The 142,907-nt window shown below is 33.2% G+C and overlaps 16 protein-coding genes and 1 pseudogene across 19 annotated transcripts; 7 read left to right on the forward strand and 10 right to left on the reverse strand.

Moving 5' to 3' along the window:
* The first annotated feature begins 3,324 nt into the window (after window positions 1-3,324).
* On the forward strand, window positions 3,325-6,602 carry LOC122580144 (IQ domain-containing protein IQM2-like). The gene is made up of 9 exons (XM_043752419.1): window positions 3,325-3,415; window positions 3,866-4,297; window positions 4,397-4,511; window positions 4,610-4,675; window positions 4,755-4,843; window positions 4,930-5,020; window positions 5,113-5,352; window positions 5,455-5,556; window positions 5,643-6,602. The coding sequence occupies exons 2-9, from the start codon at window positions 3,900-3,902 to the stop codon at window positions 6,369-6,371; spliced, it is 1,830 nt and encodes a 609-aa protein (XP_043608354.1). The 5' UTR covers window positions 3,325-3,415; window positions 3,866-3,899; the 3' UTR covers window positions 6,372-6,602.
* Window positions 6,603-11,817: 5,215 nt separating this feature from the next.
* On the forward strand, window positions 11,818-14,915 carry LOC122604275 (G-type lectin S-receptor-like serine/threonine-protein kinase SD3-1). Its single transcript, XM_043777164.1, has one exon. The coding sequence runs from the start codon at window positions 11,969-11,971 to the stop codon at window positions 14,423-14,425; it is 2,457 nt and encodes an 818-aa protein (XP_043633099.1). The 5' UTR covers window positions 11,818-11,968; the 3' UTR covers window positions 14,426-14,915.
* Window positions 14,916-14,951: 36 nt separating this feature from the next.
* Window positions 14,952-16,975, reverse strand: LOC122604281 (annexin D5-like). Its single transcript, XM_043777169.1, has 6 exons — window positions 16,780-16,975; window positions 16,305-16,450; window positions 15,891-16,109; window positions 15,598-15,813; window positions 15,418-15,507; window positions 14,952-15,334 (listed from the first exon to the last, which is right to left on the reverse strand). The coding sequence occupies exons 1-6, from the start codon at window positions 16,853-16,855 to the stop codon at window positions 15,131-15,133; spliced, it is 951 nt and encodes a 316-aa protein (XP_043633104.1). The 5' UTR covers window positions 16,856-16,975; the 3' UTR covers window positions 14,952-15,130.
* Window positions 16,976-18,345: 1,370 nt separating this feature from the next.
* On the reverse strand, window positions 18,346-18,930 carry LOC122596132 (iridoid oxidase-like). The gene has a single exon (XM_043768658.1). It carries the CDS (start codon window positions 18,928-18,930, stop codon window positions 18,346-18,348), a length of 585 nt encoding a protein of 194 aa, XP_043624593.1.
* A 170-nt stretch (window positions 18,931-19,100) lies between these two features.
* LOC122596140 (carnosic acid synthase-like) lies at window positions 19,101-20,063 on the reverse strand. The gene has a single exon (XM_043768671.1). It carries the CDS (start codon window positions 20,061-20,063, stop codon window positions 19,101-19,103), a length of 963 nt encoding a protein of 320 aa, XP_043624606.1.
* Window positions 20,064-46,053: 25,990 nt separating this feature from the next.
* LOC122599449 lies at window positions 46,054-48,059 on the forward strand. The gene has a single exon (XM_043771967.1). The coding sequence runs from the start codon at window positions 46,251-46,253 to the stop codon at window positions 47,922-47,924; it is 1,674 nt and encodes a 557-aa protein (XP_043627902.1). The 5' UTR covers window positions 46,054-46,250; the 3' UTR covers window positions 47,925-48,059.
* Window positions 48,060-48,091: 32 nt separating this feature from the next.
* Window positions 48,092-48,970, reverse strand: LOC122599468 (transcription repressor MYB5-like). Its single transcript, XM_043771987.1, has 2 exons — window positions 48,727-48,970; window positions 48,092-48,641 (listed from the first exon to the last, which is right to left on the reverse strand). The coding sequence occupies exons 1-2, from the start codon at window positions 48,957-48,959 to the stop codon at window positions 48,194-48,196; spliced, it is 681 nt and encodes a 226-aa protein (XP_043627922.1). The 5' UTR covers window positions 48,960-48,970; the 3' UTR covers window positions 48,092-48,193.
* Window positions 48,971-49,137: 167 nt separating this feature from the next.
* LOC122599457 (peptidyl-tRNA hydrolase, mitochondrial) lies at window positions 49,138-51,189 on the reverse strand. The gene is made up of 8 exons (XM_043771976.1): window positions 50,977-51,189; window positions 50,805-50,889; window positions 50,635-50,702; window positions 50,494-50,544; window positions 50,025-50,098; window positions 49,895-49,953; window positions 49,736-49,812; window positions 49,138-49,531 (listed from the first exon to the last, which is right to left on the reverse strand). The coding sequence occupies exons 1-8, from the start codon at window positions 51,091-51,093 to the stop codon at window positions 49,379-49,381; spliced, it is 684 nt and encodes a 227-aa protein (XP_043627911.1). The 5' UTR covers window positions 51,094-51,189; the 3' UTR covers window positions 49,138-49,378.
* Window positions 51,190-62,566: 11,377 nt separating this feature from the next.
* Window positions 62,567-64,478, reverse strand: LOC122605651 (probable serine/threonine-protein kinase PBL3). Its single transcript, XM_043778609.1, has 6 exons — window positions 64,394-64,478; window positions 63,985-64,289; window positions 63,753-63,888; window positions 63,515-63,651; window positions 63,285-63,408; window positions 62,567-63,017 (listed from the first exon to the last, which is right to left on the reverse strand). Exons 1-6 carry the CDS (start codon window positions 64,452-64,454, stop codon window positions 62,689-62,691), a joined length of 1,092 nt encoding a protein of 363 aa, XP_043634544.1. The 5' UTR covers window positions 64,455-64,478; the 3' UTR covers window positions 62,567-62,688.
* A 593-nt stretch (window positions 64,479-65,071) lies between these two features.
* LOC122605640 (tRNA pseudouridine synthase A) lies at window positions 65,072-70,776 on the forward strand. Of its 2 annotated transcripts, none has more exons than XR_006324665.1 (11): window positions 65,072-65,356; window positions 65,427-65,483; window positions 66,712-66,789; window positions 67,424-67,477; window positions 67,648-67,730; window positions 68,107-68,206; window positions 68,295-68,357; window positions 69,557-69,778; window positions 70,188-70,248; window positions 70,346-70,493; window positions 70,569-70,776. XR_006324665.1 is itself a non-coding variant. In XM_043778596.1 (11 exons), exons 1-10 carry the CDS (start codon window positions 65,126-65,128, stop codon window positions 70,441-70,443), a joined length of 1,047 nt encoding a protein of 348 aa, XP_043634531.1. In that variant the 5' UTR covers window positions 65,073-65,125; the 3' UTR covers window positions 70,444-70,489; window positions 70,569-70,776. The 2 variants fall into 2 exon arrangements, 1 of the variants encoding a protein (XP_043634531.1); XM_043778596.1 differs by having other exon boundaries at window positions 65,073-65,356; window positions 70,346-70,489.
* A 7,286-nt stretch (window positions 70,777-78,062) lies between these two features.
* Window positions 78,063-82,561, reverse strand: LOC122610445. Its single transcript, XM_043783437.1, has 13 exons — window positions 82,470-82,561; window positions 81,822-82,241; window positions 81,664-81,721; window positions 81,408-81,547; window positions 80,992-81,285; window positions 80,612-80,890; window positions 80,475-80,522; window positions 79,682-79,840; window positions 79,349-79,591; window positions 79,181-79,235; window positions 78,907-79,046; window positions 78,478-78,786; window positions 78,063-78,392 (listed from the first exon to the last, which is right to left on the reverse strand). Exons 2-13 carry the CDS (start codon window positions 82,212-82,214, stop codon window positions 78,153-78,155), a joined length of 2,358 nt encoding a protein of 785 aa, XP_043639372.1. The 5' UTR covers window positions 82,215-82,241; window positions 82,470-82,561; the 3' UTR covers window positions 78,063-78,152.
* A 17,450-nt stretch (window positions 82,562-100,011) lies between these two features.
* Window positions 100,012-101,240, reverse strand: LOC122596159 (annotated as a pseudogene).
* Window positions 101,241-101,560: 320 nt separating this feature from the next.
* On the reverse strand, window positions 101,561-104,047 carry LOC122596168 (putative ubiquitin-conjugating enzyme E2 38). The gene is made up of 6 exons (XM_043768701.1): window positions 103,647-104,047; window positions 103,494-103,537; window positions 103,238-103,377; window positions 102,815-103,108; window positions 102,435-102,713; window positions 101,561-101,707 (listed from the first exon to the last, which is right to left on the reverse strand). The coding sequence occupies exons 1-6, from the start codon at window positions 104,045-104,047 to the stop codon at window positions 101,561-101,563; spliced, it is 1,305 nt and encodes a 434-aa protein (XP_043624636.1).
* A 4,848-nt stretch (window positions 104,048-108,895) lies between these two features.
* Window positions 108,896-116,698, forward strand: LOC122600629 (importin-5). The gene is made up of 20 exons (XM_043773378.1): window positions 108,896-110,229; window positions 110,731-110,934; window positions 111,583-111,687; window positions 112,287-112,352; window positions 112,436-112,600; window positions 112,808-112,882; window positions 112,970-113,124; window positions 113,215-113,350; window positions 113,423-113,492; window positions 113,575-113,702; window positions 113,800-113,856; window positions 113,946-114,131; window positions 114,261-114,353; window positions 114,449-114,534; window positions 114,836-114,902; window positions 114,983-115,049; window positions 115,133-115,269; window positions 115,365-115,456; window positions 115,684-115,750; window positions 116,147-116,698. The coding sequence occupies exons 1-20, from the start codon at window positions 109,012-109,014 to the stop codon at window positions 116,309-116,311; spliced, it is 3,339 nt and encodes a 1,112-aa protein (XP_043629313.1). The 5' UTR covers window positions 108,896-109,011; the 3' UTR covers window positions 116,312-116,698.
* An 8,011-nt stretch (window positions 116,699-124,709) lies between these two features.
* On the forward strand, window positions 124,710-125,635 carry LOC122585812 (ethylene-responsive transcription factor ERN1-like). The gene has a single exon (XM_043757935.1). The coding sequence runs from the start codon at window positions 124,750-124,752 to the stop codon at window positions 125,605-125,607; it is 858 nt and encodes a 285-aa protein (XP_043613870.1). The 5' UTR covers window positions 124,710-124,749; the 3' UTR covers window positions 125,608-125,635.
* A 2,538-nt stretch (window positions 125,636-128,173) lies between these two features.
* Window positions 128,174-132,196, forward strand: LOC122581920. 3 transcript variants are annotated; one of them, XM_043754240.1, is made up of 8 exons: window positions 128,174-128,269; window positions 128,919-129,020; window positions 129,123-129,228; window positions 129,301-129,483; window positions 130,210-130,656; window positions 131,124-131,213; window positions 131,293-131,369; window positions 131,854-132,196. In XM_043754240.1, exons 2-7 carry the CDS (start codon window positions 128,973-128,975, stop codon window positions 131,355-131,357), a joined length of 939 nt encoding a protein of 312 aa, XP_043610175.1. In that variant the 5' UTR covers window positions 128,174-128,269; window positions 128,919-128,972; the 3' UTR covers window positions 131,358-131,369; window positions 131,854-132,196. The 3 variants fall into 3 exon arrangements, with proteins under 3 accessions (XP_043610175.1, XP_043610184.1, XP_043610192.1); XM_043754249.1 differs by having other exon boundaries at window positions 128,176-128,269; window positions 128,923-129,020; XM_043754257.1 differs by lacking the exon at window positions 128,174-128,269 and having other exon boundaries at window positions 128,714-129,020.
* Window positions 132,197-132,519: 323 nt separating this feature from the next.
* On the reverse strand, window positions 132,520-135,343 carry LOC122601656 (tubulin alpha-5 chain). The gene is made up of 5 exons (XM_043774688.1): window positions 135,131-135,343; window positions 134,190-134,404; window positions 133,881-134,080; window positions 133,133-133,641; window positions 132,520-133,050 (listed from the first exon to the last, which is right to left on the reverse strand). The coding sequence occupies exons 1-5, from the start codon at window positions 135,241-135,243 to the stop codon at window positions 132,732-132,734; spliced, it is 1,356 nt and encodes a 451-aa protein (XP_043630623.1). The 5' UTR covers window positions 135,244-135,343; the 3' UTR covers window positions 132,520-132,731.
* Between the last annotated feature and the right edge of the window lie 7,564 nt (window positions 135,344-142,907).

Here is a 142,907-nt window from a genome sequence, read left to right on the forward strand (position 1 = left end):
ACAAGAATATAAAGTTGATTGAGATTGCTTTATAAGTTCGAAATAGGCATGCATAACAATGATAATCCAATCAAATGAACATACACCCGATCTAAATCCATTGTTAATGGATATGGACATAGTCCAAGCTATAAGTCCGTTCTACCCATATATAATATAATTATATTGTTTTCTTGAAATACATTTGTCTTCTTATTGGTTCTAAGGATCAACAAAATTTGAGATACTAGTTTTAAATTTCTTAATGTTTATAGCGATGAAACTTATAAAGGTGTATTTGAAAATATAAAAGAGAAATAAAAACTACAAAAATGCTAAAACTCTTATATAATACTAAAAATAGCGATTTTTTTCTAAAATACTTAAAATTCACAACAATTTAATCATTAACGAAACTTTACACAAATACGAGACTAGTATTAAAAAGTCTGCGTTACAGATCACTAAAAATCATAGATCCACCACTGTTAATAGATGATGTACGTTAAGTGGATGAATATTGGATGTGAGATGGATATGAGAATGTTTAATAAAACAAACATGGATGAGGATTTCCTACCCACGAAATTCACTTGATGAGCCGAAAGTAATCAACATTATCACTTTTACAAGATGATGAGCATTTTCACTTTTACAATTGCCCATTTGTCTCCTTCGATGTCTAGGCAAAAAAAAGATAAAAATGAAGACGGTCTCTTTCGCATTTGACATGAGGGCCCTAGCTAGTGATGAATATGCCTGGAACTCGAAAGTCTTCGAAGTTGTTGGTACAAGTACTTAGTCGTGTTGGTCATGAGTGTTAAAGAATGTGTTTCTATAACGAAAACGATAGGTGAAAAAGATAAAATACAAACTCGAAGAAAGAGCGTAAAATGCAAGTTCATAGAAGACTTGGATTTTTCTTCCTGCATTGCACAGCAAGTATTACTAGTTTACTACCAATGTTTAAAATAGACATTATCATATTTATTTTAATTGGAACTACAAGAATTGTGTACAAGATTATGAAAATTTCCAAGTAAATGTCAATGATGAATTTTATAAAGCTTTCATTTTCTGTGAATCATATATTATTGTATTTATAATGGGTCACACTTAAGAAATAAAGTAGATTTGTTCTAATAAATCTAATATGGCATCCATTATTTGGTTTGAATTAGGAGTCAGATTGGGTTGGTTTGATTCGGTTTTGACCTAAAACCGAAATCCAAACTGAAGTTTTCGGTTTTTGAAAACCAGAAACCATTGGATTCGGTTTTGGTTTGGTTCGGTTTCTCGGTTCGTTTAGATCGGTTTTCGGTTTAAATTTTGTTTTTTTTTAATAACAAATAATTTCTTTTATGATGAATGTTTTTATTACTAATATTAATGAGAAGCTTTTGTCATGTTCCAATATAAAGACTTTGGTTATATTACATTCGCATAATCTTCGAACGTTTCTTATAGCCAAGTGGTAATGGAAATGACAAACACATGGAACACTGAAGTTGCAAAAGGTGAGTAAAAGGCCAAACTTGTAGGATCAGTTTCTATGGTTTTATTTAGAATCGTAAGTTTTTAATATGATATTTTTTTTTTTTATTTTGAAGTTTGAGTGTGGTTTTCTTTTTTGTAACTGATCAAAGTATGAAAAAAATATATAGTAGTATAGTAGATTTAGAGATAAATTATAATTTAAATTATATTTATTTTTCGGTTCGGTTCGGTTTTTAGATCGATTTTCATTACATAAAAACCGAAACCCGAACCGATCCGTTTGGTTTTTCGAAAACCAAAACCAAACCAATGGTTTTAGTTCAGTTTTCGGTTTTATCGGTTGGGTTTTGTCGGTTTTTTTCGATTTTCGGTTTTTCAGTTCGGTTTTTGCTCACCCCTAGTTTGAATATAGTGTGTACGGATACAAGTAACGAAGGACGGACCCAAGAGCTACACGGAGTGATTCACCTAAATAAAAGTAAGTAAGTAACTGCCCAGTGCCGCCTTCCGCGGGTTTTGAGCCCCAATACCACGACGATGTTTGGGGGAGGTTAAGATGTAGGCAGACCTTACCTCTACCTAAGTAGAGAGACTGCTTTCAGTTTTCACCTAAATGGTAGAAAAGGCCCTCCAACCTTTGCATCAGATGAGGATTCCAGTGATTCACCTAAAATGCCGGTTTTTAAAAAAAAAAAATTTTTTTTATATATAAAACTATAGTATACACATAATAATATTTAATCGTGTCACAAGATACCCTAATGGTAGCATATATGCATTTTCTTGTTTGATTTATTATTTGGGCTAAGTGCGCCAGAATGCAGTCAACTAATTCTGAAAAGTTATTGTGTGCACGTACTCTATGTCGGCTTTATTGTATTAAGGAAACTTGTTCAAGAGTCCTATAATAAATAAAAGTTACCAGATAAAAAGTTAGTTGGTCACCACTTTCATGTTGACTGTTTACGTGTCATGCACACAATAACTTTTTGGGATTAGTTTATGCACACAGTAAAAAATATATATGAAAATAAAAAGTCTTATGTGAAGTAACTGATCCCACATCCGTTTTATGTTCACAATAAATATAATTTCAAGTTTTCTGAATACAATAAAGCCGACCTAAAGTTCGTGTATACAATAACTTTTGGTCATTAGTTGATTATATTCCGGCGCACTTGACCCTTGTTATTTCTTAACATTTGTTTCAACCATAATATAAGGTGATTTAATTACTTTTCCTGTTAACCATAATGTCATCAAGTATATCTTTCTGAAACATCAGATTATATTAACTTACACATACGTCTCCGCCTCTATCCCTTATCACGCCTCGCTCCAACCCAACCCACCCCACCCCATATTTCACTAAAAATACATTACAACATGTTATCTAATATAGAGCAGCTATTAATCTTAAACGTGTTTTCAAAACTTTAATGTGGTTTTTAAAGATGAAAAACTTTTTTTATTTTTAAAAAAATTATATATAAAAAAATAAAAAATAAAAATATTTTTCACAGCTAAACATGTCTTGTATCTATTTATAAAAAATTTTACTGTAAAATTCATGTGATGCACCTATACCCCACGCATATGACTCGTGAAACGCTGAAACCAATTAGTAGTAACGAGTAACCGATCTATAGGGACCGATAATGGAAAAGAAATTTTTCGAACCCGTAAAAAAGGCTAGAAACTAAATGGGACCGACCAAACAACCCAAAAAAGTGATAAAAGTGTGTATCTATCTATTTCTCTCACTAAAACTCACCCACAAACACCCCGAAACTGCGTCATAGTTTCTGTATAAATATGGTCATCTTCCTCCCCCTCAAATTAGACATTTTTTTTTTATTTTTATATTTCACACCATTCTTGATACCAACAACTAAACAATACAAAGTTCATTCCACAAACCCCTCATTATCTCATCAAGGTAACCATTCTTTTAGGCTTTCTTCTTCTTCTTCTTCTTCAATACATTATGATATACTGTTTTTTTTTTCATCTGTTGTTTTATGCCCACCAATTGTTTGATGAAATGTGTCAATGGGGATAATTTTGTTTGTTAGTCAGTTGGCAATCTTTACTGTTCAAGATTTGATTTTTTTAAAATTCTGTTTATCTGACTAGCCTTATTTACTAATTTACTGTTAGGTTAGTTAGTTTGGTTTGGATGCCTTTGTAAATTTTCTTCTTTTATAAGATTTTGCTACTTAAGTGATATCACAGCTCATTACAATGCATCTTAGTTTGGTGTTTGTTTTTATTAGTTGTCACCTCCAGGCCAGATATATATTTCAATAAAAGTGTGTTCTTAATTTTCATAAACATACAGGATCTTGAATTGATTAACTAACTAGAAACTAATGGAATGTATTAACAGGAAAATAAAGTACTAGAGGCCATTTTGGGCTTGCATGGGGTTATCATTTTCGTGCCCATTTGCAGCGTATACCGATATCGAGGCAGCCCTTAAGTCCATAATTTTACAAGATGGTGAAGTTAAAAGTTTTGGGTTATCTTCTAGTTTTAAGATCCAAGATTCTGAAACACCTGCAATGCAGTTAAGGGGTGCTCAAGTAATGAAAATTGAAGAATCTGTTAGCTTTAAACTTTCTTCAGATGAAAGAAAGAGATCAAATCATGTCGAAAAGGCTGAAATGCTCTCTGAATCCTTAGCATCTGATAATGTGTTTGATGATATCGAACCAGAAAGCCCTAAGCACGAGGCAGCCACGAAGCTGCAGAAAGTTTATAAAAGTTTTCGAACAAGACGAAAGCTAGCAGATTGTGCAGTTTTAATTGAACAAAGCTGGTATGTGTTTTTTTGGTTCCAGTTCACATACTTAAGTCATGTAGTGTTTCTGATATATATATTTTTTGTATGATGATACTGAACTTTTGATTTTTGTAGGTGGAAGCTTTTAGATTTCGCGGAACTTAAAAGGAGTTCTATATCATTTTTCGATCTTGAGAAACAAGAGACAGCCATTTCACGTTGGTCTAGAGCGAGAACAAGGGCTGCCAAGGTACATTTGGAAACATTATTAGTAAAAAAACGAGCATTTACCATGCTGTATTCTAATTACAGAAGTTATTAACCTTCAATATCTTGTTGGTTTTCTAGGTTGGGAAAGGTTTATCAAAGAATTGCAAAGCCCAGAAGCTAGCCTTGCAACACTGGCTTGAGGCAGTAAGTTAGCTATCCATGAGACTTCGCATCGATTTTATTTCTTCCATATTTGTTGATTTTAACTCAATTTGTATAACAGATTGATCCAAGACATCGTTATGGGCATAATCTACAGTTCTATTATGGAAACTGGTTGCATTCTCAAAGCAAAGAACCCTTTTTCTACTGGTAATTACTTGTCATAAGCTTGAATTTTTATGAAGATTGTTACATACATAAATTTCTTATCTAATCTATCATATTTTACAACTCAGGTTGGATATAGGAGAAGGGAAAGAAGTAAATCTTGTTGAAAAATGTCCCCGTTCAAAACTTCAACAGCAATGCATCAAATATCTCGGCCCCGTATGTCACCTCTCCATCTACTATTTATAATTTGTGTTTCTATTTTAAAATTACCAACAAATGCTTACTGAAATATTGATGATATTGTGCAGTTGGAGAGGAAAGAGTATGAGGTTGTGATTGAGGGTGGAAAACTTTTATATAAACAAACTGGCGATTATGTAGACACCACAGAAGCACCAAAAGGTACAAAGTGGATCTTTGTTCTTAGCACCTCTAGAACTCTATATGTTGGCATTAAAAAGAAAGGCTTATTTCAACATTCAAGTTTTTTGGCTGGAGGAGCCACTTTGGCAGCCGGGAGATTAGTTTCCGAGAATGGTGTCTTGAAGGTAATTTTTGTTTTTAAATGCTTTAGAATGGTATGACAGGTATGTGATTTTAATAATTATGCTTATCGTTTTCTGATTTAATGATTTGTGATTTCTTGATAGGCAATTTGGCCTCACAGTGGTCATTATCGACCCACCCTAGAAAATTTTCAAGATTTTGTTTCGTTCCTGCAAGAGAATGATGTGGATACTACTTATGTCAAGGTAAAAATAATGCTCAATAATAATAATATGATATGTATTTTCATAGAAGATAATACTGATAAATTTCTTATTATTTTCTTTGTCAGATGGATTCAGATGAGGATGATAAAGAATCTTTGGGCAAGCAAGGTAGTAGCCTTCATATAAGAACTCACTCTTCTGAAGAAGATGTGAGCGAAAAGGAGCGCCTGGATACAGCAGAGGTGGTTGTAGAGGATTATCCTTTGATAAGGGACATTGTCATGAAGCAAATTACTTGTTTGCCCCTGGAGTCACCAAAGAAATCGAGACTATCTCGATCATCTAGTAGGAAGCTAACTACCCTCATAATACCATGCAAAGATGACATTTTCATGGTCCATAGTCAGGCAGATGAAACGGGTTTCGAAAATTTTGCATCAGAGGCCATATTGGATGGTTATGAGGCAGCCGAGGACTCGTTTGATTCCCATCAAACTCACGCTCAATCAGAGCATGACATGTCAGATGATGAAGAAGACGAGCCAAACTTAGAGGACACGGTTCCTAAAAAATCAATCCTCCAAAGGATTGATTCACATAAAGGTACAAAGTCGTTTCAACTAGGGAGGCAGCTCTCCTGCAAATGGAGCACAGGAGTGGGGCCCCGTATCGGGTGTTTGAGGGACTACCCAACCGAGCTGCAATCACATGCATTGGAGCAGGCGAATTTGTCTCCGAGAAGTGCACCTTGCAACCTTAAGTGCACTGATAAGAGTTTTTTCTCAAGAAATTACGGACCTTACAGAACAATATCTTCCCCAAGCCAAATAGGTGACTTTGCAGAAATTTTTTGATTCAATTCCATTCTTTTTAGGGTGAATATGAAAATTTTGACATAGGAAATTTATTCATTCTTTTTAAAGCTCAAATGTCCAAAGATGTATACAGGCTTAGTTTTTCGTTTCCTCCTGCCATATAAATACAGATGTAATAGAAAGTTGTAGATGTTACATATGTATTCATTGATAACACCCTTTTTAAAGTTGAATCATGAATGACAGAAAGTTCAAATATTTCTCATTTTATTGACCTTGTACTTTATGCGATCACATTTTTATACTTGTCGTTCTAGTAGTACATCATCAATATACGCGTGATTACATTACAATATATATTACACTACGTTTGCAGCAAGATATATAATTATTGTTATTCATGAAGGGACTTTGACTTGTGATAAGTCAATGTTAAAAAAATTATCAATGGGCTTTGTTTTTACTTGGATTTTATGGGGAAATGGAGGTTTCATTTGCTTGTTGAAACCGTGTATGAAAAGTAAACAAAGTATGAATCACTCTTACTTGCAGTAGACTTGGACTCTATAAATAATTAAAATGCATAATACCTTTATAATAAATAATTTTAAGATAAATAGAAGAAAGGAAAGGTGCAAGTGATGTGTAGCATGATTCAAGTCAATGTGGTTTGCTATAAAATACAGATCCAATAAAAGGAACCAAATATTCTTGGGCCTAGGTTTTGGTACAGCAATATTAAAAAGGTGTTTAATCATAGATTACTGCAAATGGCAGTTGTACTTTGTCTGTGGTACCATCTTCAATTCAAAGGCCTCAGATTTCCTTTGAGCAATGGAACATGGTAACTACATGTGATCCAGATGCCCAACCCCCAGCTCCATCTTGCATTTTAATTAATAATAAGGATTTGCATTAATTGTAAGTCCTATGATCGAATGAATGGATCTTAATACATGGTTTCACATTTGGGATTCAATCAAGAAAATCTTGATTCCTAGTTGCATATATATATATTAAAATTCATCTTATTATAAAACGTTTTGTTTGAGTTTATCCATATTGTTACAAGTCAAAACTTAATTTGTTAATTGTTACAATAATAACATAGTAGACTTACGTTTCTTATCTTTAATTTGGTTCATGAGTTACAAGCAATACATATCGGTAAACATACACCTAAACGTTTACTTGTTTGAAAGTGCCCCGATCTTTATAAATGTATATGGCTTGCTAGCTTAATTACAGGTAATTTAAAGTGTCATTTTTCCAGCCACTCAATTTCGAATAGTGAAGTATATCAAATCCATTGTTAGAATCAATTTGATGCTATATATCAAGTTGTTGGGTCAATGTACAAGCATATACACACCCCAATAAAAGTTCACAATTAGTTTATTTTTTGAAAAGGATTTGAAAAATTGTACATCCCTGAAGTGAAGCTTATTTTGTAATCTGTCTATAATTAATAAGTCTATTGATATATAAATTAAGTCACATTTAAGAAATGCAAGGTGTTAATAGTATTACATGTACAATTGTACATGGCAACAATTTGAACAACAACGATATATATAATCAAATTGTTTTATGGTTATGGTTTGTCTTGAGTTGTAGATCATGGTTCAAAGAACAGACAAGATGACAAAAGAAAGCATTAAGGTGTACTATCTATCTATCTACATACGTATATGATTATAATATATAGGATATGATATTTGAGATTGTTGGTTTATGTCGTTTGAGTTGATGCATGTATACAGCAATGGTAGATCAATTATGGAGTAATTGATTGTTTTGATGAGTAGAAAGAATCTTATCCACTTCCACTTTAAACTGAGCAAATGTATGCTTTTGGGTAGTTGATAATTGGTTAGAGAATCTTGATATCAACCTCATACAAGCCAAACATTTTTTTTTATCAAGTTTTTTATCAGGCAATCGACACCTTTTAGGTTAATATTGTCAAAGTCTTGGTTCAAAACGTACTGCTCGTTAACGATTTGTCAACATACGTGAATAAATAGCTAGATGTCATATAATCTTATACATTTAGCTACAATATGGGATTTAACAAAAAGATTGCTAGCTAGTCACAATTCAATTATAAAAGTGTGATCATACTTTTTTGACTTCCAATTTTGTGAAGAACATATTTCAGCAAGAATGATATACAGTCCTGTTATGCATAATGTAGCTATACAAGTTGGTTTAAAAACATGATATATGAAGATTAACAAGTCAAACATGTGTTACTCAAGGTTCCTATTGATGCTATAAGAGCAATAATGCATTTTACTACCAATATTTTTAATGTGAAATTAAATTTGACGTGATTGACTCCAAGTCCAAGGCTATAACAATCTATCTATTTAACAAACTACACTACATGTTTTTGGTTTGTTAAAAACGATTATGGGCCGGGGCTGTGGCTTGGTGGGTTCATGAGTTTTAAGTGAATGAAATGATCTCATAAGCCCATCTCTTTATTGAATCTAATACATCAACAAATCAACAATAATAAGGTGTGAAAGAAGTAAGAAGTGATATACTTTGATGGTGAATAGACTGCTTTTAAAATCGTTTGACAAAAATATGTGTTATAAAAATAGTGTATGTCCCGAGAAAAAAAAAACATAAATGCATTTAATTTATAAATATAAGTACAAGTATATAAAATATGATATGATATACAAAATATGTAAAGATAACCTAAGTGGGGGCAAGCACGTATTTGATTATGTATGGATACAAGTAAAAGAAACATATAAGAAAATAACTTTAATAGGTTCTTATGGGGAGGCTCGGGTGATTGTAAAAAAATCTATTGGGTTTTTTGGGACAGAGTGGCCTCGCCAATCGACTCGGGTGGGCTGGGTCTTTGTAAACTTGCGGACTCAAATATCGCCCTCCTGGCTAAATGGGTATGGAGGTATCACAATGAACAAGACACCCTTTGGAAAAGGGTTATTGATTCACTTCATAACACTAGAAGGTGCTGGGAACCTATTCCTAGAAGTAGATCCTTGAATGGAGTTTGGAAGTCTATTGTCAAAAGCGTGTGTAAAGTGAAGATACAAGGCATCGAGTTAAACAGTTTATTCAAGGGCGTGTATGGGTCGGGTGAATGCATCAGATTCTGGATAGACAAATGGGCTTCTGAACAGACACTTAAGGAGAGATTCCCCGCTTTGTTTAGGCTCGAAAAGGAGAAAAGGTGTTTGATTAAAGATAGGTTCACTAGTGACTCAAAAACTTTTGGGTCCAATTGCAACTGGACACGGGCTCCTTCATCATTTGAAGAACTCCAAGAATGGGAAGATTTACTGAACTTGATGGCAGGTGTCGTTTTAAAACGTGAACCAGACAAGTGGTTGTGGGTTGGCGACAAGGACAATTCATTCTTGGTCAAAAGTGTAAAGGAATTTCTAAGAAATCGGTATGATTACAGTGATAGATTTGTTTTCAAATGGTCAAAGTGGGTGACAAAAAATGTAATATATTCATGTGGCGGGTCTCCTTGGATAGACTACCAACCTTGGTGGCTCTAAATGCAAGAAACTGCTCTTTTGGTAACATGAATTGTTGTCTCTGCGTAGGGGAAGAGGAATCCATTGAACATGTTTTATGCTCATGCAAAATTGCTATGGATATTTGGCACAAGATTAGTCAATGGTGTAAGGTGAGACCACTATTCTTCTTTTTGATAAAAGACATTTTTGAGGTTTACAAACACGTGGGGCTAAGAAAAAGCAGCAACAAGATCTTCAAAGGAGTGATTTTTGTAGCGTGTTTGTGCATATGGAAGGCAAGGAATGAAAAAAGATTCAATGGAGGTGGCAACGTGATGGCGGAAAAGGTTTTCCATGATATCAAGACGACTAGTTTCTTATGGTTTAAAAATAGAACAACACTTTGTAATTGTAGTTGGGTAGATTGGAACTCGTTTGATGTCTATGTGTAAGTATTACTTGTAACATATAGGCCAATCCCTGTTTTTGGGATTGGCGATTGATGAATAAAGTCTACTTCTCAAAAAAAAACTTTAATAGGTTTGATAGATGTATAAATTAATGGACTTGAATACTTGATATTCAATTTATAAATTTATAATTATTAATCAAACAATGTCACGAAGATTAAAGTCATTTTACTCTTATTTCGAAACACATAAGCGATTAATTTTAGAGCTTTTTCTTTCAAATAAAAACTAAAGTTAGTTGCATCTAAACAAAACTTTTAACACAATAGGAGTTTTTTTTTTCTAAATTAAAAGCTAAAGTTTCTCAAAAGCTCTTACCAAATATAACCCATAATAGTAATTGACAATTTACACATTGGGTATGTTTGGTAAAAGTAGCTGTAGTTTGTAACATAGCTTTTAGTTGGAGTTGTAAGTTATAGCTTTTATATTTTAAAAGTGTTTAATATGGTAGCTATAACTTAAACTTTAAGAGGCATTTGTGTAACTTTTAAAGAGTAAAAGCTTCATCGAAAAGCTAAAGCTCCTGAAACGCTACTTCAACTAGTGTTTCATTTTGGAGCTTTTTCTTTCAAATAAAAGCTAAAGCTAGTTGCATCAAAACAAAGATTTTAATATTTTAAGAGCTTTTAGTTTAAAATGAAAAACTAAAGCTCCAGAAAAGCTTTTAAAAAACTTGTGCCAAACATAGATTCAATTCTTATTATCGAAACACATTATTTGACCACTTATACATACAAGATTGTTATACCCAACAAGATATGGTCAGACTAAATTACAACTCTAACTTCCCTCGTACAATTTTTTTCTTTTTTGGAAGCTAAAATTATCTATGTCATACGCATGTTCTTCTTCATACTATTATTCTACATACAAACCTTTGTAATCGGTCGTCTTCTCAGCATCTTTGAAGCCGCAAATCATGTGCTAAAAGTGATAAAGAGATCATCACTCGAAGGATGTTGTCTTCAATCAAAGTCACAGGAAAGTAGAAAGCTAAAAAAAGCAAAAAGAAATTGAAGAAGCTTATCATGATGGGATTCCACTTGTCTTATTATGTTAGGCAAGTTTTTATAAATATTTGTATATTGTCTAAATGTATAAACACATGTGTTTATTTGTAAAAACTTACACCCTTTTATAGAAAAAAAAGGTTGATGAGAGTAAAAAAAACCAAATATGAGAGTAAAAGAATCAAATTACTATGGTACATGTTATTTACATATATATATAAAAAAGGTTGATGAGTTATTTAAGGACTTAAGTAAACAAGATTCCATGATTAATGGGAATGAAATTATTATTAGTATTAGTTATTAACGTTATCTTAGCACACTAACCTCGAGTTCCCCAAAAAGGATTCAAACTTTTGTTTTCTTCCCACATATATCTCTTCAAGATTCATAATCAATCAACATCAAAACAAATTTTCTCTACAAAAAGAATTACTGATATATATTTTTTTTGGTCAAATAAATTAGACCCACTACAAACACACACTCAAAAAAACACACACGCACACACACTTTCAACATGAGTCTCTTGCCCCACTTATGTATCACTTCACATCCACACCACACCAACAAATAACAATCCATTTATACCCACAAAAGCACAATCTTTTTTCTTTTTATCTTCCTTTTTTTGGCTAAAAATGTTGGAATCTTTTCTTATATTCATGGTCTTCAAGATTCCTACCAAGAATCATAAAGGTAAGAGCTTTATAATTAAGACTTCATCTTTTTCTTGTATTTGCTCTCTTTTAGCTCTTGTAATCTTGTTGGGATTTGCTGATTGTGTATTATGTAATAAAGAGTCTATAGATTCAGCTCCATTGGGTTTTGAAATTTCAGGGTTTGATAAAAATGTTAAAGTTAAGAACTTGGTGTCAGAAAATGGGGTTTTTCAGTTTGGGTTTTTGGAGAAAGATGGTGGTGAATTTGTTGTGGGAATTAGGTATAATTTAGGCCCTAAATCTGCAAATTTGCCTGTTTGGACGGTTGGTGGTGGAGTTAGGGTTTCAAATAACTCAACTTTTAGACTTTCCATGGATGGGAGGTTAACTTTGGTTGAAAACCATAGTAATTTTATTGTTTGGAGTAGTGATACGTCAAATATAGGTGTCGAAAAAGTTACCCTTTTGAACAATGGCAATTTAGTGCTAATGGGCAGTGAAAGTAGGGTTGTCTGGGCAAGTTTTGACCGGCCGACAAATACCTTGCTTCCGGGTCAAACGCTCCATTACCCTCAAAATCTTAGAGCCTCTTCCACAAAATCTGTTAGTAGTTACTATACGTTTGTGATTCGAGAACCCGAAGGGTTGGCTTTAATGTGGGAAAGTAATATCACTTATTGGACAATCCCTTTGAGTTCATCACCAGCGGCAATAAAAGAAGCTAGGTTTGATCCTAATGGTGTTTTAGGGCTTTACGACGACATGGAAAAGATGGTTTGGTCGATATCAAGTAAAGATTTTGGTGAAACATCAGTGAGTTTAAGACATCTTAGGATGGATCAAGATGGGAACTTGAGAATTTATTCTTGGAATGACGCTGTTCGTTCTTGGAGAGTTGGCTGGCAAGCCGTAGAAGACCAATGCAATGTGTTTGGTTCTTGTGGGTTATATAGTGTTTGTGGGTATAATTCCACTGGGCCCATTTGTGATTGCTTGTATTCTGACTCATTAGATTCTGGTAATGTGTTTCCGTCACCAGATTCTGGTGCTTCCGGGTGCAAGAAAATGGTTGATTTAGGAAACTGTAAAGCACATACAAGCATGTCAATTATGAAACAAACGGTTCTGTACGGGCTTTACCCTCCTCACGATATCGATATGATGTTAAGCGAAAAGGAGTGTAAGGAGTATTGTTCTAATGACACCACTTGTTTGGCTTTGACTTCGAAGAATGATGGTTCGGGTATATGCACTTTGAAAAGAACTGCATTTATAAGTGGATCCACATCCCCTTCGATCCCTTCCACTTCGTTTTTGAAGGTCTGTTTAGTTCCTCAAGCAGTTGCAGCCAAAGGAGCTAACCCTAATGCCACCCCAAAAGCCATATCTTTTCCGTTTCAAGTTAACTATAGAAAGTTTATAAGTGCGGTTGCATATGTAGTTTTGGTGACAGTTTTGGCTATTTTAGTGCTCGAGTTGTTTATTGTTGTGTTTGTTTATCATAAAAGGCGATATGTCTCTCAAAATAGAGCATTAAAAGGGACTAAAACGAACATTCAAGATAATGCTCTGATTCGATTGTCGTACAAGGAGGTACAGGAAATCACATCAGGATTTTCCACTCAGCTTGGGTTTTTTGTGTTCAAGGGTTTACTTCTCGAAGAAATGGTTGTAGTGGCAAAGGTGCTCGACGTCACAGTTTTATCAGAAAAGGAATTTATAAAGGCCGTGTCGATTTTGGGTGGGACCCACCATCGAAACCTTACGGCTCTAAAAGGATTTTGTTTTGAGGCAAAACATAAGATTTTGATCTACGAGTGCATACCCAATGGTTCTGTTGATAAATGGTTATTTGATGATAAAAAGGAAAAGAACTGGCAACAAAGAATCGATATTGGTGTTGGAGTTACAAGAGCCCTTGTATATTTACACACCGAGTGTCAATTATGCATACCTCATGGGAATTTAAAGCTTGAGAATGTGTTGCTTGATGACAAATTATTTCCGAAGGTTACAGATTTTGGGATCAAAAGTTTTTTACAAAGTGGAGGTTCCTGTTCTTCATCTGAAGAGTCTCCATCAGAGAAAGATATTTTTATGCTCGGAAAAATGTTGATTGAAATTGTGCTGTTAAGTAGAAATACAGTGGCAGATAGTTTGGACCAAGTGATGGATCAAGTGATGCAAGAACAGAAGTATTTAGACAGCGAGGATTTGAGAGGAGTTGAAAGAGTAGTAAGAATAGCATTGTGGTGTATGCAAAATCAGCCATTTTTGAGACCTTCAGTTGGCGAAGTGATGAAAGTGTTAGAAGGTACACTATCTGTTGATAGACCTCCAACAAGCTTTGCATACAGAAACGATCATGATACAGAGATAAACGTTGCAGGTGTTGTTGCAGAAATAGAACCGGGATCCTCAGGGGTAGTTTTGTAATTCCTGATGGCCATGTAGTCTAACTCTAGATGGTAGTTTACTAGCATTTAACTGCTGGGGTTCCAATTTTTTTTTCTCAGATGGACCCAGAATATGAAGCTTTGCAGATTCGTAGACACCTTTGACAGATCTCCAAATCAAGAACTCTCTATCAATACGTGCTTATGATTGTTGTAGTCCTTGCTCAGTGTAATTATATATTTATATGTATCATATATACTTTGATAAACACAAACATCTGCAGTAAGGTGATAGTAGTAATTGCAAGTTGAAAATAATTATGTAACAGGAATATGAATAAGCAAAATCAGGTAATCAGCTACAAAAAAAAAAACCTGAAACAGACTGCAGGAAAATGTTATAGATACTAGTTCGGTGTTTGAAGTTAATGTGGTCATCATGTAAAACTGTTCATGTTTTTGAGAATTTGAATGTATAAGCATTTACATGTAAAATTACTTTTAGATGATCATAATAAGTTTTGTTGCAATTACTCTTCTAAATAATCGGATGAGTTTCATAACACTTGAAAACACAATAATCATTTTCATAAAGCAATAGCAAACATCCACTATATTGTATGACATATGGGATAAAGAAGACAAATCTGGTGTACAAGTAACCATACAAACTTACAAACACAAACTGGGACCTTATGGCACAAACAAACAGGACAGTTGAGTAAAGTAACAACTGATCATCGACCTATTGATTTGGACCAAGAAGCGAGAGAAGGAAGGTCCGATAATGACCAGATGTTTCAGAGTGAACTGCATCATTCAAACTCTTATTATACTTTTTCTGGTATTCGGTCTTTATGTATTGCATATCGATCTCAGTTCTTGTGACAATCACCCTTATAAGGGTGGTGTCGTTGGTCCCTAAGCCTTTCATCGACTTATATAGTTCCTGTTAACATTTTCAATACCAAATGAGTATTAAACATTCATATTATAACCTTTAAAAAGAACCGGTTGCATATATATATTCACCTTTGCAAAATATTTGGCAGGGTTTTCAGCACATCTTAAGATTGTCAAAAGTGCACGTTCAAATAGCCCGGAAGTTTCACTCTTTATAGCCTGCAAATTAGTCAGATACATGTACAAGATTACAAAATCTGGAACGCATAGCTACAGAAAATAAAAATCTTTTTAAAATTTATTGAGAACCTTTTTAAGTGATCCTCCATACATGTCATGGTAACATGTGTTTATTGCCACCAAATGTGCTCTACTTCTTTCACTGAAAATCTGCACAAAGACCTTCTCATCAGTTCCTAGTTTCTTTTCACCAGCCTTGTACAACGCCTTTGCATCTTTTGCAGCCATATCCCTATCAACTTCCATGCCTTCATAACGCGGTTTGTTTATACAGGCAAGCAAAATCTGCATCAAAAAACCAATTTTCAATCAGATACTGTCTTTCCACCGTCTAAAACACATCAAGAAAACTGTATTCCAACCTTTTGGTGATCCCCAGTAGCTTGTTGTTCGATGTCATGTTCAAGATAACTTGAGAAAGTCGAGTAGTAAATTTGTTTGAGATGTTGCACTTGGGCAGAAGTCCGGGAGCATATGACATCTGTTACGGCGTCAAGATTGATAAAGTCTGGGGTTAACGCCTCTTTTAATAAAACCGCATCCCTTCCTGCTGGATCATGCATCCAAAGCAATACTGCAGTCTGTTCACATGATGATCAATCTTCATACGTTAGTCAAACATAAGACTTTCCAAATCCAAATTTCACTTTCTGTCTAACCTTTTATGATAAAATTCATTTTCTATGACACTATTTTTACAAATCATTTTCATTTTTATCTTTTGTCAAAGTCAAAACTAGTAAAGTTGACTTCAAAAAGTCAAACTTAAACTCTACCTCTAATTTGCCACTTAATTCAGAAGACAAACGTTTGAGAAGGTCATCAGAATACATTGTCCGGTATTCATGTTGGATATAAGACCGTTGTGTTGCATCTCTGTGTGCAAGTATGCCAATAACCGCCGCAGTATCACATCCAAATCCTGATTGAAATTTTTTTATAAAAAAATCCATCAAATTTAATCTTCACATACATGAAAGACTTAAACCCGCGTTATATTAAAGGATCGTTAGCGTAACGTGTTTGCGTTTAAACGTTCACCAGTGTGATTATCAAAAATTGAAAGGACCAAACCTGTAATTTTGGTATATAATCACAAGAACATAACTAACTCTAGATTACATGAAAAATAATGAAATCCAATCACCACCCATTATAAGAATCATGAAAAAACAAAGTTGGTATCAATCAAAATCAAAATTTGATCAAGTACTTACTACTACTAGTAATAAATTTTTAAAGAAATTTTACCTTTGAATGCTTTGTATAACTGAATCGCATCATCACGGGGAGAAACCGGTACCGGAGGAACAGTTAAAGTTGCCATAATTTGATCGGGATTTCAGAGATGAAAAGTGGGTACTTTACAGAACTTAAATAGAAGACTAATTGGGTGTTGCCAGAATGGATATGGTCAACGTTTGTTGTCAATTGAGTTGTTTTTACGCCATTTACCGACTTTTTAAATTGGTCCAAATGGAGTGTCAGATTGGTTTTTAGACTTTTACACCCAACCCCGGTCAATTGATCTACGTATGCAAAAACAAGAAGATTAGTTCCCATTCGGAACACATGTACTGTACTTGACTTATTAGTATTTTTTTTCTTCTTATTAATATTTCTGTTCACACTCATTGTGAACATAAGAAAATAAAAAAATGATATGATTGAAATATAATTCATAAAACAATTAAAAAGTGATTGTGTTTAATGTAAAAATTTCTATCTTCATCCTTGTGTGATTAAAAGTGACTCTTTCAACTTTTGTAAGGGCAGTGCTTATAGGTTGTCTTCTACGCGTCCTAAAGCCCCCAAGAAGCTCCTCCTCTATTGAATCTGTGCGTCCTTCTTCTGCGTCCCTCCAAAACGTCTTTACGTAGAACACTGATGGACGCTCCTTTGTGGGCCAGCAATCACGTTTCATCCAATTAAAAAAAAAGTGAACGTTTGGAATTTAAAAGAATTGATAATGTGGTGAAGAAGTTCTGAAGAAGCTGTCCTTATAGGCAGTGGGTGTCTTGAGGAGAGTCCTGAAAAATGTAATGCTGACGTGACAGGCAAGAAGTCTTGAGGACGGCCTGCCTATAAGCACAGGCCTAACAAAGCAAGAGTACTTGTATAACAAGAGATCGCAACAACGAAAATAAACGTCCCAATAACTATTTCGATGACAACTTTGTTTACCTAGCTAGTTGAAATGTTCACACGAGGACTCCGTTTGAAAGAAATAATAAGAAGGGATATGTCGAGTGACTATTTCGGATGGGAGCTGATAATCGTATCAGTGTTTTTAATACATTCACCACAATATATAAGTATTATAACATACTGTACAAGTATTCACAACACAGATGTGGTGAAATAATTAAAAACATTGGTACGAATATCAATTCTCATTCTGGATGGATGAGTAAATTAATGCATCAAAAGTATTTTTTTTTAATTTATATTTTTTTGTTATCAAAAGTATCATCTTGATGACATCGTTTTATGCAAATGAGCTATCATTTTCGTGAAGACAAAAAGAATAGAAAAGGTCAAAATGGCACACAAATGGTCATATAGATATATGGTTGTCAAGCAATAACAAGAGTACTTTTTTTTTTTAGATAGGCGTACTTTTGATGTTTGATGAAAAAAATAAGAAAACCACATCAGATATACTTATGAACAATATTCCATTAGCATTATTACAGATTAATGAAACAAAACAGCAAAAACATGGAAAATTATACGAAAACAGATCAACATAACAAATAACTTCCTCGTATATAGAGATAGATCAGCCGCCGTATACATCTATGCAAACAATTAAGATCACATATAGAGGCTGATGCTTGACAACCTTTGAGAAGGGATAACCATGAGTGGTTTCAGTTTCTTTCTTCCAAGGTCCCATTTTTCAGACAGGTCCGGTTTTTCACCCCCCGGAAAGCTCCAATCAAAAGAGTGCAAAAGGGAAGCCAACAAGTACATTTGCAATCTTTTAGCCAACGGAATAGCTGGACACACTCTTTTCCCAGATCCAAACGGCAAGAAGTTCATATTGCATCCATAGTAATCCCCCTTGTTGTTTGCCAGATCACCTGTCAAGAACCTGTCGGGATTGAATTCCAACGGGTTATCCCAGTACTGAGGATCCCGTTGGATCTTCCACGCATTCACCAAAACAGTGCAGCCCTTGGGAACAGTGTATCCACCTAGCACGCAATCCTGGCTTGGCGTTCGTGGGACTAGAAACAGGCCTGCAGGGTGCAACCGCAATGTTTCCTTAACCGTTGCGTCCAGGTACTTTAGCTTGGCGACATGAGATTCTTCAACGATGTTATCCATTCCTACGACTTGAGCTAATTCTTCTTGAACCCTTTTCATTACGTTGGGATTTTGAATAATCTCCGTCATTGTCCATTCTATCACTGCTGCCACCGTTTCTGTACCCACGACCAACGTGTCCTGCGTTACAACAGTATATATATATATATATATATATATAGCATTGCTTAATTAGTTTAGTAATAATCTAGGTAATTAAACGTAAGGTATGAATTTGAAAAAATTCTAATGATATAAATTTAAATTATTACCGCGAGTAAAGTCTTGGCTTGGCTCAAGGTAAGCGATTTTGAATCCTTGAGATCTAACAAGACCTGCAAGAAATCTTTCTTTCCATCCGCCTGCTCTAAACTTGCAGCGTTAGATTTGATTCGATCGTCAATAATGGTTGAGAATATCTTATCCAACCTCTTAAATTGCTCCTTCATGTCTCGCTCAATACCTTGTGGATCAAACCTCGCAAGACTAGGGAGGAGATCCGACAAGTTTGGCCGTGCACCAATCTCGGAGATCTCTGCAGACAGTATCCCCAGCTGATCTCCAAAATGGCTATCTTTTACCCCCAGCTCATCCGATGTGTTCTCCCATAAAACTCTTGACATGATTCTCGCCTCTGTCACGAAAGAAACCTTGGCCATGTCAACTGTGGCACCCATCATTTCATTAAAAATGTTCTTGATGGTTTTTCTAACTTCATCCCTTCGGAAAGAGCTACACGCTTCAAGACTCTTGTGGCTTATGACCTCATGGGTGAGTATGTTACGAAGTTTACGCCAGTAAAGGTGGTTGGAGTGTACTATATTTTGGCCTCCGTAAGAAATAATGGAGCGGGCGACTGTTGCCTTGCAGTGAGTAAAGACCTCATCATGGTCACGAAGCACCGTCTTTGCTACGTCTGGGGTGTTCACGACCACGAAAAGGGTCTTTCCCACTTTAACCTTGAATACGGGACCATAGGTGTTAGCCATGTTGGTGAACTGTCTATGCAAGTCGCGACTAAACAGACTCGGAAGGTACCCAACGATTGGCAACGAAAGGGGACCCGGTGGAAAAGGTGACAAAGAAGAACTTGATGATGAAATCAAGAACTTATACAATAACAAGATTAGTACTAAAATGGTGATAACCGCAAGAGTGAGCTCGTTGTTGCTCTCTGCTTGCCACCACCATGAACCATGATCATTATTAATTATTTGTGCCATTTTTCTTTTATTTTTTACTTTTGTTTAATTTGTTTTTGCTATGAAGCAAACCAGATAGGAGCTAGCATCTATATATATATCCGCTGGGCAACTAATGCTAAGCTATACATGGATTAATTATTAATAATCTGTATACATGGACAACATGATTCACACGCGATAAAAGATAACTATATATATCTTCAAAATTCGCCAAATAATAACACATAAATTATTGAGCAATAAAATAACGATGCATGCATGTGATATGATCAAAAACCAAATACAATATTAATTGGCTAATTTTTTTTTTTTCCCAGAAAATTCAACTTTCATTTACATTCTTTCCCACAGTTGTGGTCAAAGATCAGCATATACGGAATATACTTACATAATTTCGAAATTTAACATTCTTCACAATCAACTTTCTATACTATATATGTTCTATTTCTGAACCAAAGATCAGACATTTAGATTATGTCTTGAATAATCTTTTGTTATTTCATTTCTATAGGAATATTAGGTTGTCGAGTATTTAAGCTTAGATGTGGAACACTCATATATTGTTTTTTTAATCCATAAAAATCAGGGCTCATCCATTTATTCATTAAACAAGAAATAATAAAATATTAGTATGTGAGGAGTTCCACACCTAAGTTTAGGTGTCAGGCAGCCTTATATTCCATTTTCCACACACACACACACACACATATATATAGGGAAAAGTTAAATTAGAGACTCCTTATTTTAGGGAGTGTTAGGGACTCCTTCTACCTCCTTCTCCGACCACCACCACCATCATCTCTGACCACCACCATGATCATCTCCGACCACCACCATGATCCTCCGGCGATGACGACCATCTCCGGCGAGACTTACACATGTGTAAGTTGTACTTACACATGTGTAAGTCTCGCCGGAGATAATCAATGGTGATTAGATCTAATGAAAATGAATGATCTAGATGGAGTCCCTAACAATTCCTAAAATAAGGAGTCCTTAATCTAACCCACCCCTATATATCTACTTCAGTCTTCCAACCCTACTAACCATTTGTACTAAAGCTTATTAAAATTTCAGCCCTTTCAAGTTTACTTTTTTTACTTTTATATTTAACTAAAAACTTAACATATTTAATAATAACTAACAAAATAATGGGTAAAAAAGGTACATTGCAAGATAAATTATATAAAAGCATATATATTTAATAATAACTAACAAAATAATGGGTTAAAAACTTAAGACAGAACTTTAAAAACCAAATTGTAAACATCCAACGGTGTAAAATGAAAATAAAGATAATACAAAAAAAACTTTAGATATATATATACATATACATATATTTATTTACCTTTATATTAACAACCCATTTTTTTTGTAAGAACCGTAAGAATTCCTAAATTTCATATTGGATCATAAGTTTTTTTTGTTCATTTACATGTGAAATGTCATAACAACATATGTTGTAGAAATTTTTTTTTTTCAAAACCTTATATATAGTTGTTTATCACATGTAAACGAAAAACGTGAACAAATTTATTCACAAGTTCACAGAAGGCTATTTTGAAGGTTTCATAAAAAAGTTTATTCTACAACATACATTTTTATATTATTTCACATGTGAATGAACAAAAAAAAAGCAGCATGGTTGGATCAGTGGTAAACACCCTTGCCTTTGGAGACAGAGGTCATGGGTTCGATCCTCATCCCATGCAAAGGTTGGAGGGCCTTTTCTACCATTTAGGTAGAAACTGGAAGCAACCTCTCTACTTAGGTAGAGGTAAGGTCTGCCTACATCTTAACCTCCCCCATACACCATCAAGGTATTGGGGCTCAAAACCCGCGGAAGACGGCACTGAGCAGTTACTTACTTACTTTCTATGTGAATGAACAAAAAAAACATGTGAACAAATACATATTTTAAGAGTTTTCATGTTCTTAAAATAAGGAAACTCTATATATATATATATATATATATATATATATTATATATGTATAAAATTGAACATTGCAATCCGTCTTCCTCTTCCATATCTGCAAATATATCTCCCAATAATTTTTTTTTAATAGTCGCAACAGTTGTTTTATTTTTTCAATAGAAAAATAAACTAAAAGTAAAATAATATCCCCCCCTCCCCTCTTGATCTTGTGGTTACTGGCTTCCAAAACCTCCCACCAAACCGCCTAACCATAAAATGGACATTAGCAACGGTGTTACCGTGGTTATGAACAATAAATTAGTCTAACCCATCCACCACTAGGAGGCCCTGAGATAATAGCATATAGTTACAGCCACCCAACAAGCATGTATAAAGGGGTTCCATGGTCTCAGGAGTCAGGAGCTTCACTAAACCGCAAGCAATATTATCAATGAAAACATTTCTTTTTTTTTAGTGTCACAGCGATGGGGAATACGATCCATCTCAACTCTCCAAACAAATTAAAGATGTTTAAATTTTTTGACACCTTATTTGTGTAGTTGAATACAAACCAACTTATTTCTCATTCACTGAGCAAGAGTGAATGAGAATGAAAAAATGCGAATGATTTATATCTTCTTTATTCTCTACAAATTGTACAGAATAATTTATTTATTGTTATGATAATATTATATGTATTAATTTTAACTATCATTTAATTTTTTTCGTATCTTATTTATATTCATACATAGTTTCTACCAAACAACATAACCTATTTTTATTTTTTGAACAACATTAATTAAAGGGTTTAATTACGAGATGATTAATATATTTTTTTTACATGGTTGTCCATTATATATTTTTTTTATTGATATATATTACCCACAAACTTATAAAACTTGTACATGGTTGACCATTATCTTCGAATTCGTTTCTCTCTTATCCACATATCTTCAAATCTGATTCTTTCTTTAAGAAAAGAAAGCCATAAAAAAAATGAGACCAATGCCATCAATCCAAAAAATTACATTTTTATTTTTTATTTTTTATCACATTTTTATTTTCTTTGATTTCGACTATCAAACATCCCATTAGGCCATTTAGCCTTTCAGATTCATCCCTTTCTTCCACCACATCTGAATTCCTCAACTAGATTTTCCTTATCTCAAGAATTATAACTAAATAACGTTTAAAAATTAAAATCTTTATTTAAAAGAATAACAATGAGCTGCATGTTAATTAACAGTATCCTATAATAATTTAAAATTTGAAATGAGAATCATACGTAGATCTTCAACTTTTTCCAGCAAACTCCAAGCATTTATAGTGTGGAGGCAAAATTTATCCAAATATTATTTAACGACCAAATCTAAAAATAATAATAGAAATATACATTTTATACTATAAATAGATAAATAAGGGCAATGGTTGAAAGACTATCTTTGCATGAGGTCTTATATTCAAGTCTTGAGAAGGACATAGAAATTAAGTCCCTTTATGAGGACTTGGCTTAGTATACCCAAGTTCAAGTCTAGGGGACAGAGTTTACCCCTATTAATCGTCATGCCTTCAGACGGATTAGTAGGGTTTTCCCCCCATCGGGTATTTGAAATAGGTATTTCTACTTCAAGAGAGCTCTCCAGCGCAGACTGTTGGAAATAACAGTATAATAACAATATGTAATTCCTTAAATATATATATATATATATATATATATATATATATTACAATACGATTAAATAATGATAAAGGAATTAAACAAGAACAGAATGGAGGAACTAAATAAAAGAGGCAATTTGAAAGGTTCCTGCAAAACAAGAAAAATGTAATAACAATAAGTAGAACCGGGCTTGTGTTTGACACAATTCCCTTAAACAGATTCGCTGTCTGTTCCCAGGGTACACCGGTTAAAAGCAGTGTACTGCCGGACGTTGAACACTTGCCTGAAAGACGAACGGAGCACAGGGATGGTTGCTGTTTCGTGACCGAAATTGCAGAGAATGTGTGTGTGGTATGAACGAAATGTATGTGTTGTTGTTGTATCTTTCAAGTCCCTGATAGAACCTTATATACACAAAATTGTAACTCTAAATAATTAACTAGCACTAATGGTGAGTTAATTATTTATCAGTTCATGAGTTACAAAACTGATACTTATGACATCAGTTTCAGGAGTTTCAAAAGCTTCTTCTAGATCATTCTTGAACGGGTCAAAAACCGGGTCGGGTTTATCTCGGGTCGCAGCAAAAAGGAGCCCCAGTTTTTCGAGCTGCATTCGTGTCCGCAGGTCACGCGTACACGCATTGGTTCAGAGAATTTTGACCCAGAAACCCGTTTTCTGCACCCCCCTTGCGCGCGGGTAGGAGCCAGAGTAAAACACAACACAAGATCTTGACATAGCTTAGAAACCTCCACTTATAAACTAGTAAAAGTTTATATCCCACACCAATGTGGGACAAAGCTTTTCCAACTCCAACTTATGCACCAAACACACAACTTTGAGACTCGATATCTCATTCACCTTTAACCCAATTTGGACGCATCTTAGTTTGTTACGTAGCCTTGGCCAGAGACTACAAAACCCACTAAACGGTTCGCAATATATGTCACACGACTATATATTTATTGATGTCCAAAGTGGTGGAAAAATGCACTTTTTCCCAACAATCCCCCACATGAATGGAGGTCGATCTCAGAAACAACAGTGTCCAATTCAAATTTCAACAGTTGAATCTTGCATACGAAGGTAGGTGTAACCCTTTGAACCTTTGCTCATGAAACGCACTTAGTCTACTGGCTCTGAGTAGACAGCGATGTCTTTGAACTCGTCTGCCATTTGTGTAGGCGACAATACGCTTCACACAAGACTCTCCCTGACAAAGTCAAGTCCTCATAGTTATGTCCATTATGGTCCTGGACATGCGCCTGGTTCTGCGAGAGCTGTTAAGTATTGTGCCCCCATCAATACCCTAAGAAGCGACCCCACTTCTCTCTCACATAGGTGATTCACCACGTAGGCTACCCGAATCATTAAAAGCCATAGGCTTAACCTTATAACTTGTCACTTTTAGGAATGGACTAGGAAGATTATTATGCCCTATAATAAACTCCCTTGTAACGCGTGGGGTTTTATCAAATCCCCCCACAGTGACCTCGCCAGCTCATACAATTAGGTTTCCTATTGAACTCAGATCTTGGGATCTCCAGTCAGCTGAGTTAGGTTTTCCTTCATATAAGCTTAGCCTTTCATGGGCTTTAGTCCCATTCCCATTGACGACTTCTGAACTAACTCTCTGCTTAAGCCTTTTGTTAGCGGATCCGCGATATTATCCTTTGACTTCACATAGTCAACAGTGATAACTCCTGTAGAGATTAGTTGTCGTACTGTATTATGTCTACGTCTGATATGTCTATTCTTACCATTGTACATTGTGCTATGAGCTCTACCAATTGCCGATTGGCTATCACAATGTATACATATGGCCGACACCGGTCTAGGCCATCTTGGTATATCCTCAATAAACTGACGTAGCCATTCTGCCTCTTCACCCGCTTTATCTAAAACGATGAACTCTGATTCCATCGTGGATCTAGCAATAACCGTTTGCTTAGACGATTTCCATGATATGGCTGCCCCTCCAAGTGTAAACACATACCCACTTGTTGCTCTGGAATCATTCGTGTCAGATATCCAATTTGCATCACAATGTCCTTCAATTACTGCTGGATATCTGCCATAATGCAAGCCATAATCACGAGTGTACCTTAAATACCGAAGTAACCTGATCATACAGTTCCAATGACTTGAACTTGGGTTACTTGTATATCTACTTAGCTTGCTAACAGCATATGCCAAGTCTGGTCTTGTACAACTCATCAAATACATTAAGCTGCCAATAATTCTTGAGTACTGTAATTGTTCAACTGGCTCTCCTCTGTTCTTCGCAAGATGTTGACTCGTGTCAATAGGAGTCCTTGCTACATTAGAGTCATTTGCATTGAACTTCTCAAGTATTTTGTCCACATAGTGGGACTGACTTAAAACAAGTCCATCATGGGTTCGTGTGATTTGAACCCCTAAAATCACATCTGCTAAACCCATGTCTTTCATGTCAAACCTTGCCTTTAGGAGATCTTTTGTAGACTTTATCATTTTGTCATTACTTCCAGCAATGAGCATATCATCTACATATAGGCACAAGATGACATATCCATCTGGTGTGTCTTTCACATATACACACTTGTCACATTCATTGATCTTGAACCCAGACTCAAGCATGACATTATCGAATTTTTCATGCCATTGTTTGGGAGCTTGTTTTAATCCATACAAAGACTTAACAAGCTTACACACTTTCTTTTCTTGCCCAGGAGCAATAAATCCCTCAGGTTGCTCCATGTAAATCTCTTCCTCAAGATTTCCATTCAAGAAAGCGGTTTTCACATCCATTTGGTGAACTTCCAAATTTCTAATGGCGGCAATGGCAAGTACCAACCTGATCGAGGTTATTCGAGTTACCGGCGAATATGTATCAAAATAATCAAAGTCCTTTCGCTGTTTGTAACCCTTGATCACCAATCTTGCCTTATATTTGTCAATGGAGCCATCTGACTTCAATTTGCTCTTGAAGATCCATCGATAACCTAGTGGATTACATCCCGGAGGAAGATCCACTAGCTCCCAAGTATGGTTTTGTAAAATAGAATCTATTTCACTTTTGATGGCTTCCCTCCATTGAGGCCCTTCTGAGGAAGTTACCGCTTCACGGTAAGTTTGAGGTTCACTTTCCACCACATAAGTGTAGAAATCAGGACCGAAAGACTTTTCTGTCCTAGCTCTTTTGCTTCGTCTAGGCTCAATTTCTTCTTCCTCAGGTTGTTCCTGTTCCTCTGGGACTGGCTCATTAGGTGTCTCATCTTGGACACTTTCATTGACTACCCTAGACGAATTTCCAGATTCTTTTGCAACGCATGGAAAGATATTTTCAAAGAATGAGGCATTCCTTGATTCCATTATCGATCCTTTATGTATATCTGGAATCTTGGATTCATGCACAAGGAAACGGTATGCACTACTCTGATCAGCATATCCAATAAAAATGCAATCAACAGTTTTGGGTCCTATCTTTAGGGCCTTAGGTAGTGGAACAGCTACCTTGGCTAGGCACCCCCACACTTTTAGATATTCATAGGATGGTTTCCTTTTCCACCATAACTCATATGGGGTCACATCCTTTTTCTTGTGAGGTATCTTATTCAAAAGATAATTTGCTGATAGAATGGCATCCCCCCACTTGTTCTGATTGACACCAGAACTCACCAACATGGCATTCACCATTTCTTTCAAGGTTTGATTCTTTCGTTCAGCCATTCCATTTGATTGAGGTGAATAAGGTGCAGTGAACTCATGTCGTATTCCATTTTGTGAACAGAATTCAGCAAAAGGTGAGACATATTCACCACCTCTATCACTTCGTACAACCTTGATTTTCCTTTCAAGTTGATTCTCAACTTCATTCTTGTAGGCAATAAAAGTCTCAATTGCCTCATCCTTACTTTTCAGTAAGTAAACATAACAATACTTCGTGTTATCATCGATAAACATAATGAAGTACTTAAATCCATGTCTCGTGGGAATGGATTTTAGATCACACACATCTGTGTGTATCATATCAAGCGGTTCGGTAGCTCTTTCAACCGATTTAAATGGTGCCCTTGTTAATTTGGCTTCAACACAAGTTTCACATTTGTGATTTGAGTCAATATGAAAATTTGGTATGCTATTCAATTTAATTAAACGACGAATGGAATTAAAATTGACATGACCAAGTCGACCATGCCACATATTAGAAGACTCAAGCAAGTAAGCAGAACTAGTACCGGTCTTATTCATTCCATTGATAGCAATTACATTCATTTTGAACATACCATTAAGGGCATAGCCCTTACCAACATACAAACCATTTTTGGTCAACACGACCTTATCAGACTCAAACACAATTTTGAAACCAAACTTATTCAACTGATAACCAGACACAAGATTCTTGCGAATCTCTGGAACATACAACACATTCTGCAGAGTGAGTTCTTTTCCAGAAGTCATCTTCAAGATCACATTACCCTCGCCTTTCACATCAGCAGTGGCGGAGTTTCCCATAAAGAGCTTTTCACCATTAGTGACCTCCTTGAAGGTGTTGAACAGATTCGTATCAGAGCAGACGTGGCGGGTGGCACCAGTATCAACCCACCATTCCTTGGTATTAGAACCAACCAAGTTAACTTCAGAGATCATCATAGTGAGATCAGAGACCATAGCTACCAGATTATCCACATCAACCATGTTAGCTTGGCGAGTATTCTCTCTTTTGGGCTGCTTGCATTCATTTGCCGTATGACCAGGCTTGTCACAATTGTAGCAAGTGCCTTGGAATTTCTTTTTCACAATCCCACCTTTGGCTCCAAGATTTGGACCTTTCCCTTTGCCTTTCCTCTCAACCCATCCCTTGCCTTTGTTACCACGTGAAGATTGACCACTTTCAACAACATTATCCTTTGCTGAGTTTGGGACATAGCTTTGCTTTTGAGCAATTTTGTTGTCTTCTTCAATACGAAGACGAACAACGAGATCTTCAATGGTCATCTCCTTTCTCTTATGCTTGAGATAATTTTTGAAATCAATCCAACTTGGTGGCAGTTTCTCTATCATGCAAGCAACTTGGAATGTCTCGCTCAGTGTCATTCCTTCAGCATGAATTTCATGGAGCATAATCTGCAAATCTTGAATTTGACTCATGACAGTTTTTGAATCAACCATCTTGAAATCCAAGAATTTAGCCACCACAAATTTCTTGGTGCCAGCATCCTCTGTTTTATACTTTCGTTCTAACGACTCCCATAATTCTTTGGCAGTCTTGATTTTGCAATAAACATTATAGAGCGAGTCAACCAAGCCATTCAAGACATAGTTGCGGCACAAAAATTCAGAATGATTCCAAGCTTGAATCGCGCTCACAGTTTGAGCTTCCATCTCCCCTTCAGAGACTTGGGGAGCGGTTTCAGTCAGGAACCTCGCAAGGTTCAACATTGTCAAGTAAAAGAACATCTTTTGTTGCCAACGTTTGAAGTTTCCACCATCAAATTTTGGAGGCTTTTCAGCCTGAGTTGCCACCGCAGTAGGCAATGGTGGAACCATCATGGAGGTAACAGAGACAGCAGATGTCATAATCGCAGACACAGCAGGAGCTGCCGAGACACCAGAAGTGGGAACACTAGAAGTGGGAGCACCCGAAGTGGGAATAGCAGAAAACATGGGTTGAGATTCCATTCTGAAAGACGAATAGAACAAGTTAATAACAATTCGTGTTGTTATTATACCAATCTGTTTAAGTTTGTTGGAAATAACAGTATAATAACAATATGTAATTCCTTAAATATATATATATATATATATATATATTACAATATGATTAAATAATGATAAAGGAATTAAACAAGAACAGAATGGAGGAACTAAATAAAAGAGGCAATTTGAAAGGTTCCTGCAAAACAAGAAAAATGTAATAACAATAAGTAGAACCGGGCTTGTGTTTGACACAATTCCCTTAAACAGATTCGCCGTCTGTTCCCAGGGTACACCGGTTAAAAGCAGCGTACTGCCGGACGTTGAACACTTGCCTGAAAGACGAACGGAGCATAGGGATGGTTGCTGTTTCGTGACCGAAATTGCAGAGAATGTGTGTGTGGTATGAACGAAATGTATGTGTTGTTGTTGTATCTTTCAAGTCCCTGATAGGACCTTATATACACAAAATTGTAACTCCAAATAATTAACTAGCACTAATGGTGAGTTAATTATTTATCAGTTTCATGAGTTACAAAACTGATACTTATGACATCAGTTTCAGGAGTTTCAAAAGCTTCTTCTAGATCATTCTTGAACGGGTCAAAAACCGGGTCGGGTTTATCTCGGGTCGCAGCAAAAAGGAGCCCCAGTTTTTCGAGCTGCATTCGTGTCCGCAGGTCGCGCGTACACGCATTGGTTCAGAGAATTTTGACCCAGAAACCCGTTTTCTGCACCCCCCCTACGCGCGGGTAGGAGCCAGAGTAAAACACAACACAAGATCTTGACATAGCTTAGAAACCTCCACTTATAAACTAGTAAAAGTTTATATCCCACACCAATGTGGGACAAAGCTTTTCCAACTCCAATTTATGCACCAAACACACAACTTTGAGACTCGATATCTCATTCACCTTTAACCCAATTTGGACGCATCTTAGTTTGTTACGTAGCCTTGGCCAGAGACTACAAAACCCACTAAACGGTTCGCAATATATGTCACACGACTATATATTTATTGATGTCCAAAGTGGTGGAAAAATGCACTTTTTCCCAACACAGACAATGTATGCTAAAACTCCTGCTGTCGAATCAGTACATGATGTTTCTAACGAAATTCACCTTCCAGAAAATAAATAAATAAATAAATAAATAAGGGCAAATGGACGCTTTGAGCACGTTGTTGATACTATTTATTTAACACTTATGGGCTTAATAATTAAATAATTAAGGTGTTGATAACACTTTCAATATATAAAAAAACACGTTGCTTTTCGGTATTAATTAAGTGGATGAACATAATGTCAGAAAGAGGACTATTGTTGAAGCAAACCGTTTTCTACTAATTATGGGTCTCAACTAGGGGTGAGATTGGGTCGAATTAGGTCGGTTTTGGCCTAAAATCGAAACGAAACTTTTAGTTTTTGAAAAAAAAAACATTAGATTAGGTTTTTCGGTTTTTTTTCTGGATCGGTTTTCAGTTTCCTTCTGTCATTTTTTTTTTTTATAAAAAAAATAATAATTTATAACTTATAAGGCCATACTTAATTAAAATAAAAGGTGTAAATGCAATGACTTTTATATTGTAAATAGATAAAGGGAGAAGCGGTGACATCTAATTATAGTATAAAACGAGATATGTCATTCGGGCGTTGCCCCGAGAGACATTATATTTATTAACGATTTATTAAAAAGTATTATTCAAGAGATAATGTGTCATAAACTTTTTGAAGAAAACATGTATTATCCAAATTATTAAAAACTGACATTTGTCAGTTAAAAAATGAACTGTAAAAGTTTTGTGTGAAAGTGAAAGTCTTTCGCGTAAAAGTTTAGTGCTAAAAGTGTAAGAGACTTAAATGTTGTGGTGAAAATAAAAGAAAATCAAAAAGTATAAAAATTGAGTGCTAAAAGTATAAGAGGTTAAAATATTGTGGTGAAAATAAAATGAATAAAAAGTTTATTATTCTTTACAAGTTTTCCCATACATTTCTTTTTAATATATGTGTTAAAAAGTTTGTTGCTAAAGTGTAAGAGGTTAAAATGTTGTAGTTAAAATAAAAGATTATCAAAAAGTTAAAAATTTAGTGTTAAAAGTTAAGATATTATGGTGAAAATAAAAAGATTAAAAAGTTTACTAAAAATTATAAAAGTTTTGTTCTAAAAGTGTAAAGAGTGAAACTATTGTGGTGAAAATAAAAAATAAAATAAAAGTATACTATTCTATACACGTTTTCCCGTACCTTAAAATGAAAGAAATTAAAAACTATGAAAGTTTAGTGCTAAAAGTGTAAAGAGTTAAAATATTGTGGTGAAAACAAAAAGAATACAAAGTTTACTAAAAAATATTATAGTTTAGTGCTAAAAATGTAAAGATTGAAAGTTTTGTGTTGAAAATAAAAAGAAAAAAAAGTTAATAAAAAGTATTATAGTTTAGTATTAAAAGTGTAAAGATTGAAACTTCCGTGGTGAAAGTAAAAAGAATAAAAAAATATACTATTACTAAAAAATATTATAGTTTAGTGTTATAAGTGTAAAGATTGAAAGTTTTGTGGTGAAAATAAATAAAACAAAAAATTTACTAAAAAATATTATAATTTAATGCTAAAAATGTAAAGAGTGAAACTTATGTGGTGAAAATAAAAAAAATAAAATTATACCATTTTTTACACGTTTTTAGAGAATTTGTTTTTAATATATATATTATAATGCGAACATAAAGTGTAGAACTTAATTTGTGAATAATAGAGTTTTAGACGTTGTAGAACATAAATTTGGCCCTATGGATACACTCTATTTTTTTATTTTTATTAACACTTATTCCTTTTAGCTCTTTACCTATTTTTTTTTTTTTTAAATTTAATCTAACCAATGAACACATTAAAAATAAAATATAACTTGAATCAAACATTTTTACATGTACTTGTTAGGTTACCATAAAAGTGTTTATGTAGTAAAGGTTCGGTTCGCCTTTCACGATTGGTTTTTCAATATGATGTTGGATATTTTAGTATAATTGGGTTAATTGTTTATTTAAGTCATAATAATATATCGTATAAGTTTGGTGGTGCGGAGTGTATGTTTATATGAATTTATTATGATCTTAGGGACGAAACCCCTAAGGAACGGGGGTCCGGGTGCAGCACCCCCGAGAGCGGGGTCCAAAGGGCAGAGCCCCTGGCTGGGTTCCGACATATTGCTATAGTGAAAATTCCTCCAAAAATTTAATTTTCGGAACTTGAGGGACCAAAAGTGACAATTTTGAAACCTATGAAAATTGTATTGAAATATAGTTATTGGGCCAGACTCCATTCATTCTGTACATACGAATTCATAAGAATTCTTTCCCGTTTCACACACATTCTCTCAAACACAAACATACAGAACATTCTCGAATCTCTAATTGTATCCGATTGAGTAATTTGGGGTGAACCACCGAATTGATTCAATCAAATAGTGTTACACACCTTCGGAGATTAAATCTTATATCATGTTTATGTTCGTTATTGACTGCACATCCCCAACATATGAAACCGATATCCGAACTGAATCGTTCGGTTTTTGGAAAATGAAAACCAAACCAATCTGTTGGGTTCGATTTTCTGTTTTGTTGGGTTTTTTCGGTTTCAGTTCAGTTTTTACTCACCTCTAGTCTCAACACTGTATTCAACGATGTATGAAAGAAATTTAAATATAAACAATCTTACGCCTATTTAAGTTATGTAATTTTTTATATAAAAAACAAATATATTAACAATAACCAACTATACAATTATAGGGTAGAGTTAAAAAGATTACATAAAAATTTAAACCAAATTAAAAAAAAAACATTGGGACCATTCAAACAAGGGAGGTTATATTCGTATTATTGTTTTTGATGGATATATTACAAGGTACAAGTTTTACAGATAACTGTTCAAGTCAGTATTGAATAGTTGTGGTACGTTATACATCTATAAAAACATATGGTACTAATATCACTTCCTTTCAAACAAAGACGGGTTAATTAGACCAATACTTCACTCGTAAGAAGCATATCAATTTGATCTCCTTGAGCATAAATTCAATAAGGATTAATTATCAATTGATCATAAGTCATTGCTATCACCAACTAGTTCATCACCATGTGAACATATGGGTTTACATGTGAAAGTTGTAAGTTACAAGTTCAAATTTTATCAAAGGCAAGTGGAAAACCATATCTTGTAATCATATTTGATAATGATGAATCACCAAACATGAGTTTTATGCAACATGTACTTTGGGTATCAAAACAGTACATGTTACCATAATTTTCACCCCTTCACCCTTTTTCTTTCTTATATGGATTGTTTATACGGATTAATTGTATTTAAACACAAACTATTGTTTACATAAAAGATTGTATATATATATACTGATTTGTTTGGTAAATACAGCTAAATTTCTTTTTAAATAGCGTGTACTTTGTTTATTGAACGGCTAAATAACGTGGAAAGTTTAAAATCTTTCCTTCAAAGGAAAATTGTTGACTACAGTTAATGCAGGTGATTTAACAAAATCCTAAAATGATCATAACTAAGATCTTCAACTCGCTTTTCAGCACATATAATACTCCAAGCATTTATATTGTGGTGGCAAAATATATCTAGAGTATTCAGATAAGTTTGGATCATGCATCCAACGCAAAATTGCTGTTTGTTCACATGATGGATCTTCATACGTTAGTTAGTCAAACATTAGACTTTCCTATTCCAAACTAACACTTTCATTTCTAACCTTTTATGGTCAAAATTGTTTTCTATGACACAAAATCTTTCTAAAATTCGTTTCAACTTGTACCCAACAAATTAAGTTACAACTACTTACAAACACAACCATCTTCATCTTTTATCAAAGTCAAAACTAATAAAATTGACTTCAAAAGGTCAAACTTATACTCTGTTACCTCTAATTTGCCACTTAATTCAGAATACATTGTGTCACATGTGCAAGTATGCCAATCATAACTGCCGCAGTATCCATAAGGCCCATGCCAACGGCTCATCGTTGGCTCTTCCTCAGATTCGTCGACCAAGGACTCCATTGGCAGGGGTTGTTCGTGTGGCTCGTCGATGGGCATCCTTCGTTGGGTCGAAGTGGATGGACGAGAGAAAGGTGGTGATTGTGGGGCCAAATACATTTTTTTTATTGTTTTTTTCTTGGTTGGTAGTTGAGGAAGGAGTGAGAAAGAGGTAGGGTTGGTAGTGATTGAGGAAGAGGTGATTTAGGAGAGAGAATAGCTGATGTGGCAGTGATGAAGAGGAAGGGAGAGGTTCATGGTTGGCAGGGGCCTAACAGAAAGATTTGACCGCTGTTTATATAAAGGATCGTTACTGTAATGAGTTGGCGTTTAAAGTTAAAAGTTCACCAGTGTGAATTTAGAAATGAAAGGATCAAACCTGTTATTTAGATATAACCACGCAAACATGATTAACTCTAGATTGCATCAAGATTAAGAAAATCTATCACTATCCATTACAAGAATCATGAAAAACAAATGGGGTATCAATCAAGGGAAACCAAATTTTGGTCAAGTATTTTTTTAAGATTTAATGATGATCATTTGAAATAATATTACTACCTTTGACTAAGAAAGCAACTCTTTTCGTTAGTAAATGACCACTTCAGTGGCATTAAGCGCAGCTATGTGTGCAGAATCAGTGCCAGTTAAAATTAATTCAACCCATTTACTGATTTTATTATCTGATGAACCGTTATAAGATTTTTTTGTATTTGTGGAATGTTGTTCTGTATGTGGTCATACAGACATACGTGGTATGTCAAGTTTTTTTAGAGATCACGAGAAAATTATGATCAAGCAAACTTGGACAAGGGTGTTTAATGCTTGGAAATTGTTAATCTACATGCATAACGCTTACTATTTCCTGTATATGAAATAGATTCGGATACTAATTTGTATTTTGAAACAAAAACCAAATATAAGTATTGTTCAAGATATCTAAACACATCGATCAAATCATGATAAATATAAAACTACATCAACCAAACCCTTAATTAAAACTGTATTTAATAAACGATTAGAATATGCGTTTATGATTTATCCAAATCTAGACTAGAAGGTTAAATAATTTTGTGGATAAGTTGTATTAGTTCAAGAATTCCCACCAGAAATTTTTTTTGTTGTGCTACTATATCTTGTTCATTGTATTTTTATACTAATTACAAGATGGTAATCATTAATAAAAGGCACATGATCAATTCAAACGCCCCTCAGAAGAACAGAACATGGAAGACAATGGACAAACTTTATTATAGATTGGAAGTTGTTATAATATACTGTATAACACTTTGATCAGCAGCCAAACTTGGTGTTCTAGGCCGTGCAGTTTTCTTTAGCTGCGCGCACAAGTTGCTACCCATCTTAATAAAAGACTTTTCTTATATATCAAATTAAGGATGACAAATCATCTACTTACTTTGATAGGATTAGACACAAACACTCGATCTCCCTTTTCTCTTATAAAAATGATATGTCAATTATATTAACAGGCGTACGCTTTTGTTGAAGGACGCTCATGAGCTTTTCCTGGGCTACTGCTTCGCCTGGTTTGCAAATCATACAAGTTTTTATAAAACCCCGTGATATAGGGCAGGCACTTGATTCTTGGATTATGTTGGCGCAAAATTCACTACGACAATTGGGTTGTTTTGCAATTGTGCTGCTGAGGTGTACTAGTATATCAGCTGTTGTCTATCGATGTATCGTTCTTGTAAATACTTAATTAGGTGTCAGCCTCTCACTAAATCACTAGTATATATAGTCCATAACAATACTTCTTATCAAATGAGATATATTCGGAAGTTGAATCACATATATGAACTTAAAGCATACATGACTTGTTGAATCAAAAGCCAAAAACATTGTTCAGTTGGAATCATTAGATCAAATCATAAATAACATTTGATTATTTTTTAACAATAATGGTGACCGATGTAAATTTGGTAGGTAAATAAAAAATACACACACAGCCTATGTTCAGGCCTGGAATTTGCACATATATTACAGCTAGCCTCTCGTGTAACTTATGCGCCTTTGCTGAATTTTGCTTCTTTGCATTGGGTAACCATTGGATCATTATTCATCAGATTTCAGTTAACATATTTAATATATTTGGCTTCGTCCTCTTAGGTTTAGTACTGTCCAAACAAGTATGACTTGAAACTGAATTTTAGTTGCTTTCATTATTTTCATCTGTGACAGAATATATCATATCAGTATGTCCTTCCATCTGATGAGGAGGATCAACTTGGGAAACTTCGATGATGGACATCTACTAAAAATGTAAACATTATATAGCCACGGGACTGTAAGATAATTACATGTTTAGTCAGATGAAAGGAAACTTATAATAGGAATATAGGATTTGCTGTATATACTCGGTCACCACCCAAACAATGAAAGTTAAACTGCATAAACATATCAAAAAGAAGATAATTCAAGGGACACTAATTTAATTATTGGAAGATTATATTGCAGTAGTTTTATACAAAATCCAATAACAACGATCTAATGATGATATCAAGGTATGTACTTCTCTGATTAGCCATGTAAGTCCACCATGAAGAATTTAATTAAACCAAAGCTACACAGATTACATTGTATGACCATCAGATCATTGTTCATTGGATTTCATGGCGCACAAATCCAAAGACAGACTACGTACTTCACATGAAATCCAATAACAATGACCGAATGATAATACAATTAATTAAGGTATGTACTTCTTAGACTAGCCATGATACATCCGCCATGAAGAAATTTATTAAACGAATGCTATAGGCAGATTACATTGTATAACCATCAGATCATTGTTCAGTGGATTTCATGGCGCGCAAATCCAAAGACAGACTACGTACTTCACATGAAATCCAATAACAATGATCCAATGATATACAATTAATATAAGGTATGCTAGCTTGTACTTATTCTCCATCAAAATCTAAAACAAAAATTTAGCTTTTATTCTTCTTGTTTGTGAAAGACCACATATCATCAACTATATTTACATCTGAAATTAATTAAAAGATATATATATATATATATATCAACCTGGTAAAACCTCATGTGACATATATATAGTCATCGGTTTCAAGACCATTACTGAAGTTGATCTAATTCGTGAAATGGAAGGAATGATATGTAAAAATATATGATATGATGTATAGATTCGGTCACGACCAAAACATTGAAAGCTAAAGCATCATATCAGAACATGATTAATTCATGGGACACGAAACCAAAGACACATTACTTGCAAAAAAATCGAATTTCAATGATAACATTAATGATGATCAAAATTTGATTAAACTTCTTTAAGTTGAGAAAAAAAAAACACGAAAGACAGAGAGAAGTGGTGGATATAGGATGTTTTGGACAAAGGAAACGAGGTTACTTATAGAATGGATTTGAGGGTAATTTGGTCAAGAAGAAAAATATATCATATCTTTGTGCCGTTGGCTAAATGGCGGCCAAGGTCTCAGTTTACAAGTCTTTTTGAACCGTTTAATTAGGGTTAATTAATTTGTTTTAAGAATCCATTTTTTTTAACAGTTAGTCGGTATTCGACATCAGAGAACACCTTATCGTATAATGATAAAACCCTGCACGTATTCATGTCTACAAGATGTAGACCATAAGCCGCTACAGATGATTCTGAGAAAAAACTCATAGACTTATCACTCGTAAAAATCGAACCCAAGACCTGTGAGAAAAACCAAGGATGCATCTGTCAGTTGAGCTAGCTTCATTTGCTTTTAATTAAGTACGTACTCCAAACACATATGTCCTATTTAATTTCCCATACATATTCCTTTGTCATTTTTTTTTCTCTTTATAAAAGTATAAAAAATAATTTTTATTCACAAATGGTCAATTTGTACAATTGAGAAGGTCCCAATATAAATACAAATAGTATTCACATACAAATATTAATGAATTCTAACCTTGCCAACTTGATATCTTGAATCACCCTTCAACATTCATGTTCATGTTATTAAACCTCACCTCAATCGTCATAAATACAACGATTTTTTTCTAATGTAAGTCATGTAACTATAAATGTTCATTTAGTTTTCGTCCGGTTAGGTTGAGCCAGCTAGCGGTAGCCTTTAGCTTTCAGGTTATCTCGTATTAAGTTCAAACCATAAAGTGTTTAGTTGACTGTTAAAAAAGAAAGTTTTTAGTAGTTACTTTCTCTTAGTTAATAATCGGATTTGAACTTCTAATTTTGCGAGAGACAAATTTCTCACCTTTTAGTGAAATTATTAAATGATTCAAATACTCATTAACCTTTTTGTGATATTTAATATATATCTTTTTTTGTTAAATTTAGAATATGAAAGAAGATGTTGCGCATATGGATATATTAAAAAAAAAAAAAAAGATATACACTTTTTAACAACAAACTACTTAACAAAGCTATTGGTGTCTTAGTCTGAGTTAAAGAGGGGTTTTTACCAGAACCCTAAGGTCTACAATTCAAATTTTGGTAAGGTATTTTCCTCTAAGAAAAGTTTAATTAAGAAGATTTGCTCGTTGAAGAGATCCCCTAACATTTGCGAGCCACAAGAAATATATATGAACTCTTAATTTATATTCTAAATAAATTAACGCTTCAATTATTATGTATATCTCAATCTTAAGTTTTTTTTTTTCCATATATTTTCAACCTTTCTCATATACTTTTAGAAATAAAAGAACATATAAACATCTTAATATCTTATGCTTAACATATATCAATGGTAAAAATATCTTATGTTATTATATGAATATACTTCTATGGGTTGGGTATTGTAAAACAAGTATTAAAATAAAATAAATAAGATAAAATCTTAACCCTTAGATCATGGTTAAATTGATGCATAAAGATTCACGAAGCAATTGATCCGCGATGGTTTTCATGATGTACGGTAATTTTGAAGATAAACCTATTGTTTTATTTGTTTTACTTTAATACTTGTTTTATTTTACCTAAAACCTATATTTCTATCCTATTACCATGACTTATTGTTCAAATAAACATAAAAACATATCAATTTTTATGTTTAACATATATATTAATAAAAAATAAAGATATAAATTTAAACTCATTTAATACTATATGAGATATTAATTAGTAGATGACAGAATCATTTAATGTTTTCATTAAATTTAAGGCATTCAATATCATTTAATATACTACTTTTTTTTAAAATGTATTAGTTGTGACCAGATATGTTTTTAAAATGGAAAATGTATAATTTTTTTAAATATTTGTCTAAAAATTCTCTTAAAAGTCTATAATTGTGACTTGTGACACTCATTTTCTTTCTTATTTTTATCACTTAATCTTTTTGAATGTTATTATTCTATTGTTAAAGGATTTTTAGGCTAATAAATTAAGAGGATATATCATTTCTTTTTTAAAATAGGTTTAGTACTTGAGAATATAAACAACATTACACGAATTATCATTGAACTTTCAGATTACGGTTACATGTGAAAATCATATAAGTTTGTCACATGTAATATTACTTTGTTAGTTTGTAAGTTTTATTGTAATTCTCCATATATCGATTATTTCTCTAAGAGAGTTATACTCATGTGAAACTACAAAAAGTGGTGAAACCAAAGGGCTGCATCTCAGCCCTTGGATCAAAAGCAATCCACGACTGAGATTAAAAAAAAAAAAAACAACACGGAGGGGTATTTTGGTAATTTTGTACATTATCCCACTTTTTTCTTTTCTAGTTCCAAACACACACAGAGATCTCTCTTTCTCTCTCACTCCCCCTCTTGGAAAATCACCACCACCACCACTACCCTCATCGTGTTTAGGTCACCGTCGCGTTCCAATCGAAATGGCACAACCATCATTTCCGTCGTCATCATCATCTTCATCATTCATCATCAATGGATCTTGAAAAGTTAATATCATTGAAGGATATATTGAATACGAACATTACGACTTTTTGTTATGTGAATTCTAATTTTCTCAGGTGATAATCAAATGTAATTTGATAATATGTGATTAGATTTATTCTAACATTTAAACTTGTTAAATTTTATTAATTATTCAATTGACTTTGTTGTTTGGTACAATATTGCATACAAGGTGTTTGATGAAATGTCTGAACCAAAGTTTCTTATATATGATTTAATATCAAATCACATTTGATTGAGTATTGCACAAGGTGTTTGATGAAATGTCTAAATCAATGTTTGATAATATGATTTAATCAACTTTATGATTCTGTATTAAATTGGTGTATAGGTTTGTGGATATAAACTCCATTTGTTTTGTGGAAATGTATGAGTAACATCAAATTCGATTTGTTATCTGTTATTGTTTACTTTTATGTTCATAATCATAGTTTATTATGTATAAAGATTATAGAAATTTATGTTTTTGTAACTGTATGTGTAAAATCATATTTGATTTTGTATATAGATTCAATAGATTTGTGTTTTGTAACTTTGTTTTGTACAATCAAATTTGATTTTGTATTGAAGTTTTAGTTACTTGTGTTCTTATGCCTAGAATCATATTTGATTTTACTCTTAAAGTGTGAAAATCCTATATATAACGAATTATTCAAAATCAAAAATGATTTTACGCATACATTGTGACAAAACCTATTCAAAATCAAAAATGATTTTAAGCATACATTGTGACTTACCCATACAAAATCATATTTGATGTTATTACAAAGAAAAATATTTAAAATCATTGTTTAGAATCATATATGACTTTTTATATGCTTTCCAAACAGAATCATAACTTATACAAGATCAACTATTGAAAATCAAAAATGATTTTACTTATACATGGGTAATAGTTATAGAAAATCATTTATGATTCTGTATAGCACAATGTGACAAAATGAAATGAGTTTCTTACATTAAAACTTATTCATAATCATAAATGATTTTAATCATACATTGTGAAATACCCATACAAAATCATATTTGATTTTATTACAAAAAAAATATTTAAAATCATTGTTTAGAATCATATATGATTTTCTATATGCTTTCCATACACAATCATAACTTATACAAGATCAACTATTCAAAATAAAAAATGATTTTACTTATACATGGGTAATAGTTATAGAAAATCATTTATGATTCTGTATAGCACAATATGACAAAATGAAATGAGTTTCCTACATTGAAACTTATTCATAATCATAAATGATTTTAAGCATACATTGTGAAATACCCATACAAAATCATATTTGATGTTATTACAAAGAAAAATATTTAAAATCATTGTTTAGAATCATATATGATTTTCTATATGCTTTCGAAACAGAATCATAACTTATACAAGATCAACTATTGAAAATCAAAAATGATTTTACGTATACATGGGTAATAGTTATAGAAAATCATATATGATTCTGTATAGCACAATGTGACAAAATGAAATGAGTTTCTTACATTGAAACTTATTCATAATCATAAATGATTTTAATCATACATTGTGAAATACCCATACAAAATCATATTTGATGTTATTACAAAGAAAAATATTTAAAATCATTGTTTAGAATCATATATGACTTTTTATATGCTTTCCAAACAGAATCATAACTTATACAAGATCAACTATTGAAAATCAAAAATGATTTTACTTATACATGGGTAATAGTTATAGAAAATCATTTATGATTCTGTATAGCACAATGTGACAAAATGAAATGAGTTTCTTACATTGAAACTTATTCATAATCATAAATGATTTTAAACATACATTGTGAAATACCTATACAAAATCATATTTGATTTTATTACAAAGAAAAATATTTAAAATCGTTGTTTAGAATCATATATGATTTTCTATATGCTTTCCATACACAATCATAACTTATACAAGATCAACTATTCAAAATCAAAAATGATTTTACGTATACATGGGTAATAGTTATAGAAAATCATATATGATTCTGTATAGCACAATGTGACAAAATGAAATGAGTTTCTTACATTGAAACTTATTCATAATCATAAATGATTTTAAGCATACATTGTGAAATACCCATACAAAATCATATTTGATGTTATTACAAAGAAAAATATTTAAAATCATTGTTTAGAATCATATATGATTTTCTATATGCTTTCGAAACAGAATCATAACTTATACAAGATCAACTATTGAAAATCAAAAATGATTTTACGTATACATGGGTAATAGTTATAGAAAATCATATATGATTCTGTATAGCACAATGTGACAAAATGAAATGAGTTTCTTACATTAAAACTTATTCATAATCATAAATGATTTTAAGCATACATTGTGAAATACCCATACAAAATCATATTTGATGTTATTACAAAGAAAAATATTTAAAATCATTGTTTAGAATCATATATGACTTTTTATATGCTTTCCAAACAGAATCATAACTTATACAAGATCAACTATTGAAAATCAAAAATGATTTTACTTATACATGGGTAATAGTTATAGAAAATCATTTATGATTCTGTATAGCACAATGTGACAAAATGAAATGAGTTTCTTACATTGAAACTTATTCATAATCATAAATGATTTTAAGCATACATTGTGAAATACCCATACAAAATCATATTTGATTTTATTACAAAGAAAAATATTTAAAATCGTTGTTTAGAATCATATATGATTTTCTATATGCTTTCCATACACAATCATAACTTATACAAGATCAACTATTGAAAATCAAAAATGATTTTACGTATACATGGGTAATAGTTATAGAAAATCATATATGATTCTGTATAGCACAATGTGACAAAATGAAATGAGTTTCTTACATTGAAACTTATTCATAATCATAAATGATTTTAAGCATACATTGTGAAATACCCATACAAAATCATATTTGATGTTATTACAAAGAAAAATATTTAAAATCATTGTTTACAATCATATATGACTTTTTATATGCTTTCCAAACAGAATCATAACTTATACAAGATCAACTATTGAAAATCAAAAATGATTTTACGTATCATTTTACATTAAAACTTATTCATAATCATAAATGATTTTAAGCATACATTGTGAAATACCCATACAAAATCATATTTGATGTTATTACAAAGAAAAATATTTAAAATCATTGTTTACAATCATATATGACTTTTTATATGCTTTCCAAACAGAATCATAACTTATACAAGATCAACTATTGAAAATCAAAAATGATTTTACTTATACATGGGTAATAGTTATAGAAAATCATTTATGATTCTGTATAGCACAATGTGACAAAATGAAATGAGTTTCTTACATTGAAACTTATTCATAATCATAAATGATTTTAAGCATACATTGTGAAATACCCATACAAAATCATATTTGATTTTATTACAAAGAAAAATATTTAAAATCGTTGTTTAGAATCATATATGATTTTGTATATGCTTTCCATACACAATCATAACTTATACAAGATCAACTATTCAAAATCAAAAATGATTTTACGTATACATGGGTAATAGTTATAGAAAATCATTTATGATTCTGTATAGCACAATGTGACAAAATGAAATGAGTTTCTTACATTGAAACTTATTCATAATCATAAATGATTTTAAGCATACATTGTGAAATACCCATACAAAATCATATTTGATGTTATTACAAAGAAAAATATTTAAAATCATTGTTTAGAATCATATATGACTTTTTATATGCTTTCCAAACAGAATCATAACTTATACAAGATCAACTATTGAAAATCAAAATGATTTTACTTATACATGGGTAATAGTTATAGAAAATCATTTATGATTCTGTATAGCACAATGTGACAAAATGAAATGAGTTTCTTACATTGAAACTTATTCATAATCATAAATGATTTTAAGCATACATTGTGAAATACCCATACAAAATCATATTTGATTTTATTACAAAGAAAAATATTTAAAATCGTTGTTTAGAATCATATATGATTTTCTATATGCTTTCCATACACAATCATAACTTATACAAGATCAACTATTGAAAATCAAAAATGATTTTACTTATACATGGGTAATAGTTATAGAAAATCATATATGATTCTGTATAGCACAATGTGACAAAATGAAATGAGTTTCTTACATTGAAACTTATTCATAATCATAAATGATTTTAAGCATACATTGTAACTTTGTTTTGTACAATCAAAATTTGATTTCGTACATACATTTTGGTTTAGACATTTAATCAAACACTTTGTGGGCAAAACTCATTATAAAATTTTTAAACAACAACAACTAAATATACAACTTCTTATCATATGAAAAAACAAAAATAAGAGAAAAAAACTACAAATCATGGATAAAAATGGTTTGTTTATCCATTTTTTATATAAACTACATAAAATATCACTCTAATAATATCTAAAACATCATCTTCCATTTGTTGTTGTTGCTAGTGATTTGAGATGAAGATCCAGATTATAGTGGTGGTGGTGGTGGTGGCGGCGGTCGGATATGGTGGTGGTGGTCACTGTCCAAGGAGGAGAAGATAGGGAGAGAGAGAGAGAGAGAGAGAGAGAGAGACTGTGTGTGTGTGTGTTTTGATCAGGTAAATAGAGAAGATGAGAGAATTGGAAGATAAGATTCTTTTTTAGGGTGTAAATTACGAAAATACCCCTCCGTGTTTTATTTTTAATTAGAGGTAAATGTTAATCTTAACCATTGATGGGAATGATCCAAGGGCTAAGATTAAGCCCTTGAGATTCATGGAAAATTAAGGATGTAAATGAACAAACACCTTCTCTAAGATTTGTTTCCTCTCTAGAGAAATCAAAAATTTGGGTTAAAAAAAAATCACATGTACCAAAAGGTCCATTTAAGTCATAATTTACTATAATGTTAGGGGGAAAAAAAGTCATAATTTACCGTGCTCTTATAGGGGATCAATGTTTGTCCATCCATTCATTTGGTAAAATTTTAATATGCATTTTCACCCAAACGCTTTGTATAAATCAAACTAATCCCTCCATTAGCACGAATTGTTTTTTCCTCGTTCTAACGAACTTTTTCCCCCTTTCTTCAAAGGATTTTAAAAGTATAAACTACAAAATCACATGTGATTTAGAGTTTCATCACATGATATTAATAATACCGTCACAAATGATTTTTAGCTTTTATATACTGATGATTTTGGTAAATCGTACATAATATAATTAGAAGTGTAAATGGGTCAAACTTACTCATAAACTACTAGAACTCCGTTTTTAAAAGTAAACCTTCTTGTTAATTTTAGAAAAATAAAAAATAAAATAAAAATAAAAGTATGTCACGTATTTTCCAAACCAAATCGTACCTCTAAAATAATCGACCATCTTGTCAACTTTATATTATGGGAGCTCAGCCATTTAACAAACAAATCGACCTAACCACATAATATAATTCTTTCATTAATCTGAGCTTTTAATATCGATCCAAATATTGTTCAACTACAAAATGTTCTGCCAAATGCAAAACATGATAACATTGAAAAGTCAAGGTCTCAGTTGTATACAACCTAATAGCTCAAGGTTATTTCAAAAATTATGAATAGATTTGCTTGAGTTCTAACTCTGCTTTCAATCCAAACATAATTTGGTTTGGTGCAATATCACCATCCTCAAATCTTCAATACTTGACTCTTACTCCACTCATTACATTATTAGTACATCACATTCTATTCTAATACTATTAATTTTGCAAATTCATTCTTTATTTTTAAATCACTATTCCAACCTTCCATTTTTGCCACAATTTCAAGATCCAATCTTTAATCAACAGGTACATTCTTTTTGTTACTACCTTGATTCACATTCCAAGATTTTCACATTATATGCTCCAAAATTGAAACTTTATCTCTAAATTGCTGATTTGGATAAGTTGGGTTTAAAGACTTAGTGACTTTGGGATTTGATCAAATTAGTGAAATGAAAGGTTTTGGTTCTTCAACAGATCCCATTGGCCAAAATACAATAAAGCTTATAAGCAATGTGGGTTTTTCAGTATTTGTGTTTTCAGTGCTTATAATTACAATTATTGCTGCAACATACCAACCCCCTGATCCATGGGAATCCTCTAGGGCCTTAAGTAGGGTCTTCACAGAGGTTCAAAATGCTACATTCCAAATGGATAATTCGGTTGTTAAAACCGGTGAAGACATTGGAATGGTTGCAGTTAGCCCGGCTGCATCCCCTGCAGCTGCACCCGTGGCCCAAACCGACCCGTTGATTGAGAAATCAGGGGAAAAGGTTATGAATTTAAGTATGGATACTGGTGGTTGTGATGATACAAGTTATGTTAACTGCTCTGAACCTGGAGTTCTTAGGGCGATCAAGAAGTTTAATGGTAAACGCTTTAAGTCAATAGTGTTTCTAGAGTATCAAACACCAGTAAACGGGTCAAACACTAATGAATGTGATGTTACATGGAGGTTCAGGAATAAAAAAGAGAAATCTTGGAGGAAATATAGAGATTTCAGAAGGTTTAGAATTGGGTGTGGCGAAAATTGTACTTACATAGTGGTGGGTGCAAAGGGTTGGCATTCGGGTATCAATGCAAAACGTCCAAGAAGCCAACTGAATGCCACTAGAAAAGGTAATAAATCTAAGGTTTCTCCATCATTCAATGATGATCAGATCAATGACACGATTGCAGTAATTGGGTCGGGTTCTGCTTTTAGAAATGGCAAATATTTGTATTATTCACGGGGAGGTGATTACTGTAAAAACATGAACCATTACATTTGGAGCCTTTTGTGTGCTCTTGGTGAAGCTCAATACTTGAATCGCACATTTGTTATGGATTTGAGTATTTGCTTGGCATCAAAGCATAGTTTAAGCAATAAAGATGAAGAAGGAAAAGATTTTAGATTCTATTTTGATTTTGAACATTTGAAAGAAACTGCTTCGATAGTGGAAGAAAGCGAGTTTCTTAAGGATTGGAAAAAATGGGAGAAAAGTCACAAGAAGAAAATCCCAGTAAGAAAAGTTGTGGATTATAAAATCACACCAATGCAGTTAATGAAAGATAAGAGTACAATCATATGGAGGCAGTTCAATAAACCCGAGCCTGAAAATTATTGGTACAGGGTTTGTGAAAGTCAGTCTGCAAACTACATCAAAAGGCCATGGGGTTCACTATGGAAATCAAAGAGACTAATGAACATCGTTTCTGAAATCAGTGGGCAAATGGATTGGGATTTTGATGCTGTTCATGTAATTCGTGGAGAAAAAGCTCAAAACAAAGCGATGTGGCCTCATCTTAATGAAGATACATCCCCTGAATCATTAGTTGCAAAGCTTCAAGGTGTTGTTCAGCCTTGGAGGAATCTTTATATCGCTACAAACGAACCATATTACAACTATTTTGACAGATTAAGGTCACATTACAAGGTTCATTTGCTTGATGATTACAAGGAATTATGGGGTAACAAAAGTGAGTGGTATAATGAGACTACAGTTTTAAATGGCGGTCGACCTATTCCTTTTGATGGGTATATGCGAGCTGAGGTGGATACTGAGGTGCTTTACAGAGCTAAGACGCGAGTAGAGACATTCAACAACTTGACTAAAGACTGCAAGGATGGCATAAATTCATGCTGATGATGTTTTAGATATATATATAGAGGCGTCAATCTGAGAGTAGCCATAAATTAGAGTGGATATTGATTGTTGATTTGTTTTTGTTGAGTCCATGATCATATTTTTGCCTATATTTGTATTGCTTATTCATGTTTATGATCTGAATGCTTGTAAATTGTATTAAAACAGGATCTCAATTGATTCGTGTATTTTTATAAACTTAAAACTGTCATTCACTATGACAATCCAGAAATAACAATCATCCATAAATGTAGTCATTTGGGTTGATATTACATCACAACATCGCCATTGAAGTTCTTGACATCATCATTCTTTAATTGAGAAATCAGGATTTGTTCGTTACACATTTCTTCATTAATCAGTGAATCCAAGAAGGAAGAGAAAGCATCACCAGGTGAGTAGCCAAGCGTAATATCTTGTTTATCTTTGCCGTCATTGTCATAGTACTGATTCATTTGATCACTGGTTTTGGTGGACTTTGGGTTTGGGTTGTTTTCAGGGAAATGCGGTGAAACTGCTTGTGGTCGCATTGCTGAAGAAGATGAGTGAATGTGGTTGTATTTGGTGTTTACAGAAAATGATAGTGGAGATGATATTGGTTTATGAGTTTTTGGATCAATCCCTTGGCTGATCAACTTCTTGCTGAGATGAGTGTTCCAATAGTTTTTAATCTCGTTATCTGTACGACCAGGAATTCTTCCAGCTATTAGTGACCACCTAATCATTGTTAAAATGTAAATGGTTAACAAAAGTCAAGTCTATAGTCTATATAACACAACCAATGCATATAAGATAACTTTACCGGTTACCAAGTAGCCTATGGAGACGGAGAATGAGGTCGTCTTCATCAGGGGAAATGTGTCCACGTTTGATGGAAGGGCGAAGGTAGTTCATCCATCTAAGGCGGCAGCTCTTCCCACAGCGAAGGAGTCCTGCCTTCTTGGGTAATATCCGCCACCGACATACCCCTTCTCTACTGATATAACTCGATAACAGCTCATCTTCTTCCTGTGTCCATGGCCCTTTCCTCAGCATTTCTGTTCTTTTTAGATGTTAGATTTTCAGAAGATATACAAACACAAATGAATTAAAGTATTTTCAGAGATGCACTTCCAACCAACTTATAGACACACTATATCACACAGTGACGTGTAAGTATTGAATTTCATATTAAAGCCAAACAAATATTTACATTGTAAACAAACGAAGAAAGTAGTACTCATTAAGTTTTACACTTATTATCAGTGCTACTTTAATTTGGTTTGAAGTAAATTTCTATTTAACTGATTGCCTAATTAAGCAGTTACCCACCACAGACACCATCAGTTTACATTAAATAGCACATACATATATTTCAATACTCAGCCCCTAAAGTCCAAAGCTACAGAAAGTTCCCTAAAGCATTATCATTTGTACAGTGCAGCCTATTGAAGTATGCTTGAAAGATATATCAACTACTCAAGTCTTGTCAGCCTTTTATCAGCATTGTCTGGAACCTTGATATGTTTGTACTTCTGCTCTGTGTTGAACCCCCTAGCACTCTCTTCCACGCCCCTTGTCACGAGTTTTTTCAATGCAGCAACTCCCTCTTTCAAACCGATATCAATCTTGCCAAACCCGACAACATATGACAAGAAAGTATTAGACTTTTTCATAATAATGTCCCAACAGAGGAAAGGATGTATTTTGAATAAATTTTCAGAATGCTAGTTGTTTATACCAAGTATATGCATGTGGATCCGACTTAATTGATGTGAATAGGAATTGGATAATAATATTGAGATAAATGGCTTAAATGAATGACATCTTACTTTTTCTTGAGCTGATGCGTTAAACTTTTGGAGCAAGAAGGCTTTGGGATCCATTTGACCAGGAGGCTTGCCAATTCCTAGACAGCACAAGAAAGACAATCAATTATCAATATTACGCATCCGGAAATTTTAAAAATAGAACAGATACATAATAGATACCGATTCTCAACCGTGTGAACTCCCTATTCCCACGGAAATGATAAATTACACTCTTCATCCTGAGTTAAAATATATTAGACCAACTGAGGCAAAAAGATAAATGATGACATTTCAAAGAGATTATTCATACCCATTGTGGCTCCCATGACCTCCCTTGGGCTGAAGCCGAAGAACCCCGCATGGTAGATCCATATCATCATGAAACTACAGCCCCAATAAGCAAACAATTTAGATTAACACCTCAATAATAGAGGTGCCCATTTCAAACACATTTAGTTAGAAGTCAATTCAGGCACTATTTCATATCAAGCAGGTCAAACGGGTCGAAAATTGCTCAAAGTGTATCTGAATGGTAACAAATCTCTTAAATCATTTTAGTCGAAAACTTAATACCTATTTTGAATCAGTATCAGTTTTGTGAACACAATACACGGCTGTAAAACTTTACATTTCAAGACAAAGCGTTTTGAGCCAATGCAGCCCGTTTTCACCCATTACCGAGCCCAACCCACCTGCTGAACTTGCCAAAGCTACCCAAATGTAAGCAAAAAAGCAATTATTGTAAGATGAGCGATGTACAAGTATTATAACGAGCATACCACCACTACCCGATTCAGAGGCAGTTTGTAATAGGCAGCAAGTGGACCACTCTGCACTTAAAAAGAATACATTTTAGGACCAACAAAAGTAAAAACACATATTATTTAGCAAGCCCATTTCATCGGAAACGAAGAACAAACCGATTCACCGCTCAAATTCATATAAGTTTGAGGCTTAGCTAGTAAAACAGGAACACCGTCTACAACACCTATCAAACAAATTTTAATTAAAACCCAAAAATCATTATAAAAAAAAAAAACAAACAAACAATTAAATGGTGATAGAAAATGAGATTAAAAAAAAAACATGCCTTGGCCAAAAATAGATTTACAAAAAACTGTATCCATAGAAATCCCTTGTGATTCAGCAAAAGTATCAATCATATTAAACCCTACCTAACAACAACAACAACAACAACAAAATGCAACCCAGTGATTAGTAAATACAGGATTTATTTAGGGTTTAAATAGATAAAATCTTACATTGTGTCGTGTTCCTTTGAATTTATCGCCGGGATTGCCGAGACCGACGAACAACCACGGGAGGCGGCGTTGTGATGTGCAGAATCCACTATTTGAATTGATAAGCTTTTTTAGCATCTTCAATGGCTACTATTTTTAGGTCTCACTCGGATGCTACTATAAACCCAGTTACCGATTTGCTTTTTTTTTTTTTTCTTCCTTTCGATTTGGCCGCCAAATTTGACTTGTTTTGTTAAAATTAGTTGCAACTTATTTTACAGTTTTACTACTAACATGGTTTTATAATTATTTCCGGACTTACTATGTATTAATTATTAATTATATTATATAATCTTAGAAAATATAATTACCAAATTTTAGTAAGAGAAAATGATGTCTGTTTGTAAAAAGTATACCATTTTCTTTTTCAAACTCATAATCAATCCACCATATATAATTCTTCATGTATTTTTGGTATGATGGTTAAGACATTAGGGAAATTTTATATTGGTTTTTAAGTCGTTAGGTCAAATCTTGTGCCATTGCTTATCTTATTCGAATGTATTTGGATTTTTTTAGTATATTCATAATACGAAAATTGTTTAATAGTTATAACCATATAAGATAAACTAAAAAGCCCTACCACGAACAAGAACAATCTTTATTTGTCCTCTTGAATTTGAGTGACTTATGGAAAACATATCAAATTTTTGATAGGTAATCTTTTCTGGTTATTGAAACATGTTGATACATCATTTTTTGGGTTGAGAGGGTTGTCATTTGGTTCATTGGATGATTCAAGAGATGTGAGATCATTTATCTTTACGTTGCTTAGCTATATTTTGAGATCAATATTTAGTTTCGCCACCATATCATTTTTGGGTTAGGATGTCTTTGGCTCTTTGCTATGTAATCGTACAAAGAAATGTATTTTTTATTTCGAGCAATCTTTTGGTATTTGGTATACAACTTCTATCCATATTTAATTTATTAAAACGATTCGTTTTTACCATCAAATATAAAATTAACGAGTTACGAAGCAGATCATGACAACCATTATTTGTTAGGGCACGTTTGGTTCACAGAATGTTTTGGGAAGGAATGAAATCTTTCAAAGAAATCGGAATTTGAAGGAATGGAATTTGACGGAATGTTTTTGATTTTTTGAAAATTCAAGTGATGGAAGGAATTTAGGAATGAAATTCCTTCCTCCATCCCCAAGGAACGGAGATTCCATCAAATGATGGAATGTTTACATTCCTATGGAATGAGATTCCCTCTTCTTTGTGAAACCAAACGCACTAAGGAATGAAATTCAATTCCAATTCCATCAAATTCCATCAGATTCTGTGAACCAAACGCGACCTTAGAGTTGTCACGTGGATTGAGTTTGAGTTGACGGGTTGAAAATTTTTAACCCAATCCAGCCCACTAAAAGTTTGAGGTACATAATTCTAATCTTGACCCATGAAATGATAAACGAACCCAACCCACATGACCTAGTTAATGGCTTAGTGCTTAAGTCAAACAGATTGAACATTGATGGGTTGATTTCAAATAATAATGTTACAAAAAAAGATGTTAACAAGGGAAAGTAGTGAAACAAATTTTTCTAAACAGGAAGATTAAGATGAACATAAGAAAAAAAATAGGTTGTGATATATTTGTGTAAAAATTTACATTTTGGTAAGGTGGAACATATATATACTAAATATTTTACCCGCACGATGTGCGGTTATTTAAAAATGTTGTTTTAGTTATATGAATATTTATAATAACTTTTAACAACTATACATTATTTAGGCATGTACATATAAATCTATATTATCATTAAATGGAAATTTTTACATTTATTGAAATAGATAAATTCAAAATATAACTCTTATTATTTATGAAAATCTTTGCATTTATATAAAAACATACGTTATCAAATATTCATATTAACTATCACATATTATACTTCATGCAATACTAATGAACATAAAATGAAGTTAAAATGTAAATATAATGTAAAATCATAACGATCTATTATTTTTTGCAAAATGATATGTGACTTATTAGAATTTCATCACACTCTTTCAAAGAAAATAGTTTCATAAAACTTACTTCATCAAATAATAAAATTCATAAAAGTTGAAAAGCTTTAATTAGATATAGTTAGAAACCAAATTCAAATTATAATTAGATTACAAAGAACAAACCTATGATTCAAATTATGTTGAATTCACCTAGTAATTGATAATAGTTTTATAAAACGTAAAATCACCACCACGAAAAAGATAAAAAACTATATTACAATGTGATATATAATATTGGTTATATTAGATAGTAAAATTAAGAAATAAATAATTTGAAAACCAAATATTTTCCAATTTTAAAAATAAATTTTAAATTCATACGGTTTCTATTATGATATAGAATGTGGTTTTTTACTTTAATTTTTGTAAGATTTTGTTTATATGTAGTTTTTATTTTTATTTAATTTAATAGTTTTAGATAATATAATTTTGTAGATTTGTATATATGTATATTTTTATTTTTATTTGTATATTGTGGCAATTTTTAAAAATAGCTTTAAATTGTAGAAGACTTTAAAATGCTAGGATAACTATTGTTTTAATATTTATATATATATATATATATATATATATATATATATATATACGAGAGTAAGTATCCGCGCGTTGCGGCGGTAAGATGGTAGGGTGATAGGTCATAGGTTGTGATATGTCATAGAGTGTGATAACCAAATGCTTTAGCCGTACGAGATACACCATCGGATTTAAAATTTTTTCGAAATTATATCGAATGACATCTCTAATGAAAGAGCATGAAATTTTAAGAACACCCATATAATTTTCATAATTTATTGATTTACGGTTTTTGAAATAAAAGATTTTAAATGAATTAGCGAAATTTATGAAGAAGAAAGAAAAATAAGTGGTTGAGATTTGAGGAGAGAAAAAAAAAATTTGAGTGGTTGAGATTATTTTAAGGTATTATGAATAAGTGATAGTTTTATTTTGGGATTTGTGTAAAGTTGAATAAATGGAGGAAACAAATGAATTATAATATAAAAGAGATAGGAGAGATAATAAAGAGATATTTATAAGTTCATTTAAAAATATATTAGGTTGATAGGTTAGACCAATGATACAAAAGCCTAAAAACTAAAACTCAATCCAAAAATATGCTACTTTCATTGAATACTACTTTCCGCATAATTCTATATGTTTGTAAGAGACGAGTATGGGATTGTGGGTTATAGACAATTCTAGTCCGATATTTTTAAAACAAGTTCTAACCTGGATCGAATATTAACAGCGATACTATTTGTTACATGGTTGATCACTTTTCATTAGGGTGATACATGCTAGTCTAATGGAATCTAAATGCAAACTAAATATAATTATAATGCACGAATAAAAGAAGAAAAGGTACGAGTATATATAATATACATATACTGAATAAGAATTTTCAAATGAATTAACTGTCAAAACGGGACGTCTCATACTCTCATCAATATTATCATATAAACTGTCACTAACAAGTATCTTATTCAACTAAAAGCATATTTTTTTTCAACCTGCACTGTTGAATAGACTTTTCTGCTCAAAATTTCTAGACATCGAGGACATATTACTTCAATTTGATATTAAAAGTAAAAAACTCTGCTTAGAACTTTTATTATCATTGTGATGGAAAAGAAATATATATTGTATATTAAGGAGTATATTTAGAATCAAAAAGCATTTATAGAGTAGTTTATTAGAGTATAACCATAACAAATATGGTATAATATAATCATACTAAAATTAAAAATTGTCATATTAACGATATTATTAAAACTAACACGTTACTCGTGCAACGCAACGGTGGTCGTGACGGCGGCGATGTGGTGGTTGGGGCGATTATTGGTGGTAGATGAGGCGTCGAGTGGTGTAGATAATTGATGTAAAAGGTTAATGTTAAGGGGTTGTGTAGTGAAAATATTTTAAGGGGTGATAAGTGAAAATATTACATATTTTTCAAGGCTTCAAAAAATAAAGTGTTATTCTTTTTATAATATAGTATATATATAAATATAGATATAATTTATTCAAGGCCATCTAATCTATATTATCTAATAAAACAAACCACCTCTTTTTTTCTTTAAACTTTATGGCTTTGGAAAACCAAAAATACTTCTTTTTTAGTCATTAATTTAAACATCTCCATCTAATATACCTATAACACCCTTGATGAACTAATTTACAGTATAAAACTTTTAACACTTAAAATAACTACAATAACACCTTTAACATCAATTATATTTACAGAGACCACCATTGACGCTCTTATCACCGTCTCCACTGCCGCCCCCATTATCTTTGCATTGTGCGGACATAAGTCTAGTACATTTAAAAGAGAAAAACTAAAGAAAATGACGATGTTTTCACACCATGGTCACACCCACAACAAACAAATCATGCCCGATCTGCAATGTAAAATAAACAATACTTTAGGCGAGTTGGGCTCGCCAATTCCACAAGACTTAATTATTAAAACAAGTACGATTGTGAATTTGGCTAAAACCTTAGTAATAGATTAGAGCATATGTTATGTGTCATAACCAAACTTATTTAAAGTAGTAGTCAGATTGATTTTAATAATAAAATTCATTAATAATATTGTATAAATAGTACTATAATACGGAGTAATAAACTTGACCATAACTCTAACAATAACAACTCAACCAATAAACATCGCATGGAATTTCCAAGTTACATATGTATACTAGAATAAATCCATATATTACTGGGCGGTTGAAGGGGCTCGTTAAATGTTTGAGCCGATCCTATCAAAACTCGAACTTATATTTCAAGCTTGATTTTTAGACTGAAGTTTGAGCTCAAACTCAATAAAATCTCAGAGTAAAATGATTTAGAAGGGGTCGGCTTGCTTGATTATAAAGAAAATAATCGACTCATTAATTTGCAATCTATATGTCGGGCAAAGAAAAGTGTCTCGCAGTCCTTCATGACACCAAAGTTGGATTAGACTTTGAACTTAATCAAATTCTGGTTCACTGAAAAGTCAATTTTGGAACAATATGTGGCAATAATATGTATATTAACGTGTTACCCGGAAAAAAAAAACCACTTAAAATGATTCACACCAAATATTCTAGAAATAGACTAATGAAATGTCAAGAATGTAATCTAGTATGACTTGTCGAATACAAATTTCAACCCTTTAAAAGAGTAAAAGCATATCATGTATTTCACCAGCGATAACATCACCTAAATGTTTTAAAGCAGGTTAGTACTAAATGTTTGGTTGATAGGTATAGTCGTATAGGTTAATAGGTGCGAGGGAATAGATTTAATTACCAGCTTGATTATTTGGTTTTTGAATTTAATTCTGAATAATGACAATCAAATCCTTTAGAAGTTGTCTTATGTACTCGTCCCTGTGTTCGTTCCTCTCTCAGCACGGTGTTGGACTCGTCCCTCGTTCGTCCACCGGTTGTTCATCCCCCCACCGCACGAATGAAAGTTGTCTTATTTTATTTTATTTTTTTATTTAACTTCATATTTACACTTTTGGTCCTTTGAAGTTTAAATTCAAAAAAATATGTTTAATCTTTTGACAACTTCAGCCCTTTTTATTTATCATTTTATTTGTAAATCATACTTTTAAACTCACAACAATTTAAATAAATTCATTTTATTAATAACAAAACACATTACATAAAGAAAAACACATTACATAATAAAAACACATTACATAATAAAAACGTGTTACGGTTAATTAACTACTCACGATCATCCTCTAGTGACATACTTCATATGCCATGGTGAGCGTTTCGGTCGAGCCACCATAGGTCATGCGACGGCATTCTGACATACTTCATATTGAAGCCGTCTGAGAATAAAAAGGATGTGACATATGGTTTGAAAAAACGGCGCACGGACGACCCTAACCATCGATCAAAATCTCCCCTCGAGATAAGCGTATCCGCATTAACCCATCGGAGGTACAAATACGCGGCGAGAAATAATGACATATTTACCCTTAAAAGAACGCTTCGAAGAGCTGACCACATCATCGGCAGGTTCAGGGGTCCTCAGCGAAGTCTCGAAGGTATGATGATCACATTATTTTTTCTTTTTGAAGTCTAATACAATATTTTACAGATAAAATCTCCCATCAGACTGGGGAGATTGATGATATACCCATACGGAGCTCTAGCTCCGTACCCGAAGCAGAAGCAGAATACTAAGTTACCTTCGTACAGGTAATAAGTATATATACCTATAACGGAGCTCGACCTCCGTTCAACATGATAGCCCCGGAGCTCTAAAGGTAACGACTACCCAACTCCAAGAAGATCGGATAAAGATCTTTCCCACGATTATCTTATTAAGCTCCGATATACTCGGACATAATTAGGTAACAAGATTACCACAAATCTCCTCAAGAAGGAAACAAGATATTCACAAAGGAGGAAAAGATTTACCCTAATTCTCTTACCCTCCTCTCCAAGTTATCTACCCTCTATATAAATAGAAGAGGAAGCCATAGTGAGATTGTTTGATCAAACAATGTTCACTTGAGATAACTTCGCGAATGCTCGTATTCATACTTTTGTTCAGGATTCTCACATAAATGCCCTTGGTTTTGATGATGAGGAGGATGGAACTGTTAACTTTGGGAAGAAATTTCAGGGGAATCGTCTCATACTAGTAGAGAAAGTAGGACTTCAAGTATTTACAATCTGGTGTTGAGGATACTTCATAAGCTGATTTCGTATAATTTCTATCAAAGGACGAATCAGAATGACAAGATGTATACTGAAGATCTATATCTGATGAGATTTTGGGTTCGCGGGGCTCCGAATATTTATGCATGTGCTCTTTATGCGTTGGCTAGTTACATGAGCAGGTGTAAGGACAAATCTATTTGTTGTGGTCATTTTATTTCCAAAAATGTTAAGAGTTTTGGTTGTGATAAGGATAAGGTGAATGAGCGTTGTGTGTCGGTGAAGATGGTACCAATGAGCAGGATATTTTTAAGGAACTCGAAGCTTCTTAAGCAGGGCATGAAGAAGCTGATTGATGCTAGAATTCCGGGACAGCCGGTTGCACCTGATGAGCCTATGGATGAGCAGCAAACCACGTGGTGCTAAAGGTCTTGTTAGCCAATTGAATGAGATTAAGCAGGTCCAGATCGAGCTTCGGGAGCAGCAGCAAGTACTATCTACTCAGATTGCTTGTAGTTTATATATGTTAGAGTATTATCAACCATATTTACATCGATGGGTTCTGAGAGAGGTTGAGGCTGAAACCGAGGGTACTAGGACATCTTTACGTGAATATAAGCCACTAGATTTGTTTATTCCAACCCGTTCTACAGGTACTACAGGGGGGGGTCGGGTTCTGTTGCAGGTGATGCTAGTGGACCTGGAGATGGTACTGGTCGTGGTTTATCTTCTAACCCGTAGAGTGGCGACGATGGTGGTGTGCAGGTAGACTTGGATGTGATGGATCAGTGATGTGCATATGAGTAGACGATATCACGGGGCTGGAGTCATCTATTATTTTGCAGCGGGTCTTGAACGGTTTCCTTTACTTGCATTTTAGTTGATTACTTTTGTCTGTATCTGCCTTTGTTGGCGATGAAACTTTTACTTTTTATGTCTTTTGATTAAGTAGCATACAGTACAGTAAGTTGGATGGTGGTTTTTATTTTCTAGTTGATATGTTTAATGTGTTTGTTCGTGCATGTTATAAGGTTGAGATTCATGTGCATATGCTGGCAGTAAGTTCAGTGACCATTCGTTTTAGGCGAATCTACCGAGCAAAAGAACATATACATACACCCAGCAAGTTCTCATAATCTTTTGTTTTGTTTTATTTTATTTTATTTTTTTTTTATTTTTTTTACTTTTTCCTATTTCCCATAGATTGTCATTAGTTCATTCTACATCGAGGGCATTGTACAATCCAAGTGTGGGGGGAGAGATAAATAGGAAAAGCCGGGTGATTTTTGAGACTTTTCGAACTTTTGTTTGCTTGTCCTTGTAGTTTAATTACTTTTGTCATATAGTATTTAATCATATTAGTAATAAAACTATAAATTCCTTTGGTTAACACTTTTTTTAAATTTGTGAAATGTGTTTTGAATGATTAATTAGGCAAATCCCTTCTGGATTGATTACATGACTAGCACACTTCTATCCCAAAACACCAAATATGTGAGATTCTTGATTCATTTATAGATATGTTAGGTGTTACGGTTTTGTTTTGGTTAGCCTTGTAAATTTGTCCCTCTCATAAGCTTTTGGATTTATTCAAGAGTAAGAATTCTATTAGAACTTTGAACTATGATGTGCAAGTTTGAGATTAATTCATTTCATTTCCGATTATTTCTTCTTTGATATGAGTGTGTCGGTGATTGCGTTGATTCTAGAACTTATCCTAGTTGATCGTTCCGTTGTTGCTAGATGATAAAGAGGTAAATGTAGGATTAAACCCTTGTTCTTTGTATGTTCACCATTTGTTTCGTAAAAATTATGTTATGTGCATATTTTGTTAATGTGCTTAGTAGCTAACCACATTGGTTAGTGAATTTCCCTTGTTAAACCCTTGTTGCACTCATTTTTAGTGCAAGATACACTTAGAAAACTTGTTGAGCCTAGCTCTTTCATTTTTGTTTAAATCCACTTAAATATGTAACATGTCCTCACCATACCGATAGTTGAAATCCTTGGTTGTTCATTAGTTGCCTATACTAGTTGGATGGTTTGGGGCTGTCTTAGTTGTGTTGGGTTGGTATATTTCCTTTTGTTGGGGGTAGATTGATTTCGTCATGATTATGGATAAAGTCTAGATTATTCTAATTAGTAAGAGTTGTGATTTGTCAACGTGTTTCAAATTTGTAAAAAGGGGGTACCAATTAGGCAGGGTAAAAGTAGCTCATTTAAAAAAAAAAACAGAGAAGAAAAAAAAGATTGAAAAACAGAAAAATTAAAAACGGATGCTCGTGTAACAAGATCCGATTTATTCCTACCCGCCTCTCAAACATTGTCCAATTCTATACATATTTTCCACATCGTTTTAAGACCATTTATGCTTAATTTATAGTAATTTATGCATATATCTCGATGCTTTATGGTATGTGTGAGTGATTTGAGGTCTATAGCATGTAAGATGGGTGAAAATGAGCAGAAACGATATAATGAAGATCCATGAAGGCTTACGGATGCTAGAAGTAGAGATTAGATGAAGAAACGGAAGGAAATGTCGATTGAGAAGTCAGTGGGCCGCACTCCGTACACTATGGGACGCACTATTATTCTTGGAAAACAAAGATTTTGAAGTTTATTCAGATAGTGGGGCGCACTAGGGAGCAGTGGGCAGTATTGGTGTGCAGTTCAGAACAGAAAAGTTTCAATGAGCCCCGCTCAATATTCAGTGGGTCGCACTATAGGTCGGCCAGACTTAAGAGTTTCCAAAACACTATAAATACATGGCAAAACCCTATCAAACGAATTATCTCTCATTACCAGTCGAAATAAGGGTTCTTTGGAGGCATATTTAGCAACTTTTACATCTTTGAAGATCATAGGGTTGCTCGTGACTTCCAAGGCATTCGGATATCGATTTCTTAGCTTTCAATTGTTTTCTACACATTGGTACAATATGTTTTCTCATACTTTTACTCTTTTTGCTATGATTATGATTACGAGTAGCTAAATTTTTCATCATCTACTGAGATGAAGTGATACAAGGACGATGGTTGCATAGTTTTTAATCCAAGTTGATTTTAATTAACGTTATGTCGTGATCTTAATAAACTGTTTTCTTGTTCAATATTATTATGCTTGTTGGTGATATTTATATGCTTTGTCGATTGTGTAGGAAGTACATAAGTATGATTTCAATTATTTGTCTATGAGTAATTAGTGCTAGGTCATGAAGTGATAGTAAACGGCATAGTAATCATAGGAAACAATTTGTTTATTGGGATTGATAGTTGATGGTGTCACATTAATTTGAAGTAGACATAAGTGTTAATGCTAAACCAAAACAAATTAATTGATTAAGGTAAATTATATTAAACGTTGGTGGTGTCGGTTTTCTATAATTAATCTAGTTAGTTAATAGAATTGAATAGAGTTATAAGCTTGTTGGCCACCAAGTGAGTTTCTTTGTTCGAATCTAGGTTACTTGTCAACATATTTGGATCGGGTCTTAATTTAAATGCAACCGGAGTTAATGTATCATAGAGTCGAAGTGGATGATCTTTTAATCCTTATTGATATAAGACAATTCTCTTTTCGATAAATTATGCGGAATTTCTAACTATTTTCAATCAACTAACTTTTCAAAACAAAAATCCAATATGACGGCAGTCTTTAAAATCCAATCTTTTTTCTAAACTACTTAAAACTCGCTTGCTTTTGTTAGTCTCTGTGGAACGATCCTGGACTTACTTTGAACTATATTGCATACGGACGGGCCCACTGCCCGATTATGTGTAGTAATCGGTACGAAGTATTTCTAGATTTTAATTTAACTAGATTTTTTACACATCAATCCTCATAATCGATACCTTCAGAAAATAGGAGTATTGCTCTTCATGCTTCGACGTCTTATGGTTTGGCGCCTGTAATTCCTTCAACATGCCCTCGCAACGTCGCCTTTTCTCCCTTAAACCTTCCACAATCCCAGAAATTTGAACGTTAAGGGGACTAGTAATGTAAATAAATTCGAAATTTGAACGTTGGAGGAGCGTTGTTTACTTTATCTATATATAGTATCTTCTTCATCAAACATTTCAGACCCAAAAAACAATCCAGATCAAACATTTATATATTTCTATCATCTAAATGGCTTCTTCATCAAACATCACTTTTCCAAAATCACCATTGACTGTCAATAAGGTGGAGGACAATATGGTGGCCGATATCCTAGACCACGTAACATTTCAAGAGGAAATGGTGGCAGTTATGCATAAGCTAAATGACAAAAAGAAATGGTGCCGTCAACGAATTTCTAGTTTACACGCAAGAGAATGTTCTGAGCTTGAGTTTCAGTATATAGATTACTTGCAAGGAAAGATCGACAACCTCCAAAATGCGATTGAACAACTTCACAGTGTTGCACTAATTAGGACTAGTCCTTATGGGGATGAGTCGTGGCATAAGACAACCCCTTATACGTTAAGGGTAAAATTCAAATTTTAATAATATACGTTAAAAGTATACTACTAACCAACAGATTTTGTAAGGTAAGTAAATAATTAAGAGTAATGAAGAAAATTCAAATTGGAAATGATTTTGGCGTACCATCATTTTAATCGTATAAAATATAACATGCTTTAAAATGTTATATTGTAGAATAATATGAAACATGTTAATAGTTAAAAAATAATTGGTGTATGGATCACCTTGTATCAAGACTAAAGCATTTAAGCATGTTGCATGTGTATCATGTTTGAAGATCATCAACTTTTTTTTTCTATCGGTAGCTTTCTAAAAGTTATAAATTGTCAAATTGTTTGTTCCAGTCTCTGTAACAAAGTCTAAATGAAATCAAAGCAACTTAAACACCGTACCAAAACATTTATAAGAAGTTGATGGTATTATTAAGCCAAATGCCACCAGGCGAAAAAAATATTATACAACTTTGGTTAATGACCATCTTTATACGGGTTTTGTAGCTATAATAAGCTTTACTAATAGACTCATAGTACATTTCTGGGTGAATTTGTAACAATTTCTTCTAAAGAGGCAACAACTTCAGCCATTGTTGGTCTATGTTTATAATCTTTGTGGAGACACTTTAACGCGAGTGCAGCCACGGCTTGTGCACCTTTCCTTGAATAGCGACCACCTAACCGTGTGTCCATTATTCTAAAAACCCCTCTGTTGTCAACTAAAAACGGCTTCACCCATTCGACCAATGTCTCTTCAATACCCCCGTCTCTCTCATCTGCAATTGCTCGGCGTCCTGATAACAACTCCAACAAAACCACCCCGAAACTGTACACATCGTTGCTTCTGGTCAAGTGTCCTGCACAAACAATGCATAAAAAAAAAACTAATCCAAACAACATAATGGTAGCAAAGAAAAGTTTGGTAACATGTGGTTCAATAATCAATATATATTTTGGACTTTCACTTTTTTTAAGGTCAAATTAACAACTTTTCAACTCTAAATTTAGAAGTTTCTTTCAACTTATGGATAATTTGCTTAACTGGGTCAAGCTTGAAAGTGAAAACATGACTTAACATTACATATAGCCGGTTTGACCTGAAAAGTCAACCGCTGCCTCTTTACCTGTGGCCATGTATTCTGGAGCTGCATAACCAGTGGTTCCAACAACCCTGGTTGAAACATGTGTGTTGTCTCCTACAGGACCATTTCTAGCCAGCCCGAAATCTGAAAGTACCGCAGTGAATTCCTATAAATATTCAGAAAAAAAATATATGATCATGAATGAAACATAAGGGCATAACACTTGTCAAATTCTTTCATTTTTCATAATATTGCATTGTATATAGACATACTGAATCGAGCAATATGTTAGAAGCCTTCAAGTCTCGATAAATAATACTGGGTTCTTTACTATGCAAGAAAGATAAGCCTTGGGCTACATCAAGGGCAATGCGCATTCTTGTGGCCCAAGCTATGGGTTCGACACCTTCTGCAAGAAACAACATGATTAATCATGGTCAGTATATAAAAAAAATAAACAATTGATGAACCTGCAGGACCTCATGGACCATGGTAAAGAAAGACACTCACTTCGAAATAGATGGTTCTCTAAGTTTCCTTTTGGTAAGAACTCGTAGACCAGAAGTCTGCTTTCGCTTTCCTCACAATATCCAATGAGTTTTACAAGATTTTTGTGACGAAGCTTGCCCAAGTAATCGACCTCTGTCTGCATCATGACCAAAACTAATTGTAACCATTAGGCGCATATATGGTTTTTAATGTGTAAATATCAGAATATCAAAAAGAAAAGGTAATTACTTACAAGCCATTCTCGATGGCCTTGATGGCTTTCGGATTTCAGTACTTTAACAGCAACCACTAGTCCAGTGCCTGGTCTTGCTGGAGCAAAAGTGGTTTCATCAACCCAACCTTTATAAACCAGACCGAAACCTCCTTCTCCAACGAGACTATCCGACCTGAAGTTCTTGGTTGCGGTTCTAAGATCGTTCAACGTAAAAGCCTTGAGGTTATTCGGTATGGGAAAACTTTTTTCTCCTGATGCTTTCGAAACTTTCCTTATTTTGAAAACCTTCTTACTTGCTGATCGTTGATTTCCTTCATCCTCTTCTACAATGACAAAAACAAGCAATTAAGTTAGAAACATGTTTGATGTTAATTATCTATTTTTAAAGTTTATATATCACTATCTGTATTAAAAAAAAAGATCATACTAATGAGCTGTGATGAAGAAACATGGACAACATTTGCTGGTTTTCCTACACAAATACCCATTTGAGAATTATTATTAAGATATTGGTTCAAGATTTTAATTGTGTGCCATCTTATTACGGTTTATAAAGTGATGGCGGCTTTGGACCTTTTGGTCCCTCTAAAAAAACGTACTCTTTTGAACTTTCTAATGTTTTGGTCAAAGATTAAGACTTTTATTCCATTGTTTTGAGATAATCATCTATAGATGTAACACATTATTATTAATTAATATAAATATATTCTACCATTTTTTAGTTAAGTTTTGTAATGTTTAAAATGCCATTGTTAATACAATTGGCTTAGGTCAACTATTTAACTTATTCAACTATCTAACTTAGTTTTAGTAACTTAATTTGTTTATTAGTTTAACTCATGTTTACTTGTTAATTAGAAAAATTACCTAAAACATAGTTTATAAAAAACTATTTCATATGCAATATATAAAACCGATAATATCCGATTTTAGGGCTTATAAGAGGTCAAAAGTTGAGTAGATACAAAGACAGGGTATTAATTTCCCCATACGCCGTCAGGGCTTTATAAAACTCGTAAAAACAATAATAAGTGGTTTCTTGAATGAATACGAGTACTCGTATAGGGTTTAAAATGAAAAAAAGGTAGCAAATGAGTTATAGCCTTAATTATAGGGTTAAAAATGGACAAAAATCACAACTTTATAGGGAAGTACTTGAATGAATGAATTTGAAGACGGCGAGCGAGAAGAAACACAATCATCAATGACAGACGAGCATCATCAGAAGTCGGCGGAGCGGCCATTAAAGATCCCCAGATTAGCATCAGAAGAAGAAGGAATGAAAAGGGGTGTCCAAAGGTATCTGATAGCGATCGAATACAACGGAACTCGTTTTTCTGGTGCTCAACAGCAAGCCCCTCATTGCAGAACTGTTGTTGGTGTTCTTCAGGTCAGTTTTTCCCTTCATTTTTCTTTTTTAAATAAAATTTATTTTGTCTTATATGATGATGTTTGTGTAGAATGCATTTCATAAGTTTATCGGTCAGCCCGTTTCCATTTTCTGCTCCAGCCGTACTGTAAGTCTTTCTTTTTCTTTATTAACTATCATCTGTCGTGTCGTGTTTATATATTAATAAATGTTTGTATCTACTAGCGCCGCGCCTTAGCAAAATAAAGAAATGAATGTGTTGGTTGCCAAAAATGGCCCATCCTTTTACTATGTGTGAATAACGGGGATCAGATAGCCAGGTGGTGGAAACATATAAACATCTTCATCAAGTTCACCATATAGAAAGGCATTGTTGATATCTAATTCAAAGATTGGCCAATTATCTTGAACAGATATACTAGCAACTAAGCGGTGATTGCATATTGTTTTTTCTTCTTAGCTTTATAAATTCAATTCATCTTTAATCTGGACTTTTTGATACCAGCTATAAACATATTTTGTCAAAACACAAACATATATTTCTCTATATATGTCTTCACAGTAAGTTGTCCGTTTTGACCCGTTTCCAAAATTACCTGTATTGACCCGAACCCATTTTGACCCGGACCCGTTTTGACCCGTCACCCAACCCGATCCGGCCCGTACATTTTGCCACCTCTACGTTGTTCATAACCTGTTTGCTGCAAAAATACTGATACGATTGTTATATTTTGCACCGGTTATTCATGAATAAATGTATCTAGTTGTAGCATGTTTTTAGTTTTGTAATAAGAATGTTAATGTAGGGAGAAAATGATGACACGTACATGACCCAGAGATTACATTCATCTGAACTGTGATCTAAGTTCAAATGTGGAGCCGAGGATATCTTTTAACTCATCTGAATGTTAGAAATTGTAAACTTGATTATCTATTTCAACAAAAAAGGAAGGTCTAATATTTACCAGGTGTAAAGCCTTTACCCAAAAAAGGGAAATTGTAGAACCATTCAGTCGGCGACCAGTTGTGACTTATATGATGTAAGAAGCATAGTGTTGCAGCAAAAGTCTCAAACTACTTGAAAAGTTAGAAACTAGGATGTTATATTATTGCCCTTTTGATGTATTTTTGGTGCTAGAGGTTCTTCATTTACTACATTTATGTTTGGTAGAGTGGGTCTTAAGTGGACTTGTGTATTGTTATGGAAATTAGTTTGTGCATCGTTTAAGAAGATCAGGTGTAGATTTTGTATTCAGTTTAACTTACTTCTTCTCCTTACTGAATAGCCGAGCTGGTTTTTTTATCGTTCTTGTTCTATACATTTTCATCTTCCATTGGAAGATTTAAGTGTGTTAATGTGCTCTTAACATGTGCAGGATGCAGGTGTACATGCATTAGCAAATGTCTGTCATGTAGATGTAGAACGTATAAGCAAAAGAAAACCTGGTGAAGTGGTAAATCGCTCGCCCTTCAAAATTGATTGTTTATATGATTTTCCTGTGCACAAGACGTTTTAAATATTAATGACGTTCCATATTGTTACTAATATTTATATAGTGCAGTAAGTATATATGCCTTACACTCGTTTACTTTTGTTGTCTGTCTAATACAATTAATACTTTTGTTGTCTGTCTAATACGATTAATAATATCAATACATAGTAGAAATGTACAATCATCTGTTTGTGTAGATTGTCTATGCATGAGAGTGAATTTCTCAAATCAAATAGAACGACAATTGTAAATAATATGCAATGGTTCAGTCGATAGGTGGGTATCCAAGCTAAGCGACACCGGGGGCAGGGTCCCTTCCTTCAACCCTTAAAAGGCCCATTCAAGACAAGTAGGATAAAAGAATGATATGTATTGATTGAACCATTGCATATTATTTATGATTGTAGTTAATTTGATTTGAGAAATTCACTCTAACGCATAGACAATCTACACAAAACCAGGAAGGATATATCATTTATGATTTATTTAATATATTTGATCAGTTGATCAGCTATTAATCTGTCGAACTCTATTAACAAACTTTGAATTTTATCTTTGTTACTTAAACTTTTCTTGTCATTTCATTGGTGTGCAGTTGCCACCTCACGAACCTTCTGTAGTCAAGAAAGCTGTCAACCATTTCTTACAGGTATAGCATCTTGTTTGTTAAATAAAATACATAATCACACACTAGAGTTAAGATACCTGTGGCTCGTTACAAGAACAATCTGTTTTTCCATCTTCAAGAACTACATTGCATTCAATAACTTTTTATCCTGGTGCTGAAAATCCTATTGTCACATTCTTACTTTGAGGCAGAAGAATGAAGGTGATATAATGATTACTGATGTTCGATGTGTTGCGGCTGACTTTCATGCTAGATATAAAGCTCAAGAGCGAACGTAGGTATCAATATGAAATTTTATTCACAATTTAATTGTGTAATCATCCGTGGTTATGTCCGTAAATTATTATATATAAATTCTTAATAAAGATTTTGTAGGGTCATTTGACATTGTTTGAAATACCCTGTTATTCAGTGTCAAAAGTTTTAAAAGTTTTGAGTAGTATTCATTCGTTTGTCACTTCTACCAAGTAATTGTTTAAGCTGAATTCTTTTCAACCGATGTACGTTATAAATAAAAATATGTTGCTGTTAAAAAAAATCATCTAAGCTGAAGTTTATATAATTATATATTGTAGTCTAGATATGACTATTTTTCAACTTTTATATTCATTATAACATCAGTAAATTGGTTTCTGTACATGCCTATGCAGTTACCATTATCGATTGCTATCAGGTCCAGAGTCATTATCGACCTTTGAGAAAGATCGGGCATGGCATGTACCCGAGGAACTTGATCTTTCAGCAATGCAGGTTTGTTAATCTTTTCTTAGTGAGCATTGAGTTTCTGGTTTACATTAGTTTCGGGAGCTAACTGAAACTATTATTTTGTTGATAAAAGAAAGCTTGTAAAGTTCTTGAGGGACTACATGATTTCAGTTCCTTCCGAGCTTCTGGCTGTCAGGTTTTCATCTCCTCCTAGTAGAATTACGTTAGTTTGCTTGTATGTTTCTATTTTAGTGCTGCATAATTCCTTGGTTGTATGTTAGTTTGTGGTTATGTTGAATTCTTAAGGTCTTAATGAAAATTTAATCTCCTCCTTTATGTTATCATGTGTTTGAATTTGTTATATAACTCAAGTTTTAACAAATTGTGGCTGCTTTAATACGTTTTTTTCATTATTGTCATGGCTCGCTTACCAGGTTCGTTTAAAGTTTATAGCCAAGTCTAGAGCATGCGCTAACAAATAATGGTGTATGATCAACTCTTTTATTTACATAAGTTTATAGATTGGCTAGGTTGACTAAGCTTCTACTTTTCGGTACTTATTTCGGCTGTTTAAGCGAATTTTTTTTTGAAACGGACATATTTTGGCGGGTGTTTTGTCAAAACAAGTTTTGGCCAAAAAAAAGTTATGGAAACGGGTAAACCGGTAGTGGCATTACTGGGTTCGGAAAAATTACCCGAAACCGGTATTGGCAATACCAGGTTCAGAAACGAATCTCGAGACCGGGTTTGCCATTACCAGTCTCGCAGTCAAAACAGTACATTTGCAGAACAACAATGGATGTGACAGAGTGATGTGACCATACAAAGTGAAACCGGGCTTGACATCCCCGGTTTCAAGTTGTATATATAAATTTAAAGCAAGTAGCACAGTTTCTTATGTATTTATCTCTGCAGCCTTCCTCAATCTAACCATCTAGTCCTATGTATATATACGAAGAATATATATATCTTTGAATATCATATACAAAGAAAATCTGCTTCCCAATGCTGTCACCAAGTTGCAGTGTCAAACAGAACCACTGTTACCTTGTAGAGTTAGTGATAAGACCCTCTTTTAAGATACCTTTATCTCATACAATATAATAAGCGACGTATATAATCATGACCCACTTTTAGATCAAGTGGTTTATCTCCACGTGTTAAAACCGCTTATACGAGTATTTGTTTTATCTGTGCGCCATTCAAAAGTGTGGGGCATCTCCATCTATATTTGTGCTTGCATGTGCACACACATTACTTTATATGTCAAACTTTGTGTAAGTTCGTTTATGCTACCAGTCTTATGGTTTTTTAAGGAAATTACAGCACTTATTTCATGTAATTTTGGTAGCATTACTTAGCGATGTATCTCGTTATAGATTTAATGATTCACAGGCAAAATCACCAATCAGAAGCTTGGATGAACTTAATGTTATCGAGGTTTTGCCATCTCCATGTTTCCCATTAGCAAGGGAGAGGGAAACACAAAATCCCGTGAAGGAAGATCTTTCTGTTTGCTCTGCGTCTACTGATGAGGCAAGTTTTGAATTTGGCTTGAGGAGAAGGCATCGTAGTTTTGTGGTTACTGCACGTGCACGTTCTTTTCTTTACCATCAGGTTGGTATTTATGCTTCTATTGCATCTGAATCTTGCTGAATAAGTTAACAATAAGTGGTTAGAGTAAAACATAAATTAGTTTAAACTCACCCTTGAAAGTAGCATTATGAAGAAGCTGCTTATTCTATCCAAAAAATTTAGACACTTCCCTTTGGGATGTTCCGAAAATTCAAATGTTTTTTTTTTGGTAGGCTTCCATCTAATTCGAGCTCATCATTAGTAATCGTTGCTTGACATTTTCGTTGACAGGTCCTTTGTTCCCATTAAGGAGCATTTTAGATATTTGACAAACAATCACATATCTTTTTTAAATTTGTGTCGAGTAACACCATTTTTTTTAGAGTATGCTGTACCTGTTTTTTTTGTGGGAGCTTTTCAAAGATAATTTGAACTTGATTACTTAAAACAGGTGAGATTTCTTGTTGGTGCTATAAAATCTGTGGGCACCGGAGATCTAACAGTTTCTGATGGTGAGATTTAGTTTTGTTTCCCTATACACATATATTCTGAGGAAATCTATTCATTTTATTTCACTTGTCTTTGAGCTGATTTGGCATATCTTTTCAGTTGAACGCATCCTGGAAGCTAAAACAGTAACTGCTAATGGTCCATTGGCTCCTGCTTGTGGTCTGTACCTTGCACACGTCAAATATGATCTCCCATGATCGCTTCAGGAGTCTACAAACCACCTTCAAGGAGAGGATTTCTTTTGTGAGTGAGTTAGTAGCTTTATTTGGCCTTTATGTTTTGCTTTGAAAAAATTTCATAAACTGACCTGAAGTTTCTGCAGTTCAATGAAATCGTCCCACTGGAAAGCTGCAGCTCAATGTGAGTGTTTGAGGTTTCGTAAACTAATCCGACAAGAAAAAAGATAACGGAGAGTACTAGAGAAGTATTCTATTAAATTGAAGTGTTGCTTAGCAGATCAATGTAGTTTAATAGATTTTTACTAGAGTATTCAATAATTCGAAAAGTGGGGTTGGTTTGTATGTTAAAAAGAATCGTCACTAATTATCAAATTTTGGGTACATCTCCTATGGTATACCAACAGTATTGTTTTGATAAACATAGTCAATGCATTCTGTTGGTTTACTTTTGGTGTTAGAACCAGGTCTAATTCCTTGGTTATCGTCAGAAGGCTGGTTGGAAGAAGTAGCTATGATGCCCACATCGACAATAAGCTAACTATGGCTGATCTTTAATTCCAGCTTCACCACAAAACTCTCCCGAACACGTTCCTAGCCGAATTGTGATCCAACTCCAACAAAATCGACCGGCCAAATTTTCGTTGAATTTATCAAAACCTTAAATATTTTTCTGAAAAACCCTTGATCATCTACCCAGAACCATAAATCACCTCGATCGATTCTAAAACGTTACCACAATCAATTTATTGCGAAAAATTAAGTAGAAACGTTTTATAACTCTCAGAAATTTGTATGCATCGTGACCCAGTAACTGATAATTGAGAATGATGGTTCAACCACTTCTCACTACTATATCCCGTTTGGATCGCTAATCATGCACACGTCTGTATAGTATCTCACAACCATTTTTAGAGTCTATTTTCAACATTTCCAAAGTGCAACATGCAGTGATCTCTAGTTTCGTGAGATAAAACAAGGTTTAAATGCATATAGAAATGAGCTTTGATCATATTCATAGTTGTTAAACTCTTACGAGTCACAAGTCGACTCTTGCGAGTCGAGTCGATTTAGACCGAAAACGAGGCGACTCGTTGTATGACTCTTTTTCTCCTGACTCTTACGAGTCGCAGCGTGAGTTTGAAACGAGTCACTACGAGTCACAAATTTATGATGATTGTAGTTTGATAATATTAGGGGTGAGTATGAATCCGTTTGGTTCGGTTTTTGCCTAAAACCGAAACCAAGACCGATCCATTCGGTTTTCAGAAAACCAAAACCATTGGATTCGGTTTTTGTTCGGTTCGGTTTCTCGGTTTTCCGGTTTGGTTTGGATCGGTTTCGGGTTTTTTTCGGTTTTTTTAATAAATTTTGTTTTTTAAGTTTTTTTTAAATATTATGTAATAAATTTAACTTTCAATTGTTAAAAAAAAAATATGATATAAAAATTCAAATACAGAGAAACTTTTTATTAAGTAATTATATTTTTTAGGTTTTAAAATTTGTATAACTTTTATAAAACGAATTGTTTTTACTGCACGTTTTATTAAAAATATACAATTTGTATAGATTTGTACAATAAAAAGATAAAATTATTAACATATTTATAAATTATAAGTAATAAATATAAATGTAATATGATATAAAAATAAAATAAATTAAAATATATTTAGTTCGGTTCGGTTCGGTTTTGATCGGTTTTTTGGCATATGAAACCGAAAACCGAACCGATCCGTTCGGTTTTTAGGAAACGAAAACCAAACCAATGGATTTCGTTCGGTTTTCAGTTTTTTCGGTTTGGTTTTATCTGTTTTTTTCGGTTTTTGGTTTTCCGATTCGGTTTTTGCTCCCCCATAGATAATATGGTTAAATATCATAGATCATATTTATGGTTAGATTATTTTGTATGTTATATATGTATTTTTACTTCTTTTAGTACGAATTTGGAAATAAACTGTAAGTTTATGACTTAAAAGTATCGAATATTTGATAATTTGGTAATGTACTAAGATAATCAATTTATATGTTGTTTATAAACACGTCACGTACATATAAATTATACAATATTATATAGTATATAAAAATATTTGGACTCTTACGAGTCGAATCACGTGTCAAAAATCAAGTTTTTGAGTCGAGTCAAAAGTTACGAGTCAACAACTATGATCATATTATTATTATATTTAAAAAGCAACTTTTCTTTTTGAGGTGAAAATCCTGTAGCTATTAGCACATGCTTTGTCGCATGAAGTACAAGTTTCATTAACAATTTAACATAATAATAATGGCATAGGGTAACACCACCAGATAAAAGTCAACCCGATCAAGGTATTAGCGACGACGTCGCCGCTAATACTCTGACACTGACAGGGGGACTGCTAATTTCTCTGCCAGATTTACCATTACAGACATGGGAACCCGCAATATTAGTAGCGACGTCACAGCTAATACCCTCTCTGCTGGGGTTACACTTTTTCCCCTAGTGGTGTTACACTCCTCGATAATAATAACATATACACACAACAAAACACAAACAAAAGATAAATAGTTGACTCTAATTCATCTTCCACTAAAAAGCTCACATATGGCATTTGATTTTATTTTGTTTGTTCTCAAGTCTTACACACAATCCATTCAATTGGAATTATTATTTCTTTTTTATATTTATAAAATTTTACTCTTAAAGTTTTAAAATGTATAAATAAACATCAATTAAAGTCAATAAAATATATTCAAATCTTTTTTTAATCTTAAGTTTTTATAAATGGATGTTTAGAGTTATTGTCTTATTTTATATTTTCTTTTATCAAATAAAAGATTATTTTATATTTTGACGGTCAATAATAATACTTGCTTACTCTAAATATTATTATTGATCGTCAAAATATAATACTTTAAGTGGCTGACAAAACCTATTTAATCTTCACTTATATTGGGTTTAAGTTTGAAAGGATTTTAATGGTTAAAAATTTGTGACAAAATATATAAATTAGTAAATAATATTTGTAATCTATTTAAAAGTAACAATCATGTCCAATTAGGAGATGAATATCAAATTTAACAGACATATTAGTTCAACTAAAATCAATTGAAAAACTAACTTAGCAAATGACCAAAGTGGTAGTAGTGTTTTGAAGACCGGATCATTCAAACTCAATCAATCTAAGGATACTTATAATTTATCATGTGAAAATAAGATAAGTTTTTAGCTAAAGATGTAGAGGCCATTGTTGACAATTGTACTAATATAATTTATTACTATATTAAGTATATCATAATTTCGAAGAGTTTCATTCCTTAAATATAAATATTATATTACATTATAATCAACATTAACAGTTTTTCTTTTTCATTACTAAGCTGAATTGGTTATTTTTGTTACCGATTTTTTGTATCCCTATATCGTAAGTGTCATATATAATGTTTTTATTCTAATTTTGTTACGCTGCGAAGCGCGGAAATATATACTTGTTATCATTTAAAAACGATCTACCAAATATTTATGGTTGAAATGATGGTTTCTAACATTATAGTCGCTGGACACATTTGCCCTGACTGCAATTTGAGGAATAGGAGATCTTGCGGCTCAACGAAATCCTAAACATTTAACTATTTAAGTCTATCATTGATATGATATTATTGGATGAAACAATATATGGATCTATTGTTGATAATAAAATAATAGTATTAAAAGGAGAAATCTAATGCTCTGTTCTTGAGTTGAAATTTAAATGAAATGAAATGATTTGATGAGAATAGAAGATTTGGAATCCTTTCAAATCATTCCAAAAATAAGAAGATTTTTAGTCTAAAAATAATTAAAAAATCTTTTCAAATCATATCAATTCATTTCTTTTCTTTCCTTAAAAAAACTCAAGAACTCAATCTATTTTATAAGCATTTGGATTCATTTCTTTTCTACTTTTAAAAAAACTCAAGAACATAGTGTAAAAGTAAGGAATGAAAAGTGTTAGTATCAAAATTATCAATATTATAGTCTATAAAAAGAAATGATTATGTGCTTTAGATTACTCGTATCTTTTTAATTGAACTAACATAGATTATCAATATTATATTTTATTAATTGAATTAAAATCGAATTATCTTGCAATATCAAATGTAACCAATTCGGTTGCATGGATATTTTCCAATATTTTTTTCCAACCTTTTTCTCCAATTAACCCAACCTATGTTGTCCGATGTGGAAGGTCTCACAGCTTCGTTATGTTGTCCGATGTGGAACGTTTCACAGCTTGTCAGACTAAGAGGAGTGACCCGTTACCTCTCAAAAATCTCGCTGGAAACACCCCGGAATGCCCGAGCTCGGTCCCGGGGGCGTTCCGGCATTTAAAAATGCGTGCCCCTTTGCATTTCGAACGCGTCCAATAGGCATCCAACTTTTTTGTCTTTTTCGTTTTTGACCGTTACTTTTGGGTTTCTTTTTTTTAATCAATAATATTTCAATCTGTATATACTACACATTACCATTTCCTCATTTTTATACCTCTTCTTCCTTTTCTTCTTATTTTCTTTATTCATCTCTTAATTTTTATACACTCATACAACAAATGGCTAGAGTTTGGACAGCAGATGAGACTATTAATTTAGTGAGAGCTTGGCTTGAGGTAGCCGAAGATCAAAACGTAGAGAGTTACCAACAACAAAGAATATTTTGGAGTCGTGTAGGGGAAGTATTTATTAATCTCAAAAATCATCAAAGTGAGCAAAGGAGCCTTGAGAGTTTGCAAGGAAAATGGCGGAAGATGCGCTACTCAATTCAGGCGTTCGAGCACATCTTTGCTCGTTTGAACAACAGAGAACACGAGATGGTTCTCGAAGCTGCTATAACTGAGTACAATGTCACGCATCCGACTTTTCTGTACATCACGGAGTGGGGATTGCTACGAACCAGTCCAAGATTTATGATATGATTTTATCGAAGATGTTTTAATTTGTTATTTATCTATGCTATTTTATGTATGTTTTATCCAATGTTTTAGTTATTTTGTGTGTGTTTTCAAATAAATGTATGTTTTTATCCTATTTTATGTATGTTTAAAATAAATGTATGTTTTAGTTATCTATCTATGCTTTTCATGTATGTTTAAAATTAAACACATCACATAAAAGATTACATTTATTTTGAAAACATTACATTTATTCTGATAACATTACATTTATTTTAAACACATCACATGAAATTAAAACACTTAACACTTAACACAAACACATTAAATAAAAATTAAACATTAACGCGAGTTAACCACTTAACGCTAACCATAAAGGGAATCGGTCGATGAAATGTCACTATCAACATCGTTACGGCGCTGGTATTCATAGTGATAATCTTCCTCTTCCAAGGGAAAGTCGTTCACGTATTCTTCACCAGGGTCGGTCTCGTATCCTTTAGGTCTCCCGTCATCGTGAGTTCGGTTCTGACCACATGTAACTGGCCGAAGTTCTCCGCTTTCAATTTTAGCCATGGTATCATCAAATGCCTCGTTGAATTCTTCATCAGTCATCTCGTTCGTTGGTTGCAAGTTTGGTCGGACAGAAATTTCCGCCGTTAGGGTGAATTGAAGGTGTCGTGGGTGTAGGTTCAGGTCGAGGTTGCATGGGTGACTGAATAGGAGTACGAATGGGTGACTAAAAGGGAGTACGACTTGATTCGCCTTGTGCTCTCCCTTGCCCGGTTTGGCCTCGTGCTCTGCCCCGTCCTCTATCTCGTGTGGATTGCGGTTGTCCGATAGGACGGGTTAGTTTATTTCGTGTTCTCCCTCGCCCAAAGTTCATGGTTATGGGTGTGTGTGGTATGTGGATTTTTTTGAAATTTTAAGTTGTGTTTTTGGAATGAGAGAGTGAAAGTATTTATTAGGTGAAAAAGTATAAATTTGAAAACTAGTCGTTATTGTTCAATCTATCCGTTATTATTTAAATTTTGTATTTATTTTTAGATTTATTTATATTATTTTCCAAAAATTAATCCAAGGAAATGCCTCAAAAAAAGGGAATGCCTCTAATGATTGTAAAATGCCACATGCCCAAAAAAGGGAATGCCTTCACTCCTCTTAGTCTCATTGCATTCAACGAAGCAAGTTTTAGCCTTTCAAGTCTACACGTAAAAGACGTCATTAACATGGATTATCGGTACAACATTATCGTTAGTTATATATAATTTATTCAGACTAGATAGCGACATAGCGTGAACACATTTTACTCGTTATATAACATCTAAATATTCGTCCATCTGTTGTTCAAAATATAATATATATATATATATATATATATGGTAAAGATCCAGAGAAAAGGTTTTTAAGGAGAGGTCGAGAAGGTTCGTTTTTTCATTTTTTTAAGCTTGTTTTCTTGATTTTTTTTTCTTTTTAATAAAAGAAATTCTAACCTGAATTAGTGAGTTATACATGTAAGGGTACGGTACGGGATTCGCCCTTAAAGATATTAATAAGGGTAGCTAGTGGGAGTAATAGGTCGTAGAGGAAGATAGGTCATAGGGGTAATCGGTGATGGGGTGATCTACCTAACGGGCTTCGCCCTTAGCTATCATGGCTCCGCCATAGTCTGAGAGGCTTCGCCTATAGTTTACGGGCTACGCCCTTTGGAAAAAAAATATTTTAAAAAAAATTTTAAAATTTTTATATGAAATTGGTTAATTAAAGAGAGAATGAAAAAAGGAAAAAAAAAAAGTTCAAAAAATAAGCTAAAAAAAATATAAAAAAAATGAACCTTCTCTCTCTTCTCTCCTTAAGGTACCTTCTCATTTTCTCTACCTAAAATGCCCTTACCAATATAACTAATCTTATCTAAAAGTTCATTTAATACCTAATATACCCTTAATAATACCTAATATACCCTTAATAACTACACCCCAAATATATTTCAATAACCAACATTACCTGCCGTTAAGTGTGAGCAAAAACCGAACCGAAAAAACCATGAAAAACGAAAAAACCGAAAACCGAAAACCATTGGTTTTGGTTTTCAAAAAACCGAAAGTTATGGTTCGGTTTTGGTTTTTAATGAAAAACCGAACCATAAAAACCAAACCGAACCAAAGATATATATTGTTTACTTTACTTTATATTTATATCATATTATTATTAGTTTTTGGTAAATATTTTAATATATTTACATTTTTAAGTGTATATAATAATATCATCTATATGCTTTAAGAAAAAATACACAATAAGATTGATTTGTTTTAATAATTGTATAATTAAACAAATCATAAAACATATAAACAGTTACTTATAAAATTTGTTTGAAGTTTGTACAACTTATTTTAATAGATTTGTTATCATTGTTGTAGTATTATTGTTACTAATATTGTTTTAAAACCTTGTTGAAATTCATTATTGTGTAATCATAAGATATAAACTTATAAACTTTTCAAGTTCAATTAGACCCAAACCACAAGTGGTTAAAAACTAACTAAAACCGAAAAAACGAAGACCGAAACCGAAAAAACCGAAACCCAATGATTTTAGTTTTCAAAAACCGAATTATAACGGTTCGGTTCCGATTTTAGTCAAAAACCGACCCAAACCGAACCGTACTCACCCCTACCCGCCGTGACCACCATCGTATTAAAGCTACCACCATTTCCGCCGCATCGGGCATTCGGCTAAAATGTCTAAAACAAAAATATATACTACAATGCTGGATAAGATTGACTAGTCTTTCACATACGACAGCTGATATACACAGATCATTTCCTACAAATTGAGGCGGTTGTTTTTTTTATCTACCAGAGTAATAAGTACTTGATTTTTCTTTTTTTGGGAATACATGACTTTCCATTGCTTTGCCTTGATTTTACTAAATGCTCCCACAAGGTCCTTGATGCATAAGTCCATATCATTCTTGAACGTGGTTGAACAGGTCGTTCTGTTACATGATATTAAGATATCACGTGCACGACTATAAAAATGCCCACGCACAAAACCCTCAAAGTTCTGCATGTTTCATCCAACAATATCACATCAGAGATAATAAACAAACTGAACGGCTAGTGCAAGTAGAAAACAGACTCGATCTTACCTTGGGTGGTTTCAATATCGTATACGTCATTGTTTTGAGTGACTTTATTAGGATATTCTCATTGTATAGTGCCGATGAATGGTCTCCATAAACAGAGCCTTTCATATGTGCATATGTGGGTTCATTGAATAAAGGATTGGCAATCAAAATCTGATTTTGTATGGAGACAAGCAGTTGGAGGATAGTCGAAGTGCATGGCAGCCACATTGTCTCCTGGCCACCACTTGTTTTGGGAAGGCTCAAACGAACATCACCACACTTGTCCAGATTTGGGTTGATACCAAGACCGCCAGAGTGATAGTACACTAGCTGTAACCAAAAAAATTGGAAAAGCTTAGACCAACTGACATACATGATACATGTATATATGAGTGTCTATATACGACTTTAGACACATCAATTAGATAAAAGAAGACGAGGATTACATACAGGTGGGGTTTTAGGATAGTTTCTTGGGAAACACACATCAAAGAAGAAGAGAGCATTATGATAAGGAGTTCCCTCTGGTCCGACAATTACAGCTCTTAGAAGATCTATCCGCGATTTATAAACCCTCACATATATGGTGCCTGCAGCCAAAACAAAAAAACCCATGTTTGCATATAACCCTAATGTCGCTGATTAAGCTCAAATTACTTGCTTATATATCGATTAAGGAAAAGGTTTATATTTGACAATCAATATTTCTGAGGTATAGGCATACCAGGCAACTGTTCCTTAAGAATCTTCCACTCTTTACGTATTCTTTTACCTGGCAGCTGAAACATATCACGTGTACGTATATCAGAATTCTGTATCTAAGCAAGTAATTCCAAAAAAGATAAACAGCCCGATACTGTTATTCCAAAAAAATAAACAGCAACACAAGTACCTGGTTCATATCAGAATTCTGTGCTGAAAAAAAATGATCTGAATGGTCCACGACAAAGTCAAACTTCTTGAAGTATTTATAAGTAATCTTAACATCTTTATAATCAGCACAATCCTGGTTCGCCAATGGATCTTCCATAGAAAAGATGCCAGCGCGTGAACTCTGGTTAGCCTCCAGAATCTTCTGAATCGCTGAATCTGGTTGTCTTACACTGCTAGGTGTGTGCACTTGCAAAATAGCATCCTACAGGACCATACACAAACACAAAGGTGATGAAAATTTTAATTAAAAAGAAAACAGACTATACTAGAGATCCGCAGTTTGATTTATAACCATCATATATGCAGCATCAATGACAAACAAAGGTTGTTGTGCTTGGACTTTCATTCCTTCCTTTACCAGAACCTTAGTAACCAAAGAAGGCTCATAAGCAGTGACGGTCCATGACCAAGGCACATAATGATCGCCTGAACCATGACCTGTTTCAATGTCCTGCAACTTGCGACAAAAAAAGTCCTGGTTAACAAGCTTCTAACAATTGTGCTTTCCCTTTAAGAAAAATATGAACTTTTTATCTTTCAGCTAATTCTCATCTACATAAAGGTCTGTTTGCTAAACGGGCCAGGCATGGTCAGATGCAGAATGCAGCAAAGAGACTCAGGGTGTAGCTTCTGAGCTACATTTAGTAGACCATTATAAGTAGAGCTCAGAGAATGGATGGTCGGATGAGTTGGATAACAGGTCAAACAGGCCAGGGCATGGTTGGATCAACCAAGATCTTTGGAACAGAACAATTTATATGCATTAACAATACCAAATGGGTGACTCCACCTATTAGGACCCGCTCTTTTTAGCTAAATCTGACACACTGTAAAATGGTGATGGGTTGCAAATGGGGGTTAACGTGACAGCAAGCAACAATTCACAATTCGGAAAAGTTTGTTAAAAGTTTAGTCACTTCATCAAAAAAAAAATAAACATAGTAGGGATTGGTTTGCAAGACACACATCCGTACAATACAAAAACAACAAGTGACCTAAACAACATACCTAAGCAAGTAAGAATACTTGAAGCCTATGATTCTAAAACTGAGACATGAAAGGGAAAGAGAGAAAGAAACTCGTACCGCCCTCTTTTCGCTCACTGCATCGTTGCGGTTTTCATCAAAAACAACCTGATGAGCTTTTGGTGATTAATGACCCATACACAGCAGAGAAACAATAATTAATCTAAAAGATGAAAGGGAAAGAATGGAACTTATACCTTCCTCTTTTTTTCCAGCTCATAATTGGTAGGTTCGTCATCCATAACACTCCTCTTTTTAACTAGAGAAAGGAATTCCTGAGCTCCCTTTGCTCCGATTTTGTCAAATCCATCTACAAGGGACTTGATGCATGACGCCACATCATTTTTGAACTCGATTGAGCAGGTGACATCACTAACAAGACACCCAAGTTGCAGCCCTTCCATGTAAGCTTTACATGCCATTTTGATATCACCTACACGCGTACGAAAGTGGCCAACTACAAAATCCTCAAAGTTCTGCATTCATGCATATCATCCAATTAACAACTTCAAATTAGTTAACCACATGAAACAAGAAACTACCAAAAACAAAATAATAAAACACACACAAACTTTACCTTGGGAGGCTTGTTCATGGTATGTACCATCGTTTTGAGTGATTTTATAATGGTGTTCTCGTTATATAGTAACGAAAGATATTCCCTGGGTGTCATTGCATTTCCAATTCCATTAAAGTAAGGCTTTGTGTTGAAAATTAGATCCTGTATGGAGACCAGAAGTTGGAGCATCGTTGTGCCGGGCACCCACAAAGTTTCTTCTCCGGCATCTGTATCGAGAAGGCTAAAGCATACTTCACCACACATGTTCATATTTGGACTGATACAAAGACCAATAGAGTGATAGCGAACAAGCTGACAGGGAGATGGAAAAAAGATAACAAAAAAAGATGAATCACTTACTGAATAAGTTAGACTAACTGGCATATTTGTGTACATCACACAGGAGCAAATAGAAGAGGAAGTGGATGACGTACAGGCGGGATATAAGGATATTTGTTTGGGAAGAAGACGTCAAAGAAGAAGAGACCGTGATGATAAGGAGTCCCCTCTGGTCCGATAATTACAGCTCTTAGAAGATCCATCCTCGATTCATAAGCCCTCACAAAAATAGTCTCTGTACCACATAAAAAGAAAGAAAACTTGAAAGTTACATGCTTATATTTATATAGGCATAGCAAAAAAGTTAAGATTTTTATAAAAATTATTTTCGAATAAATGAGCATTATATACGAGGCAAGTGTTGCTCAAGAATCCTCCGCTCTTGCTTGATAGTGCTAGTCCAGTCAGGCTGAAACGTATATGATAAAAATAAAAATGTTCAGCAACGTAACAAATGCAGGGGTACGTATTAATGTTAAGTGAAACACACATACACACGACGTACTTACATGTTTCATTGCACAAGTGTGTGATGAAAAAAGATGATCGGAATGGTCCATGACGATATCAAACGTTTTGAAGTTTGCATATCTTTTCATCACATCATCATCATCAGCAGATATTACTAGGCTGCTAGCAAAGTGTTGTTCCTCGGGCTCAAAAATCTTGTCCACATTTGGAAAAACATCAGGGGGAAAATGCGTGAGGGTTTCGATAGACTTCTTATACATAGATTTCTGGGATTCGTCAGACAACAGCTTGGGGACGGAACGGGATAGGATTTGAGTCTTGATGACATACATAGGTTGTCCTTCTTTGACATACATTCCGTCCTTGATCAGAACCTTGGAAACCTCACCAGGAATTTCGGAGCAATAATAATGATATTCGTGTTCCATCATGATCGATCGATGGGGTAATTTCCTAACCTGGTGACCAAATCACTGTCCTTTGATTATTATGGAATATTCTTATTATTATTATTATTATTATTTACAGGCAAATATCAGATTGAAAATACGATAAGGAATTTCAATAACCAAAGAATTTACTAATAAATGATCCATCTTCTTCTAACCCTAACCCTAACTATATTATCTACATCGCAGATTCATTTAAACTATATATACCTATACATACATATATATATATATTACCTCTGCGTGACCAACCGAATGAACACGCCAACGAGCGCCGTCGTTTATCGGTCCGACATATCTCTTCGGGTTCCCCTACTGTTCCATTTTATTCAATGGTAAAAAGATATATGAGGCTGTTAGTTTATTAGTCATTTATAAGTTAGGTGAAAAACTTTTTACATGTTTTTTTAAGTGAGTTTCCATTGAGATGTGTTTGGGGTATTCAATAGATATTTTCTGAACCTCCAATCTCCTTCTTATGAAAAAATTTTTGAGATGTGAATTCCAAGACTCGAACCTGAGACATTGAGTAAACTCACCTCGACGCCCACATAGTAGATTTAGAATATACCCCTGGCTACTGGGTTTAAGCAGTGGTTTTTTTTACATATCAATATGGGTCATCAAATATTTATTCAAAATATTAAAAAGAAGTGTATTTGGGAATGTAATGAATTATGTTGTGTAATGAACTACTCGGATGTTTATTGTATATAATAAACTTGTAAATCCCAGTTATTGGATGTATCCGACCAATTAAAAACTTACAACATATACTCAGATACATTCAATAACCAGGATTTAATAATTCATTGCGTATAATAAACATTCGAGTAGTTCATTACAAAACATAAACATTTTTGTATAATTCATAGATATTTATCCCATGTGAAAGGTTTTTTCCCCAAGTTGGGAACAACGCCATATTCATTTTTCCCTTATTTTATTTATATAAATATACTTTTCTTTTGTTTTTTTATCTTCCATGATAAATAACGGGTGGAAATATAGGCACGTTGTAGTGTATGGTCTACATATCCGTTATGTAATAAGTTTGTAATTGTTTTCTTTGACAACGTTATGTTTATTCCAAAATTCAATTCAGCCACGAAGTTCTTTTTGCGAGAGGCCTGGAAGATACTTAGTGCATTGGTGAAATGGGAACGAATACAAGATCAACATAGATTAGAAGTTTCGTGGTTGACGGGTGACAGATGGCGTTTTATTTTTAGCCTTTTGAATATAGTCTCACCGTTGATAGAGTAATTAGAAAGAATGTAAGGTAAGTTTGGAGAAAAGAATAAGAAGTTGAATCTCGATAAGCTACGAGAAAATTCAGTAAAGCCCAATGCTCATATTACCTTAAGGCTTGGAGGATATGTTGGCTTAATGTGACGTTTCAATCGTGTAGTTCTGACATTAAAATAATTTCTTAATATTTTGTTTTTATATATGGAGTTATTTTAGTTGGAACCTTAATGACTAGCGGTTATAATACCCCTTTTTGTTTTCAAGATATCGTGACACTCTGAGAATACCGTCTTGTGATTCATCCTCTTTCTTTCATTTCTACCAACCATTCTAATCATACACTTTCTAATCTTCTTCTTCTTCTTCTTCTTAACAATTTCTCTCTTGATATAGTAAATTTATTGAACCTCCATAAGTGAATATCATAATAATAACATCTAAGTATTCTATCAAGTTCAAATTGGGAGATGTATCATACATATGTGTGTATATGTCGAAAATTACAAGAAAGAGGAAGAAGGAAATTTGTAAATTTTCCATCCTAGTAATTATTGCTCAAAGGTATAATTTTTATTTCAATTTTATGAAATTAGGGTTCTTAAAAGTTGAAAATTTGGGGGGATTTATATAAATGAACTAACTTGATCTAATTTTAAGTTAGGATTCTTGAGATGAAGTTAATTTGGGGATTTCTTGCATGGTGGGTGTTTTGCTCTAATTTAATTACGGTTCTTGGAACTAAATTAATTTGGGGATTTTTAGGAAAATGAGTATGTGACCGTAGAACTGTATGTTATTGGTAAATTTTAGACCATGCAAGATTGTTTGTGATTTTTCCACTTTCTTTTGGATGTTTTTGTTGTCATTCGGTTAGATGATTTTATTATTAATATTGTAGTGACTTTCATAGTAAAGAATGAAAGATGGTGATTTTGATTATAATTTGGAATGACAGTGATGGCTATAGATGATGTTTCTTTATAAAATGAGATTTTAAGATGAGCCGACGCAATGGCAAAATGGGATGCAAATGGGTAAAGAATGATATAAAATGAGATTTTAAGATGAGCCAACGCAATGGCAAAATAGGATGCAAATGGGTAAAGAATGATAGTGGAACTAGCGAGTATGGTTAGTTATGCCTATTAGGTGAAAAATGGCCTTATGCATGTTTTATGATTTGAATTGCTAGGTTGAAAACATTCATATTTGATATCGTGGTTTTGTTGTCGCGGAGGAGGTGAGTACTCTTGCATACGATTATATGTATGTTAGGTCGATTACCATATGATGGTGGATTCCGTATGTGGTAATCGATTTGCGTTAGGGCCTAATTTGAGTTCGGGACCTAAAAATCCCATAGTTGAATTGAGATGAGGCCTAAGAACCTTTTGTTGCATTGAGATAAAGCTTAAGAACCTCTTGAGTATATGGTTAGCGTATATGGATCCATGTATGTGTTGTTAGCGCAAAGGTGAGTATGCAAGTGATGGTATGACGATGCCATTAGCTACATGTGATAGCCCTTTCTGTGTTTTTGCCCTCATTCATGTGTATAAGCGTATGCAAGATTATTCACTAGGCTTTGCTTACTTTTTAGTTGTTTACCTTTTTTATAGGTTGTCCCAAATGTGGAAACAATATTTTGTGCTTGAAGATTTATGATGATATGAATTGTGGAAATGTTGATTTTTACGATGGTTTATGGCTATAACCCATAGTGACTTCTTTGGACTAATGGCTCTTGGTACATATGAAGTGTTTTTGGTAAAGTTTTGTTATGTACATTTCTGCAAAAAGTTGGGTTAGAGTCATGGTCTTTGGTATCTTGATATATTGTAAAACCCTAGTCGATGTAAACTTGGGTAATATGCCTCGTTTGGTTGTAAAATGAACGTTTGATCAAATGAACAATTTTGTTATGTTTACTATGGTGTTTGAAACTTGTTTGAATCAGAAATGTAGTGGTTTGAAGTTGTGTTTGAGTTTGGGAATTTTGCAAGTCAAGAAAAGTATCAAAATAATGATTTTTGTTGTCAGCTAAAAAACTGCGCCACAACTATTTATAGGTTCGACGCAACTTTGGTCTTTTCTATTTTTCTGACCTCTTAGGTTCGCTGCAATTTTGAAGTGGTTCACACAACTTTCTCCCGTTAAGCACAAAACCCGAATTTCAAACGATCATAACTTTTAAACCGTAACTCTGTTTTTAACGTTCAAGTTATTCAGGAAGACGTGTTAGAGTCTACTTTCTAATGGTAATGTCCTCTAACGATCAAACATATTTTGGTTTATTATAAAGTTGGTTTAAAGTGCATTTGTCAAGTCGGGATAAAGGGGGAAAAATTACTTTTATTTTTGGTTCGAGTCGTTTCAAAAACTTGTAAATGTTTCAGTTGATGATGTAAATACAATCCACATAATAATTTATATCCGTTGCCTATAAAATACAACGTATATTACTCGATATATATATAATATATTTAAAAAATCTGTTAACATCTATATATTAAAGTAAACGTTCACATATATTTATTAATTAATTTTTATTAATCAACCAACGGCATAAATGTTTAATAGCTACATAGAGAACTAAAATACCGTATATGACATTTATATTATTCGAACTAGTAAATATCAATCTTTTAACGTAAAATATCTTAGTTCTTAACCTTAATTAATAATAAAAGATTATATATCAATTACTTTTCAAACATAAAATTAAATATGTTTATACAAGGTACATCTTATTATTAAAATATTAAAGATTGCATTAATTTAGTAATTAGTAACCTTACACACGGACAATTGTATATTGTTATCTTCTATTTAATTAAGAAAGTTTTGAATGTGTTAACAACAAGATTAGTCTATGTATGTGGTTTTCTCATTTTAGTAATGAAGCTTCCTTTTTGAGATCACTAGCAATGAGGGTCCCTATGTGTTGTATGAAAAGACGATATTGCCCTCGCACGATCTCCGCTAAGTTTTCTGTTAAATAGGGACCAGCTTTGCAAAAAAAAAAACAAAATAAGTACTCTCATTGCGACAATACTCAAAACAGGACCCCATTTTTAAAGTATGTAAATCACAAGTACCAATCTTCCATTAATTCTACTTTCATAGTAGGACTTTCATACACTATGTTAGACTTCCCCATAAAAAATGTGATTACTAAATATACGGATTGTATTATAAACAGTGTAAAATGTATGACTGTATGATGAGTATAATAATTGGGATTTTATAGGCGTAATGTATGGTTGTATGCCAACGCTTTGTAGCTTGAGGGCATAACATTAAACTGCTTTCCATGATAAGAATGGAATGGGAAAAAAATTAGGTAAGATTGTGAAATAAAAATGAGTGTTAGAGTGGAAATGTTATACCTAAGCTTTTCCAAAATTCAAAACAAATAACAATTCTATAATCTAATGGGATTATTTATTCCATTCCTCTTCTTTTTCAAAATTCAAAACAAAAAACAATATTATAATTTAAGGGGCGTTTGATAGAAGAGTATTATAGAGAATAGAAATGCAATAAAGAAAAATAGTAGTTGGAAAGAAAATGAGTTGGAAGGATAATACACTATGTTGTTTGGTAACATAAGAGGAATATAAAAAATAAATAACATAATATGAAAAAAAAGTTAACAAAAAATAGTTACAATATCATGATATAGTAATTAAAATTAATAGTTAAATCCATGAGAAAAAAAAATAAAATAAGGTAATTTGATTTCATTTCTTACTATTTCTCACCGTGTTGGGAGAAATTATGAAAATGTAAATGATTTTCTCTTTTACCTCTTCATTTTCATTCTCTTATATAACAAAAAAAAAGTGATTCCCATTTCATTTTCATCCTTAGTAGATCAAGCATGACCTTAGTTTTTATGAATTAAAATCATAATTTAATTAAGCTTTTAACCCACGTGTCAGTTTTATAATTTATATATATACGAGAGAAAAAGTATATGCGCGTTGCGGCGCTGATGGAGGTGGCGGGAGTATCATGATATAGTAATTAATATTAATAGTTAAATCCATGAGAAAAAAAATAAAAGAAGGTAACTTGATTTCATTCTTACTATTCCTCACCATGTTAGGAGAAATTATGAAAATGTAAATGATTTTCTCTTTTACCTCTTCATTTTCATTCTCTTATATAATAAAAAAAAAAGTGATTCCCATTTCATTTTCATCCTTAATAGATCAAGCATGACCTTAGTTTTTATGAACTAAAATCATAGTTTAATTAAGTTTTTGACCGACGTGTCAGTTTTATATTTTATATATATACGAGAGAAAAGTATCTGCGCGTTGCGTCGGTGATAGAGGTGGCGGTGGTGGGGACGAGCGACGGTAGCAGCGGTGGTGGCGGTGGAGATTGGTGGCGGTGGTGGTGGCGGCGGCGGTAGCGTCGGTGAAAGTTATTGATGTAATGTGGCTACGATGTACTGTACATCATGCATTAAAATGTGTACATTGTTGAAACTTAAATTCAATATTGAAATTTTAAGTTCAATGTTGAAAATCAAAATAAGATTTGCTTTATAATATAACGAGAGTAAGTACCCGCACGTTGCGGCGGTGAGATAGTGGGGTGATAAGTCATAAAGTGTGATAGCCAAATGCCTTAACCGTATAGGCTCCGCCCTCGGATTTAAAAATTCGTCCAAAGTATATCGAATGACATGTTTAATGAAAGAGCATGAAATTTTAAGAACACCCATATACTTTTTATAATTTATCGATGTACGGTTTGTGAAATAAAAGATTTTGAATGAATTGAATGAATAAATGATTTATGGAAGAGAGGGAAAAAGATGATTGGTTGAGATTTGAGGAGAGAGAAAAGCGTGTTTGGTAATATAAAATTGATAGAAGGGTATTTTAGGGAAGTAAATGTTAAAACTTAAAATGTTAGACAAGGGGGGAATCTACTTTATAATATAGTATAAATATAGATATATATAAGAAAGATCAAATGAGAAGATTGTTAAGAAAAAAAATGGAGAGAAGGTTGATATTTACTTATTTTTCTTTTTTATTATTATTTTTTAGTAAAACGCGTTAAAAATATAAAATTTTCACACATGTGTAAAGTTTCTTCACGTGTATAATTTTTAAGGATAGAAATCGTCAAAAGTTAAGGTAACTTTATAGGTAAAGCTAAGAAAAGATTGACCATTAGATTAGAATCAAAGACTAAGATTTAAAGTTGATTTTTTAATCTGTTTTTGATTTTAATCCAATGGTCAAAATCCCCTCATTCGAACTTTACGGGATCCCAATCTAATTTTTAAACATTATTTAAATTTATACATTTCTATCATTATCAAGTTAATATAAATATCATAACTCTTGTCTAATATTTAGTTATGAAGATCACATTTAAACATGGTCTATAATAATAAATAAACTTTTTCCAACGGGAGGAGGCCGTGGAATTCCCGCTGAACAATAGAGACGTATCTATGGGTTTAGCTTTAACTATTTAAGAGGACAAGAACAAGTATCCGTGCGTTGTGGTGGTGAGATGGTGGAGGTGACACCTAGGTCATAGAGTGTGATAGGTTATAGGAGTTGATATGTCATGGAGTATGATAGTCAAATGCCTTAGCCGTATGGGCTCCGCCCTCGGATTTAAAAATTTGTCGAAAGTATATCGAATGACATCTCTAATGAAAGAGCATGAAATTTTAAGAACACCCATACAATTTTTATAATTTATTGATGTACGGTTTTTAAGATAAAAGATTTTGAATGAATTTGAAGGAATAGATGATTTATGGAGGAGAGGAAAAAAATTGATTGGTTGAGATTTGAAGAAAGAGAAAAGATATTATAGTTAATATAGAATAGATAGAAGTAACATTTTTAGGAAGTACTTAAAATCAATATTTAAAATTTCAAGCTCAATGTTGAAAACTTAGAGGAAATCTGCTTTATAGTATATTGATATAGATATGAGTTCAATTATGTTGTTGCTTCTTTTATTAGTTGTTTTGCTCTTTTATTTTATACTCCGTAATAATGATTTTTGTCAAACTTTTGAGTAAACATAATTAGGATTGTTTGGTTGTGCTGTATTAGTTTTGGAAAAAAAATAGATACACACAACATCAAGTATAAACCGACGTCTTTATTATTAGTATTAATATTATGATTTTTTTATTTATAATTAGACGTTACACGCGCAATATGGCAGTGTCCGTGGCGGCGAAAGTTTGCTGGCGGGGACGTTTGTTGGTGGTAGAGGCGGCGTCGAGCGATGTTGATAATTGATTTTAAAGGTTAGTGAAAATAAATTAATAGATAAAGGAATGATATTACATATAATTATTAAGGTTATTTTGGACATTTTTTTATGTAACTTTTAACAGGGACTATTTTTTTTTAATGTAATATTGATAATTTTTTTTAATTTGTTTTTACAAACACATAACCTTATATCTGTTGGAGTATTATTATTATTAGGCCCATTATATCCAGCCCACTAAACCGGACCATAAAACTATCAATTTAGGGTTACATTTTAGTTTTAGTGGGCCAGATACACATACACATGTAATCTATATATATAGACGTAAACTAGCTTCAGTTCTTGCACGCAACACTACTCTGCATAGTAACACAAATATTCTCTTACATTAAATCGAAGAATAATTAAACAAACCTAGCTACAAACATGGATATGCAGCCCTGCCGCCGTTGCACGACGGCCGGAAACGATTGCCCACCAAATTGTCCTTGGCGTAGAGTTCGAGTATTGGAACGGCAGATTCAAGAATTGCAACAGGAGAATCGCCGGCTCAATCTACGCCTTGGTGGCTTTCACTATGCGGGTTCGACGTCATTTCAACCCGGATATCCTTTCCTGAAAAGGTACCGACCACCACTGGTTCCAGCAGTTGGTGTTGGAAACGCACCACCGGTGGCTGGTGAAAATGTGGCTCCGGTCGGTGGTGGTGAAAATGTGGCTCCGGTAGGTGATGGTGGTCAACCGGCGGGTGGTGAAAATGTGGCTGTTGTTGGTGGTGAAAATCCAGCACACGAAGGTGTGGAGAATGAGAACATGGAGGAGGAGAATGAGGTGGGGGAGGAGGAGGACGACGTGGAGGAGGATGTGGAGATGGTGGTTGAGGACATGGTGGTGGAGGCGGTTGATGACGTCGACGTCGGTGCTAATGCTGCTGATGATGATGAGCATGATGATGATGATGATGGTGGTGGTGGTTCCGGGGAGAACGCCGCCGTACAAGTTGCCGGCGGAGATAATAATGCAGCCGGGGAAGATGAAATTGTTGATATTGAGGGGGTGTCAGAATCAGAAAGCATAGGAGATGATGCACCTGTACCTTCATCAGGTAGCTCAAGTAGTGTGTCCGCCGGCGGTAATGGTAATGGTAATGGTGGCGGCTCGACGGCAGGTGCTAGTTCCGACACCACAGCTTCTGGCGGTAGCTCGACGGCCGGTGCTTCAACTTCTGGTAGCTCATCCGTCGGTACCACAACATCCGGTAGCTCATCTACTGGTACAACAACAACTGGTAGTAGCTCAGACACCATTGCTTCTGGTGGTTCTGGTGGTGCTGTACCTTCTGTCTAAAGGTGGTGGTAGTGGGAGTACGTACGGTCTGCATGGCATCTGAGAGAAAAAATGATATTTTATTGTTTAGTTGGCTAGCTAGTACGAGTATTTGTCAAGTTTTCATTAGTATGATGTACGTCGTTTTAATCAATCAAAAACTTTTTCTTAGTTTTAATGACGTCTGGTATCCCGACCAGATTATTAATGACCGGGGCTCGTTTTTACTCTACCATATTTGCCATTATAAATATGGGGGTTCACACTATTTTGGTTGGGATAACAAAAACTTTGGTTGGGATACCCATAGTGGTTTTAATTAACAACTTGGATTATTATCAACTGTTTTACTATATCTAGTATAATATAATATTCCCAAATCAGGATACCATAGATGGTTCATTAAATGCGCAAATAAAATAAACAATACGGAGTATAACAGAATCCGTACGTCGGGTCAGATGTTTGTGTGCTAATGGGTTGTTTTGTCTTATCTAGCTAGGTTACATATGTGTATATATATCATTTCTATTTCTATTCCTTTAATTTCTAATTAATCTATGTGATATGTAGTTATGTATGTATGAAATTAAAGGATAAAATATTCTGTCTAATTGGTTGATTAATTATTACTCGGTATTCAATTATTTAATATTAAGTGGATATGAAATCGTTTTTTGTTACTTATTTATATTTAAACTAACCCGCACGATCTGTGACAATTAAAAAAATTATTTAATACATAAAAAAAGGTTTGTTTGGGAAAAAAAGTTATATATATATATATAGGTTCCCAATAACTGCTTAATGAATTATTCTATAAGTTTATTACATTTTATCACTAATATTTACATAAATTAAAAATAAAACATATCAATAATTTTTTATAAAACAAATTGGCCTTCCTATTTTAGGAAATTCAGTATTTTTTTCAATATCTCCAAACTACCTTTAAATAATCCTAACAAATATATTTAAAATTGTCAATTTTTTCACCTAATTACTTTTTACATCCAATCCTCGACTTATATTTAGAATGATAATCACGTTTAGACGCATCATCGTCGCATTTCATGAAAGTAACCTAAACAGTTTGTACTACCATTACGGCATCTCACGCGTTATAAACCGTTGCTGCTGCAACGCGCGGACACTCTTCTAATATCTCATTAAGAATCACTATTATTTTGACTTAATTTATATTATATCCTTTTATCAACATCAACATAAACTAACTATGAAACGTATCTTTAATCAAAATGTCAACAATATCATTAGTTATCACTATTACGTTGATAACCAAACATTGACAAATCCACAAAAGCTATACTGTGACTTGTTATAATTGATCCTATTGATAGTACAGAGAATAGGTCTGTCATCAGAAGATAATATAAGAGGCTTAAAAAAAACTTTTGGAGGGGAAATTTAAGATTCATTCAGAATTGAAAAGAAAATAGATACCACAATAGTATATTTAATTTAATGTTTATTAAATGATGAAATAAGTCATGATGGTATGTACTTGCTAAAGAGATGGCTTGTGCTTGAATACCTCGTCATGTTGTAAATCAAATAAATAAGTAAATATTGTGTTATTATTCAAGAAAGATTTGAAATAAGATGATAAAATATGAAACTAAATTTTTTTGGCATATATATCGCAAAGACAATATAGATTGCCATACTTAAAAAATATTTAAAGTTTTCATTGTAATATTTTCCTTAAATATGAATAAATAAGATAAATATAATCAGAAAAAGTAAGAGGATGCCACATAGATTATAATCCTATGTGGCAATTTTATAAAATAGGTTTTAGTTTTTAGACCCTCTAAAATTATTCGGATTCCTACTGTTTTAATAATTATATAGATATATACACATGGTAGCTATAATCTGTAGTATATATGTTAAGCAATGATAATACGAATACAAAATAGTTTAGTAATCTGTTATCTACGAATAAACTAAAACATGATTGTAGCTCTTACTTAACGACATGTGGCACCGTCTTGAAACGATAAGTATCTTTTTAATAAAAATAATTTAAAAAAACTAATTAATCCGACGTTGTTAGTACGTATTTGACAACATATTAAATTCCTCTTAGAATTGGTGTCGATGATGAAGTCAAAGTTTATATTAGCATGTATTATAAAGTCAACCCAAAATTTTTGTTCGAAACTTAAAAATCTTTACATAATTACATTATTGTTCTACATTATTTTTAATGAGTTTACTAATACAACTTTTTTTTACTACTTTCCTATATATACTTATTGTAATTCAATATATGTTTATCTGAAAGAAACTTATAAACTAGAGATTTATATATACATCTACATTCGTTAGTTCAAACTCAAACCCAATTATTAATTAACATAGATTCTGAAAACATGCCCCCAGTAAGAAAAACATTATAAACAACTATATCTCAGTTTAATCAATTAATAAGTTCTACATACAATATGTCTTTCGAAAGACTTTTTTGTTGGGAAAGAGACCACATGCAATTGCTGAAAGTAAGTCTCCTTTCATGTAATGCAGTTATCGTTTATTAATGTTTAAATTCTATGCATCAATTTTTTTTAACAGCAACTTTATGTATCAACTAATATATATTTAATATAGATATAAAATATAGATATGAATAATTATGAGGCGACCGTGCATTGCGCACGGATATTAGGACTAGAATATATATGTGACTTGATATTTTAACGAATACATTCGATAAGAAAAATGGACAAAATTTATGCAATTAATTAATATGCTTCTAATTAATTGTTATTACTTTGTGTTGTGATATATATATTCTAAAATTAAATAACACATATAATGCTTTTTAAAAGAACTTCGTGTTCGACAATTCATTTTTTTATTAAGTTAGTATCTGTCATAACTTTGATACTTAAACTATACCTATCAAATTATATTTACATAAAAGTATTCATCACAAATCAATAAACATGAATATGAAATTACGATATATAAAAAATAATGGAAACCCAATAACATATAATTTGATAAATCAAGTCTTGTTAATTATTATCATATACTAATGTGATTATAGCAACTGAATTAACATAAGTTATAAGATAATAATTAATGGAAACCCAATAACATATAATTTGATGAATCAAGTCTTATTAATTATTATCACACAATAATTAATAAGTATTTGTATTTTGATGATGAACACGGTATCCATTTGGACAAAAAACAGGAATTAAACACATGGGACTGGAAATGTTTGTGGCCTTGTGGGCCCACCGCATCTTTTTCGTATAATGTTCACTCCGTACATGTTAACCATTGCTTCTTTTCAATATTTTCCCTATATTTTAAAGAGTGTGTGTATTGAATCTACTACTCCAACAAAACTTAAATCAAATCCAATTATCCATATATTCTTAAAAAAAAAACGAACATGGTATCCGTGTAATGCGACGACAGTGGTCAGGAAAGCGGTTTAATAATGTCGATGATGATATATTGGTGGTGGTGGCAATGTCAAGTAGTGTAGGTTGATATGATTGTGATAATGAAAATTTTTAAATGATAAAAGCTTAAAGTGTTAATTATTAAAATAAAGATTCAGAGTGTAAATTTATTCATTAAAGACAATTTTGTTATTTTTATAAAAACTCTTTCCCTGGTGCGTGTTTATTAAGGATAATTTAGTAATTTTGTATGTAACTATTGTGTAACTATTTCTAAAAATGAGGGACGTGATAATTTTTATAAAATAGTATAGATAATTACAACTGTGTAATAATCCAAATATACGGAACCGATACAATGTAAAATAGGTTATCACTTATTGCATTCTTATCTTTAAAATATACGTTGGTGTGATATTTCCATAATGATCGAACTAAAAATACCTTTTAAATTCTCTTATATTATATATTAAAAATTAAAAATTGATTGGCTTGTTGCCACCATTGCATAAAACAACTATGGTCTTGTCGTAACCATTAGGGTCTTATCACGACCACAACATGTAACATAAGTCTTTCACCCGGTCACTACTTAACTGACAGCCATTTCATTCCTTCTAAATATTTAGAAGATGATGCATTAAAGCCTCATTTTGATTCAAGGCAGGGGTGATACCAGGAAAAAATTTTAGAAGGGTCAAAATTAAAAAAATTCATGAAATATAAATTTAGAAGGAGGCAAAATGTTAAAAACTTATAGTAAATTTTTAAAAATCCATTAAAAATAAAAAAAATACATAACAAAATTTATATTTTGAAGGGGACATTAGCCCCTTTGCCCCCTACTAGGCACGCCCCTGATTCAAGGGAGTCTTCTGGCGGTAATGATGGCTTTCAAATCCGGCTTAGGCATAGGTCGAGATGGATGACAAACCAAGACTTGATATTTCGATGGACCTAATTTTTTGTTTTTTAATGTATACATATGAAAAAGTATCTATATGTAATTAACTAAGTCCAATACAAACTTTAGCAATTATTCAAAATCTAAAGCTTACATAAAAATCCCGCTTACAAATTATTACCAGATCAAAAAAAATTTATATCATTTTCAATTAACGGAAAAATAACCGCAAGCTATTTTGTAATGTCCCTGTAGACATACGAGTAATTACTAATACTCAATAGGGTAACAACACATAATACATATCACATACCCCAACTTATATGATAATTTTTGGAAAAATTATTATAATGGTCAAATTTAAAGGCCTGTATCCAAATATGGACACCTAAAAAAAGAATTTACCATAATGGTAAAAATATTCTTACTACCTACCTATATTAGTAAGAAATACCAATAACCAATTACATGATGACAACTATTTTTATTGGACCCACATGTATACTAGTTTTTGTCATTTTTTCCTTTTTAAAAATCTACAATTTTATTTTAAAGTTTCTTTTTATACATTTACTTTTTATAATGTTTCTATCTATTTTTGTTGGTTTTATAATTTCTTTTTACTCTCTTTTTCCTTTTTATGAAATTTCTAATCTTTTTGTATACTTTTTTTTCTTTAAATAATTGCATCCGGTCGAATAGCTCACATACGCAAAACAAGTCCATATATTGGTTATTATTTCTAAGTATCACTTTTATATGTATATTTTCGTTTATCCATAATTAAAAAATTCTTATTCATTTCAGTTTTAGTTTAATACACTCCAAAATTGACTTATCTAAAAAAAAATAGAATTAAGGTATGTGATGATACAAAAAATCCTTTTAATGAACTCAAAATCTGTTTTATTTTAAATATAATACGATTAGTTTAGAAAAACTAAAAATTTTTAACTTCATTTTAATCTTTTCAAACATTTAATTTCTTGTATTACTACATACAATAAAGACATTTTTATTTTTTTAGACTAACTCATTTTAATATATTTGGGAGAAATGAGCATGAAACTAAAATAAACAAGTGAAAATATATGTATATAAAAATAGGATATTAACAAATATTAACCAATTATTCCGTCATTTGTCTAGAAAATACTAATAAATAATAATAAATACATAAAAAAGAGAGTAGATTACACTAAATATATATTTATACTAACAAAAAATGAAATCAAAGCTAATAAAATATTGTGGAGCTCACTTAATGACACTTGTCATATTTTGATTGATTTTTTTTCTTTCTTACTAAGAATGTTAGGTAGTAAGGAGTTTATGACAAAAATTGTAATTTTTTTTGTAGGTGTCTAAAATTGGACATACACCTTCAAAATTGACCATCTACGTAATTTTCCCATAATTTTTTGCACTGTTAGATATAAATTATTATTATTTTATTAGATTTAAAAATCACAAAAGATCTAGTGACAATGACTAGTTATTATTAATTAACATTAAGAGAGTAAATACATAGCGATCTACATTGTCTAAACCAATAGCTTATAAAGAATGATAGAAGCAATTTACATTATCTAAACCAATTTCTTATAAGAATGATAGAATACTTCACAAATCATCAGCTAGCTATGCCAATATATATGTTTTCTTAAATAATATGATTTTGCAACGTTTTAACTTTTATTTTTTGAACAATAACTTTTGGTATGTTTATTAATATATTACTGATCGTCGTTTTTTTTATTTATAAATATGCCTTATATAATATAATTTGTTCTGCCTAGCTTAGTAACCCTTTTTTTGGCTCGTCTTAGATCAATAAATTCATAAAGACGGCCCTGATATTTCTAGTAGCTCAGTTGGTGACAATAGGGTGCTACAGAGTCCAAATAACTAGCTGTGAAAAGAAATTGGGTTACTTCTTTGAAGATATTAATTACTAATTATTTTGTATTTGTAAAGTTAGAGTTACTTGCTATCGTTTTAGTGCTAAATTAGAAACACTTTGTTGGGCGCTTTAAGAAGAATTTAGGATGTGGATTAAAATTAATTAATTTTGTTGTTGTTGGCATGTTGATGTTTAATTATTCCTGCTGCACACTCGGGTAATTGTTAGTGTTACAACGTCAGAAAAGTATTTTTTCCAAATAAGGATAACACCCATATGACCATATCTCATCAAATAAGTATTATATTTATTTAATTTAAATATATAACGTACCAAGTCCGTATGTCGGGGCCAAGGTGGTCAAGTGATTTCGTGCCTACTGGTAGTTTTGTCTTATATAGATAGTGACATAGTGTAAGTGTATATATATACAACTATATATACAAGGGTAAAAAGTTTTAAGAGCGCGTTTGGTTCAGAAATTTTGATGAAATTTAGTGGAATTGGAATTGAATTTCATTTTGTGGTACGCTTGGTTGTCAAAAGATGATGAAAATTTCATTCCATTGAAATGTAAACATTCCATCAAATGATGAAATTTTCATTCCTTGGGGTTATTAGATGAAATTTGATTCTTTCATTCTCTTGAATTTTAATAAAACAAAAAGCATTCCATCAAATTCTATTCCTTCGGAATCTAATTCGGTTGACAGATTTCATTAATTACAAAAACATTCTGTGAACTAAACGCGCCTTAAGAGTTTATATTTATATACATATAATACTTATTTATGTATTTCTCATTATAGCTCAATGATTGAGCATCATTTTACATGTTGGAGGTCCCGAGTTCAAAATATGAGAAAAACATTTAAAAAAATTTCACAATAAAGTCTTCCAGTGAAACATGTTTGAGTTATGGGGCATGATTTTATCCCAATTAAATGTTGTGCTTTCGGCGATTTAGTTGAGAGTTTCTCCTCCTACTAGGTATTGAGGGTGATGGCGCTCTCTAGCGTGAACCCGATTAAGACATCGTAAGCTAATCCCATGCTATAATATGATCCTCATATTTAAAAAAAATATATAATACCTATTTCCTCGTTGCAATTTATTTAACTTTTAGTACTTAACTGGTTATTGTACTCACACATTGTCGTATAATACGTTTTTACACGATAACAATGTAACAATAACAATGACAATATTGTAAAGGTATAATAAATTGTATTACAAAGTATATATGACATCAATTCAAAAGAAAACCGTGTAAAATACACATAAAAAAAATACTATATATACTAACATTTTTATTTTATTTATTATAGAGATTGTTGTATGTTACAATTTTTAATTGGATCAGAATTTGTATACACTTATAAAAGCTCAAAAAGTATTTTATAAATTTGACATATGGAGTGAAAAATTTATTGCCATACATCTTTACATCTTTTGAAGCTCCCTTTGTTTTTAAGTGAATAATATTATTGTTGTAAATACTGTTTTCTCTAAAAAATAGAATTCACAATATAATAATAACTAGCAATATCCGAAGCCCTGGTTTGCAGGCAGCGGTGATGCGGAAAGGAGGTCTAGTGGTGTCGGTGATAGTAATATTGGTGGTGGTGGCGGTGTCAAGTGGTATAGGCTGATGTAATTGTGATAATGGAAACTTTTGGAAGATATAAGTTTAAAATGTTAATTATTAAAATAAAGGTTTAGAGTGTAAATTAATTAGTTAAGGCAAAACATAAAAAGTCAAAAGTAATTATGGTAATTTAAAGATAGAATTACCTAAAATAAAAAAATATCATTTCTTTTATAAGGGGGTAAAGATAACATAAAATACAACTCCCATATTAATAACTGCGTAAAACATATAATGTAAACAGTAAAAGAATAATGAAAAGTAGCATCATGAAGAAGCTGCTTATTCTATCTAAAAAAATTAGACACTTCCCTTTGAGATGTTCCCAAAATTTGACAAACAATCACATATCTTTTTTAAATTTGTGTCGAGTAAACACCATTGTTTTTTTAGAGTATGTTTTATCTTTTTTCTTGTAATTAAAACACTACTTTCCATGATGTCATCAATCAAAAAGTCCTATACATTATTATATATAACTCTCAAATATTGTGGGAGCGTTTTTATTCGAAGATAATTTGAACTTGATTAGTGACTTACTACAGGTGAGATTTCTCGTTGGTGCTATAAAATCTATGGGCACTCAGTTTTCTATGGTAAGTGAGTTAGTAGCTTTATTTGGCCTTTCTATCTTGCTTTGAAAATTTTTATAAACTGACCTGAGTTTTCTGTAGTTCAATGAAATCGTCCCACTGGAAAGCTACTGTAGAGTATTCAATAAGTAATTTGAAAAGTGGGGTTGGTTTGTATGTTAAAAAGAATCGTCACTAATTATCAATTTTTGGGTATATCTATAAGGCTCTTATGGTATACGAACGGTACTGTTATGATAAACTTAATCAAGGCATTCTGTTGGTTTACGTTCCGTGTTGAACCAGGTCTAATTCCTTGGTTGTCAGAAGGCTGGTTAGACTTAAAACATGTCATTATATCGGATTATCGGTACAACATTATCCTAGGTCAATATATACTTTGTTTAGACTCAAGAGCGTGAACACATTTTAGTATTTTACTCGTGATATAACATCTAATTAATAGTCGTCCATCCATCTAACTATATGTCTAAGACAAAAATATATACTACAGTGCAGGATTAGATTGACTACAAATTGAGGCGGTTGTTTTTTATGTTTCCATCGATTTGCCTTGATTTTACGAAATGCACCTACAAGGTACTCGATGCATGAGTCCATATCATTCTTGAACGTGGTTGAACAGGTCGTTCTGTTACATGACATTATGATATCACGTGCATGACTACAAAAATGCCCACGCACAAAACCCTCAAAATTCTGCATGTTTCATCCAACAATATCACATCAGAGAAAAACATACTAAATAGCAAGTGCAAGTAGAAAAACAAAATCCAATCTTACCTTGGGTGGTTTCAATATGGTATACGTCATTGTTTTGAGTGTCTTTATTAGGATATTCTCATTGTATAGTGCCGATGACTGGTCTCCATAAACAGAGCCTCTCATAAGTGCATGTGGGTTCATTGAATAAAGGATTGGCATTCAAAATCTGATTTTGTATGGAGATAAGCAGTTGGAGGATAGTCGAAGTGCGTGGCACCCACATTGTCTCCTGACCACCACTTGTTTTGGGAAGGCTCAAACGAACCTCACCACACTTGTCCAAATTTGGGTTGATACCAAGACCGCCAGAGTGATAGTACACTAGCTGTAACCAAAACATTGGAAAAGCTTAGACCAACTGGCATACATGCATAAGTGCAAGTGTCTACATACGACTTTATACACATCCATTAGAAAAAAGAAGACGAGGATTACATACAGGTGGGCTTTTAGGATAGTTCATTGGGAAACACACATCAAAGAAGAAGAGACCATTATGATAAGGAGTTCCCTCTGGTCCGACAATTACAGCTCTTAAAAGATCTATCCGCGATTCATAAACCCTCACATATATGGTGCCTGCAGCCAAAATTCGTGTTTGCATATAACCCTACTGTTGCTGATTAAGCTCAAATAACTTGCTTATATATTGATTAAGGAAAAGGTTTATATTTGACAATCAATATTACTGAGGTATAGGCATACCAGGCAGCTGTTCCTTAAGAATCTTCCACTCTTTACGTATTCTTTTACCTGGCAGCTGAAACGTATCACGTGTACATATATCAGAATTCTGTATTTAAGCAAGTAATTCCAAAAAAATAAAGAGCACGATACTGTTATTCCATAGATATAAACAGCAACACAAGTACCTGGTTCATATCATAATTCTGTGCTGAAAAGAAATGATCCGAATGGTCCATGACAGAGTCAAACTTCTTGAAGTATTTATACCTTATCTTAACATCTTTATAATCAGCACAATCCTGGTTCACCAATGCATCTTCCATTATAAAGATGCCAGCACGTGAACCCTGGTTAGCCTCCAGAATCTTCTGAATCGCTGAATCTGGTTGTCTTACACTACTAGGTGTGTGCGCTTGTAGAATAACATCCTACAGGACCATACACAAACACAAAGGTGATCATAATTTTAATTTGAAAGGAAAACAAACTATACTAGAGATCCACAGTTTGATTTCTAACCATCATATATGCGGCATCATTGACAAACAGGTTGTTGTGCTTTGACTTTCATCCCTTCCTTGACCAGAACCTTAGTAACCAAACAAGGAGTGTAAGCTGTGACGGTCCATGACCAAGGCACATAATGATCGTCTGGACCATGACCTGTTTCAATGTCTTGCAACTTGAAATAAAAAAAAGTCCCGGTTAACAGGCTTTGTAACGATTGTGGTTTCCCTTTAAAAAGAATATGAACTTTTTATTTTTTAACTAATACTCATCTACATAAAGGTGTGTTTGCTAAACAGGCTAGGCGTGGTTGGATGCAGAATGCAGACAAAGAGACTCAGGGTGTTGCTTCTGAGCCACATTTAGTAGATCATGATAAGTAGAGTTCAGCGAATGGATCAACCAACATCTTTTAAACAGAACAGTTTATATGCATTAACAATACCAAATGGCTGACTCCGCCTATTAGGACCCGCTCTTTGTAGCTAAATCTGACGCACTGTAAAATGGTGATAGGATGCAAATGGGGGTTAACGTGACAGCAAGCAACACGTCACAATTTGGAAAAGTATGTTAAGATTTAGTCACTTCATCAGAAAAAAAAAGACAGAGCAAGGATTGGTTTGCAAGCCACACATTCATAAAGTAGAACCATATACATGTACACATAAGTGACCTGAACAGCATAACGAACAAGTAAGGATACTTGATGCCTATGAATCTACAACTGAAACATGAAAGGGGAAGAGAGAAAGAAACTCGCACCGTCCTCTTTTCGCTCACTGCATCATTGAAGTTTTCATCAAAAACAACCTGATGAGCTTTTGGTGATTAACGACCCATACACAACAGAGGAACAATAATCAATCAAAGAGATGAAAGGGAGAGAAAGGAACTTATACCTTCCTCTTTTTGTCCAGCGCATAATTGGTAGGTTCATCATCCATAATACTCCGCTTTTCAATTAGAGAAAGGAATTCCTGAGCGCCCTTTGCTCCGATTTTGTCAAATCCATCTAAAAGGGACTTGATGCAAGACGCCACATCATTTTTGAACTCGATTGAGCAGGTGACATCACTAACAAGACAGCCAAGTTGCAGCCCTTCCATGTAAGCTTTACATGCCATTTTGATATCACCTACACGCGTACGAAAGTGGCCAACTACAAAATCCTCAAAGTTCTGCATGCATGCATATCATCCAATTAACAACTTCAAATTAGTTAACCACATGAAACAAGAAACTACCAAAAACAAAATAATAAAACACACACAAACTTTACCTTGGGTGGCTTGTTCATGGTATGTACCATTATTTTGAGTGATTTTATAATGGTGTTCTCGTTATATAGTAACGAAAGGTATTCCCTGGCTGTCATTGCATTTGCAATTCCACTAAAGTAAGGCTTTGTGTTGAAAATTAGATCCTGTATGGAGACCAGAAGTTGGAGCATCGTTGTGCCGGGCACCCACAAATTTTCTTCTCTGACATCTGTATCGAGAAGGCTAAAGCATACTTCACCACACATGTTCATATTTGGACTGATACAAAGACCAATAGAGTGATAGCGAACAAGCTGACAGGGAAATGGAAAAAAGATAACAAAATAAGATGAACCACTTACTGAATAAGTTAGACTAACTGGCATATTTGTGTACATCACACAGGAGCAATTAGTTAATAGAAGAGGAAGTGGATGACGTACAGGCGGGATATAAGGATATTTATTTGGGAAGAAGACGTCAAAGAAGAAGAGACCGTGATGATAAGGTGTCCCCTCTGGTCCGATAATCACAGCTCTTAGAAGATCCATCCTCGATTCACAAGCCCTCACAAAAATAGTCCCTGTACCACATAAAAAGAAAAAAAACTTGAAAGTTACATGCTTATTTTTATATAAGCATAGCAAAAAAGTTAAGATTTTTATAGAAATAATTTTCGAATGAATCAGCATTATATACGAGGCAAGTGTTGCTCAAGAATCCTCCGCTCTTGCTTGATAGTGCTGCTAGTCCAGTCAGGCTAAAACATATATGATAAAAATCAAAATGTTCAGCAACGTAACAAATGCAGGGGAATGTATTAATGTTAAGTGAAACACACATACACACGACGTACTTACATGTTTCATTGCACAAGTGTACGATGAAAAAAGATGATCGGAATGGTCCTTGACGATATCAAACTTTTTGAAATTTGCATATCTTTTCATCACGTCATCATCATCATCAGCCATTATTAGGCTGCTGCTAGCAATGTGTTGTTCCTCGGGCTCAAAAATCTTGTCAACATTTGGAAAAACATCAGGGGGAAAATGCGAGAGGCTTTCGATAGACTTCTTATACATAGATTTTTGGAATTCGTCAGACAATGGCTTGGGGGCGTAACGGGATAGGATTTGAGTCTTGATGACAAACATAGGTTGTCCTTCTTTTACATACATTCCGTCCTTGATCAGAACCTTGACAACCTCACCGGAAGTTTCGATGCAATAATATTGATATTCTTGTTCCATCATGATCAATCGATGGGGCAATTTCCTAACCTGGTGACAAAATCACTGCCCTTTGATTATGGAATATTCTTTTTATTATTATTCACACACACTTACATATGATAAGGAATTCTGATAACCAAAAAATGATCAATCTTCTTCCCACCCTAACCCTAACCCTACATCGCACATCCATTTAAAGTATACACACATATTTCTTTATATATAAAAAATGGTAGATTGATAGGAACCGTTTGATCATGTACCGAAGCAAGAATAGTGTCAAGGTAATTCAACCACCTCTGGCAATATCTGTATATATACACATCTATAAATGTATAAGTCATTGTTTTGCGGTTTAAGCTTCTTACCTGTGCGTGACCAAACGAATCAACAAGCCAACGAGAGCCGTCGTTTATGGGTCCGACAAATGTCTTCGGGTAACCCCTTCTCTCTTTTTTTTTATAAATAAATAAATTTTAGTATGTGTTTACAATGCACACTCGCTGAAGAGTGAAGACAACGTCATGTGATTACGCAAATTGAAATCAAAACCTGCAAATATTCATTCTCCTTTAACCTATCAGCTTACGCACGCAATTAAAATTGAAAATGAAAATGAGTATGTGTTTGTGATATGTGATTTAAATCTATGTAGGGTAGCAACAAATATGGTTTTAAAAGGAATCAAAGAATTGAAATTCCAATCATTTGAAATTTGACGGAATGTTTTTATTTTTTTTAAAATACAAGAAATTTTTTTCCCCATTTTCAATTCCAATGTTTACATTCTTACGGAATATGATTATTCTTCTTTGAATAAACAAACGCACAAAGGAATGGAAGTCAATTCCAACTCATCAAAAAATTTCAAATTCTGTAATTCCTTTCTATTTTATTGTGTGGTTTTTTAATTTTAATTTTTTAACTTTTTTTTTTTGTTTTTTCTTTTTATAAAAACCCATCGCAAAAGGGACGTGATATTAACACGAAAGCTTTTTATACTTTTACGGAAACTTTAATATAAGTCCAATAATACCCTTGTATTGGTCAATCCAATTAGCCAAGCACGATAATAATTACTGTCAAATGTAAATCCCATTCCTATCTACGGAGTATCTTTCGCTTCCAATGATCTCAAGTTTTCAACTGAAGATATTTTTTAGATCACGAGAGTAAGTACTCGTGCGTTGTTGTGGTAGAATGGTAGGATAATATGTTGTGATAGTCAAATGCCTTTAGCCGTACGGGCTCCACCCTCGGATTTAAAAATTCGTCGAAAGTTGCAACACCCCAAAGATTTTAAGGTAAAAGAAATTAACCCCTTTTCATAGTTTCGACATTAAATTGATTTCCTTGTATTTTATTTTTAGATATAGGGTTAATTTAGTTGGAACTTTAGCGGATAGCGGGTATTTGTACCATCAAAATTGATGAGGGGCGTGGCACTCATAGGAACTGCCAGCCATTTTCCCATCCTATTATTCAAATTTCCACTTTATTCTTCACCATCTTCTCCATGCAATCTTCTTCCCATTTCTTTCAAAATCAAAGATTAATTCCTTTAATCTAAGGATAGAAATCATAATAATAATCATCACCATCAAATAATCTTCATTCAATAATTGAAAAGTTAGGGTTTGTGGGTTTTGTGGTGGTGGTCGAAATCTCTAGAGGAAGAAAGGAAGAAGAATTTCCAACTTAAGTCTTGCATTAACTTATTGTTTGTTGAGGTATTGAATTCCCCTAATTTATTTTTCATCTCTCTTTTGAAATTAGGGTTCATGGAGTGAACCAATTAGGGGATTTTTGCTAGAATGTGATTTATGGTTAATTTTCCCCAATTCTTTAGATAACCTAGTTGTCGTTGAGTTATATGATATGTTTGATTATGAAATTGATAAGTTCATGTGATAATTTGGGTTTATGAGAAAAGATGAGTTTTTCTAGTTATTGAAATGATGGTGAAAATGGTAGGTTGAACTACCTTTCGTGATTGTTGGAAATGAAAGTAACTCATTGACAAATGGGTTGGGTTTAAGTTTAGAAAAGGCTAGTGATTGAGAATGGCTAGGTTGAGCTAGTCAAGATTGTGAATATAAGCTTATGCACTTTCATGTTATGATCATAGGTTGAAGCTTGTTTGTGCATTATTGTTCTAGCGTTATTGTCCTTGTTGCGGAGGAGGTGAGAATATTTGCATACCTTTATGTATATGTTGGATCAATTGACCACATCATGTTGAAGCCTTTTGTCCATGTGTGGTGTTGACCACATCATGTTGAAGTTTATTTATCCATGTGTGGTAATTGATGCGGCATTAGCCCATGTGGGGCATAGTGTTTATGAGGCCTAAGAACCCCGATAGTTGATCTATTGAGGTCTCGGAACCTCCGGTGGCCTAAGAACCCCGATAAATGATCATGATTATGTTGTTTAGCTTATATGGATCCATATATGTGTTGATAGTGTGCAAGGTGAGCATGTAAATGTGGCATGACGGTGTCATAGGTTACATGTGAAAGTCCTTGCACTTTGCCGTCCTTTGTATCCGTAAATGTATGCAAGTATATTCACTAAGCCTTTGCTTATATTTTAGTTGTTTACCATTTTATAGGTAGTTTCGAAAGAAGGAACTAGTGTGTTGAATTGGAAAGAGTTGATTAGAGCTTGAAGTGACTTTTGCAAGACTTTGAAGGTAGTAGGTCATTCTTGGTTGAATGACACTCTTTTGGTATAGAGGCTTAGAAATCCCTCTCCTCATGACTCTTGGTACATTTTGATTTATTGGTCATGCTTTTGTTAAAATTGTGTAAATGATCAAGTGTAAAGTTTTAGCAAATTGTGAAGTTGCATTTTGGACGAAAATAGCGTCAAAATGGGTAAATGACCCATATGATGGTGTTCATGGGATTTGAAACAAGTTGATGTTGTAATTATGTTAAAATGTGTCTATGTTGTTGTTGTCAATCTCTGGAATGTGTTTTGAGATATTTGTTTTGAAATTTGAAGGTTACAAGTTTCATCATGTGTTGAAATGGTTTTAGGGTTGCTGATCAGGTTGCCCACTGCGGCGCAATGATATCCTACGTCCAGAATTTTTATTCCTCCCACTGCAGCGCAGTGGGAGTGTGTCAAACTCACTGCCGCGCAGTGGGACTTTTCTAGACTTGAGCCCGAAACTTCCCACTGCGGCGCAGTGGGAGTGCTCAACTCCACTGCGGCGCAGTGGGGGTAAAAAAAAATGTGTCGTTTTTTCGGTTATCGAGTCTAGTCATTTCAAAAGTATATCGAATGACATTTCTAATGAAAGAGCATGAAATTTTAAGAACACCCATATAACTTTTATAATTTATCGATTTACGATTTTTAAGATAAAAGATTTTGAATGAATTAGAGAAATTTATGGAGGAGAGGGAAAAAGAGTGGTTGAGATTTGAGGAGAGAGAAAACAATGAGTGGTTGAGATTTATTTTAAAGGTATTATGAATAAGTGATAAGGGTATTTTAAGGTTTTCACTTGTTGAAAGTTGAAATTTTGGGTGGAAAAAATGCTTTATAATGTAGTATAGATATTTTGTAAGTCAATTCAAGATAACTTACTTATCCCTCGATTAAAAATCTCTAATTCTTTGAAAAATTGAATATTTCATGGCGGTGGCTTCATCATCGGCGGCGGCAGCATCTAATACAATCAGTCGCACACATCATCATCATCATAACATCAACAAATATGATGTATTCATAAATTTTAGAGTTTCATGTACTCGCTATTCGTTTATGGTTCATCTCCACAAAGCTTTAGTAACCGCGTATATTAAAACATTCGTGTGCAGCAACAATCCGCAATACTCGAAACCCGAAAAGATAATAGTGGAATTCAGGCCTTTAGTTGTTGTCTTGTCGAAAATCTTTGCAAATTGAAGTCGTGACTTGATGAATTTGTGTTGATTATGGAAAGAAGGAAGAAGTTTCATCATATCGTTATACTTTTTTTCTATCACTTGATAATGTAGATGTTAAGATCATATATATGTAGGTGTTAAACTATTAATATATATAAATATACTAGATTTGTAAACATGTCACCTTGGTGAAAGAAGCGAAAGAAATGTGGTGGTTGAAGTACTAATTCGAAGACATTGGATAAACACAATTGAGGGTAATACAACAATTTCATATATGAATTCCGTGAATGGATCAAAATGATCCTTGTAAAAATCAGCTCCCATCGTAAAAACCCATTTTTATTTAGTTATTAAAATATATCTTTATTAGTTTGTTGCTATAATAATCTTTCAAAAATTTAAAGTTATCTATTATGACCGTATCACAAATTAATTATTTGATTACACTATCAATCCTTTATATTTTAAAATATCTCCATTAATATTTTACATCAATTATCTACACCACTCAACGCCATCACCAACAATAGTCGTTCTCGCCACCACACCGTCACCGTCATGGTACGACCACTGACGTATTATGCGGGTACGGTGTTGGTATTAGCGAGTAGAGTTGCATGTTTAAAAAAAGGCGCCTGGTAACCCGACCACCTTTTTGGTAACCCGACTAGACTTTTTGCAGCGACCCTGACAGGGGGGCCGCTTTTATTCTGCCATATTTACCATTAAAGATATGAGGGCCCGCATTTTTTTTACTTCTTGGAGCGACCCTCGCTGCAAAAAGTAGGAGTGGTCGAGTTAAAAAAAAAAAGTGGTGGGAATATGGGGGCGTAAAAAAATCTCAAGGACGAAACATGTAATTAACATCATCCCGGCAATTAATTTCCCTCTAAAATATTCTTTCTTCTCGTATAAATAATGATAAAAGAAACTTTCCAATCATTACATATTTACCCCTTTGCACACCCTGTTTCTCTCATAACACATCCCCTCTTTTTGCCCTAATAATAATCACTCTCTTTTTTCCGCCCCAATCAAAAATCGCCTCCATCCACCCATCACAACCACCGCCGGAAAATGGATCCACAGGTTCAACAAGCACAGCTCGCCGCAATACTCGGACCGGATCCGTCCCCATTCGAAACCCTAATTTCACACCTGATGGCTTCATCAAACGAGCAGCGCTCTCAAGCCGAACTTATCTTCAATCTCTGCAAACAAACCGATCCAAACACGCTGTTTCTGAAACTAGGTCAGTTATTGCAGCTTTCGCCGCACATGGAAGCACGTGCCATGTCAGCAATCCTGTTGCGAAAACAGTTGACTCAGGACGATTCATTGATTTGGAACAGGTTATCTGTAACTACTCAATCTTCACTTAAATCTATTTTATTGAATTGTGTTCAGAATGAAGAAGCTAAAACTATTATGAAAAAGTTGTGTGATACGATTTCGGAACTTGCTTCGACTATTTTGCCCGATAACGGTTGGCCCGAGCTCTTGCCGTTTATGTTTCAATGTGTTTCCAGTGATAATGTTAAGTTGCAGGAGTCTGCTTTTTTGATATTTGCTCAGTTGTCGCAGTATATTGGGGAAAGTTTAATTCCGCATATTAAGCATTTGCACGGAGTGTTTTTGCAGTGTTTGACTAGTTCAGGTAGTGCCGATGTTAGGATTGCGGCGTTGAGTGCGGTTATTAATTTTATTCAGTGTTTGAGTACGAGTGATAGGGATAGGTTTCAGGATTTGTTACCAGCTATGATGACTACGTTGACGGAGGCTTTGAATGGTGGACAAGAAGCTACTGCGCAAGAAGCGTTGGAGTTGTTGATTGAGTTGGCTGGGACAGAGCCGAGGTTTCTGAGAAGGCAATTGGTGGAAGTGGTTGGGTCTATGTTGCAGATTGCTGAGGCGGAGACTTTGGAAGAAGGGACCAGGCATTTGGCGATTGAGTTTGTCATTACATTGGCGGAAGCTAGGGAGAGGGCGCCTGGTATGATGAGGAAGTTGCCGCAGTTTATTAGTAGGTTGTTTGGGATTTTGTTGAGGATGTTATTGGATATTGAGGATGAGGCAGCTTGGCATACTGCGGAGAATGAGGATGAGGATGCTGGTGAGTCTAGTAATTATAGTGTCGGTCAGGAGTGTTTGGATCGGTTGGCTATTGCTTTAGGTGGGAATACTATTGTACCCGTTGCTTCTGAACAGTTGCCTGCTTACTTGGCTGCACCTGAGTGGCAGAAACATCATGCTGCGCTTATTGCTCTTGCACAAATTGCCGAGGGATGCTCAAAGGTGAGATTTTATTTGTTGGAGTTAATTATTGTGCTTTTCTCGTAGTTTTATTAGCTAATATAATTTGTTTTACATGCAAGCAAATATAGTGTATTAAACAATATGATAACGTGTCAAGGTATATTTATCGAGACATACCTACTAACTATATTGATTCTGGCTGCATATGTTATGTACTTGTTATATTGCGTAAAAAGATGTTACCTTCACATTTTTTATATCTTACTGCTTGCTATTCCCAAGGTTTTGAATGCTATGTATAGTCTTTTGAATGCAATTAAGTTGATTTGGATTAATGAATTTAGGTGGGAAACATGTCAAAAAAATTTCTTGCGATGATTCTTCTAACCAAATTATTTTTTGCTGCAAATTTGTGTTCTTGTTTATATTGTGTAGAAAGATTTTAGTTTACCCAATTTTCCTATGCATGTTGTGGTTGTTATTCACAAGTAATCATTGTGACTAATAATCTTTCAATGTTCAAATGACTTGGTGATTCAGGTGATGATCAAGAATTTGGAGCAAGTGGTATCTATGGTTCTGAATTCTTTCCAAGATCCTCACCCACGTGTGAGATGGGCTGCAATTAATGCAATCGGGCAATTGGCTACAGATTTAGGCCCGGACTTACAACTTCAGTACCACCAAAGAGTGCTACCTGCTTTAGCTTCTGCTATGGATGACTTCCATAACCCGAGAGTCCAGGTCAGTGGTGTTCTTTATCAATGTATATGTCAGTTTGTTGTTAGTTATAGAAGTAAATAATCTAAGGAATTGAATATCTAGTTATATTTTTCTAGATAAGATGCCAACGTAGCTATAAAATATGTATCTTTAATTGGCTCATTTGCCATTATCATTGCTGTTTAAACAAGAAAGACATCTTTCATTTTTAATGCACATAAGGGACAGTTGAGCTAATACTAGACATAAACAGATTGGCTAGAATAAGTATTGCTTATCCAACGACAAACTCTTTGGCTCAAACTTGGTAGTATTATCGATGCAGAAACAAAGACATTTGTACTTTGTTATGCGCATTAATCTGTACACCGTCCAATTTTAGCCATACACCACTAAATGTGCATAAGGGTATTGTACTGTACAACACTGTAAAGCAAGATTAGTGGTGTATGGCTAAAACTTGGTGTTGTACAGATGACCACCCATTAAAGAAGGGAGTTCACTGTCTTATTTAAGTATATATTAGTAGACAATATAAAGTTTGAGCATAGCTGACAAGATATAATGGCATCATGTTTTTTGATAGCACTTGCACTGGCATGTTTAGTTGTCTGTTTGTTTTATATGTTAATCTTTATCATCTATATTAATATATTTTCTGTTTTGCAGGCACATGCTGCTTCCGCTGTGTTAAATTTCAGCGAGAACTGCACCCCGGATATCTTGACGCCATATTTGGATGGTATAGTGAGCAAACTTCTTGTATTGTTACAGGTAAGTTGGCTTGGACATTTTGATTGATATCAGCAGACTAGGGCTGCAACGAGCCAACGAGTTGAACTTTTATTGAATAACCCGAGCTCGAATCTATCGGCTTGAGTTATTATTGAGCTTGATCCAAGCCTTAATATTAAACTTGAAATACTTAAAGAGCTTAATACAAGCCTCTAGTGGCTTGGATCGAGTAGTTATTAAGCTCTCGCATAGTCCCATGTATAGTAAAGAGCTTTCCCGCTTATGAAGTTCATGATGTATAGTAGAATGCATTCTGCTTTGAACTTTAGATACCAATGTCTAGTACCCCACTCCTTATGATCTGTGTTAATGTTAGACTTGGGTTAAAGAGATATTAGGGTTGTAATTATAAAATGATGTTATTTTTCTAACGTTGCCTTTTAACTTATGGTATGTTTTATCTAACTCAAGTATAATCTCGAGCTTTTTGAGCCAAGCTTGAGCCTGCATACTGATAACCTGTCCAGCTCGGCTCGGTTGCAGCTTTAAGCAGAACTAGATTGCATATCTTTTACCTTGAATCCCTTGGAAGAAATTTGTTCCCTTTGATATTCATAAATGATGTTTTTTTTGTGTAGAACGGTAAACAAATGGTACAAGAAGGGGCCTTGACTGCTCTGGCATCAGTTGCAGATTCGTCGCAAGTAAGCTCACCTTTTGACTATATAGTATCTTGCATTAGAGCTTCACTTTGGATCTCTTACTCATATGCTTGGTGCATCAATAGGAACACTTCCAAAAGTATTATGATGCGGTTATGCCCTATTTGAAAGCTATATTGGTGAATGCAAATGATAAGGCTAATCGTATGCTTCGAGCCAAAGCCATGGAATGCATTAGTTTGGTTGGAATGGCTGTTGGGAAGGAAAAGTTTAGAGACGATGCTAAGCAGGTATGCTCTTATTTGTTTAATAGTTATATTCTAAGCTTTAGAACTTTAGCAACTATGAAGCATGCAGACATCTTTATACTTTCATGTTAATTTATTCTTGATTTTTGTAATGTTTTTGCTTATTTGTTTGTCAAGTCTGTTTGAACTACTTACATACTTTGTTTTTTATATAAATAGACATGGTAATGGTTTCTGATTTTTGTAAAGGTGATGGAAGTGCTCATGTCCTTGCAAGGATCACAAATGGAGACTGATGATCCCACCACCAGTTACATGCTTCAAGTAAGTGTTTTTTTGTTTCAAAGTGCATATGTATATAACTATATAAGTAGGTACTTATCACCCTTTCCTGTTTCTCTGGTACCTTAGGCGTGGGCCAGACTATGCAAGTGCTTGGGACAGGATTTCTTACCGTATATGAGTGTTGTTATGCCTCCCTTGCTTCAGTCTGCCCAGCTCAAACCTGATGTAATCATTACCTCAGCAGATTCAGATAATGACATTGATGAATCTGATGATGAAAGGTATCGTACGTTTTTGATTAATTAAAGACAAATAACAAATCTAGATTTAAAAAGGTTAGTCGTAAATGCAATGTGTCATATACTGTGCAGTATGGAGACCATCACACTTGGTGATAAAAGAATAGGGATCAAGACTAGTGTTCTTGAGGAGAAAGCCACCGCTTGCAACATGTTGTGCTGTTATGCCGATGAGTTGAAGGAGGGATTTTATCCATGGATTGACCAGGTTGGCTCTTGCATTAATTATTATATTTCTGTTGTTCTGGTATGCTCACCTGCTAATGTGTATACGTATCAGGTTGCCCCAACCCTGGTGCCACTGCTTAAATTTTATTTCCATGAAGAAGTTAGGAAAGCGGCTGTTTCAGGTTTAATATCTGATATCTTACACATATTCCAAGATGACTCGATATGCAGAGTATAATATTGGGATGCATTTGTTTTTGTTAGCCATGCCGGAGTTGTTGCGTTCGGCCAAATTGGCCATAGAGAAAGGGCTTGCTCAAGGTCGTAATGAATCTTATATAAAACAACTGTCTGATTACATAGTTCCCGCATTAGTAGAAGCTCTACATAAGGTTATTATCTTCGTTTCAAATTGTCTTTAGCATCATTTGGCTTGTGTGTGAATGCGAAGAATTGTGTTCGCTATATAATTTGTTTTTATCGTTACAGGAACCTGATACAGAAATCTGTGCAAGTATGCTGGATGCTTTGAATGAATGTATACAGGTTTGGGTTTTCTTCGTCTAATATGTGAATTAGTAGTCATGGTCCTTGTAACTGTCCTGTGTCGTGACTCCATAACCATTCTTTTTCAGGTGTCTGGGCCACTTTTAGATGAAAACCAGGTCAGAAGCATTGTGGATGAGATAAAGCAGGTAATTACAGCAAGTTCAAGTAGAAAAACAGAAAGGGCCGAAAGGACCAAAGCTGAAGACTTTGATGCCGAGGAAGGAGAATTGCTTAAAGAGGAAAATGAACAAGAAGAAGAAGTCTTTGACCAAGTTCGTGTTCAACAACCCTGTATTTCAATTTAGCTGAAGTAAAATAAGTGATCCTATTTTGTTCTGTTTTTGTTTGTTATCTAATTTAACATAACTATGCGTTGTTTGTACCTGTGCGTTGTGTCGCAGATCGGTGAAATCTTGGGAACACTGATCAAAACATTTAAAGCTTCCTTCTTGCCTTTCTTTGACGAGATGTCATCCTATTTGATGCCTATGTGGGTAAGTACTTATGCTACTTATCAATCTCACTTGACCCCTTTTTTTTACTCCTATTTGTTTGTTAGTTTATGACATTGGCTTTTACTTAACTAAAGGGCAAGGACAAAACAGCTGAAGAAAGAAGGATTGCGATTTGCATCTTTGATGATGTTGCAGAGCAGTGTCGTGAAGCAGCTCTAAAGTATTGATTCTTCTTGTGTTCTGTACTTGAAATTTGAAAGCATACATGCTGCTAGATGCGGCAAGATGGGCAGATCGGGAAGGCGGGCTGGTTAAATGGGTTGAAACAATCCATTCTTTCAATCTGACTTTGCGCAGCTTTCAGTTCATACTGTGCATTCTTCTTTCAGCTATCCTTCTGATCTGACCCATTTGAGATTTAACCCGACCCATTTTTGATTAATTTGGCTGAAATTGCCCCCTCTACTGTCCTAGTTATCTTGTGATATCGGTTTTAACTTTTTTGTATTATATGCGAACAGGTATTATGATACATATCTTCCTTTTCTTCTAGAAGCATGCAATGATGAGAATCCTGATGTCCGACAGGTCAGCATGATTACTGACTAAGATTTTGTCTGTTTGGTTACATCTGAAGTCTGAACTAACCCTTTTTCTTTACTCTTCAGGCCGCTGTATATGGACTTGGAGTTTGTGCAGAGTATGGTGGAACTGTTATAAAACCACTTGTAGGAGGTAACATATGATAAGCCCATAATGTAAGGGTTACATGTTGCTTTCTATTTTTATTAACTTGGGTTCTCTCCTTTTTTTTTCAGAGGCTCTTTCAAGGCTAAATGTTGTAATACGACACCCTAATGCCCTCCAGACTGAAAATGTAATGGCCTATGATAATGCTGTTTCTGCTTTGGGGAAAATATGCCAGTTTCATCGTGATAGTATCGATTCTGCTCAGGTAGATGCATGCTTTATTTTATAGCTAGCAACTGGTGAAATTTTTTAGGCATCATGGTGTGATTGTGTGGTTTTGTTGTTGTGTTGTCTTGGTAGATTATTCCTGCATGGCTAAGCTGTTTGCCAATAAAAGGAGATCTTATCGAGGCTAAAGCTGTTCATGAGCTGCTTTGTTCAATGGTTGAAAGGTTAGTGGATGCTTATCGCTAAAGGTGGCAAGTTTAATAATTTTATATCTGGTTACAGTATTCATTTTAGAATCACTTTAAATAAATTATTTGTTTGATTAAAATAAAAGAATTCTCACAAATTCTAGACCTGACTGGACCCTTATTTAAAGGTTACCCTGCTTGACTTATTACCCAACTCACCCATCTCCTCTGTTTTTCTAACGATTCAACTCTCTACGTTACAGGTCAGACATGGAACTTCTGGGTCCTAACAACCAGAATATCCCAAAAATTGTTTCTGTATTTGCAGAGGTTAGTTTTATTTCTTTTGTACATTTAATTTTTTGGGTGTTGAAATGCAAGAAAAAAGGATAGGCATTTTAAAAGAGCTGACTATCTTTATATAAATTACTTAATAAATACCCAAGGATAGGCATTTTAAAAGAGCTGACTATATATAAATTACTTGATAAATACCCGATCATAATGAGGTTGACTGATAAACTTACAAAACATAACCTGAATTCGCTACTCTGCTTTTGTCAACTATAAATTCTATTGGCATACTTATGTCATATGTGACGTAACATAACCTACAAGGCTATAATCATATCTGCTTACTTTTTCAACCTTATTGTTTAAGGACTTGACTTGTTTGGCTGATATAAAATTTGTTTGTTTATTTTTGAAAACTTGTATGAATTATAGATTCTTTGTGCCGGCAAGGACCTTGCCACAGACCAAACAATTAACCGAATAGTCAACCTTTTGAGACAACTCCAACAGACACTGCCTGCTGCTACCTTTGCTTCAACATATGCAACCTTGCTACCTCAGCAGCAACTCGCCATACAAACCGCCCTTACATCGTAGCATCATCACCCATCATTTGTATACACAAGATGTTTCTACAAAGTTCTGCTACTTGTCATTCTGGAAACTGCGTCGGTTTTATGTGTCACCCATTCTTTGCGCCATAAGATGTTTCTGCCATTGAGTATTTCAGCATGATGTCATGCAACAACCCCGGATGGGTTGTTTGGTTGAGTGTGAACAAGACGGGAAGAAAAGTTGCATATTTGATATTTGCTATGTATATTGTACAACTATTTTAGATGTTGGTCATCTATGGTTGTAAGGTTTTTTGGGTCGCCAAGAGTTGTATCATTAAAGCAACTCTGATTGGAGTTTTGGGTCATTTTTCATTACTTGGATTGACAAAATGTGACATAAATCCGTCTTTTGGACTTTTGGCTGTTTTTTTTTTGGGCTTTTATTGATTTGCAAACTTCTTTTGGTAAATTGGATTCGAGTAATATTAAAGAGTTATGATTCACCATTCACCAACCAAGTTGAGTTGACTATTTTTCAGCGAGCGACTCGACGTGGATGTATGACTGCTTGTTTTTTTGTGTGAGAATATATATTAAACCATGTTCGATAAACCACTTCCGCATAATATCAAATTCAGCGGGATACCTTGATTGATTTCAAATAATCTTATATGTGATTAGCCTTAATGAACTCGAGCTAATACGCAACTCAACGATACATGTAATTATACGAACATACTAAACAGTGTAAATGAAAAGATAACCACCAATTCAAGGCTTCTAAGCCAGTATTTTAACACGAGTTTGAGTTTTGATATTTTATTTTTGTATTATTTTTTTTTTTACTAGAACAAGATTCAATTTAATGAGTCGATAACAATAGTATAATCTGAGTCGACTCTAGGGTTAATTAAAAGATTTGTAAGTTTTAGATTATGAGTTTGTGTTTAAAAATCAGAATGTGTTGACTTTGAGAAAAAATATACTAGTATCATAGTCAACTACTCAACTGGGTACATGGATGGGATGGGAGTGGTGACGAGGGAGTCTTCAACTGTTTCCGACAAACATGGAGGTGTATTAGTTTAGGCGGGAGTGGTTAAGCAAAGCTTCTCTCAGGATGTTCAACTGTTCCGACAACCTTGTGTGTTTTAAGAGCGACCGTTTCCACCTTAAACAACAATTCATTTTATTTGTTGATGAATTCCATAGATTGACAAATGAAAAAAAAAAAACAAAAACAAAAACAAAACAAAAAACTAAAATCAACATTAAGATGACTATAATTAATGTAAAACATTCAAAGTCTTCTTCTTAATATTTTATGGATAAAAAGTTAAAAAACAACTTAGATTGAACATATATTTACATAATTATAATTATAAAACAACCATATTACAATGTTTAGACGATTTTTGAATTTAGAAAAAAAGAAGAAAGAAATAACATTGAATATAACTATCTACCATACGTTCTCCTCTTTTGCACCACGATAACGCCACCCTAAAACCATCAAAATTGTCAAGTGTAATCAAAATTAAATGTCTCAATTTTAATGTCTTTCTTCTTATTATTGTAGTTGTCTCCAATTTATTGGTTCACTTTTAAAAAACTAGAGTAATGCCTAGCTGCATAATGCTTCAGAAGTAAATATATATAGTTTGACTAAATTCCGTAGGTATTAACTGAAATATAAGGTGTAATATGGTATATTCAGTATTTTTCATATTTAAGTTTTCAATAATTTAACAACTTTAGATAACTTTGTTAAGGAAATATAGAGAAAATGTTAGCAAAAGTCAGTAATTCACTACAAACAATATTGCATTTGTTCACACTTTTTTTTGTTCACACTTTTAGTTAGCGTGAACAAATTAAAAATTTTGTCACGCTTTTATGTGTGTAAAAATATATATAACTAAAAGTGTAAATTTCTCCACATGAAAGAGTGTAGAATTAAAAGTTCACACTTTTTAGTGTGAACATTCATAATTATTTTGTAACACCTCATTTGTTCACGCTACTATTTTAGTTAGCGTGAACAAATGAGATGTTACAAAATAATTATGAATGTTCACAACTTTTAAATCTACACACTTTTTAGTGTGAAAAATTTTTACACACATTTAGTTCTACATATTTTACACACATCAAAACGTGATAAAATTTTTAATTTCTTCACACTCATTGAGTATGGACAAATGCAATATTTTTTGTAGTGATTATATGTTCAAAAATGACAATTTTTAAGCTTAAATTCGATACACTTTGTGTTAAGTGTATTATAAGTCTATAATACTGTAATATTTATACGTATTATATGGAGATCAGAAACAAATTTCTTTTAGTTTTTTCCGTATAAACCAAAAACAATTTTTTGTCAGACTTCTTTTCAGTGCCATTAAAAAATTTATATATTTCTTAATCACCATTAGTGGATAATTATCAATATATTTCATCTATATTTTATTCAATGTTTAAACACTTAACCTGAAATTATGTACTATAGAAGTTGGTTTTGCTGGTGTATGATTTAAAAAGATGCTCTTGGTTGAAGCGTGGCTCCAAAAGATTCTTATTTGTACGTCATCATCCAAAACTATTTACTATCATTTTATGTACTTTTCGAAACTCAATTAAACTTCTAATGTAATTTAAAATAAAAAAAATATGAATATTTAATCATATAGATGCAAAAAGGCATTGCTTGTCTTATGTGGGTAGGTAATTAGTCTCAATTATATTTCGTATTATTCCCCGATCCCTTTAATTTTTAAATCTTGGACATAAACTGGTTTAATTAATATGGAGTAACTCCAAAAGTAAAGAGAAATTCAAATGCCTGGAACAATCCAAAAATTTTCAAATACTAGCATTAAATTGTAGACCAATAATGTGAAATTTCCATTCAAAGTTAAAACTGATCTATTATATTAATAAAGAAAGATTGTGATGACATAAGATTTTTTAAAATTTATATTACCACACATCCCTTAATTTAATTATGACATCATCATATTTTTCAATTTAAAATTCAAAATATATTTTTTTGATAGATTTTTTTTTTCAAATATGCATCATTAATATAAATTTTTATTAAATGTCCATATTATTATTTAAGATTTTAATCACCTTATTTTTTCGTACAATATGCCGAAACTATGGTATGTTTTTTTCCCAATAACTTTTTTTTTTGCGAACCGAATGTGTTTTAACGTGTGTCCACAACTATACAACTTTTGTTTCCATTTATTTTTGTTTTTCAACAACATATGGTAAAGCTACCAGGTATCATTCGATTTATTTGCAAAACGTCTATCAGGTAACCCGGGTTGAAACCGGGTTGATTAGCTAGTTTTAGAATGCATATAACTGGGGATCGTAAATGAGGGTTAAATATAAACGACTTGTGGCACTATTTACTAATAGGGTTTAGTATTTGGGAATGTAAGTAACTTTTACATTTTTTCTATTGTGTGAATGTAACTTTCATTTGGTTCATTGTATGTAATCAACCCCGCCAAATTGAACGATTAATGTAAAAGTGTATACGTGGCACGCCATATGAGCTGCCACGTAGAAGTTTTTGATCGGTCAACCTTAAAATTTTACATTAATCGTTCAAATTTAACGGGTTAGTTGCATACAATGAACTAAATGAAAGTTAAATTCTCACGATTGAAAAAATATAAAAGTTACTTACACTTTTAGATACTTAACCCTTTACTAATATTACCAAAGGTATATTGCATACTTTGAAAGAGATGTAAATGTTGCACACCTCCAGTGGCGGGTTATCGGAGGGAGAAAGGCCCATTCTCATGGTCAAAAATAACATAAAGTTTTGTTTATGTTCATTAGTTTGGGGTTTTCCGCTCTACTAAGTAGTGAAGGTGAATAAGTTCTTTAGTATGGACTCGGTTAAGATAACGTAAACTAGATTTTCTAATGTGATTAAATGATTCACACCTTTCAAAAAAATAAAATAAATAAACTTAAAGTAACTTAAGTTAACTAAAAACATCACAATACAAATACCACATCAAAAAATATTCAAAAATTGTGGTTTTAATAAGTTCATAAGACATTTAGGTTTTCCAAATATGAAAAATTTAAATATTGTAACCATGAACATACATGAACTCTAGAGAACAAATGTTTGAGAAAATATATATAAAAAAAAAAAGGAACGCGAATTATATATTCATATTTGTTCGTTTTATTACACGAACAAATTTTTGTGAATGGAAGGAATATAAACAAGTTATTCAGAAAACGTATTGACCAGTTCGTTTGTGTATTAAATTCGTTTACCTGTATAGAAAGAATCTATCCATAAAGGGAAACATTAAAAAATATACCATAAGTTCATAACATTAAAATTAGTATAGACCAAAACGTAACACCATACTATAAGTTAAATATACAGATTACACACTTGTTAAGTTCATAAATCTCAATAATTGCCATTAAACTTTATGAAGAACAAAAAACACAAAACCAAGATGCACATAAGTATAGGGAAATGATTTTCGTATTACAAATATCCACACAATACAAACCATTAAAGCATATATATGGTAAATTAATTAATATATGTGGTACAAAAATCACTTCTCATAAGTAAATCATATGATCAAAAAGTCGTTGGCGTACATAACCAACAATGAAAAAATAGCAAATAAATTCATCTGAAACATATAATACAAAAACTTATTAGTCAATTTATTAAGCTACATCGGCCACTTGATGATAGTTGAATTTATTTTTTAAAGCATGAGCTTCTTCAACCGTAGTACCGTATCATTTTTGAAGATAGTTCATACATCTTAAATGAAAAATAACCAATAATAATAAAGAAATTATAATCCACTGGAAGCAAAAAGTAAAACTTGGACTAAAAAATCTTCAATGTAAACGTGAAGTTTAATTTTGAGTTTTACTTACTTGTTGACGTCAAGATCAAAACTCAACATCCATTCAAGATGTGCTAGTAATTTTTGACACTGAATCGATCTTGGCTCATTCGATAGAAAACTTGTAACGATTTAAAGCAGGAGGAGGAACCGAAAATGTGATTTTAGGACAACTCGCAAATACACCTAGCTAAAAGTAGCATTTTATTTGATGGCTATATGACTCGACCAATTTGTCAATAAACTTATTGGCATGTGACTCGGTTAATATGTTAATTTAACAAAAGATCGACAAAAGCATGTCATTCTTACAAATTAAATAACTGAGATGTTTAAATCATTGTGACGATTTTTAGTAGAATACAATTTTAATGACGTCGTAGGCAAGTCATTCATATAAGCATATACTTAACATGACATATTTAATCAATTTCGACATAAAGGTGTTTTTTGTCACCAAGTGCGCGCCTGAATTGGTCTCCAAAAATATTCCCAATTATATTTAATTTTAGGAAATAAATTACTTCAAAATGAACACCACGTACACATTTTGTGCAACTTGATCGGCAAAAACTTTTTATCATTCAAAGTGAATTATGATATGTTAATTTTAATTGGTATCAACAGATAAAAATTTTTGTAACGTGTCATGGTACTATGGGTAATTGGATAACTTGTACGTAGTGGCGGCTTAAGAGTTTTAGATGCCTTATACGAGGTCAGTTTTGGAGGCCTAATTAGTTAGCATATAAATTAAAGTAAACAAAAAAAAGGTAGTTCCACTTATGTTATTGAGTTACTACTAATGAAAAGATGCAGATGTTGATGCAAAAACTAGTAAGAGTGTTACTGCATGCAAATTATATGATGATACTTCATCCAAAATCCAAACATTTAGTCTAGTATACAAAATATTGAGGTCTCTATATTTTTGGAGGCCTATAACGATCGTCTGGTTCTATAGTACTGTTGAGCCATATGAAATTATGAAGACATCTCATCTGATATGTTGTTTGGAATTCCTTTGCACAATAATTGAACTAATTAAAAACAAATCTTAATAACGTACACTAGGTCAAATCTTTTGGACCATCTATCAAACAAAACAACCATCAAAACGAACTTGTGATTCTTGAAAATGAAAAACAATATTATTCGATCTGTCTTAAAATCTTAGTTGTTAAGATAAAATCTAGTATGATGTACTTATAATTATTGTTTTTTCACACCCACGCCAAATCAACCATATTATTAAAAACTTCAATGGACTAAGTAAATAATATGATATGTTAACCATAGGTAGAAGGAAACTGTCATAAATACATGAAAAGGTCTTAATTAGAGTCGTTTTGATAACATGTCTAATAAAAGATCAGGACTTGGGAGTTTCATTATATTATACGAGTTATATTATATAACTCCAAAACGGCATATTTAATCATTTTGGTAGAAAAGGCATTTTTTGTCCTTGAGTGGCAGGTTTAAGTCTTAATCAATATCCATTTGTTTAATTATAATCTTCGTTTCAGTTATCTCAAATTTATTTTATGCATTCATAATATATACAAATTACAAAGCCTTCGACTCTAAAATATTAAGAACATGTACATCCATATTTCATTCAAATGAATAAGAAAACATCCTAAAGTTCTAGATAATATTAGACAATAAATTAATGGTTAATTAGTATACCCAAAAGACATCTAAATAAGTAACTCTGATTCCTGTACTTAATACTTCGACATATGGTTCATATATTTTTCCTCAATTTTATCTTTTAGAGTAACTTCTTATGTGTTTTGATCTCTTTGCTTAGATATATTTTTAAGCATATCAACAAATCCAATTTTTCAATGGGACGTTTGGATCAACAATCATTTACTTGCTTTTTAAGCTCGTGGTTAGTTTGATTGTAATTCTCAATAGTCTATAGGTAGTTTTTTTTTCTTGTATATTAAATTTGTACTCTTCTATCTTGCCCTCTAGTATTTTACCAGTAAGTTTTTTTATATAATATATCTCTACTGTTATAAAAAAAAAATCCAATTTTTGTAAGTACTAAAAAATTTGGATGTAACAGATTAAATTGCAAATTGGATCATAAGAGCACCTTCACCTATTGAACCCCATCAATAAAGTTATCATATCAAACCACCGGTTCCCCACATCAATAAAGTTATCATATCAAATCACCCAATGGGATGTTTGGTATAAGGGAATCATACCAAATGAAAATGTAATAGAGAATGGAAATAGTGAGAAAGAGAATGAGTATTTAGAAAGAGAATGGATTCCGTTGTTTGGTATCCACAAAGAATGAATATATAAAAAAATTAATTTTTTAAATAATAGTACATTTATTACATATAACATCTTAAAAAGAAAAAAAAAAAATTTTTTTCCATTCTCACCCATTCTCTACAATTTGTAGAGAATATGGAGAATGGAATTGATTCACCTTTCTCCTTTCTCATTCTCTTTCTTCATTGCAAACAAACAGGGGAAGTCTTTCCCTTTCCTTTTCTCCCCTTTCCATTCCATCATACCAAACACCCCTTTATGATGGTGTGATCAGTGTGTGTGTGTGTGTGTTTTTTTTTTTTGCTACGGCCGCTTATAACATTTTTACATGTTTCTATACTCCATTGGCAGCACTAAAATACGTTATTTTAGAAATAGAAATACATATATTAATTTAATCATGTGTACGAATCGAATTGGATTTGCAAAATAAATCTTATAAAATAAGTAAGCAAAGAAAGGAGTGGGGGGCAACAGCAGGCCTTCGTGATGGCAACTTAGTTTGTTGAGTTGACCAACTCAGTCGATCAGTTTCTTATCCAATTAATCAATATATATTTTTTGTTCTTACTTCTGTTTTCATAATGTCAACGCATTTTACTACTATTTTTTACCTCTGTGAATCCAACATCAATTAACTTTTTACAGTTTGATCATTAAGTTACCTTGGTGAAAGGCCTAATATACGCGTTCGCCTTATTGAACTCCATATATTAAGCGAAAAATAGTGAAAAGGAGTCGAACCTTCATGTCTTTTTCAAATAGTAGTCAAGTTAGGAAGCATAAAAAAAAATGACATGATCACAACTAATTTGGCCGTTTGAGGACTGCCTAAAGTCTTATCTGCTGAATAAGACGGACATTTCTTCTATCAAAATAGCTGAATCCAACCGAACAATAGTTATAATAACGCGTATCTAACGTTAATACTCACATACGAATCCTATCATTGTCTCAAAAAGTTTGGTCATATAAACAAACCAGATAAGTACCAATCACCTATGACGTTAATGACATAGTCTCCACTCCTAATGAAAGAAAGAAAAAAAAAACATTGATAAATCAGTCAACTACTAACAACCATTCAAAAAACAATTCAAACCACCATAAGCTTCCATAAGCTACATGACAGGCTCCCATGAACTTAAATCCTCTATATAAGCTTCCTATCCATCTATCTATCACAATAAGTCAAACCCTCAAAATAATTAGTATCTTTAATTTCCTCAAAACAAAGGGGAAAAAAATAATAAGAAAAGAAATGGAGTTGAACTTCCAAAACAATTATGTATATTCCTCTTCATCATTAGCCAAGAAAGCGCGGTTTAACAACACGAATGGTAGAAATTCAAATAGAAGCAAGTTTGTGGGTGTTAGACAACGTCCATCCGGAAAATGGGTGGCAGAAATCAAGAACACCACCCAAAAAATCCGGATGTGGCTTGGGACTTTTGACACAGCAGAGGAAGCCGCCAGGGCATATGATGAGGCGGCTTACTTGCTCCGTGGGTCAAATGCCCGGACCAATTTTCTCCATCATGTACCCTTAAATTCCGCACTTTCTCTAAAGATAAGAAACTTACTCAACCACAAGAAATGCCTTAGACAAAACTCAATCACCAAAACCAATTCTAACACTATCAACACACCAAAAAGTAGTACTCCCGAATTGCCATTGCGCGCACCGATGGCTTGTAAGGTTGAAGCCAACAATGTCAAGATTGAAACTTGGTCATCTAGATTTCCAGAAAATGAAATTTTAAATGATGGGTATAAGCCAGATTTGACAAATTGTATTGGGAAAGTTGAGATTGGTGATCCAAGTAGCGGTTCTTGTTATGAGCTTCAAAAGTCTAACTTGCCATTGAATATTATTGGTGGTGAATTTGATGGGTTTGATTTAGGACCAATATCAAGAAAAGGTGATCAAGATGATGATGTAAGCACAACAACAACAAGTGATTTTGAAAGGATGAAAGTAGAAAGACAAATATCTGCATCATTATATGCTATGAATGGTGTTAATGAATATTGGGAGAATGTTCTTCATGATTGCTCTGACACTACTTCTTATTGGGATTTGCCAATGTTGTCACAAATGTTTTGCCCAATCACTTAAAACTTTACAGAAATAATTCTCTAGTATTTCTCTTTATTATTACTTTTATTGATTGGATTAATATATATAAATACTAGGTGTATTACTTGGAAGAATTTATGAAATGAGTACAAGTATGTTGTTTAATTTCTACTTTTCTGTAGGTGTAAGTTTAGCAAATTAGAAGTGAAATCCAATTACATTAACAAATTTGGTTTGATTTTAGATTAGTGGAGTTAGTTTTGGTTTGTAAAAGTTTTGAAACATATGTTTGGAATCTGTTTGTGAATTCCAATGTTAAACCGAATTAAAAACCAAATTAAAACGGCATTTTACCTATGTTGTTTTGTGTTTTTTTTTTTATTATTCGTTTTATCTAAAAAAAGGTTGACTTTGTGTGTTTAATATATTCTTGATGGTGTACGTTTAAAAAAAGTTTGGAGAACTTTCTTAAGGTCTTTTGGTTTTTATATGTGTCATATTTGACATGTCTTTACTAATACATAAAAGTTTACCTTAGAAAACATGTTTGACATATATTAGACGGACTTTAGGTTTTCGGGTACCTAAACGCTTTATCTAATATTGGTCTTTCAACGGGCTATACACATTGATTTCGAGGAGTTTATGTCACCAAAACATAGTTTAAACCATGGTTTTCTAAGCCCACATCTTAGTTGTTATCGATTAGAAATCTTCAAAAGATGTCACTTATGGTGGCAATGTAACACTACACTTGAGGATGCAAATGAGTAGAAATTGGTCCTGTAATTATACAACTCCGACTAATAAAATACTATGTACTAGTATTTATTTGAAATATACTCACCGGGATAATACAACACTTTCCCGAAAAAAGTATTTAATTGAAATAATGATAGGAAAATGATAAATCCTTCCAACCAATCCTCCTAATATATCAACTTTTTAACACATAGAATCCGTTAATTCTCTTTCCTAATCTCACCCCCTGATTTTCCACATGTCATAATCCTATTAATTAGGAGGATTTTTAGGTTAATAATTTATGATGATTGATCATTACCCATAATGATATATTGTGCTGGTACATATGTTAGCATCACAATCATTACTAAATTTTTCTTCATGAAACCTTTTTCTGTTGAACCTCATGTTACAATTAAACTTGTTAAGACTTCGATAAACAAGTCAAAATGTCAAATTAAATGAACTAATCAACCAATTTGATCGAGTATTTGGATTTGCAGATCGAGTAGCAAATCGGCCCAGAAAGAAACTGGAGTAGGCTGCTTATGCTCTATGATAAAAGCCCAATATAATAAGTGATGACAAAACGGGCCTGGGACACTCATAGATGATAGATGTCTACGGAATAAATGGCCTGCTAAGTGTAGTATTTATTTATTTAGCGCAGAGTAAACGTAAACAAATAGAGGTTTCTTCTTTTCGAGTTACGTTTTTTTTTTTTTAAATCAACTATATGCAGCTTAGATGGGGTATTCACGTGACTTATTCTTATCATTTTTCTGGCCACTCTCAGAATGTTCATTTATAGAGGTTTTAAACTCGATAAATCTAGTGAATAATCATAATATCGTGACTATTAGACCACCTTGATTAAGTATATCTTTAAACGACTAAGTTGGAGGTAGGTTTAGATTTGACGATTCTGTATGTTACTTTAAAAGGGATAACTTAAGCTTATAAATTAACCTCAAATGTATAACTAATCAATGGGTTCAAGACAGTTGAAAATTGATAAAAGTGTGTTCAAATGTCCATAACTTTGTGAATCATTTTATTACACACCCTTTGGTTTTAACATAGTATCTTCTACATATATAATACAGTAAAGTATATAAAGTAAGAATAGACAGATTAGTCACAAAGAGGAATTCATTTGTGAGCCAACTTGCTACAAAAAGGTCTGTAGGTCCAACCAAGTTGAGCGAATTTATTTAGCTATTCAACATATATATTCACTTACAGTTTCGTTTAGTATTAACATGGCATTACGACTCTTCATCGTCACCCTTTTCAGGAACAATTGTAAGAAAGATGGAAATGGTGAAGTAAATTTTGATAATATCGTGTTCCAAAAATAATGGTTTGACTTGTTAATAATTTCTTTTTTTTCTTTTTTGTTTTACTCATGTATACAAATAAACGAACATAGTATTATATTAATTAATAACCAACAAGAACAAAAATTTTCTATTCATGTAATTGTTTGTGAATCGTTCCTCTAAGTTGAAGAAAGAAACATGAAGAAAGCCCTAATAGTAATTTTGGATTTGTTAAGAACCCTAAATTAGATTTGTCGACAAGGAAATTATGAGGAAGAAAAAAAAAAAGATATGTTGAAGGGAAAGAATAAAATAAGTGAAAAAAAGGAAAAGTAAAACGCACCGTGTGTGTGTGATGTGGATCCCATCCAGCGTCCACCTCCTTCCTTTATATTCTCTTCTCATCATCCTCCTCACCTCACTCCCCCCCTCACACCACACCACACCACACCACACCACGACACAACACTCACAATATTTTTATTTTTATATATATTTTTGTTCTTATATTTATTCATAATAAATAATAAGTAAGAATATTATATTATTAAAAAAGATTCTTTCTTGCTTCATTCAAAATAAATATATAAATATTCAAAATAAAAAAAAACATCACCTTTATCCATTTTCTGCTGGTAATCTTTTTTTTTTTCTTTAATATTACTGATCCCTTCTTATCTTTGTTACAAATTTTATAAATATATCTAATTCATGATTCCTTATATTCATATGTATGCATATATATATTTGTGTAAGCAGAAAATTTCTTCTTTAAGTTAGCATATATTTGGATATTTGCTTATAGAGTTATAGGTCCATAATAAAGATTCTTGATATATGCTGTTTTTGTGAATTTCTTTCATGGGTTGTTTTAAAGTTTTAGTCTTTTACAAGAAGTTATAATCTTTGAACCTCCTCTGTTTTAGTCTTAATTTTCAAGACAAGTTGATGCCATGTTACTTTGATCACTTAATTTGTATATTTACTTTTTCTTTATGCTTTTAGGGTTGTTTTTTTCTTTCTAGTAATATATATATATATAGGAGTATAGGACCAGCCCAATTATTTCAATTTTCAAATCTTTATAATCATTTATGACTCCATACATTAAAAAGCTTCATGCTTGACTGAAAGTTGACTTAGGAATAGAATTCATTTGCTGAAGACATGTTCTTCAAAATGTGAACTTTGAATTAGGATAAAGCTATGTTGTGAGCATGTGTTTCTTTTGTTATATATGCTATATAAATTAATGAAAAGGCTTTTTTTCTTTGAACTTATAAGACAGGTGATTTACATTTATTCGAGAAGCATTTCTTTGGTTAAAGTGTCAAGAAAATGTCGGGTGGAGAGGTTAGAAACGTATCGCCAGGAGATATACAAATGGTAATCTTTTGAGCCACATGTTAAATGTTATATTGTTACATATATATGATTGTTCGAAATGCATGATGCCGGTTATAAATGTATATGATGATTTGGTTCTAGGTACAAAATCTCATAGAACAATGTCTGCCGTATTACATGACTCAGAAGCAAGTCATTGATCTTTTATATCAGCAAGAGAAAATAGAACCTAGCTTTACTGAGCTTGGTAAGTAATTCGCTAATCTTCCTTCGATTGTTATTTATGTCGCTCTAAATGACGATTTGTTATTGCTTTCAGTTTGGCAGAAACTCGAAGAACAAAATCAAGATTTTTTTAAGGGATACCATTTGAGGTTGATGGTGAAAGACCAAATAATGGAATTCAATAAGCTTCTTGATAGACAGGCTGCGTTGATGCACCAATTGGGCCCAACCGGTGTCAATTTCCAACCTAAATCGAATGGATCTCAAATGCCGCCAAGTAAGCTTCTTTTCTTTCGATATGATCAATACCAAAGTTTTTTTTAGTATTCATGTTTCACTCAATGACCAAAAGACGTCAGTGATTGACTATGATATGTTAGGATCTCTTATGATCAACTTCTTTTATGCTTAGATCTAGCTGTATTATTTATGTCTGAAACCATTAAGCCCATGGTATCCTAATATTAGTAGAATAGTTATTTGGCTTTCCTTTTTGAAGTGTTATAGTGAAATTGATTCTGATTATCTACATGTCTCCAGTGTAGAAATATATGCTACAAAACTAATTATCAAGGCAAATACAAACATATTATAATAACCCTGGTTTGACCATAATGACATATAATCTAGTTTTCGCATCTTTTTCTTTTATTTCTGCAATCTTCTAGTCATTCAAAAACTTCATAACCCATAACACTCAGTAAGGCGTTGTTTCAGATCATGTTGTCAGACGATTTTTTTTTATTTCCTCTACTTGCTTTTCTAAAAGAAACCAATGATAATCACATTTTTCAGATGGTTTCCCAAACGTTATCTTACTTATTGTCTGTGTTTCGCAAAACCATAATCTACCCCTAAGTGCAATTCCAAACACCCTAATTAACTGATGACACAACCAGTTTCAAAATGTATTGCCATACACCAGCCTCAGTACAAGATGCTTTAGTGTTAATGTGATGGACTATTATCTTGGAGTCTTACATGAACTATTGCGTTTTTCCAGTGAATCAGAACTCAACATGCTATGCACCCGAAAATAGTGGTATTCCTATGAAAACAGAAAGCATGAACAATTTTTCTAGAGGGTTCAACAATTGTGGACTGCCAATACCCTCAGGTGATCTGTCTGCACATTCTAAAAGGATTGATGTTCCACCAAATATGTTGTTGGCCCACAATTCAAATATTGGAGTAGCAAATGGTGTCTCGGTGAAAGCAGAATCCAATTATCTGGGGAGTTCAAGGTTTATCTACGGACCTGATGGCAATGTGTTGGAGGCACGGCCCACTATTGGTGATGCATCTGTATCATCTTTTAGTTGCTTGGAGTCTGACCCTCACCAACTGAATGGAACACTCCTTAATGACAGTTCTTTGTTCGGTTTGTTGGATCCTATGTCTCAAAATTTTGGTCTATCATCTTCAAATGCTGACTTCACAAATAGTTCTGGTACAATATCCTTTCTCCATCTCTTCCTACATATATCTTGAGGTGGCAACCTTAACTGTTTATTAATAAATAGATTGATTTTTGGTTTATCTCAAACGGTGCAAATCAAAAACTTAGCCACTTGGTTACAAAGATTAGTGGTACAAAGACCTCATAGGCTCATACACCATTTTGTTACAAAGATATAAGTTATAGACAATCATTGATATAACATTGTTTTAGTTTTCATGTCTAAGCATTTTGTTACAATGATATTAGATGTTTTCAGGTCAAGAAGACCAAACAGGCCTGTCCTAAAAGGCTAAAACTAACATATGTTAACCCAAACCTGTTTTGATCTATTACCCAACCCCGTCCTGCCCATCTTTTCACCTCTTCGTCTTTTTTTTTTTTTTTGGGAACAGCATCTTGCCACCTCCTTGTCAAGCCATAGTTATGTCTGATTAATGTTTGCTCATAATTTTCAGACATGCTAGAGAGCTTTTCTAGATCTGCTTTTCTATCGTCGGAAAGGGACAATTTCTTGGACTCTCATAGCAGTACGGTGGAACATCAAGGTAGTTTTTTTTGGTTAAATAATTATTGATTTTTCAAAATGATAGGTTTCAAAGACTTAAAGTATATTTTGTCTCTCAGGCGAAGATAAGAGGTTGGAGATACCAGAGAACTTAGGTTTTGAAGATTTTGGCAATGAATCATAGAACAGGCAAATGGTACCAACTACTCTTGACCTACAATTCTAAATTTCCATTGTTTTTCTGATTAACGACAAAAATAAACACTGATATATTTCCAATGGGTTTTAGCGGGGTGTTTAAATTTTCATTATGATACTGATTATTTGATTATCAATTTCATACTACTTGTAGTCAAGCTGATTAATGGGTAAAATCGTATCACCTGATTACACATTCTTTTAACCTAATCTGAGAGACTTCACTTCTGTCTCCCAAGACGTATTTCCTCTATTTATAAAAGTCTCCTTATTGCTTTTCTTATTTATTAGCTTATCAAATAGTTAGAATTGGAATTAGTAAAAACTAAAAACAGTCGAACACTTTTCTAAATCTCGCAACTTTTAACAGAAAAATCACATTCAGACCTAAAAGTTGTTTATGAACAATGTTGTCTTTATCTCACCTTCACATTTATATTAGGTAAATCTGTGACGTGGTATCAATGTTTGTCTTGCCGCAGGTCAAACAACTTTCCTAGGACATAAATCTTTGTAAATAGCTTATTGGAATAGGAGGCTTCAGATTTCCAAGTTTTTGTACTTTTGTAGATTGGTGTGTAAAAGTAAAACCGCACAGGTAATAACTAAATTTAGGATGGGTGCTTACAATTATAGTTGTCATTAGAAACGTGTTAGGGGGGTTAAATATCAAACAGTTTGATACAACTCACCGTTTAACGTGGAATGCTCCATGAATTTGATAACCACCCCCATGTTGGGAATGTTTTAGAAATATGATAAATGGTTATTTGTTAGTTGTAAATTTCATTTTGCAGAAATGTTATGTATGGTATTTATCATTAATTGTTTTGGAACCGAGATGTTTGTGCGTTTAGGTATTTCAGAATTGGTGATTACATTCAAAACTTAGCCCACTTGAAATCACCTGCTGCTGCACGTATGGTATCTGTGATATACTTATGAATTTTTCTCTGTTGATGATGACTGTTAATGCGAACCCTTTTGACCTTTTACCCAGTCATACACCAGCCCCCAATGTATCACTTATCTCCATCGTGTCTCTCATATTTGCGCTGAGTTGGTCCTTGCAATTAAAATTTTAAACCATGATAAATAGCATGGCCTATGATAATATCCACACCCACAATTGTTGAGTGGCATTAATATACGGCTTCACATCCCTTAAACATCAATATATAATTTTAATTCACTCGGACAACATGCTACAAGAACACACCACAGTTTGACATTTAAATAGTAAATGCATGCATATCTATGTTTGGAAAAACAGAAAAGGTGAAGACATAATAGGTGTATACTAGTTCAATCTTTCATCCAATCAATCCACAAATCAAGACTTCAAGCAAGAAACACCATTTTAGTACTCTTCATCATCGCCCTCCCCTTCATCATCAACACCTTCCGCACCCACCTCTTCATAATCTTTTTCAAGAGCTGCAAGATCTTCACGAGCTTCTGAGAACTCACCTTCTTCCATACCTTCACCAACATACCAATGAACAAATGCCCTCTTGGCATACATGAGGTCAAACTTGTGATCAATACGTGAGAACACCTCTGCAACTGCTGTGTTATTACTGATCATGCAAACGGCTCTCTGAACCTTAGCAAGATCACCACCTGGTACAACTGTTGGTGGCTGATAATTGATCCCACACTTGAAACCAGTTGGGCACCTGTCATCAATTCAAGATTACAATGCCAGTGAAAAAGCAATCAATTTTTAGGAAAACAAACCAACCATATTTAATGTCTTACCAGTCAACAAACTGAACGGTTCTCTTTGTTTTAATGGTGGCGACAGCAGCATTAACATCTTTAGGGACAACATCTCCACGATACATCAAACAACATGCCATGTACTTTCCATGTCTGGGGTCACATTTAGCCATCATGCTTGCAGGCTCAAACACTGCGTTTGTGATTTCGGGTACTGACAGCTGTTCATGGTATGCTTTTTCTGCTGAGATAACAGGGGCATACGATGAAAGCATGAAATGAATACGGGGGTACGGCACAAGATTGGTTTGAAATTCTGTAATATCCACATTTATGGCTCCATCAAAACGTAGGGAAGTTGTTAAAGATGATATTATTTGAGAGACGAGTCTGTTCAGGTTAGTGTAAGTAGGTCTTTCAATGTCTAGTGATCTCCTACAAATATCGTAAATGGCTTCATTGTCCAATAGCACAGCTACATCTGTATGCTCTAAAAGAGAATGTGTAGAGAGAACACTGTTGTATGGTTCTACCACGGCTGTCGACACCTACAAAACAGCCAAAATGGTCAGCGGTAAGCTATACCATAATCATGAAATCTTTTTTAATTACTTAAATTATTTGAAGTTGCAATATCCAAACATGGGTTTTGTTACAACTAGTATCAAAATGATTGTTTATAAAGAAAAGTAGGTTATCCAAACACATGCAACCAGTTGCTGTGACAATAATCAGATTGAAATTTCCAAAACGAACAGCCAAAAGCCCAAGACAGTAGAATAGTCACCTGAGGAGAAGGGTAGATAGTGAAACCAAGCTTTGACTTCTTTCCATAATCAACAGACAAGCGTTCCAACAACAACGATCCCAAACCAGAACCCGTACCTCCACCAACAGCATTAAACACTAAAAAACCTTGCAACCCAGTACAGTTATCCGCTAACTTTCTCACTCGATCAAGGCAAAGATCAACAATCTCCTTCCCCACTGTTAAAAGGAGAAAGTCAAAATTAACCCAAATCCCATTCAAAACAACTTTACATCTTCTGATCTTCATATCATATTCTTTATAAAGAGTAACTAATCTTATAAGTACCTGTATAATGCCCTCTAGCAAAGTTATTAGCAGCATCCTCCTTCCCTGAAATAAGCTGTTCAGGGTGGAAAAGCTGGCGATACGTCCCAGTTCTAACTTCATCAATAACAGTTGGTTCAAGATCCACAAATATGGCTCGTGGCACGTGCTTTCCCGCACTAGTCTCGCTAAAAAACGTGTTGAATGCATCGTGTGCAACACCAACTGTTGTATCACTGTAAAAAACATTTTAATCCCCTTAGCCAAAAATGACATACTATGGTAGTCAACGTAATGATCTCGGATGATAGTTTTAGTGACTTGCAACCACCGCAAACTGGCAATGTTCCCACCCACGGATAATACGTGAAAGGAAACGTTTAGAGTAAGGTGGTGTTTGTTTAAGGACTTAATAAAAAAGTCGTGACTTAATCAAAAATACTTAATCCATTAAGTCATCAAAAGTGTTTGTTTTTTTGACGTAATAAACAAAAAATAACTACATTGACTTAATCCATACAGACATTATTTATCCATTCAGTCACTTTATCAATACAGAGAAACGTTTTCCTTATTTAGGTTACAGGTAACTCTTTCTTACTCAGACATACGCATCCTAAACTCCTAACCGGGATATATCCAGTGACAGTTTTGTTTCCAAATATTTTTCCTGGACACTAAGTCACCTTGGTGATGGGTATCCTCAGGAACCACAGAGTTTTGATCATTTTAACAAATTACAGAAAATTATATAATGATGTCACCACTCACCAAACAAACCACCCATGGTGAAATTTAATAGGAATTCTAGATACACATATAAAATTAACTACGAATAAAATAGATCTATGAATTACTAATAACATAACTAATTAAGACTAAAAAGTATCAATAATGATCATTTACATACATACATATATAGTGATATATGAATGGAAGAAGAAAAAAAAATGAAAGTATACCTGGGCATCATGCCATCAGGGTGGATGCCATGTTCAAGGCAGTAGAGTTCCCAGCATGAATTCCCAACTTGAATTCCAGCTTGACCTATGTGTATGCTTATTATCTCCCTCATCTTTTACTTTTTATTTTTTCTTTCTTTCTTTTTCTTAAAATGAATGAACGATAAACCAACCTAATTCTAGATTAATATGGTGGAAAATAATAAGAAGTTATCAATTACTGTATATTATTTGACCTGCTTCTAGACTTATAAAGACGATATTGTTTTGTCTTTTTGTATACATGTACATTCGCTGTCTCCCTCATTTTTATAGATGTTTTTTTTCCTTTTTATTAGACTTAATTTCACAAATCGTCCTTAGACCTTATGGTCTTACCAAAAATGCATATTTCATTACTTAAGTTTTTTAAATGATAGTAGCAATCCATTATCCTCCTATAAATGCTACTATAGTGTCATTTCACAAACTTAAGATCATAGGACGACTTGTATAATTAACTCTTTTTATGAGTATTAATATTATAGATGTTTCGATTTTCTCATAAACTTTTGTATCAAAACGTTAATAATAATAATGATACTCTTAATAAGTTAGGATGAAACTGTTGATGGTTAGGATGAAACTATTGATATGACATTTATACGTACAAGTGATTCTAATTAAAGGTGTATATATAATTGTAGGCATTACTTGAATACTTATACAGAGTTCACACTCAGTGGCGGATGATCATAGAGAGCAGGGAGAGTCTTGGCCCTCCTAGGAATGCTAATGATTACAATATATATATATATATATATATATTTGTATAAAATTGTAAATAAAGTTTTTTTAGTCTAGTTGGTTTAAGTCCTTTTAGGAATTTTTTGTTTACCGTTAGTTCAAGTGCCACTATGCCTTCTCTATTTTCTCTATCCCCTTTTTTTTTTTCCTTTGAATGTTTTCTCCTAAGTTTATTTACTAGTATTATTTTTTGGCAACTAATAATTTATACTTTAATACTGAATACACATATATTGTTAGCTTTATTTATTTAATATGATTTTATAGAACAAAACAAAATAAATAATCATTTTTAGTGTCTAAATAAGTAATCAAAAGCTTTTGTCAGTAATTAAAGAATATGCAAGTTGAACAATTTTAATCATATACTAAATGAGCGGCAATATACACAACAAATAATTTGGCCCTCCCAAATATTATGTTCATGTTCTCCACACTATAAACTCATTTTGTTTCCAAGTTATACCGAAAGTTCGACATAAAAATAACAATTACCTAAATGGTCACAACCTTTGAACCATTTATTTGGTTGTCTTATTTGTAGAGGCAAAAAAATGAAACTAAAGAAAGTGTTACCCATGTCCACTACTAAAATAGAACTTAGATAATAAATAAATTAAAAAATATATATATATGGGGGAGGGATTATGAGGTTATTAGACACTTAAGTTGGGTAAAAAATCTCTCACATACATTTTCTTAAACCATAAAAAGCATGGGGGCTAAGTATTTATTCAAAATATTAAAATATTGGTATGTGAGGGTTTTTTTCACCCAATTTGGGTGCATAACAGCCTCATACTCTCTTTTCTATATATATATATATATATATGGTGACAATCAAATGGGAACCAACTTAAAATGATAACACTTAAAAACTACATTTTGATGCATTAAAAGTCCAAAAAACTGACATAATGCATAACTAATTATCATTATTTAAGTATTTAACAACATATGGATCCGTCAAAATCGAAAAAAATCACGTTTTTTTGTTGGATGCATCATTTTGATAATATGCATCCAAGATGGATGCACAAAACAAAAAACGTGATTTTTTCGATTTTGAAGGATCAATGTGTTGTTAAACACTTAAATAATGATAATTAGTTATGCATTATGTTAGTTTTATGGACTTTTAATGCATCAAAATGATGTTTTTAAGTGTTCTCACCGTTCTTATTTTAAAAGTGTTCTCACCGGAGTGTTACCCTATATATATACGAGGACAATTAAATAAGAACAATCTTAAAATAAGAACCGGTGATAACATTTAAAAACTACATTTTGTTGCATTAAAAGTTCATAAAACTAACATAGTGTATAACTAATTATCATTATTTAAGTGTTTAACAACATATTGGCCTATCAAAACCGAGAAAATCATGTTTTTTGTTTTGTGCATCCATCTTGGATGCATATTCATCAAAATGATGCATCCAACAAAAAACGTGATTTTTTTTATTTTGACGGATCGATGTGTTGTTAAACACTTAGATAATGATAATTAGTTATGCACTATGTTAGTTTTATGAAGTTTTTAATGCATCAAGATTATGTTTATAAGTGTTCTCACTTTTTTAGCTTTTTTTTTTTTCTTTTTTTTCTTTTTCACTTTTTTAATTCTTTCTTTAATTAATTGAATCCATAAAAAAAAATCTAAAATAAAATAAAATTTCTAACCCAAGTTAGTGAGTTACACATGTAAGGGTACGGTACGGGGTTCGCCCTTAAGGATATTAATAAAGGGTAGTTGGTAGGAGTGATAGGTCATAAAGGGTGATCGGTGATGGGACGATCTACCTAACGGGCTTCGCCCTTAGTTATCATGGCTCCGCCATATACTAAGAGGTTTCGCCTATAGCTTACGGGCTACGCCATTTGGGAAAAAAAATATTTTAAAATGGAATTAGTTAATTAAAGGGAGAATGAGAAAAGTTCAAAAAAGAAAAAAAGTTTAAAAAAACAAGCTAAAAAAATCAAAAACAAACCTTCTCTCCTCAAGGTACCTTCTCATTTGATCTCTATCCTCAATATATATATTATATATATATATATATAGAAAAAGGGAATATAAGGCTGTCCGACACCTAAGTTTAGGTGTGAAACCCCTCACATACTAATATTTTATTATTTCTTGTTTAATGAATAAATGCATGGGCCCCCATGATTTTTACGGATTAAAAAAACAATATGTGAGTGTTCCACACCTAAGCTTATATACCCGATAGCCTTATATTCTCATCCCCATTATATATTATATATGGGAAAAATGAGTATGGGGTTGTTCCCCATCTAATCTTAAATGGAGAACCCCTCACATAAAAATATTTTATTATTTGTTTGAATTTAAAACAAATACATGGCCCCTCATGATTTTCATGATTATAAAAACCAAACGTGAGGGGTTCCCCATCTAAACTTAGATGGGGGACAACCCTATATTCACTTCCCCCTATATATATATACTCCAAATATATATATACTTCAATATTTTGAAAGGAAAACATGTGAAAAACAGGTGTGCAGCAAGTGCATGTGGGAAGTACGATTAGCTCATGATGATGATGATGATGATGATGATATATGTTGGACTGGCATTGGACGATATGCTTCACTGTTTTCCTTTGACACACTCGCATCTTTTTATATTTAACCAAAACAAACTGAGAGGGTAATGATTCAGCATCTAGATGGTGGTTGTTAATTAATAATTATATAAACAACGACAAGCTTTAGATAAAAATTAGAGGGGGGGGGGGGGGGGGGGGGGGTTTCAAGACTCAAAAGACTCGGTAAATAACACTAAAGAAAAAAAAATTCAAAGTAACGACGATGATGGTACGGACGGCAGGTGTTGGTCTTGGCAACGGGGACTGGTGGTGACAAGTAGTGTTGTAGTGTAGGTTATTGATGTAGAAGGTGTAGTTTAGTTATTTTAGAAGTTGAGTAGTGTTGTAAATTATGTTATTAAGTGTATTTTTGATTAATCGTGTATGTTTGGTGGTAGGTTAGTTGAAAGATGAGGGGAATTTTAGGTGCATCAAATTTGTAATTTGAGAAAAAGATAGGGGTTGATGCTATATATATATAAAAGTTATTTTGAGTCCAGCTTATTTTGAGTTCATTGATTTTCTTCCATCTACTCATGTCCAACCACTTCCGGCGACGGCGATCACCGCCACCACAACTTACACATATGTAAGCACCACCACCATCATCCCCGACCACCACCATGATTTTCCGGCGATGATGACCACCGTCACAACGACTTACACATGTGTAAGTTATATAGACTAAAAATAAGTTGGACTCAAAATAACATTATGTCCCTATATATATATATATATGGTGTATACTGACCTGGGTACAAATTGTTACCCTCTTACCCAAAAACATAGATATACCAACAATTTTTAGTTGTATATTACTAATTACCAAACATGTTTTAAGGTGTTGTACAACAAAAAACTTAAAATGTGTACACCATTAATTTTTAGCCGTATACCAGTATACCACCAAACATGTTTTAAGGTGTTATACAGTACAAAAATTTAACAAATATTTAGTGGTTTTCATTTGAGCCCATATAAATTGACGGTGATCGCTTCAGCGCTCAGATGGTAGTTACTCGTAATTACAAATCAGTGATGAAGCTTAGATGAGGGCCTGAAAGTTAAAAATGTAATATTTCAATTTTCAAATGATTTACATATAAAATTACACTAGCCCCTTAAAAGTTTTTGTCGCTACATATAAACTATAACCTATTTGAAGAATTTTCGAGTGAACGGTGATTTCATCTTATTGGTCAATTAAACAGCACTTTTACAATTATAATTAAACTTAACGGAATAAAATGACAAAGATAGATGAGGTAGTGTTTTGTTTTCTAAATGTTTGTTAATTGTTGGTTGCAGAGGGACTAATCTTCACCTAAACAATGATTTCATCTGATCGATCAACTAAATAACACTTTAAGATTGTGAATTGGGATAAAAGAACAAAAATTAAGATAAAATAGGTGGTATATTGTTTTCTGAATGTTTTATACAAGTTTAACATCCCTCTTTTTTAAAATTATTATTCGTTGTGTTTAGGTTTTTTTTATTTATTTATTTGTTGTTATTTTCATGTATTTAAAATTCTATGGTGAATTGCTTTACCATTTTTTTATATGGTTTGGTGATATTCGGTGATATCCCGGTGATATGTGAAAATTTCTTACTCGGGTTGATTCTATTACGTATCTAAGATTGGTTATATAGTTTAAAGAAATTTACTTAAAATACAACTTGTTATCCCCGACCAAAGGCAATTATAAGTTCAAAACTTGATTCTTTCCTAAAACAAACATTTGATTTACTTTGATATATAGGGATTGAGTATTGTAAAACAAGTATTAAAGTAAAACAAACAAGATATTTGTTTTATTTGTATTCTTTTAATATTTGTTTTATTTTACCTAAAACCTTAATAGTAATAATAAAGCAAAAAATAATAATAAATAAATGTTTGTGCTTATAATAATTGCTCCATAACATCTTCAAAAGATATATAAATGTTCGATAATGAAGGAGTTGTCTGTAGTGAAAATTAAGTTAAAAAATGATGTGGTAAGTGGCTCTAAGATTATTACTAGCATTATTTACCAAAGACAATACAGTATTTGGCTTCCTTATACATGATTTTCGATTATTTTGCTTACTTACAATCCAAGGTCATTTGTAGAATGCTTTTTTTTTTATTGCACAATTTTTTTTTTTTGAAAACAACCGTACGGGATACACGCGGCGGAGATTGTAACGATCGTTTGGTTGGGTGTGCCCTTAGTCGCCCCGCAGAAGAGAAGCCATACCCTTAAGAAGCTTACCCAACTCATCGCTTAACTCCGGAAGACAACCCCGGTAAATCTTGCATAATTTCAGAGGTAACGCAATTAAAAGCCGGCGGTTTCTTTGTGTTAAGAATAATCCTCACTGAATACAAAATTTTATCATTTGCATATAATCTGAAAGTTTTTCTACTTATTGAAACCCAAAACCCATAAATAACGATACTACTACTAGGTGTTACATACTTACATTTATCTACATGTATAAAGTTTTAATGGTCAGATAAATTGTTTCTGAGTAAAAATGAATTAGAGGACGTCTTTTGGAGAAAGGCCCAATTAAGATTTCAAGCAAAGAAACATGTAGTTGGAAATAGATTATAGCCCAACATACCGTCAATGTGGTTAGGCCCAGTATAAATCTGGCCAGCAGCCTACTACCCCTTAACTTTTTTTTTTCCATACATACATATCTATCTGCTTAAATCAATAAAGTCGGATATTAATATTTTTGTCTCTCGAGATATAAGTTAATCCTCATGTCTTCTTGCAAAACCAGAAGTTCTTAAATAGAGCACCCCCCCCCCCCCCCCCCCCCCTTTTCTCATATATCGTTATAGTAGAATATCTAGATTTTATAATCAAGTAGGTCATTTACTTAATCGAGACGCTAAAGAAACTTGGTCATGTAAAAATACTTGGAACCCAAATGTGAGTATGTGACAACATGTATTTCTATCCCTACCCCCTACACACCTCCGCCCAAACACCTACAAACATGAATAGCAATATAATAATTAACACCACTAAAGCGTGTAAATATTTGTCTCAAACCTATCTAAGAAACAAAACAAATAGGCGGCCATTATATCGACATTAAACTTGCCCGTTTGTACAATATGGTTTCGCGCCCATACTATCACCAACATAGGCGGTACCGGGAAAAAATCTCAGAACGGGCAAAAATAAAAAATTCGTAAAATATAAATCTAAAAGGGGAGAAAATATTAAAAACCCATAGAAAAATTTTTAAAATCCATAAAAAAATTTAAGTTTACATATCAAAATTTAAATTTTGAAGGGCCCCTTGCCCAACGTTAAGCACGCCCCTGATCACAGACATCTTGCCCTGTTGGTGTTTTTGATAGGAATAGAAACATGACATACGTAAGTTCAAGTTTCTTTTATAAAGAATGAGGACTTATAATTAACGAAATTCACAAATATAAACTACTGTATTATTTTTGTTTAACACAAAGAAATGACTTGGTTTATAACGTATGGCATTGGCAACAGAAACTGTTTACAAAGCGACAATTGGTAACGTGGATTTCAAAAAGAATTGCTTATAAACAATGCGAGGGCAATATTGGAAATTGAAATAATATAGATGGTGCTACAACTTTTTTTTTTTACGGAGTATAACATTAGACGGTGCTACAACTTGGGAGTTGTTGGTACTTGGTAGTTTGATACCCTTGTGTTTAACGGATACTCTTTAAAAGCAGCAATTATATTGCCACCAATATATAAATATTTCGAAAATACCTTTGATATGTCCTAAAGATACCATCGCCTATCATAATTTTTGTCAATGCAAAAATCAACAAAAAGAATTAAAGATACTTGATATGTCCTACATTTATTATTACTAGACTCGTGTCCGTACGTTGTGAGGTGATTGTGGTAATGACGACAGATGGTTTTGGCGACAAGTAGTGTAAGTTATTGATGTAAATATAATTGATTTAAAAATGTTAGTTTAATTATTTTAGAAATTGAATAATAAATATTGTAAACTATTTTCATTAAGGGTATTTTTAGTGGATTATTAGATAACTAGTTATGTTGAAAATAAGAGGCATTTTAAGTGGACCAGACTTATAATTTAAGAAGGGAGAGCAGGTTGATGTTTTATAATAATAGTATAATAAAACGTTATAAAGTAAAAAAAACATGTTTAACTTTTAACACTATTAATTAGACCATATCGAGAAATGCATGTTTTGGTTAAGTAAATAAGGGTAAGAATTCTCTCAAGTTACTTAACTTAATCCTAACCCTTAAATTAAAATCAAGAATCAAGATTAAAAGATTAATAAATCTTTGACATTTATTGGTTCACAATTTCACATTGTGCTTTTAAAAGTGTAATAA

The sequence above is a fragment of the Erigeron canadensis genome, chromosome 1 (genome assembly GCF_010389155.1).
Source record: "Erigeron canadensis isolate Cc75 chromosome 1, C_canadensis_v1, whole genome shotgun sequence".
NCBI lineage: Eukaryota > Viridiplantae > Streptophyta > Magnoliopsida > Asterales > Asteraceae > Erigeron > Erigeron canadensis.

What these genes read in the sequence shown, in the direction of transcription:
- LOC122580144 (XM_043752419.1), top strand. Translation starts at nt 3,900, where the DNA reads ATGGGGTTATCATTTTCGTGCCCATTTGCAGCGTATACCGATATCGAG. An exon ending in GTTTTAATTGAACAAAGCTG is followed by an intron (nt 4,298 to 4,396) that starts GTATGTGTTTTT and finishes TGATTTTTGTAG; the next exon opens with GTGGAAGCTTTTAGATTTCG. An exon ending in CGAGAACAAGGGCTGCCAAG is followed by an intron (nt 4,512 to 4,609) that starts GTACATTTGGAA and finishes TTGGTTTTCTAG; the next exon opens with GTTGGGAAAGGTTTATCAAA.
- LOC122604275 (XM_043777164.1), top strand. Translation starts at nt 11,969, where the DNA reads ATGTTGGAATCTTTTCTTATATTCATGGTCTTCAAGATTCCTACCAAG.
- LOC122604281 (XM_043777169.1), bottom strand. Translation starts at nt 16,855, where the DNA reads ATGGCAACTTTAACTGTTCCTCCGGTACCGGTTTCTCCCCGTGATGAT. An exon ending in AATTAAGTGGCAAATTAGAG is followed by an intron (nt 16,110 to 16,304) that starts GTAGAGTTTAAG and finishes TCATGTGAACAG; the next exon opens with ACTGCAGTATTGCTTTGGAT. An exon ending in CTGCCAAATATTTTGCAAAG is followed by an intron (nt 15,335 to 15,417) that starts GTGAATATATAT and finishes AAATGTTAACAG; the next exon opens with GAACTATATAAGTCGATGAA.
- LOC122596132 (XM_043768658.1), bottom strand. Translation starts at nt 18,930, where the DNA reads ATGACGGAGATTATTCAAAATCCCAACGTAATGAAAAGGGTTCAAGAA.
- LOC122596140 (XM_043768671.1), bottom strand. Translation starts at nt 20,063, where the DNA reads ATGGCACAAATAATTAATAATGATCATGGTTCATGGTGGTGGCAAGCA.
- LOC122599449 (XM_043771967.1), top strand. Translation starts at nt 46,251, where the DNA reads ATGAAAGGTTTTGGTTCTTCAACAGATCCCATTGGCCAAAATACAATA.
- LOC122599468 (XM_043771987.1), bottom strand. Translation starts at nt 48,959, where the DNA reads ATGCTGAGGAAAGGGCCATGGACACAGGAAGAAGATGAGCTGTTATCG. An exon ending in CATAGGCTACTTGGTAACCG is followed by an intron (nt 48,642 to 48,726) that starts GTAAAGTTATCT and finishes AACAATGATTAG; the next exon opens with GTGGTCACTAATAGCTGGAA.
- LOC122599457 (XM_043771976.1), bottom strand. Translation starts at nt 51,093, where the DNA reads ATGCTAAAAAAGCTTATCAATTCAAATAGTGGATTCTGCACATCACAA. An exon ending in TAAATCTATTTTTGGCCAAG is followed by an intron (nt 50,703 to 50,804) that starts GCATGTTTTTTT and finishes TTTGTTTGATAG; the next exon opens with GTGTTGTAGACGGTGTTCCT. An exon ending in TGAATTTGAGCGGTGAATCG is followed by an intron (nt 50,545 to 50,634) that starts GTTTGTTCTTCG and finishes TTTTAAGTGCAG; the next exon opens with AGTGGTCCACTTGCTGCCTA.
- LOC122605651 (XM_043778609.1), bottom strand. Translation starts at nt 64,454, where the DNA reads ATGGGTATTTGTGTAGGAAAACCAGCAAATGTTGTCCATGTTTCTTCA. An exon ending in AAGGCCATCGAGAATGGCTT is followed by an intron (nt 63,889 to 63,984) that starts GTAAGTAATTAC and finishes GTCATGATGCAG; the next exon opens with ACAGAGGTCGATTACTTGGG. An exon ending in CTAACATATTGCTCGATTCA is followed by an intron (nt 63,409 to 63,514) that starts GTATGTCTATAT and finishes GAATATTTATAG; the next exon opens with GAATTCACTGCGGTACTTTC.
- LOC122605640 (XM_043778596.1), top strand. Translation starts at nt 65,126, where the DNA reads ATGAATGAATTTGAAGACGGCGAGCGAGAAGAAACACAATCATCAATG. An exon ending in TCCGAGCTTCTGGCTGTCAG is followed by an intron (nt 68,358 to 69,556) that starts GTTTTCATCTCC and finishes AATGATTCACAG; the next exon opens with GCAAAATCACCAATCAGAAG. An exon ending in AGATCTAACAGTTTCTGATG is followed by an intron (nt 70,249 to 70,345) that starts GTGAGATTTAGT and finishes ATATCTTTTCAG; the next exon opens with TTGAACGCATCCTGGAAGCT.
- LOC122610445 (XM_043783437.1), bottom strand. Translation starts at nt 82,214, where the DNA reads ATGATGGAACACGAATATCATTATTATTGCTCCGAAATTCCTGGTGAG. An exon ending in ACACTTGTGCAATGAAACAT is followed by an intron (nt 81,722 to 81,821) that starts GTAAGTACGTCG and finishes TATACGTTTCAG; the next exon opens with CCTGACTGGACTAGCACTAT. An exon ending in CCATGAACAAGCCTCCCAAG is followed by an intron (nt 80,891 to 80,991) that starts GTAAAGTTTGTG and finishes GCATGAATGCAG; the next exon opens with AACTTTGAGGATTTTGTAGT.
- LOC122596168 (XM_043768701.1), bottom strand. Translation starts at nt 104,047, where the DNA reads ATGGAACAAGAATATCAATATTATTGCATCGAAACTTCCGGTGAGGTT. An exon ending in GCAATGAAACATGTAAGTAC is followed by an intron (nt 103,538 to 103,646) that starts GTCGTGTGTATG and finishes CTGGACTAGCAG; the next exon opens with CACTATCAAGCAAGAGCGGA. An exon ending in TCTTGAGCAACACTTGCCTC is followed by an intron (nt 103,378 to 103,493) that starts GTATATAATGCT and finishes TATGTGGTACAG; the next exon opens with GGACTATTTTTGTGAGGGCT.
- LOC122600629 (XM_043773378.1), top strand. Translation starts at nt 109,012, where the DNA reads ATGGATCCACAGGTTCAACAAGCACAGCTCGCCGCAATACTCGGACCG. An exon ending in TAGGAAAGCGGCTGTTTCAG is followed by an intron (nt 113,493 to 113,574) that starts GTTTAATATCTG and finishes TGTTTTTGTTAG; the next exon opens with CCATGCCGGAGTTGTTGCGT. An exon ending in TATAAAACCACTTGTAGGAG is followed by an intron (nt 115,050 to 115,132) that starts GTAACATATGAT and finishes TTTTTTTTTCAG; the next exon opens with AGGCTCTTTCAAGGCTAAAT.
- LOC122585812 (XM_043757935.1), top strand. Translation starts at nt 124,750, where the DNA reads ATGGAGTTGAACTTCCAAAACAATTATGTATATTCCTCTTCATCATTA.
- LOC122581920 (XM_043754240.1), top strand. Translation starts at nt 128,973, where the DNA reads ATGTCGGGTGGAGAGGTTAGAAACGTATCGCCAGGAGATATACAAATG. An exon ending in ACCTAGCTTTACTGAGCTTG is followed by an intron (nt 129,229 to 129,300) that starts GTAAGTAATTCG and finishes TATTGCTTTCAG; the next exon opens with TTTGGCAGAAACTCGAAGAA. An exon ending in CAGTACGGTGGAACATCAAG is followed by an intron (nt 131,214 to 131,292) that starts GTAGTTTTTTTT and finishes TTTGTCTCTCAG; the next exon opens with GCGAAGATAAGAGGTTGGAG.
- LOC122601656 (XM_043774688.1), bottom strand. Translation starts at nt 135,243, where the DNA reads ATGAGGGAGATAATAAGCATACACATAGGTCAAGCTGGAATTCAAGTT. An exon ending in CCTGATGGCATGATGCCCAG is followed by an intron (nt 134,405 to 135,130) that starts GTATACTTTCAT and finishes TGTTTTTTACAG; the next exon opens with TGATACAACAGTTGGTGTTG. An exon ending in ACCGTTCAGTTTGTTGACTG is followed by an intron (nt 133,051 to 133,132) that starts GTAAGACATTAA and finishes AATTGATGACAG; the next exon opens with GTGCCCAACTGGTTTCAAGT.